Raw genomic sequence first — 144,179 nt, 5'->3', positions numbered from 1 at the left:
GACAAGGGTGTGGCTAGCATACAGTTAAATGGCCAGGGAATTGCTGGAGTCTGGAGGATAAGGGTATAAACAGAGGACCAAAGGGGACTTCCTCCAGGTTGGTCCTCTTTGCAGGGCATCCAAGGTCTCACTGTGCCTGGGACAGCCCTGCTGGTTCCTTGGGGAGGGGGCCACGAATGCACCAAACTCGTGTGGTTTGGCTCGCTGGTTTGCAGGCAACATCCCATCCATTCCAGAGCCTGGGTTTTCAGCAGAAATAAACTGCATCAAGAGCAATCCCCATGTGTAAGGGTGACCAGGAGACTGAATGGTTGTGGAGCTGAAGGGCCGGAACCAGGCAAAATATTGCAGAAATTAAACTTGTCAGAGTAAGAGGTGAATTCCTTGCTGTGTCAGAACACCTTGTTTTGTTTTCAAATCCCAAAACATATCCCAAGGAGGACTTTTGGTCCTTCACAGTGAGCCTGTTATGGGAAAGAAGAGTTTCTCTTCTTACCAGTGCTGAGTTTCTAGGGTCCAATCTCTGTGACTAGGCTTTCCCTTTGACATTCAGTGCAACAGAGACATAAGAAATAGAAGCAGTTCGGGTTACTTCCTTAGAAGGTGAATGAGACAGAAATTGGCTAGGCAGAACAGTTCCTCTGACAAAAAGTCAACGTGTTTTTTTTTTTTTAATTATTATTTTGTTGGCTAGAAGCAGGAAATAATGTCCTTGAGCCTGTAAAGTGGCGGTGGAGGGGGGGGCATAATCTGTTTTTTTCCTTATCTTGTTGTCCCTAAAAAAAAAAAAAAAAATCCTCCGTTTCTAAAAACATGCTATAAAGATGTGTATAAGATTTCTCCTTCCTTGGGAACCTAGTATGAAGGGATGAACAAGGTGGCAAGAGGTCTGAACACGTGGCATGGGGTCTAGTTTTTCCTTATCTCTTCTTTCCTAAAGGAGTTCTTCCTTTTTCAGAAACCTGAAAGGAAGGTATGAGTAAGATTACTAAGTGCCTGGACACGAGGCAAGGGTGGGGCTGGGATTGACCTGTTCTGCCCCATCCAGCGAATCCCTAGTCAGAATCACAGCGCAAGTAACCCATGACGGAGATCCTTGCACAGGAGCTGTGCCTTCTTTCCTTCTCTCAAACTCTGTAATAAAATCTCTCTAGATTGCACCATCTGTAATCTGACTTTACTGAATCAGTGGAAGTTTTGTGTGACCAAGACTGTTCGACACCCAAATTCCTGGGTTAAAACACAACCAAGACCCGAGAATTGCTCAGTTGTGTTTTTTTTGTTGTTTTTTTTTTGGTTTTTGAGGTAGGGTCTCACTCTGGTCCAGGCTGACCTGGAATTAACTCTGTCATCTCAGGGTGGCCTTGAACTCATGGCAATCCTCCTACCTCTGCCTCCCGAGTGCTGGGATTAAAGGTGTGAGCCACCACACCCGGCTTTCAGTTGTTTTTTAAAGACACTCCAAGCTTGCATATCATGTCTATAAATGGGTATGCCCTAGAGATAAGAAATTGTATCTTATCTTATTACCAATTCATTCAAGTAAACATGAGTTCCTACTATGTGCTACACCTTAAATCCCCCAAAACCACCAGAGCAGGGAGGGGATGATGCCTGTGGATGGATTCAGTGGAATTCCCACAAAACTAAAGGATCAGCAATGGTCAATATTTAGTACAGCAAGTCGAAATAAAGCTAAGATTATAGAGATCTTAAGGTAAGCATGGTTGCACATGCCTGGTCATCTTAACAGTTGGGAGGTGGATGCAGGAAAACCAGGAGTTCAACACCAGCTCTGGTTCTATAGCAAGAGACCAGACTGGACTTCATGAGATCCTCCCTGTCTAAAACAAAACAAAACAGATTTTATACATGTTTCCATGCCTTGGTACTGTGAGGACCAAATATGGTAGGAAGGACCAAGGACTCTAGAACTATTTAGCCAAATCAGTCGCTCCTTCCTTTTACTCACATATAATTCATATATAAACACTTTTGTCCTCATTCTTGCTGTCAGTGTCTCAACCCATTGTCTGGATGATCCAATCTTCACCTTGTGACTTCAAATGGGTAGTGTTTTACACAGCAGTGAACATATGCAACTATCTCATCAAGAATAATGCGATTGGCTAGGGATAGAGGCTGTTTTCATTGTTTCCTGTGATTGCTAGGATCACAAGCAGAATAGGGGCTCAATAGCTTTCATTTGATGAAAACCAGCAATGGACCAATAATACAAAAAGAGTACATGGTTGTGACATAGGATGAGAATAAGGTGCTAATAATTCAGACATTAACAGTCAGGCAAAGATCGATATCTGTATTTCCCAAAACCAGAAAGACATTTTCATCCTTTGCCAACCAAAGTCAAGAGTAGATACCAGTGCTATGTGGCTAGAGCAAGCACAACTAAGTAACAGAAGAAAAGCTTGGGGGATGGAGAAGCAGCTTAGTGGTTAAGGCACTTAACCTGTGAAACCTGAGGATCCAGGTTCAATTCCCCAGAACCAACATAAGCCAGATGCACAAGGTGTCACATGCATCTGGAATTTGTTTGCAGTGACTAGAGGCCCTGGCATGCCCATTCTCTCTTTCTCTCTAAGAAATAATTAATTTTTAAAAATAAGTAAAAATTGGGACACATAAAACATTTTAGCCTTGAAATAGTCTAAGACTAGTATTTGATGAAAGTTAAACAGTAAGGCAGTGAAAGCAAAAGAAATAGAAAGTGTGCTCTTTGGATATAGGGAATATCTACATTTAGCTTCAAGTATACTTAGAAACGAAGTTAGTTGAATGTTAGCATGGTAATACTCTGGAGAACTCAGCTCCTGTCTCAACTAAGTCCAGCTAAGTAAAAAAGGGCCCACAACAGATATTAGGAATTTTGAGGAAAAAGAGAGAGGGAGAGAGAAAGCTGTGAAACACAACCTGAGACGAGTGATTACTGGAGACCAGTGCCACACCTGTGGCTGGGGGCACAGGTACCAGGGAAGGCAGCCACACCCACTGGTATTATTGTTGGGGATGCAGAGACAGATGGTTTTTCTAGAGTGTATGAGCCTGGACTTGCCATGAGCTGGAATCTTGGATGCAAATGCCTTCGGGGACTACCCAACTGTGCAGGCAGAGCAATGAGAGAGCTGCCTAGGGCTAGAGCCATGTAAGAGAATCATCCAGGAGATAAATCCTGGGGCATGTCTATGAAAGTTTCTAGATTAGGTTAATTAAGGTAAGAAGACCTACCCTGAATGTGCATAGCACCATTCCATGGGCGGAGGTCCTAGACTAAATAAAAAGAAGGGATTTGCTGATCATAAGCAGCTATCTCTCTGTTTCCTGGCCACAGGTGCAATGTAACCAACTCTGTCAACCTCTTGCCACCGTGTCCTTTCCGCCGCAATGGCCTGTATCCTCAAACTGTAAACCAAAATCACGCCCTTCCCCTTCCTTCAATTGCTCTTGTCAAGTTGTCACAGTGACAACAGAAACACAACACTGCATCTTAAAACTTTACTAAATGCTTTCAGTAGCTCTGTTTTTTTTTTTTTTTCTTTTTCTTTTTCCAAACAGCTTCTCTGGGATTTTCTATTTATGGGCACATGTCATCTTACAAATAGAACCAGTCTGACTGCCCTGTGCTTGTGGCTGTCATTAATTTCATTTTCATGCCTAATTTCTCTCAATACAGTTTTCAGGACATGACACTTTAATGGTGATGTTGGGCATTTTTCTGTTGCCCCTGACATAGACAAACTTCTCTTTCACCCTTGAATATACTATTAGTGCAGATTTTGATGAACATCATTTAGCAGATAAAAGTTTTCTTCTAGTTTGTATTTATTTTTAAATATATTTAATTAATTAATTTATTTGAGAGAAAGAAAGAGGTGGAGAGAGAGAAAGAATGGACACACCAGGGCCTCCAGCCACTGCAAACAAACTCCAGATGCATGCACCACCTTGTGCATCTGGCTTACGTGGGCCCTGGGGAATCAAACCAGGGTCCTTTGGCTTTGCAGGCAAACACCTTAACTGCTAAGCTATCTTCCTCAGCCCCAATTTTTATTTTTTAACATGAAAAGAGGCCAGATTTTGACATTGTTTTGGCTTAAATTAGCATGATCACTTACTTCTTTCTTACACTCTACTTTTTTCATATTTTATATTAACTAAATTTCTTATGTAGAATTTCTATTGCATTTCTGGGACATAGAGAACAATGATTTTAATATGCTATTAATTTAAGTAATTATATTAATTCAGTACATAACATAGCTACTAGTTAGATTCCTGGTTAATGGAGCACACAATCTAAGTAAAGTAGTTGCCCATTCAGCCCCTAATGTACATGTAGGGACAGAGAGGAGAAGTATTAGCAAGGCAAATTTGGTTTATTTTTATTGTATTGAAGAAGCTTAAAACAAGACTCACAAATCTTAAGTGGCCAAAAAGAAAGGATGTTGTTGAAAGCCCAGGCACATGGTGACACATCACAATTCCAAGTGAGAAATATAGTTCACACCAGACATTTTGGATGCTATGAACAAAAACTGCTCAACAGGTCACAGTGAAGCAAACAAGTTGATGAGTAGGAACTGTGTTTAAACTATCATGATTCATTTGTATTTCTGATACTTATTATTGCCTCACAAGGTCCCCTAAAACTTTGGGCTGAAGGCAATACCAGTCTAGCAGTTTATGCATGTCTGGAATTTGGGCAGGATTCCACTGGGCCATCATAACTCAGGCTCTCTCATACACCTTCTGTGGCTAGAGATAAGGACTCAAGTAGTTGTGGCTGAACAAGCCTCTCTCTCTCTCTCTCTCTTCCCTCCTTCCTTCTCTTCTTTCTTCTTTCTCATTTCTCATTTCTTCATGTAATCTACCATAAAGGCTACCTTGCACTTCTCATAGCATGACAATATCTGAGTGAAAGGAGTGTGTACATGGCCATTTAGGACTCTAGCCCCCTCTACCCAGCTCTGGCTCTACAGCTGTACTGCTTTTATGTCCCAGCCTCCAGAGTCATACCTTGTCAGCATTTCCACCATAGCAGGAGGCTTGAACAATCACTAAAGTCATCCAGCTTCAAGAAGAAAGGCTTCAGATCCCACCTCTCCAAGGCAGGAAAGTCAAAAAATTGAATAAATGTTTTCAAAATGTCATTGTCTGCTTGTCTAATTGTTTCAATGATATTGTCTTCAATTGACTGGAAAATTTAATCCCCTGATGCTAACACAGGAGCTTTGTCACTTGGCCCATAGAGCTCACAGCAAGGCAAAAGTGCTCACTCAGTGGGAAGCAATATGCCCAAGAGGAAATAATTAACTTTTTGCAGTCTTGCATTTGCACTAGAAAGAAGAAAATGAAGATTTCATAAAAGGACACTATTTTCAATACAGTTCTATAAAATCCATCTTTGAGAAGACAATGTTCCCTTTTTGTTTCTGTGGATTTTTAGAAAATATGGAATCAAATTCTTCACTGTACCTGAGGCTGACCTTGTTTGCTATTTTAATTTGCATGAACCATTTCTTCTGTTCCACAGAGCACAGAGAAAACAGCTGGTTAGGCCTTAAATGAACACGAAGATACAAGAATGATGTACTATGTGTGTGCTGAAGGCAGTCTCACTGGATAAATAAAAGGTTGCTCATTTATTTATGATGCAAAATCCACTGTGCATTCAGTCGAAAGACTCATCCATTATTTACTCAGAACTCTATGTCTCTAAGTAAAGCTTTTTGTGTGCATGAGGGCATGTCTATTTTTATTACTTTAAAACATGTAATTTTCTTTTTGATTGTGGTGAAGGTTCGGCCCCACCATGTGTGATGTTGTGGTAACTTGTGCATTTGATAAAAGAGTTCTAGTTTACGACACCATTTCCATCTGCCTGGACATCATGACAGATAGCTACGGGAAGTTCGTTCATCCCCTTCACCTCACTCAAGCAGAATTACTGCGTCACTAACCCATTAATTATATTTTGGGAACAAACATCTCAGGCATCACTGCCTCACCCTGACTCTAACAAGGGCATGGTTAGATTGATGCCATTTCACAAATGTATTTTATGGTCCTTACTTAAGCTCTGGCTGCCATTCACATGAACACTGGTGGCTACATCATATCACATTGTCAGATGAGATGGTTTCTATGGTCTGTGTGGATCATGGAGTAGAGCTGTCCATGGCCCGCTGTGCAGGTGTTCTAGAGGGTGTCTCTATCTGTGTCTGAGGCAGGTACAGCAGGTCTCTGCCATGGCATTCAGATTGCTATGAAAGGAAAGTCTATGTATGAGACAGGGATTAATCCCTCTCTGGTCGAGTGCTAATTCTTTACAGAGAATGCAGGGACTCCAAACCAGCAGTTAGAGTTGTATGAAGACCACTAACTCAGATTCCTTACCCAGCATCCAGCCTGTGCCCTTTCTCTGTCTTGTGCAATGTAAGCATGGAATCTGTACAAGTATATTCCTTGGATTTGCCTTTGAGAGAGTCTGCTGAAGGGAGTAGGTTTGCATAATAGCACCCACACCTTTGGATACATGGCACTCATAGTGAGCCTGGGTCTCCCTGGCATCTCCAGCTGATGGCTGGGACAATGGAAGGGAGGAGCGATGACAAGGCTACTTCTGCCCATGGTAAGGTTCTTGTAAGAGGTTGGCCTGCACTTTTACGCTCTTCTTGCATTATGTTCTATGGGATTTTCTTGCCTTCTTTGGCTCCCTGTGTCCTTTATTGAAAGAAAGCAGTCATTTCCCCAAACAAACCTTGCTGCTTCCAGTCTATATGAGTGCCTGCTTTATGTAGAATCTGAATTGGGCATCTGCCCACATGCCCTACGTCTACCCACCCAGTAGCCCTGTCTTCTCCTTTTACTAGTTGGTGGCAGATGAAGAGGAGAGAGGTGACGCGCCCTTTCAATACCTAGGTCATCAGCACTCTCAAGGCTAGCTTGCATGTCTAGGTTCGACTCTGCAGAGTAGGCACTGGCGTCCAACATGAATATGGCTCCTCTGATCACCACCTCCTCATAGGATAGATAAATCCATGCAATGGAAATAATAGGAGTTAAAATGAAGCTTGAAAAATAATTGCCTGATTTCATGCTGCTATATTGGAGTTTCACTTGATTGGCTTTCATGCATCTTCCCAATGCTATTGCACGTGCCCCCCGTAGATCTCGAACATGCTTGTCACTGTGACAAACCATCCATGCTGCTTCTTCACTGCTAGCATGCCTATTCTGTACTTTGTGTATTCCTTCTGTCAACTGCTAGTACCTGGAGTGGCTTCAAGCTGACTCTGATGATCATGGGCACGTGAGACTTCCTACCACCCACACACATTCTTGTTCCACACTTGAAATCCTTGTTTACAACCCTTGTTCCACCAGGGCCCAAGGCTCCCGCTGCCAGAAATCGGCATACACTCCCAACATGGGAAAGTAATAGACCCTCGGCAGTCAGGATGCGGCCGCGGCTAGCTATAGACGTGATTCTATTTCCTGTGCTTCAGTAGTTATCGCCCATGTGAACTCATTTATGGCAGATAGAAGTATTTTTCTGAGAAAGTAATTTATATAACATCACGGATGGCTTATATAGCTTTTACATTGTTTGGATTATGTCATGTTTACAAACAATATTGAATCAATTAAATTTAATTCTGGCTTTCCAAAGGTAAATGTAAAGAATGTATAGTGGTGTTGGAGACTTTCCAGGAGGATCAGGAAGGGTGATTTCCTTAGTATCTTTCTCACACGTTCTTATACATTCACACGGCTCTAAAAAGTCCCCATCCTCACCTGCTCTGGAACAAAAGGTGATAGACTCAAGGACATCTTTGGACAATGCCGCCAAATTCTGCATTAAACTGTGAGCCCTCTGGTTGTTCAAGGCATTTGAGGTACGTCCTTCCTCACCAGGAAAAGTAGACACACTAAGAAAGGACACATAAGAGGTATTAAACAAAGGACAAAACTTAAAGTTCTGTGAGAAAGGCTGTAGGGCATGACCTTCCACATTTCCATTCCCTGCCGTTCAATGATACGACCTCCAGCAAGCTTTATGCACTGCCCCTCTGAGAAGGCAGCCATCATGGAGATACTTGGCAAATGCTCCAGAGTCTTGATGAAGTGACTTCTCTCATCTGAGAGACTGCTTCTTAGCCGTCTGAAGCTTCTGGCAGCATCCTAATTTTTCAGGTCCTCTTTAGTATTTAAAAGTAAATAATATGACAGAACACTTCACTAAATATTCTCAAGAGATTCTTGGATTTCCAGTCTCAGGACAGACAGGAGATGTGGGAAGCTTATGGCCTCCACTGGCTCAAAGCACCAAGGACACAGGATAACATTTTGAAGTATGAAGCTGAGATCTCTTATGATTTTTTGGCCCTTTGATATTTCCCCTAACCCAAACACATACATTTTACTGCCACATTTTAGGACAGGAAGATGTTTCAACTGTTATGCCAAGCAAGATGAAGGATAATTGAGTCATATTTGGATTAAAAATAAGGGATGAATAATTAAAAATAAGCTGGAGGGATAGCTTCATAGTTAAGGCAATTGCCTGTAAAGCCAAAGGACCTATGTTTGATTCCCCAGTACCCTCATAAAGCCAGATGCACAAGCTGGCACATGCAACTGGAATATGTTTACAGTGGCTAGAGGTCCTGCCATGCCCATTCTCTTCCTCTTCTCTCAAATAAATAAATAAATTAAAGAAATTAAAAACTAAATTTTCTTTTCTTCTTGACATATTGAAGCAAGATCTTGTTGTGCAGTACTGCCTGGCCTGACATTCACTATGAAGCCAATGATGGCTTTGAACTCATGGCTTCAGCCTTCTGAGTGCTAGAATTACAGGTGGGTGACACCAAGTTTGACTTCAAAATAGAATTTTTAAACTTCTAGCAAGAGGTATGGCTTGTAGATGTAAAAATTTTAAAAGTATGTGGACTTTGCTTGGCCTCACATTTTCAAGGACATACAAGGCTTGGCATGAACTCAGGAGTGGGAAAGTAAGTGAAGAGTGGAGCTAGCCTTCATCACACTGGATCCCCTAGGCTGTTGGGAGGAGAGAAGAGAATCACAGATGGAGAAAGTAGAGACCTGTGCTGCCCACTTCCTCCTCTCCATTCTGAGATGGGGACAGCATAACCATCCCTGGTGGGTTGAAACAGTAGGGTTGTAATGACCGGGCATTTCTTCTCTGTAGATCTTGGGAAGTCGAGTGCCATTCTCTGATGATCATCATAACAAGGGAGCTATAGAGTAGAAATGTTCATAATGCTCATCCTAAATGCTTGTAGCCCTTGGGCTTATGAATGACACATGAAAGTGGGTTAGTGGTGACCTCACACCCCCACACAGAAAATACTGAGAAAAATTCAGACTTTAAGGGGCTTTGGGCTGTGATAAGAAGACTGAGGCAATGAGTAAGGACATCAAGAAACTGAAGAAACGATGCAAACAACAATAGCTCAGTCTACGCCAGTACTAATCAACACATCATAGAATCAGACACACAGGCACTCCCAGGGGTGTACAGAGGCCTGCCTCAGCATATGTCGAGAACTCTCACCTCAATGCTACACAAATTGGGAGATTCATACATTTAGCTGCTTGCTGAGTTCCACGTATCATGATTTGGGGCTTCTGAGTACAAAGACATATGCATGAAATTTAATTTCTACCACCCCAAATGGCAAAGAATCTTAACAGAAAAAAAAAAAATGATCAGTCATAGAAAATAAATTCTGGGCTGGAGAGATGGCTTAGCGGTTAAGCGCTTGCCTGTGAAGCATAAGGACCCCGGTTCGAGGCTCGGTTCCCAGGTCCCACGTTAGCCAGATGCACAAGGGGGCGCACTCATCTGGAGTTTGTTTGCAGAGGCTGGAAGCCCTGGCGCGCCCATTCCCTCTCTCTCCCTCTATCTGTCCTTCTCTCTGTGTCTGTCGCTCTCAAATAAATAAATTAAAAAAAAAAAAGAAAAGAAATTCTCATTTTCTGCAAAAACGAGTTGATAGCTGAGCTCAGTATTTGTTCATGGGATTCTGAGAGGCATAGTGGAACTTGTCCCTTCGCTGTCTTCCCTGGTTTGTGGGCCTAATTTGTCCAGACTGGTGTTCAATAGGGCTCACCTCTTTGTGGAGTGTCTGCAACGACATTTCTGGCCATTTAAGTGTAGAGCAAGAAGGAAAACTGTACAGGTCTTGACAGGATACTCCAACAGAGGCAGAATGCATTGGCCAAAATGAGATCTTTCTTAGTTTCTGAATCTTCTCTTGGCACTTTGCTCAGTGCCCCGAGCAGTTTGTGTAGGCTTTTTTCAGATGTTATCGTTCCAAGTGAGGTCCAGCTACCTGAGTCATGAAGCCTGTCACACGAAGGCTGCTGATGTACACAAGCTCTGTTTTGATGGAAGCCATATGTTTGTGAATCCATGAAAAGTCGGATAGCAACGAATGGTCGACAAGCCTTGGCTTCTTGTTACCCTGCTACCAGCTCAAGAAGACCAGCCTGGATTCCCCATCTCCAAAGTACCAATGTGATTTTTGCTAAAGCTAACAATTGTTCATCTGGAAGTCGAGGCAGTTATGCGTCACACGGGCTGCCCAGCCTCTCACCCACAGGGGAAAGCTTCACATAGGAGGCATCAATCTGAGCTTTGTTCATTACAGCTGTGGAACGTACTAGTCAGGAAACCTCAACGTCACCCCCAGCACTGGTGGCTAAATATAAACAAAGCGGAGACCCTTAGATGGACAGAGTCTGGGGCCAGGACCACCATCTTGGGCCTGAGCATAGGAGGGGCATAAATACCCCCATTGTTTACACTGAGTCTCTTTGATGGCCGACCAGGAAGCCCCCTTCACAAACAAAGTCACCACAGCCAGCCCTTGGGGACCTAGGGAATAGATTTGCCCAACCTCTGGTCCGTGTGTTTAGACTTATGCCACACAGAATTTCATCTGGGAGGAAAAGCTGTTTTGGATGACCATGAATAGCAGCTTTCATCAGCTGTCACTTCCCATCACTCCCAGCACGACATGGAAATGCACTAGAAGCTGCTGAGCCTCACAGTGGAGCGGCTCAGTGTGGGGGCTACTCTTTCCATTTTCAGTGTTAACTGACTGCAGTTGGCCTTTTGAAGAAGCTCCTTGAGCCATTAACTTTATCACCCCCACTCTTGTCTAGGTTCATCTTCCTCTTGAGGTCAGAAGAAAAAGTGCTCCTGGACCAGCAATGGGAATGAGGTTATTTTGGGGTGCACCCAGGTGATCTTATCCTCAGAGAAAGCAAGCAAGCACCTCAGCTTCTTCATATGGTCCTAGCCTCAAAGAAACAGTTACATTTTCAGTGTTAGGAGAAACAGAAGGATGCCCTTCTGGGCAGATGTTCTATACTAGATTTTCATTAAAAGAGAGAGACAGAACCAGCACCAGGGTGACGGAGACAGACACTGAGGATACTCAACATGCACTGAAGCAGAAATACAGAACCTGCTGAGAGCTCAACACTAAAGTAGACTTAAAACACTGCCACCATGGCTCAGGGAATTTGGGGGAAGAGCGGGCAGAAAGATTGTAAGTGCCACAGAGTAGAAGGCAAGGTCCAGAGGTACCGTACCCCCCCTTACAGTGATTGGCTGATGCTCTCACATCTCATAACCCACAAACCTAGGTGAAATACCAATGATCCCACTGAGGAGGACCCTCAGTGGAATGGGGGCAGGGAGGAGGGAAATGATGGTGCTAACATATGATGTAACCATAAAGCTATATACTTAATAAAAGAAGACAGAGACAGAAGGTTCATGAATTCAAGGCTACACAGTTTGAGACTATCTTGAGCTGCATAGAAAACCCTATCTCAAAAACAAACAACAACAACAAAAAAAAAAACAACCAGAAATTGAACAACAAAAAACTCAGGGAGGAGTAAAAAAAGAAAAAGAAAAAGGCCGCACAAATATCTGCCAAACCAAAGCAGGAGCATAAATACACTGACCACGGTAGATTTCAGGTTATCTGTGTTGTCACTGAACCTTACTGCTGACTAAAGGCAATGGGTTGATTATGGAAAACTATGTGACTAATTGAATTTACTCCTAGTGCTAACAGGAAAGTAAAAGGAGTCCTGTGTGAAGAGATTTAGGAAGCAGGTATGCATTTTGAGGTCCAGCCTAAAACCCAACACGTAATAAAAAACACTCATTGCCCCCCTGGACAGCTATGGGATTGGGAAAAGCAGAATTGACAGGGAAAGTTTTATCTACTCACCCCTTTTAGAAGTCACCAGATTCTATCACACTGTTCAGGCAACAGAAGTTATCAAAATACCTTTGAGAAAAAGCTATCCTCATTAGTTATTTATATGTATGTCACTGTAGCTAAAGTAAATTTGGAAAAATGGCAGACCTCCTCACTATTAGATTGCTACCAGACAAAGCTTGCATAAGGATTGTTCGCTGGTTGGAGTTTGATTAAAATGCAGCTGTGTGTGGGCTGTGGACAATGGCCTCTGAGGTGAGCTGGGGCAAGCATTTCCCAACAGGGAGACTCATAATATATGGTAACAAAATAACTGAATTTGGTCCGTTTTTAGGAAAATATAAATGTACATGCAGAACAGCTGAGTCATTTGCTTTCCATAAGTTCTCTAAGAAGTGTGAGAAGGTATAAGATGTTTTTAGCACCATAGCAGGTATGTCCCTAGTCCCTGTCCTGATGCCCTTCATTGCAGGACTCCTGCAATCGTGTATATCTCTGTTTCTATCCCAGAGTTAAATCAACCCTGCATTCCAACTTGTTTGTAAATAATGACAGAGTTTGAAGCATCTTGAAGTCTCATGTAAAGGGCTCTGGGAAAAAGTAGAGATGGCTCTAAGATATGGAGCAATTTTGGAGAAGGGATAATGGTTGACACATCATTTCAAGCAGACAATTGTCACATATGACCAGTAGAGAAATCATGAAGTGGGAAGGACTGGAGAACACTCCAGAAAAAACATACACCAGTACGCTGAGTCAGGGAGACATGGACGGAGAGTGGGAGGAGGAGGAGGACAAAGTTATTGAAAACAATAACCTCGGCGGGGGGGAAGAATTTAGACAAGGTCACAGGAGAAGACTTTAAATGATAGGGCCTGTATCCCACAAATAACAACACTGTCAAAATTCCTGGAAGATTACTGTGGTGATATCAAGAAACTAGGAACAGCAAAGAAATTAAGATTCTGTTTCAGTGGTCCACCCAGATAAACAAGCTCACACGGAGGTAATTTCTGATCAGTACAGCGTTTGTACAGAAAGATGACGTCTGGCTTCAGTGAGAAGGATCAGTCCAGCGGTAGATGCAGGTTACTCCTGTCTGGAAACTACCAGGGTTTGGGTGGCTGCCACATGGAAAGGTCATTGCTACTTTAGCAGCTGCATCTGCAGTGCAAATGAGGTAGGCATGACCAAAGAAAGCAGAGATAATCGGATTCACATATGAACTGTTCCTTTGGTTTCTTTATTCTTCATAAGTGCTCAGCCTCTATAGAAATGTTACCACATTTAGAAATATACTTCTTGAAGTAGCAGTGTATACAAAAGTGCTGCTCCCACTGCTAGACTGACAACCTCCTTCAGGGAGATGGTGGCAGACACTGAGGAGACTCAAAACTCACCAAAGCAGAAAATCAGAGGATGCAAAGAGCTTGACATGAAAGGAGACATAACATGCTAGCCAAGGCCCAGGGAACATTGTGGAATAGGGGGTAGAAAACTGTAAAAGCCACAGAGTGGAAAGGTGTATTTTGAGTCATTATCTCCACCAACAGGGACTGGTGCATTCATGACCCCACAGTGAATATTGATAACCCCACTGGGGAGGGGCCTTAGTGGAATGGGGCTGTTGAGAGGGGACATAAGAATATAACCAGATGGGAATATGACCACTATGCAATATGTTCTTACAATAAAGTTCACCATCAATTAAAAAAAAAAAGAAACTGAGCCGAGTGTGGTGGTGCACGCCTTTAATCCCAGCACTCGGGAGGCAGAGGTAGGAGGATCGCCAAGAGTTCGAGGCCACCCTGAGATTACATAGTAAATTCCAGGTCAGCCTGAGCCAGAGTGAGACCCTACCTCGAAAACCAAAAAAAAAAAAAAAAAGAAACTTATTCTTTCAATAACAAGGTTGGGAAAAGGTGGAATGGATTCATTAGTTATTGACACAAAATAAGTGTAAAGCAATCACATACTGGACCTAACTTGTAATAACTTCTCAGAAGTGCTTTGAAAATAAAGTTCACTTGACTTTGAAACTCTCAAATGCAAAATACCCTGTGTTTTTGTGCTGGTGATGTGTTAGAGAGATGACAGGACAGACATTGTTGGCTCTAAAGACAGGCTAAATAGATTGTAGTTGAGCCCCAACCCTTGCCAGCTTTGTAGTCATATGCCAGCATCTAGCTACCCTGTGCCTCAGTTTCCTCTTCCATAAGCTACTTTTTATAAAACATACAACAAGTAAATGTTAGGAGCATGAAATGAAGCAACATGGAAACTGGGAATAGTAGCTAATCCATGAGAAGAAGTTGTAAATTTTGGCTGGGAATACTCACTGATGTCTCATTTCCCAACATTTATCTTTAGGTTTGTCTGGCAGAGAAAAGTCATCAATGATATCACCCAGTGGTGAATACTGCCTTCTACAATAAGGAACCCACCAGGCAAGACTTGTCCTCTGAAGCAATAGTGGCATTAGAGAGGTAACCAACTGCTTCATGACAGGATTTGAAACCCTATCTGTAGCAGACAGTTTCATGTTCACTGAGATGAACTTTCAGACCAGACACATTTATGGAGGAAGGGATATTTATTGAAGCTTACAGATCCAGGGGAAGTTCCATAAATGGCAAAAGAAGCTGGCCTGCCTTACAGGCCCAAGCAGAGAGAGAGAAGTACAAACCTAAAGGTCAAAAGCCACAGCATATTTCAGGAACTCCAGCTAGGCACACTTTGCATATCTTTAGATTGAAATCTGAAACCCACCACCACACCTAAAGATCCACCCAGTGACATTGCCTCCAGCCAGGTGGCTGCAGAATGCAAACTACAAGCAATAAGGAACTGAATATATTGGGGGCATCTATTCCATTCAAACCACCACAATGTCCATGGTATGGAACTCGAAACTGGTGCAGAAAACCAGGTCGAAAGACCATAGTTGGGGAGAACTACTACTTTTGTGTAGCTAAATGGTGATGATGCCAAAGTGCCACTCCTAAATATTTATCTTTATATCCATATGATCAGTTCTGCTGTCAGCCATGGTCAGAAAATGCTTTTTAGATTTCTTTGACAGTGGCAGGCAGTTATTGCAGACTCATATCTGATCAAGTGCAGCTAGTGACTGATGACTACATGGGACGCATACATTATACCCTCCAGGGCCAGGGCTTAGAAAATCGTGTGGAAGATGGCACAAAAAGAAAGTAAGAGCTGGGGGATGACGTGGAGCACTGTGGAACTCTGTTGTCCAGACATGACCGGGACACGTCATGAATGAATTCATAGATGCTGTGGGTACATGCACAAGATTGGCACATTTTTGAGCCAGCTAACATTCTGTTATGCATGGTGGGGGGACTTGGGAGGCCACTCCCCTGTGTAGTGAGCTGATGACAGTTAATGGTTGTTGTGGCCGGTGAAGTCATTCTGCTCTGTGACATAGACACTGACAAGTGATGAGATGCAGAGGAGTGGAGGGAACAAAGAAAGAGTTTCACATGATACACATACACATATATGTATGAAAATGTCAGAAAACAAATATTAACTTTAAAATGCGCAAATAAGTCTAATGCAGATTAAGCAAGCACACTGCAGTGTCCGTTTGACACTTGGAAAAATACACAGACTTCTGAACACTGTGCAAAAAAAGGTTTTGCGGTGTTGATATTCTGTTTTCTTCTACCTGGTTGTTTGGTATTATAGACATGTAGCAGGCAATATAGGCGAGAGGTACAGGATGCATTTCCTGGGATTGGAGTGCAGCCTTCTGGGACTGCTTATAGCTGCCTTGCCAGGAAGCTGTATACTAATTTTAGGAAATTTACCCAGAACACAACGCATTCCTTTTTGCAGTATATTCTTCCTGTAGACTTGTCCATGGCAGTTGAGAAAGAGAATGCATGTAGATTCATATAATGTTGTTTGCACCATATTGTAATTCTTCTGTTTCATTAGTAGTAGTTATTAATCTCATAATGTGTTAACTTATAAATTAATTTTTATCCTAGGCGCACACATGTAGGGGAAAACACTGTACAAATAGGGTTTGGCACCATCTGTGTTTCCAGGCATCCCCTGGGGAACTTGAGATGTATCCCCTGAAAATAAGATTGGGGCTTGTAAAATTGAAAAGAATGGCTAACGCTAACCCCAGAGTCAAGCACAATGGGCTCCACAACACAGGGCATGTCTTCTTCCCAACCCTGCAGGCGGGTATTGCATTGGTATGTCTTGTACTGCCTGTCCTGGGTTCACAGACGAGGCAGAAAGAAGAGAATACAGAGATAAGCCTTAACAGCCTGTGTGCCATGGAGGTTGTGACTAGGAACACAGTGCACCAAGATGGGGGGCATGGAGGTGTGGTGAGGCTGGACAGCAAATCACATCAAATGTTCTTGGTTCCCCTTCCAGTGCCAAAGGCAGCCAAATGTCAGACCTGAGTGACTGAAGAAGGGACTACGACTGGTGTCCAGCAGCTTCTGGTGGAAGGACTGTCCTTCTTCCCACCTCTGCTACTTTCTCCAGTATGGAGAAGATGCTGAGCTGAGCTGCTGAGCACAGCCTACCGCTCTAGACATGCAGCGTAACGTGCCTGGCTCCTAGGGCATTGCTGATCTAGGCCTTGTCTAGTCTGTGGAACATGAAGGGTCTGCGGGGTCTCCCCTCCTCCTCTACACTCAGAAGGTCATGGCCACCAAGATGTGAGCTCTGGGATAAAGGACTACTGGACTACTTGAAGCATCTGGGCCTCAAAGAAGCTGAGTCAGCTGAGACCAAAAAAGTCACTTTTAATTTCCAGTTAAATTAAATTGAAATGTACAAGAATTCACAAAGACTTTCTGCACTGCATTTGCCATTTCATTGACAGTCTTGGGTTTTTGTTTCTGTCCCTGGCCACTCACATTAAATTCTTTGAATTGGTCTTAGAGGATAGGAAAGGATCTAATTGCTTTGCTGGGTTTAAAATCCTAAGTTTTTAAACAGCTTAAGAATTAATGTATCTCTTATTTTTTGTGTAAATGATAGCAAAAGTTATGGATATATTCAGGATTTAAGAAGACATTTTTAGTGACATTAATGGGAATCATTGATTTCATTTTTGGGTATGCTTTTCAAATATGTTCTATGTGAGCATAAGCACAAAGAAAAAGACCCAGTGATTTGCCAAATTCTTTCACTCCATCCCATTTCCCTTGTGTGGAGGGCTGTAATGCATGGCCCGAAGGCACAAGGAAAAGAAACAAAGTTCCTGCCAGGTCTGGGGTGGAAGTTGAAATCTCACAACACTTCATCAATCTGGGAGTCCTCCCTTAAGCTCCCTGGCAAACCTTTGGCCTCTGATCAGGGGTTCAGGTTGAATAGCACCATTACCCTGGGACCCTCCGAGATGAAGCACGGCCCAACTGTGTTGCAGGAAGGGTCCTGAGTGGAGCCAGCTGCCTGGCTTTCCCTGCTCGGAATTTTTAGCATATAAAATAGAGATGTGAACAGGCAGAAAGCTTGTGACCAGCATTTAACTTCAAGCCGAACATGGGTAAATACCAGTAACCCTTTCGTGCTTTGAAGGCACAGATCAGCTTTCTGAGGCAACATTTCCTGTCAAAAACTGATGAAAAACTCGCTCTTTGGCTGCTCTTGAGCGTAATGAATGAGAAAGAGAAGCAGGGTCCAGTCCAGCCGTGTTCCGATTCCTGGAGTGTGAACTGGCCATAGGTAGCGACGTATCTGAGCAGATGGCTGCAACACGGGACGGTGGTGCGTGCATTTCCCCTGGAGGTGGACAGCTTTGTAGCCACGCCAGGCCCAGGCTACCATGCAAAGGTATTTCCTGCCTTGCTTACTTCACTGGGGTGTTGTAACCAAAGAGGTGCCTGGTGACAAATCCCTCCCACCTGGACAAAAACACATTTCCCATGAAGGTCTTTCCAAGGTGGGGTGTAGGGAGGGGCGGGGTCAGGCTGCTGGGGACCTTTGCAATGATTCACAAGAGGTCCTGCAGACAGGCCCCCTGGCAAGGCTTGGAAAGGTGGAGATAAACGAGTTCCCCTGGTCCATCACACAGCCTATCGCCACCCCACGCCCACATGGAAGGCATGCCGGTGTTGAGGTGTTCAGAGATACCTCTCAGGCCTCACATACAGGGTAGCTCCTTGGAGGTCATAATTACCAATGACCACCAAGATGTGACCTGTCATGTGGCAAGCCTGTCTCTTAAGAACCTGACACACGCTTTTCCTGAATATTCATAATTATCTAAATGACTCATTTTGCCAAAGACGATGAAGTGGATTAAAAAATGTTACACTCTGCTTTCTTTTTTCAAAAAAATATTTTTTTATTTATTTGATAGGAGAGAGAGAATGGGCGTGCCAGGGCCTCTAGCCACTGCAAATGAACTCCAGATGCATGAGCCCCCTTGTGCATCTGGCTTTACTTTCTGACCTTCTGAGAATTCAAGTGACACCTGACTATCAGTTATGTCTATTAGGGAACTGGAAGCTGAAAGGTGCATGGGTGGGAAGGTATGAGCATGTCAGAGTACTGAGAAGGCTTGCCAGTGTCTTCTATGGACATGGGAGAAACACACATGGCTGAGGAGGCAGGTGTGTCCACCCTGCAGTGGTATGATGGCCCCAACCTCTGCTTACATGTCATCCATCGCCACCTTAAACTCACCTTGAAGCTGATTCCCACTGTGGTAATTCATTGGGATGCTTCCTTTGACAGGTGACCTTAGTTATGAGGGATGGAGGCTGTTTTGAGGTGCGAGTTCTGGCTCTTCCTAGACAGGCCCGTTACTACAACAGCAAGAATCTCGCTGGATGGTCAGTCCCTACAAGAGCTGGGCTCTCACTGGATGGTCAGTCCCTATAAGAGCTGGGCTCTTGCTAGATGGTCAGTTACTACAAGAGCTGGGCTCTCACTGGATGGTCAGTCCCTACAAGAGCTGGGCTCTCGCTGGATGGTCAGTCCCTACAAAAGCTAGGCTCTTGCTGGATGGTCAGTTACTACATGAGCTGGGTGTCTTCAACTGGCTGCCTGCTTTGTATCTCAGCCAGTTTTGTCTTCCACACATGCTGCTCACAGCTCTTGTACCTGTTCTTGCCATACAATCCTGTCATCATGTTGTGATGTAGCCAGATGTCCTCACCAGAGGTCAGGCAGTTGACACATAGATGTTCACATCTGAAACAGTGAGATAAATAAACCTGTTTTCACCTGGGTGTGGTGGTTCACTCCTTTAATCCCAGTAATAGGGAGGCAGAGGTAGGAGGATCACTAAGAGCTTGAGGCTACCCTGAGACTACATACTGGATTCCAGGCCAACCTGGGCTAGTGTGAGACCCTACAGAAAAAAAAATAAAATAAATAAAATAAACCCATTTTATTTATAAAGTGTATTTTGTTATATAAATAGTAAACAAAGATAGTGTTTCAATAATGACCTGAAATGGTAAACTGATTAGCTAGCTAATATATTGTAAGAAACTGTTTTGTAGAAGTTTGGAGCTATCTCCTGCCCTCATACCACCAGAATTAATTCTAGTTATTTATCCTATGAAGTTGTGTTCTGATATGATTGCATTAGGATCATGGCTGGAGACTCAAAGAAGAGTTTCAGCAGATATGAGTCCTTGCCAGAATTTCCCACTTGAATCTCAGTGCAACACTGGTGTAGCTCTGTGTGTCTTTATTTGAGAGTGTTTTTCTGTCACTTATGAGCTATGAGGTGGGATGGCAGTGAGATATGTGTGGTGGAGCAGACTAAGGTGAGAGAGGACGCAAGGTACTGGGAAGTGTGCTGGCAATTTATGCCAGGTACTAGGGAAATGAGCTCCACGGGGAGGGAGGGAGATGGAGGTAGGAGGCCACACACGTGCATGCACCTCAAGTGCAAGGGGAGCCCACAGGAGACTTGGCTGGGGGTCTAAGCTCAGGGTTCTTCTGCCCTTTGCTTTTACCCATAAAAGGGATAGTGTAAGAAAGGGTGGATTATGGCTAGGAGCATCAGCGAAGGGATAAAAACGGAACGCACCAACAGGGGCCTGAAAAAAAAATGCCAAGAAAGACACCCGACCCTCGGGGTGTGCGTGTGCGTGTGCGTGTGCGTGTGTGTGTGTGTGTGCTGGAATGCCACTGCTTTCCCTTGCAGGGCTCTGCTGTGTCATGGCTGGACTGATTGCAGCCTGAGTGGGCCAAAGAAGAAAGAAGGAAGGAGATGATACAGAATAAGGGAAGTTCCTCAAGCTGTGTTTCTTTTTTTATATATAAAGACTTTATTTTCACTTATTCATTTATTAGAGACTGAGGGGGAGAGAGAGAAAGAGAGTAAGAATGGGCACACCAGAGCCTCCAGCCACTGCAAACAAACTCCAGTTGCATGTGTCACCATGTGTATCTGGCTTATGTGGGACATGGAGAATCGAACCTGGGTCTTTAGGCTTCACAAACAAACACTTTAAATGCTAAGCCATCTCTCCATCCCTTAAGGCAGGTTCTTTAAGGTGATGGGTCTCCAGAACAGAGTCATATCTGAGCAGAGACAGTACAAGCAGTAGGAAAACACAGAGCTTGTATGCACACTGGATAATCCGGACCACATTGCATCAACCACAATAAGGAGCAGGTGGCTTATTTCCAGGCTGAAAAATTCAAGGAATGGTTTTGTTTTTATCATGAAACAGGAGTATGAAAATTACACTTTTCTGGGAAAGCCTCCTGCCATGGTACAAGAGGAAAATTTGCCATTCTTCAAAAATCCCCTTCCAGAAATCACCAGCAGGAATAAAATGGAATAAAAACATATATTCTAATAATCTAGAGAAAGGAAAACTAGAAGGGGACAAATAGATGATTAAAGTATAAAAGCAAAGTCAAGGCAAAAATCCTTCACATTAAATATAAATGGTCTTTATGTCTCAATAATGGCGCAGAGAATACCAGCTTAGACAGACAAACCAAGACTCAATTATATGCTGCCTACACAAAAAGCATTTCAAATATAAAATCACAAATAGGTTAAAGGTAGAAGGACAGAAGAAGATATTTGTGTGCTAATACCAATAAAAATAAAACTTGGGGGCTAGAGAAATGGCTTAATGGTAATGCACTAGCCTGAAAAGCCAAAAGACCCAGGTTCAATTCCCTAGGAATTGTATAAGCCAGATACACAAGGGGGCGCATGCATCTGGAGTTCATTTACAGTGGCCAGAGGCCCTGGCACACCCATTCTTTCTTTCTCTCTCCCTGACTATTTCTCTTTCTTTCTCTCTCTCTCCCTCCCTCCCTTCCTATCTCTCAAGTAAATAAGTAATAAAATATTAAAAAATAAAACTTGGATATTTTTAATACCTGAAAAAATCAGATTTTGAGCAAATTTTAACTCAGATAAAGGAGATTATTTCATAATGATAAAGAGATAATTTTCCAAGGAAATACAGTAATCTTGAATGAGCCTCCTAGGAGAATTCAAATTGTAGAAAACAAAATATGTCCTATCTTCCAGACACAAGGTTCATGACCTCACAGTGGCTGATGCTACCTACACAAGACCCACATAACAGGAAGGAAAAATATGATGACATCAGAATAGAAGAGAGACCAGTTGGAAAGAAGAAGGGATTCAGTGGAAGAATGATTTGGGAAGAAGAGAGGATATGGGAGGCGATTATTATAATGATATATTATTTATATTTATGGAAGTTGCCAATAAAGATATTTAAAAATGTGTTGTAACTAGATGAACTAGGATGTTTTTTTTTGAAGTGATGGGTATGTTTACTATGTTAAGTGCAGTGAGGATATGGTGATGATTTCAACCATCTGACTTAAAAAGAAAGTGTTTAGTGTGATCAATTATATGTCAGTAGAGCTGTTAGAAATCTGAAGGAATATGATAAACAAACAGTCTAAAAATAAATTCATAGCCAGGCAAGGTGGTGCACGCCTTTAATCCCAGCACTTGGGAGGCAGAGGTAAGAGGAACACTGTGAGTTCAAAGCCACTCTGAGACTTGGTAGTGAATTCCAGGTCAGCCTGAGCTAGAATGAGACCTTATCTCACAAAAACAAAATAATAATGATAATAATAATAATAAATAAATAAATTCACATGGTCTGTTGCCTTTTCAGCAACCACAAAATGCTCTCTATACTCAATTTTTAGACTAGAATGTTATTTACATAAAAGAAAGAGATTTTTTATTATTTACGTAAAAGAATGAGATATATAACATCTCAGTGAATTTCATTTTAAAGAAAGTATAAGTAACTTTAACACTGGTATGATATTTACACTATCAGTCATTGTGGGATCTCTGAGCACTATGCTGTATGAATAAGCATTGGTGAATTAGTTACTTGCATTGTGTGTTACTTGTATGGTTCCTGTATTGTGTAAAATAAATACCTTTTATTAACTAAAATACAAAATTGATTTTTTTAATTTTTTAATTTACTTGAAAGAGAGGGGAGAGAAAGAGGCAATTTAAGAGAGGGAGGGAGAGAGAGAGAGAGAGAGAGAGAGAGAGAGGGGGAGAAATTGGTCACACCAAGGCCTTCAGCCACTGCAAATGACTCCAGATACATGTTCTACCTTGTGTATCTGGCTTACATATGTCCTGGAGAATCAAACCTGGGTCCTTTAGCTTTGCAGGCAAGCACTTTAACTGTTGAGCCATTTCTCCAGTCCCACAATTTTTTTCTTTTTTGAGGTAGGATCTCACTCTACCCCAGGTTTACCTAGAATTCACTCTGTAATATCAGGGTGGTCTTTGAACTCACAATGATCCTCCTACTTCTGCCTCCCAAGTGCTGGCATCAAAGGCGTGTACCGCCATGCCTGGCCACATTTTATTTTATTTTATTTGCATAATTTTAATCTATTTATTTGAGAGAGAGGCTGAGAGAGAAATAGAGAGAGATGGAAAGAGGGAGAATGGGAATGCCAGGACCTCCAGCCACTGTAGATGAACTCCAGACACAGGTGCCACCTTGTGCATCTGGCTTACGTGGATCCTGGGGAATCAAACCAAGGTCCTTTGGCTTTGCAGACAAGCACCTTAACCACTAATTCATCTCTCCAGCCCCACAATTTATTTTTAAAATTAGAAATAATGCTAGAAAAGAATTGTCCAATAGAAAATGTTGTGGGAAGACAGACATTTTATGCCTTTAATTTTTATCATAGAAGATATACACATTGTATGTTAGGTATAATTATAGAAAACATGCAGTAATGATACAATTCAATAATTCATTTTAAAGGGAAGATTTTTACTTTAAGCTTACATTTTTGGTTTTGCTTTTCTTTTGTATCTGTATGTATGGTGTGCATAAGTGTGTATGCATGTTAATATACACGTTGGGTACATGTGTTTGTTTGGGAGTGGGTGTGCATGTGGAGGCTAGAGGTCAATGTTGGGAGTCTTCCTCAGTTGTGGTCAATCTTATATTTTTATTTATTTCAGAGAGAACAAGAGTGAGCGAGCAAGAGAGAGACAGAGAGAGAGAGAGAGAGAGAGAGAGACAGAATGGGCTCACCAGTGCCTCCTACCACTGCAAATGAACTCCAGATGCATGTTCCACTTTGTGTATCTGGCTTTCTATGGGTACTGGGGAGTCGAATCTGCATTTTCAGGGTTTGAAGACAAGTGTCTTAACTGCTGAGCCATCTCTCAGCCCCTCAACCTTATTTATTTATTTATTTATTTGAGTGAGCATCTTACACTGAACCCAGAGCTCACCAATTTGAGTATACTAGCTAGCTAGCAAACCCTAAAGATTTTTTGTCTTCTCAGTGCTGGCTTAGCGGTGTGTATTAGAACGTTTGACTTTCATATAGGTACTAGGATTTGGATTCAGGTCCTCATGCTTGTGTGGCAAGTACTTGACCCATGTCCTCAGCTCAACACTTTTTACTATTGTCTATAATTTTCTCAGTAGTTTTAGTGTACTCAATTTACATGTAAACATTAAATAGTTTCCAACTTAAATCTCAAGGGTGTATAGATAAATTGAGAAAATTCTTAGAGTCATGTTTTAAATAAAAGACAAGCTGTCAGCTTGTAGAAGAAATAGCTAAGAACTGGAGACATGAAACATGAAGAAATTATGTAATGAATTCTTCCAGGTGGGGAAAATTTGGGATACTCAAAATATTTCAATGACTTCACGTGCATATAAGCTACCTTTCCAATGACTCAGACACAGACAGAATTTTTGAGGACCTGTAAAGTATTAATGATCTCAAAAAGAGCCCCAACCACTTGGAACTTCAAATAGAGCATATTTGCTGTATTTAATATAGCATATATCAAAATATAATTTCTGCATTAACAAATATGAAAAAAACAAATTGCATCAAATTAACCACCACTGTCGCCAATGGTCTTTGACTTCTCCTCCCCCTAGAGGGGGGATAAAATAAATAAAACTAAGAAATTGGATTAACTGAACCAAATCATCAAAGGAAGCTATTAATTTGCTTATTTCCATGAATCCTAATATAATTACTAAATGCCCTAGAAAGCCCATATTTACCTTTGAAAAATCACAGCTTTTACCTTAAGAAGTCTCAGGGTTGCCAACACTGCTTAGCCAACGTGATTGACATATAAAAAGCTAATAGTCCCAGTCTATAAAGCCGGGACCTTGTAAAGTTTTATTTCACAACATATGAATCCTACTTTGTAGTAAATAGCTTTATGTTGTAGCAATGCTGCTAAAGGCTAATTTGTTCATGTTAAGATTTTGCAATTCTTAGCATAAATTAATTCCATGGCTTTAAGACATTCTGGTAAACAGAACATCCCAATCTGATTACCTGGTTCTCATAGCAGGCTGACTGTTGATGAACCCACACTCAGGGGCCTTTTCCCTAAAACTCATCTCTGAGAATCAGTGTGTTTTCAACTGACACATCATCATTTCTTTTTCCATCAGCAAAAGACATGAAAGTGAATGGAAGCTATTTGTAAGGTGGGATATTCTATAAGTGGGCTTTGGCATAGACTATAGATCTGCTGGATTACCATGCCTGTGATAGTAGTTGCTTTAAATGAAGAAAGTACCCAGCCATGTTACCAAGGCATTTACTGAGCAAGTGTCATTGAGTTCAGGTACCATATGAGTGCTCAGGGAAGGAAATTTAGGAGCTTGCCTGTGCCAATGAGCAACCGGTGGGGACCCTAGAGTGTTCTACAATTGACAAGTGTCTCCACCAGGATCCATAAGGCAGTTTGTTTGATGAAATTTGTGTTTGCACTTATTTACTGTTAGTATAGAAATCAGTTCATCTAATCCCTGATGAGTAATCTGAGACTCAGAACCTCCAAAGATTTATACCACATCACAAGACAGTGCCAATCATGAACAACTCTCCACTAGTCTTGAGGCTGCCAGGGTGTTCCTGATAGCTTCTAGTAGTCCTGCCATTTGTAGTCCTGAAGTTTCTTCACTAAGCATGTCTGAGCCCTCCATTGGATAACTTGTCATGGGAAAGCCTAGGTGAGCTCTCTCCAGTCTCATGACTTGATTCTGCACAGTAGAGAGGCATAAACTGTGACTCAATGAACGTCGACTCCATATGTCAATGGGATGCAGACTGGATGTCTGTGTCCAGCTCCCCTCAATTCATCTATTGAAATTGAGTCATGTGATAAATTCAGAGGTGGTGTATAAATGAGTAGATCCTGAAACAGGGCCCTCGTGCATGAGCTTAGTATCTTTAGGAGAGAGACCTCCCGACACTTCCTTCCCCTTCTGTCATGTAGGCATAGTGAGAACATGACTGCCCATCAGCCAGAACTAATGTCCTTGCTAGACAATGACTCTGCCAGTGTCCTGATCTAGACTTCCATCCTCAGACCTGTGAGGTGTAAGTTGATGTTGTTCAGAAGACATGTGGTCTATAGGAGTCTGTTACAGTGGCCCAGGTGGATGGAGACAAAGCTTTACCTTGCTCCTTGTCCTCTCAGTTTCTACTTCATTGTTAGAGAATGTTAGGATTTTGAAGCTTCCAGTATATATGTAAGCAGTCTTTGAATTTCAAAGTAACATAAATTTAAGATACCAGGAAATTATCTCAAATTGCACAATCTTTGGGCAAAGATGTCTGGAAGTCCATAGGAAAATGACATGCGTATGTGCACAGGACATTCATTTACTAGAACCGAAAGAGTGAGCTAATATACAGGCCCTAAATAATAGCTAATAATGAGTCTGAAACATGTCGATGACAGGCATTAACATGAGAACTTTACATAATACTGCAACTCACACAGCAATCTTATGCTGTTCGCACAGACATCATCTCTTTCTAGCCTGAAGCTGAGGCACAGAGAGATTAAGCATTATTCTGAGCATCACACAGCTAGAAATGGATAAGCCCATAATTCAGACTGAAAGCCTATGCTCTTAACTAATAATCTACACTGACATTGAATACAGGTTTGGAAGGGTCTAAAGAGGATGCTGGGTGATTTGTGAGCTCTATTAACATATCTAGCTTTCCTAGTCACTAGGGGTTTAGTCCTATGCTGATGGGTTTTATCTGGCCCTGCCAGTTAAAATTAAAGTGTGTCATTACAGTTCTTTTAACTGAAGTCAACAGAATGGTGCCCCATCTCCAAGGCTCATTATTCATTTCCCCTAAGCCTCCTTTTCTCCCTTTGTCATGTTACGTGACCAGCAATGGTAAGAATAAGGGTGAGCAAGTAGAGAATGCACTGATGACGCAGGGTGTGGATCAAAAAGGGGTAAAAAGAGAAGCAACTGCATCTTGCTAGATAGGAAATACTGAAAACGTGTCTTCACCAAGACAGAAACAAGAAGTGGATGAAGATTTCAGAGTCTGAAGCACAGACATTCTTCAGAGATTCTTTGAGAGAAGAATAAAGAAAGTGCAAATGCAATGTCCAGACCCCCGCTCCACTAGATTCATGGAGGTGAAGGCTCTGGAGGAGCCCAGACTCCTTCCTCAGTAGTGAAGCACGCCCTTTTCCAGGAAGCTGGAGCGAGACCATGGGAGATTCCATGATGCTCCTCAAAAGACATGGAATTTAACATTTGTGAATGCTTATTTGTGGAAATGTTTTATTTAATATACCCAAACCAAGGTTGACAGATAACTGAAACCTCAGAGAGCAAAACTGAGACTGAGGAGAGAATACTGGAGATTCCTTCAAGCCCTTGAGGGAGAGCTACCTCTACCTCAAAACTGTCAATTAAATTGGGAGTAACCATAGATGCAAAGTTATATGAAGTCACGTGAAAGAAAAAGTGAGCCATTAGCATTATAACAATTTCTTTTCTTTCTTTCCTTTTTTCTTTTCCTTCCTTCTCTCTCTCTGTGTGTGTGTGTGTCTCTCTCTTTCACTCTTTTTCTTTTCTTTCACTCTGTTTTGAAGTAAGGTCTCACTGTAGCCCATGCTGACCTGGAATTCACTATGTAGTCTCGGGGCATCCTCAAACTCACTGCGATCCTGCTACCTCTGCCTCCCAAATGCTGGGATTAAAGGCGTGTGCCACCACACCTGGCTTATAACAATTTCTTTATCAGCTTTTCTTATCTGTAGAACTACCAGAGAGATTGTCAGGTGGCAGAACCCAGAGGGAAGACAGTTCTGGTGCCTGAGTGAGCTCAGATAGAAGGTGCCATTCAATCTGCTTACTTTCCCTATAGCTACCAGGAAGGGAGGTCTGGTGGTATATGTTAGGGATGTGGTCAAAGAGATAAGTTTGGGTATGCCTCCTGATCCTGAGTAAATTTGGGGATGGGGCAGGAGTTTAAGACCCAGCTGTACAGGTAGTACTGGCTGCAATTGAAAAATTAGGGCCTTGGTTGTAGAAAAACAAAATGGGTTGCATTGGTAAAATCTTCTCTCCTCTATTGTTTTGCTTTCTGAGGTGTCAGTTACCTGTTAACCACAACCGGGAAATATTAAATGGGAACTCCAACAAAAAGCCATTTAGGAGTTATAAACTGCATGTGGTGTGAGGGAAATCATGAAACCTTCTACTGCCCACTCCATCCTGTCATCCAGCCAAGACGTGAAGCCTTGCTGTGTTCACAGTGTCAAGAATTACGGTAATGTTAGGTTGCATGTGTGACAAGAAAATATGAAATAAAAGACATGGTGTCACTTTAGAACTTATGTGGTTATGGCTGGAAGTCAGAGGTCTGGACCATGTATTGCAGGTGCTGATCTGGTCAGAGGGTCACTGGAGCAAAACAAGAATCAGGCACTACCTCGACAGCAGGAAGGGATGGACTGGTCTTTCTGGAAGGTTGGGCATGTGTGTGCATAGGAACAACTGAGTGAGAGTACCCCAGACATGCACTTTCTGTGATGAGAAGAGAAAGACTGCGCTCTCTGGAAGGTTGGGTGTGACTGTGCACAGAGACCAGTGAATGATAGTGCCTCAGACTGGCATTTTCCAGGAGCAGAGGAGAAAGGAACAAGCACGCTGCCCCAGAGCAGGCAAACTTGACCAATCAGAACCCATCCAAGAGAAGACCCTCCCCTAGGCTTTCAGAGAGGGCCATCTGGATGGTTTCAAGGCATGGGAGCCTTTTAAAAAAATCTTTATTTATTTATTTGAGAGACAGAATGGGCACTCCAGCATCCGTAGCTGCTGCAAATGAACTTCAGATGCATGCACCACCTGGTTTATGTGGGTCTGGGGGAATTGAACCTGAGTCCTTTGGCTTTGTATGTAAGCGCCCTAACTCCTAAGCCATCTCTCCAGCCCAAGGCATAAGAATTCTGAAAGAAGGCAAGAGAATCAGTATGAGGAGTCAGAGGAGTAGTTGGTGCCACCTGTGAAAGAAAAGGGTTGTAGGGTTCACTTCATCTAGGATAGGAAAGGGCAAGGAGAGTCAGAAGCAATCAGACCCCATTGAGAAAGACCCAAGAGAATTTCATGAAGGCAAGGGGAGGGAGGAAAAATGCAAGTTAAGAATGAGGAAAAGAACAAAAGAGCCTCTCCTCTTCTTCAAATCTTATTAGGGTATCGATTATGAAACCAGAAAATAACAAATATTTGTGTGGAGGAACAAACTTGGAAACTTGATAGTGTTCCTAGTCAGTATGTGAAATGACATGATCACCATAGTAGTCTGGAAGTTCTTCAGAAAGCAAGACATAGAATTATTATGTGATGTATAAAGGTAGTGTTTAATGACTATGCTTTTTGTGTTGAATAATGGAATCATACTGGAAGCACATAGAGACAAGGGTTTTAGAATAATATTGTCAGTTGATTTAATGAACTGAATTAAATACTCAGTGGCTGAGATACCAAATTTTATATATATATAAATATAAATATAAAATCTTTTATATATATAATATATTACAGATATATTATAGATATAATATATTACATATATTTATATATAATATATAATTATATATATATATATATATATATATATATATATATATATATACACACACACACACACACACATAATCTCCAGTCAGACAAACACTGGGATGGCTGATCAGGAGGCAACAAACACTGTCCCCACTTCCAAATGTCTACAATTGGTGAGTTCTCTGTAGACAGGGTGCACAGATAAGGTTCCTGCCTCCTTCTTTTACAAGAGCAGGAAATGGCACAAGGGAAACCACAAAGCCTGAAGTCACAGAAAATAGCACATGTCAAAGGAAAAAGTTAGTCTGGACCAGATCAAAGAGAGGAGAAAATGAATGCACTTCTTTACAACATAGTTTTTACTACTCGAGGTGGGGGGCGGTCTGTAAATTAAAGTGTTTTTACTACTCAAGGTGGGGGGTGGTCTGTAAATTAAAGGGACAAAATGAGTGGATTAAAATAGAAACTATTATTAAGAGCTTTTTTCTGTGTTTTTTTTTTTTTTCTTCCAGAACTATTTCAGAAAAGGTATGGCTATCAGCATGTTGACATGGGTGATGGAAAGGACAAAAAGAGACATCAAAATAGGTGACTGCTGGGAAGGGGGAAGTGGAGCAGGGGGAGGGGGTCCCTAAAGAAGGTAATGGGAGGTGAGTATGTACACATATGAAAGTTCTCAACAAAAAAAGAGAGAAGAAAACAATTATTAGATCAGCCACAGTTTCCTCTTTAAGGGTGAGTAAAGAAATGAGATGTCATGTAACAACAATATAGTCATAGTGCTCTCAGTGGGGCCAGATCCTTGGACTCACAGAGCAAGTGGGGAGCAAGGATGCTTGTGGAGATGGTGGTATGGACAGGGACAGAGCGACACAGTGCAGCTTTACCTGCCCCGGGAGCATCACACAGGCGAGAGACATTACAATAAAGCTGATGAGGACTGGGGGGAAAGAAATGGAGGGAGAGTCAAACAAGTACCACAGGCATCGTAGACATCAGTGGACATGAACAATCAGAAAGCAGAGAGGTTACCCACGCTGAAGGAATGAGGAGGGAAACGGTGATGGGCTTTGTTCCCGGTGGGGAATTTGGGACCTCAGTTAGTAGGCTGGGCTTGGTCAAGAGAGGTCTGCCTAAAATTTTCCATGTATTCACTGCATATGACTTAGGTTATTAAAATTATCATCCTGTCAATATTGAAATCCTGTTTTTATTTTTATTTTATTTTATTTTTTTGATTTGAGAGAAAGAGGGGAGAGAGTGGGAAAGACAAGAACTGAGCAAGAGGAGAGACAGAGAGATTGGGCATGCCATAGCCTCCAGCCACTACAAATGAGCTCTAGGCACATGTACCACCTTGAGCATCTGGCTTACGTGGGTCCTGGGAAATTGAACCTGGATCCTCTGGTTTCACAGGCAAGCTTCTTTACTGCTAAGCCATTTCTCCAACCCAATATTGAAATTTTTATTAATGGTTTCATCAAATGGCAGAGGCCAAGGAGTCTGAAAAGAGATCTTTATTTATCTCTAGTTGAAGGAGAGCCAGCTATGTTCACAGTGAAATGTGGGCAGTTGAAAGCCAGTGCTGTTTAGTATTCAAGCATTTGCTGTGACTGAGAGGACCAGAGAGCTCCATTCACAAGGAAGCTTCAGATCCAGGTGGTGAAAGGCTGGTAGAAAGGACCTTTATTGTAATGAGAACTTTCCCTGAAATGGAAAGTTACTTTCTAAGAAAATCAAAGAAGATCAAAAAAGAAAGGATAATGGTCATGCAGGTAGAACAAAAACCAAGGTATGATTTTGTAGTGAAATGATTATAAAAAGGCAAAAAATAACAAGTCTTGTTGAAAACATTGGAGATACACACCAATAAAGGTATAAGATAAATTCTTGGTATGTGAATTTTGGCACAGGAAAATATTCAAAGGAAATTTTCATTCAGAAGAGAAATAAAGTAGAAGTAAGAAAGATACTGAGATAGCTTTGGAAGTAACTGAATTGAAGCAAATATGGGTATGTTGGGAAAGAGCTATAACAGATCAAATGATGATTGTTAATCTGTAGAGAAAATAGAAATGCATTCAAGTGCTACTGCTGTGGAGTATCTAGCTGGAGTGTTTATCACAAAGAACAGTTGATGTCTGGGATAAGATACTATAGTGTGAGATTTGGCTCTACAGATATCAGTTGATGGTCCTTAGTCAAGAACCCTTGTTCCTGCTGAAAAGTTACGGTGAAATAACTATAAAATTTCCTGCTCCCTACTGTTCTCTGACTGACCAGCTGTTCCAGGCTTGAAAAAAAGAAATCTGAGCTTCAATAAGAGTTCATAGAAAAACAGGTGGGGGAGGGAACACCTCAACCGATCCAGAAGCAGACAGCCTTCCAGAAGTGGAAGACGAAGTTACTGGCTGGGGTGCCTCTGGCTGGCGGTGAGGGGTGGGTCCCCTAGGCCAGGGCCATGTTCTCCTATCAGCACCCCAGCTCCCATCTCAAAGACGCCTCTTGCTTCCTTATTTTGTCTCATCTTCTCTCGAGACCTTTTTACAATTGTCCCGGGGAAAGTTACATTGTTGTCTTCCTGGGTATTGATATCAGATATTCAGACTGGTTTTTGCTAGAGTTAAAGCCGCCAGCAGCTGCTCGAAGTGGATTGCCAAGTTTTCATCAGAGTCTGTATAAGAAAGGAACATCCCTGAGGAGGGTGCATTTGGAGAGAGTTTGGAGAGACACAGGCCAGTGGAGTTGGAGAAGCCGAGGATCAGTGGCACAACTTATGGTGGGAAAATGCACCAGAAAATTATGAAAGTGTGGAGATGGGAAGTAGGAGGCAGAAAGACCCACCATTCCATCCACAACACAGGTAAGACCCCTGGAGCAGTAAACACCCTAGGTTTACCATAAAGTCACTTTTGAGAGACCTGAAGTGAGCTCATGTACCAGAGTTTGCCAGTCTACAGAGTGTAGGAATAAGAGAGCCCTGAGATAGATACCTAGGCTAGTTAGGTACCATCCAACAGAGGTAGTACAGGATCATAGCTCAACACATTGGATCTGCGTTAGACACCTAAATGGCATGCCCAGACATTTGGAGACAAAAATGACTCACCAGGCTGGAGAAGATGGCTTAGCCGTTAAGGCGCTTGCCTGCAAAGCCAAAGGACCCCGGTTCAATTCCCCAGGACCCACGTAAGCCAGATGTACAAGGGGACACATGCATCTGGAGTTGGTTTGCAGTGGCTGCAGGCCCTGGTGTGCCCATTCTTTCTCTCTTTCTCCCCCACCCCTCTTTCTCTGTCAAATAAACAAATTTTTAAAAAAAACTTAGAAAAAATGATGCACCACCAAATATGTACTCCCCATTTATTGGACAGTAAGACTGGAGGAGAGTAAGTTGTCCAGCTCTTAGCTATTAAGAAAATACCACTGGAAATGAGCTGAAAAAGCAGGTTGTAGGTCAAAACATATTAACATTGCCTAATATCCCACCACCATGGGCCAGCATATTAGAAGCAGTTGCTATTTTCACATGTTTACCTGGTGTAGGTAAACTCCACTTTTTTATTCCTTTGTGGATAATGTCACATGGCCTCCTAATTTCCCCCAGATTCCTACTTTCCCAAGCCTAGGCGAAAAGCCATGCCATCACAGCACTCCATTATGCAGCAACCAGGTTCATCATTTCCCTACTCCTGTTCTTCCAGAACATTGAGTATCAATCTGCTTGGACACTGATGAAGGTAGGTCAGGGCCACACCTACTACAATAATACTGACGCTTGTTCCCAAAGGCTTCAGGTCCGGGACTGAAAATGCCTTTCTTAACAGCTGCAAAATTTTACATAGAAAGAGACTCAATGTCAGTGACAATTTTTTTTTTTTTTTTTTTTTTTTTTTACTGTGTTTGGAAGCCATACACACTTCTCTTCCCTGCATCTATAACAAAGAGGCACAGAATTCTGGGCTTCTAAGCCCTGAGACAATTGGCATTTCTTTCCTGTTGCTGCCATGTAAAAGCCTGAGGACGTAGGTCACTATTAGCCCATCCATCTGAATTCTGCCATTAAAGAGAAATGGAGATATTGACTTCTGTTGACACTGTGGCTTTATCAGGTGACAAGAAATACCGTCATGGCATGCTTGTGGAAGCAAGCTGAAACGATAGGCCCTGCGCTTGGCAGAGCCTGTAGAAGTGTTTTATTGGAGCATTAATTTTCCACCTGAAGCTGACAGACTGCTTCTCAGAAATGCAATTATCCTTTTGTGGTGAACTGCTCTTGAATCCCCTATAAACACCCGATCCAGCTCCTTTCGCACTGCTCACTGAGAAGGGCCACATTAAATGTTGATCTCCTTACCGCAGCTTTCAAGAGAAAAGTGAGGAACGGGGCTGAGGAGTACCCAGCAAGTGTCAGTCCCTATGCAGCCTGCTTCATGACATTGTGGGACTGACTTCCTTCATCCCAAGCCAGGATCTCAGCAGGACTGACGCACTGGTTGGGACCATTCTTACTGTGGGGTCTCGTGTGCACATTGTAGGATGCATGGGGTACTTAGGGTCCTTACTGTGGGGTCTTTTGTGTGCATTATAGGATACAAGGGGTGCTTATATTTCTTGCTGTGGGGTCTCTTGTATGTATTATAGGGTACACGGGATACTTAGGGTTCTTACTATGGGATCTCTTGTGTGAATTATAGGATTCATGGTGTGGTGGTTTGATTCAGGTGTCCCCCATAAACTTAGGTGTTCTGAATGCTAGGTTCCCAGCTGGTGGAGATTTGGGAATTAACACCTCCTGGAGGGAGTGTATTGTTGGGGGCAGGCTTATGGGTGTTATGGCCAACTTCTCCATGCCAGTGTCTGGCACACTCTCCTGTTGCTTCTGTCCACTTTATGTTGGCCAGGATATGATGTTCACCTTCTGCTCATGCCTTTGTTTCCCACTGCCATCGTGGAGCTTTCCCCCAAGCCTGTAAGTCAAAATGAATTTCTTTTGCCTACAATCTGCTCTTGGTTGGGTGATTCCTACCAGTAATGTGAACCTGACTGCAACACATGGGGTACTTAGGGTTCTCACTGTGGGGTCTCTTGTGTGCGTGATAGGATACTTGGGGCACTTGTGTGGTTTCTTATGCTTACCATAGAGTATGGAGCAGCATCTCTGATAGTGACAGTCCTCAACCCTGGTGACAACAAAAGTGGTCTCTGCAGAACACTGTGGGCTACAAAATCACCTTTTGTTAAGGAGCAAAAGCTTAAGCCTTAATTTCCTCATCTGTAAGTTACCACTAAGGAAAGAGTGGAGAGCCACTGTTTAAGGTGAAATGATGCATTTGAAGTGGTCATCTGCTTTGTTCTATAAAATATTATTTGTAAATGTAAAGTATCTACCTGGGTAACAGATTTGGCAGGTCTCAGCTGGCAGAACAGGGTGACCGCATGGAGATGCATCCCATTTTCAATTGCAAAATCCTAAGTTAAGAGTCCACAGGTGCATCTATGTTTCTAAATGCTCTATCTGAACGCCAGATGGCATTTGATCCACATTATCCATGGGGTTTATTCTAGGGTTAAAGATTGTACTAAAATTATATCTATGTTCTAGATGCTTCTTCTTTTAAAAAATATTTTATTTTTATTTATTTATTTGAGAGAGGGAAAGAGGCAAAGTGTGAGCGTGTGTGTGTGTGTGTGTGTGTGTGTGTGTGTGTATGAGAGAGAGAGAGAGAGAGAGAGAGAGAGAGAGAGAGAGGGAGAGAGAGAATAGGTGATCCAGGGCTTCCAGCCACTGAAGATGAACTCCAGATGCAGGTGTCACCTTGTGCATCTGGCTTACGTGGGTCCTGAGGAATCAGACCGAGGAGGTCCTTTAGCTTTACAAAAGCCTTAACCACTAAGCCAGCTCTAGATGCTTCTTAATGTCCAGTTATCAGGATAAAATCACTTTTTAGAGAGTGTACTCCAGGTATGGTTTCAGAAGGCAGGGGTTTAGCATGGAGATTTCATTTCTTTGGCAGCCACGTTGCACCCAGGAAAAAGTGAGGGGGTGACAGGCATGGCTTCTCAGAGACAGTGTGGCTGACAGGCTCTGCTCAAGGTCAAAGTCTGTTTCTTGGTGTACCTGACTGGACAGAAGAAATGTTGGGCCAATTCCATGGACATGGGTATAAGTTCTCCAGTGAAGGCAGAAATGGAACATCAAGTCTAGATCTTTACATATTTCATAGACATCCCTAACTTGGAACCATCTCAGGGAATCTTACAAGTATGGAGGTTTTCTTGGAAGACTCTCTACTCCTTCATTTTTAAAATAAGATAAACAAAAATATCTGCATGCAAGAGATCCTTACAACTAAACTGTTCTTTTATTATATCTTCCACACAAAAAGAGGAAGTTATTGAATTAGATACAATTAATTTCTTTTTTTGTGCAAGGCAAGCCACTTTTCCATAATGGCAGACAAAGGGACACATACAAAAGATTTAGAAGCACAAACAAAACAAATTAAAAGATTAGAAGAGTTTTAAATGAGTATCTTATTGTGGTGATTAATGTAGCATAAAATAAGCCATGACATTAACAGGCTGTGGCATTGAATAAGTAAAGGCACAGAAATGAAGATCAACTGGAAAGGGTTACCTGGCTTTGGTATTTACTTGACTCTTGTAAATGGGATATTAACAAATAAACCCAAAGACTGTGTGTGTGTGTGTGTGTGTGCGTGTGTGTGTGTGTATACACACATATCTAGAAACTTACAAGATCTTTCTTCATCTCAATCCCATGTTAGTCTTCTCAGGGAATATTTACATGTAGCATCTATGACAATGCTCCTGCATATTTTAAAACAATCTTAGTTTCTTTTGATTGATAACATGAAGAAGCAGAGCTTTATTGTATTATACTGGAATGTCTGGTCCTTTAAATTTTGGTAGATAAAAAAAACTTTGATGGAGTAGAAGACATTTCTTCTTGGGTTTAAGCCTGTAATAAAATGGTGCTGACATAGTAATTATAAATGTTTTATATATCCCATGCATATGTGCTCCTCGCTAAACCAATTTAATTCCCATTAATGCTAATCTTGTTAATAGCCACTCAGAGAGCCAAGGACTACTTTCTTAATAAACTATTGATTTATCTGAAGGATTTAAGTGGGGGATGGGCAGGAAGAGGCAGGAACAGAGGGAAAACAAACACTTCTTTGCCCACAAGTGTAGTTTTGTATTTCTGAGAATATTTTCAAAACATTAATGAGCATGAGGTGATAATTGGTATGAGTAGGAAATGGATGAAAAAATAAAGTGACAGAGTGATAGTCTCCATGAAAAATGAGGGTGTTGGGAAGGTGTTAGCTGATAATATTTTAGTATTACGTCCAAGGTTAGAAACAAGATATTGTGATGAAAAGTAGATTTCCTTTCTGCAAAAAAAGGCAATGGAAAATGGGTTCACATTTGATGTGGGTTTTTCCTTAAAAAAGAAGAAGAAAAGTCAAGTCAACCAATAGGAAATAACCCTACTCTTGAGTTCTCGCTATGCTCACCCACCTTGCTCTCAAACAAAAGCACTGGGTAATATCTCTGGAGCTCAGCTGACCACCAGTCTGTTTCCCTGAGCTCAGGATGCTTTGGCAAGTCAGGAGGCAAGATGAGCTCTTAGGAAAGGTTGTGTCTCAGCTCTAGTGACTTTATTGGATACAACTATGTAATGAGACTGGGTGCCACAGGCCAGCCTAGACCTCAGAGGCAATAGGAAGCTGTCTGTCCCTTTCCAAGTCATCTTAGATTGAACTTCTCAAGGTGTTTTATGTCTCATCCTCCCTTGGGAAATGTAACACAAAAGAAGGAAAAATTGAAGATGAGATTTTGCTAAGGATGCACCCTCTGGCCAAAGGTCGTTAAACTCCCTGAGACTCAGTTTTCCTTATCTGTAAAATGGAAATAATGACCTGTATGTGTATACTCCTTTAACACTTGGCAGTTTGGTGAAAAAATATATTTGAAAGTGCCATGAAAACTGTGTGCAAACATTTATTATTGTTACCTGGGAAATGATTTATGAAAAGTGGCACAGGAGAAAGGTGGGAAAACAGAAGGGTAAATATCAAGTTTATTACAGCTTTGTGTTTTAAAAACAGATATTTATCCCCAGAAATAAAAAAAAAATATGTTTTACAGAAACTGATGCTTATACTTTATGAATGGGTGTAGAGAACACAAAATGAAAGCAGAAGATTGGGAGTATTTGGTTTGCGAAGTCTTCCTTTTCTGGGTTTATCCAAATGTTCTGTGTTAGTTATACATTAGGATGGAATGGGAGGGAGAATAAAGAAAAAAAAGAAATACTGAAACACACCTTCTCAGCACAAATATTAAACCGCCTTTCCTCTATAGATCAGTAAAAAAATATATTATATTTTGATTTTTTTTTCTTTTTAAATTATATCTGTCATCCATCCCAGCCGAAGTCCTGGCCGGTCATCTGGTAGAACTTGCGGTTGAAGGGCCGGTAGAAATCCCGCAGCCTCCGCAGCACCTCGCGCGCGATGGCCGGGTGCGCTCGGCCCTTGGTCTTGCCCAGGCAGTGCGGCTTGCTGCTGCCCTCGGCTTTCTTGAGGCAGGGGAAGCCCTTGGTCTGGTTGAAGTAGAAGTGCTTGTCGGTGATGATGCGCTTGAGGCCCAGGAAGTCCTGCACGCGGCCCAGCTCTCCGGCCGGGTCGCTGACCAGCCGCTCGCCGCTCACGAAGAGCATCTGTCCGAGCGGGAAGTGGCGCAGCCAGGGCTCCAGGTGCTTGGCGTACAGGCCGATCTGGATGGCGCTCCAGGACGTGTCGATGAGGCCCGCGCTGCGGTTCCGGAACGTCAGGCTCTCGAAGCTGGGGATGTCGGGCCGCTTGGATAGCGTCTGCGTGTAGTCCGAGACGGCCCTGGTCACCGGGTCGCGCACCACCACGATCAGCTTGGTGTCCTTGGACATGGCCGAGATGCGCGCGGGCGCCTCGCGCGTCACGAAGTAGCTGGGCGTCTTCTCCATGGTGATCTGCCCCTCCAGGGTTCTGGGCATCAGGTCCCTGCGGGGAACAAGAAAGGCTCGTTAGAACCTGGAAGAGGACCCTAGTTCCCCCATCTGCGGCAGCCAGGGTACTAGGCCCCCTCTAGGGAAAGACAGGGCCCTCAGGGCTGACCAGGGAGAGTGGGTGACCACTTCATGATTCAGGCTCCTGGCACCGAATGCTGAATAATAACCTTGGCACAAATGGGCCTGTCAACAGATTAGAAATGCGCCTGGTCTAGAATAAGGGTTACTGCCACAGTCCACCTACAATGCTGTTAGAATACAACTTTGCTCAGTTCTTTAAGTGAATGACAAACATTGTCATAAACACAATGAAACTCTTACAGATGGTATTAAAATATCTGGATGCACAGCTTGTCCTGGTGTGGGTTTTGTCCTCCATACCAGACACTTCTCCCAGAAGTTTTTCTTACCAATGAGAGAGTCATTTTAAACATAAACTACAATGTACACTTGTCTCCATGGCTTCACTGGCCCTGATTTCAGCTTAGACCATAGTCTGAGAGGATCACATGGGATATTCCAGAAATAAGCAACCTACAAGTTTTAAACACTGGGTTATTCTGAGTAGTGGAAGGAAACCTCACGCTGCCCACTCTGTGTTGCCAAGGACCTCAGCCATTCCTTTGTTCATCACAGCCACACTGTACTCACTACCTACCCATGAGTTACTTAGGAGTACCTTGGTAATAACATTGGCTGTCCTGTTACCAGAGTCCTGGTGTTCATGTGACCCTGGTGTCATTTAATCAAAGCCTCAAAAAGCAAGAGCAGAGATGCAAAGGAGCAAGGAAGGCATAAGATGTGGGAGGACAGATGAACTCTGATGCCCCCCATAGCTGCAGGGTATATAGGAAAAAAAAAAAAAAACACCCAAAGCATGTTGTTCTGGTATCAACCTGGATTTCAAAAGTCTCAGGGGATGGGGCTCTTTGGGAATATCCCCTGTGGATACCCAGGGCATACCTTCTATATCACAGAAAACACTGGCATTCCAGTTTTCGAGGTGCTTTTGCTTGTGGTAAGAAAGCTATGTGTTCCAAATTTTTATAATGATTAGAAAAATACCTCATTATCATATTCCAAATATCTTGGTCCCTTTCTATTTTGGTTCAATTATAAGTTGTTATTATGTCATAGTGTACTTGTTTCTTCTTCCTTTGCAAAATTCCTTGCTTACTTCATTTACTTCTAATCTCTCAAGTCACATAAGCACTTTGAGCCTGGTATTTTCTCTATAAACCCAGATTTGGTCAGGTCCTGTAAGTATCAATATGTCATTGAGTCATTTTCATAACTGTCAATATTTAGCAGTTACATTAACTGGTTCTGATTTCCCTGAATTTTAGGTAATATCTATCTTTGTTGTTATTTTCAATTTAATTTTCTAATTTGTTTTATGTTGGTCATTGTGCAGTTCTATTCTGTATTTGTTACAAAAGGACACACTTCATGTTGCATGTTTGCCGCTGCTGGGATTGCACAGCCTTGTCCTGTTTGCTAACTACACACTGCGGAAAATGTCAGACATAAAAGAGAGGGTATAAGATGTATCGTTTGCACCTTCTATTTGCCTTTAAGAATTCATAAAGAATAGTCAATTTCATTCTTAAGTCCCCTCCTATACACTCCCCTACTATGCTAACCAGATAAATTTAAACCTCTCTGTTAGCTGGCAGTGTTCAGGCTCCTGTGTGCTGTCTGGCCCATGGTCCTTGGCCTTGATGGCACTCTGGTGGTGCTGATATTCCCATGGGGGCTTGTGGAACTTTGTGCCTGTTTGTTTCTGTCAAGTCATCTTATTTTATTATATTGTTTTGAAGACAGAACAACCTTACAGTTGATTTCTGTTGAGTACTTTTAAAAAATCGAAAGAGGCTAGCGAGATGGTTTAGTGGTTAAGGCACTTGCCTGAGGAGCCGAAGGACCCCTGTTGGACTTGCCAGGAAATAGCCAGAGCAACCTGTTTGGAGCCCAGGTTGCCCTGGTAAGATATAAACCAGGAGATCTGGGCAGAGATGGTTGGAATTTCCTAGTGAGAGAATTTCACAGTGGAGAGCTTGGGGTGATAAAAGCAAACATCAAGGTGGTACATGCAGCTGGAGTTCATTTGCAGTGGCTAAAGGCCCTGGCATGTCCATTCTCTGTCTATCTGACTGTCTTTCTCCTTTCTCAAAGAAATGAAAATAAAATGATAAATTAAAAAAATAAAAATGAATGTGAGGATAATAAAGGAACGCACAATCAAATTGAGGATCATTTTAAACTAGATTATGCATATTTTCTTCTTCCTCTCCAAAGAGCTCCATAAGAATTCACAACAGCCAAAGGTGGGAGCCTCACACGTGCCCATCAACAAATGAGCAGATATGCAAGATGTGACATATACACACAAAAGTTTTATTCAGTCATAAAGATGAAGAAAATTCTATGGTACAACATGATTGAACATTGAGGACATTATAGTAAGTGAAATTAGGCAGTCATACTAAATGTACACCACCTGGTCCATTTACATAAGGTATCTATAGTAGTCAAAGTCATAGACTGTTACTAAATTCGTAGGGCTTGGGGAAGGAAGAGTGGAGAGATGCTATACAATGGACAGAGTTTTAGTTTTCCAAGATTAAGAGTATGGAGACTGAGGATAAAACAGCATAATTACTCTTAGTACTGGACTGAATACACAGTGGTTACCATCACTACTGAAGACTGAGCAAGCACAATGTGATACACCATCACTACTGGAGACTGAGCATGTACATTGTGATTCACCATCACTACCAGACTCTGAGCACACACAGTGTGATTCACCACCACTACTAAATCTCAAGATAGAAAACTCTGTGTTATATTTTACCACAATTTTGTTTTTTTCAAAAGAACTCTAGAGAGATTAAAATCTTCAACAGAGTGGAATGAAATTATTTAAAGTCTTTGGTTTTGCTGATAATTAAACACTGGAACAAGGTTCTCAGGGAAGCTGTGGTTGTTGGTTTTTTCCTTGCTAGGCCAAAGGGAAGTGAAATAATATTTGACAGCTTGTGAAGCAGATCTGAAATGAGAAAATGAGGTTTGTGGCACATCTCATCCCACGGCCAGCTGGGTGACCAGGAACTGAGACTTCATGTATCTAAACTCAGTTTATTCATCTCAGCACAAAAATATCAAGCCAAATATGTGGGAAATCTGGACCATACTGTCATACAGCCCAGCCACTGCTGCAGAAACACATGGAGCACTGCTCTCAAGTATTAGATGCCCAACATTCCAATTCTACAACTCTTAAGAGAACCATCTTCAGTCCAGCCAAGTGGGGCCCAGAGAAAATCAGACAGGTCTCTATCGTGATCGTTAGCATGTCCAAGCACCCACCCATTTAATGTTCACACAGTGCAGATGCCTGGCTTGAAGACCATGAACTCTACTATCTTTGGAAGTACAGAGACTCATTATGGAGGGAGACATGAACATAGTGTGCCAGGGTGGGACCATCACAGAGAATAGGAATGTAGAGGTTTTTATCTGAGTCATGTCTGGTGTCACCCTCATTTTTAAATTGATTGATTGCTCCAGGTAACTCTCCTGGGCTGGAGTTGTTTGAGCAGCTGTCCAGTTATGGTTTAGGAAATGTGATTCCCAAGCAAGGGACCATGGTAGACATTGTTCAATCAATTATGCTTTTCTATTTCCACCAAAGGCCTAGATAGTAGTTTACGGTGGCAGTGTTTAAATGACTGAGAAAGTCTTCTGCTGCACTGCAGAGGAACATTACTGCCTCCATGGCTGGGTCTCACAAACTTGGAGGATCGGGGTCGCCCTTTGAGTAAGGTGGCCAGTTCTCCAGCAATCCTATGCACAGCCAGTCTTGTGCTCAGAGCACAGACAGGAAGAGCCTTCCTACATATTGCTGTAGTCACCTTCTTGTTGCTGGACAAACACCAGACCAGAAGCAGCTTGTGGAAGGAAATGGTCATTTCAGGTTTACAGATTCCAGCAGAAGCTTCATCATGGGAAGAAAGCTGACTCAGTTCATCACACATCCATAGCAGAGAGACCACAGCCAGCAGCAGCAGGTACGAGATGACTCTGAACACTGGAATCAAGATCCATCCTCAGTGACGTACCTACTCCAGTAGGGCTCTACTTGCTGGAGACCTATGTAGGAAGCTTCATATACCTGAGGCTGTGGGGAACAGCTACAGTCCAACGACCACACACCCACCCTGTGCTTCTAACATGTGGGAAAGGTACACAACAAATACAGCCTGTGTACTTAGATCTTCTTAGTAATATGGGCCACTGAGTTCCTGCTATCCTCAAGTGGTATGTTTGCTCCCTGCCTTAATGGTCATCTCTGGAAGGAGGTCCAAATGTATAAAGGGACAAATAAATAAATAAATAAATAAATAATCCTTCCCACTGCATTCTTAATGAATTACATTCAAATTGATTATAAGGAAAAATACATCTTAACCTCTGCACATCTTACTGGGCATAAGAATCAATTCTACACTGCTTGCATAGGAATGGAAATGACAAAGCAATGAACAGTTGGAGGGAGACCCAGGAAAATATCTCAGTGATTTTGAGGGAAGTAAGTATTTTAAAAATTTATAACACTTTAAATTGGTAGAAAAAAATGATGAATTGGATTATATTAAAAATAAAGACTTTTATTCAACAAATGATATCATCAAGTGAGTAAAAAGGCAAACCCCAGAATATGAGAAAATATGGACAATACTCATATCTGACAAGAATCACATATGTAATATACAAATAAGATAGAATATATACCTAATATAGAACTCCTACATGTCAGTAAGTTAAAGAAAAATAAACAGCATGAAAGAAAAAAATGAGCAAAAAACCTCAAATGACCACTTGATACAAAACACAGGATTGAGTGTTTGAAAAATTCATGAAGAGTGATTAGAATTCATTAGTCACCAAGGAAACACAAATTAAACCCAGTATTACTGTCTCAATATCATATTATGGTGCATTCACTTGAACAACTAGAATAAAAGTGACCGAGGGCCCCAGGGTAGGTGAGGATGTGAAGTAATGGGCACTCTGTTGATGGGGGCAAGCTGGTGCAGTGACTTCAGAAAGCGGCTTGGTCCTGACTCCAAAGCTGAGCATGCGTTCATATTTCCTCCCTGAAACTGCATGCCCAGTAAATCTTCATACCTGTTCACTCATGTTCACAGATAATCACCACAGTCCCACATTCAGGGTATCCAACTATGGAAATGTATACACACAACACAGAGCCATCCAAGCAAAGGACTTCAGCCTTGATACTCACACCTGGTTCTGTGGGTGAACCTTGCAAACAAACATCCAGTCACAATGATGCTGCACAATTCCATTCATGAAAAGTCCAAAAACCTGTAAAATTCATGTATCCCACTCTCTGTCAAGACAGTCATTACACTGAATTAGAGCCAGGGTAGGGTCATCCAAGGCTTCTGCAGAGATGGACATATGCCTGGGCAGTGCTGGTTACACAAGTGAATCTACTTGGTGGAAATTCATGGAGGTGTATCCTCAGATTTGTGTCCTTTTTTTGAATTTAAGTTATATGTGAATAAATATTTTACTGTGTTTACAAAAATGTTTAATTTCTCACAAGTGTCTCTGAAAAAAATGTGCATTTTGTACAAACAAAAGAAAGACAATATTTTCTAAGAAAAGTAAGCTTGTAAAACTACAGGTTGTAAAGCAAAAAAAAAAAAAAAAAGAGTGGAACACACTACACACTTACCTAGGGGCCAGGGGCATTGCCCATACCAATTTCCTCTCATCCCCAGCTAACAATGAGAACTAGAGCTGCCCAACCTCTGTCTCTCAGATGGCCACTCATTCTCACAGTCCTGGGAATCACAAAAATGATGTCTCAAGGGTCTGGAACAAGTAGGAATATGATCTGAAAATGACCTATGGCTGCAAACTATTTTAGCAGCAACGTGCTCATTGAATCCTTACACAGCTATGGGAGAAATGAAGTGAAGATTTCGAAGTGAAGATTTTTCTAATGAGAAACTGACCTTAGGAGAAATTAGATGACATATTCAAATTCTCAGGACATGGTAATGAGTGTCCCTCTCTATGTATGATTTATGGTTATTTCTATTTATTAAACAGGTCAGCAATCTCGAGATGGAGAGATGGTCAGTGGTTAAGGTGCTTGCCTGCAAAGTCTAATGACCCAGGTTCTATTCCCCAGTACCCACTTAAGGCCAGATGCACAAAGTGATACATGCATCTGGAGGTCATTTGCAGCAGCATTCTCTCTTTCTCTCTCTCTCTCCCTCTCCCTGCTTAGTGGTTAAGACACTTGCCAGTGAAGCCTAAGGACCCATGTTCAACTCTCCAGATCCCAAGTAAGCCAGACAAAGAAAAGTGAAGCCAACAGAAGGTTACACATGCCCACTAAGTGGCGCAAGTATCTGTGGTTTGATTGCAGTGGCTGAGGCCCTGGTGCACCAGTTCTCTCTCTGTCTCTCTCTCTCAAATTAAAAAAAAAAAATTAAAGTCAGTAATCAAAGGGCTTAGAGAAAGGATATGCAGGCTACAGCTTAGATGGGACAATTAAACAGTGGGAGAAAGTGAGACTAGAGAGTCTTAGAACACAGTGGGAAGACCTTGACTCTGAATTGAAGACAGAAGAGCAGAAGGATCATGGAGTCACGTGAAACTAGACTAAGAAGATGGCAGTGTGACTGGTGACAGGAGAGATCTGATCACAGCTCTTACTCAGGCAGGAACAAGCAGGAAAAGGAACCCAGCGGCTAATTACCTTAGAGTGTTCTTCCAACATAACCAAGTCTGAGGAGCTGCAGCCTCATACGTGCTGGTGGCAGGGAAGAAAGTCAGGGAGAATAACAGATGTGTGTAGGGGGACATGAGGATGCTGGTGTGGTGGTTTGATTCAGGTGTCCCCATAAACTTAGGTATTCTGAGTGCTAGGTTCCCAGCTGATGGAGATTTGGGAATTAACATCTCCTGGAGGGAGGGTATTTTTGGGGGCGGGCTTATGGGCGTTATAGCCAGTTTCCCCATGCCAGTGTTTGGCACACTCTCCTGTTGCTATGGTCCACCTTATGTTGGCCATGCCATCATTTTCCCCTGCCATTGTGGAGATTCCCCTCTAGCCTTCAACCTCTTTTTACCAGAAGCTGCTCTTGGTTGGGTGATTTCTATCAGAAATGTGAACCTGACTGCAATAGCTTGCTAGCTGGTTTGTTTTCAAAGGAGATTTCAAAGTTTTAAAGGTGGAAAATGAGGGTGAGCTTACAAGAAAGTCAAGTAGGTTAGAAGGGGGAAAAATGTAGTCGTTTCTCCATCACAAAATAAGTGTGTGAGATTTTCCTTCCTTCCTTTCTTTCTTTCTTTTGGTTTTATTTATTTTATTTTATTTTATTTATTTATTTATTTATTTTTTTGAGGAAGGGTTTTTCTCTAGTCCAAGCTGACCTGGAATTCACTATGTAGTCTCAGAGTGGCCTCCAACTCATGGTGATCCTCCTACCTTTGCCTTCCAAATGCTGGGATTAAAGCTGTGCACCACCATGCCCGGCCCATGATTTTCTTTTTAATAGAGTTGAACTACTTGTAAAAATTTTTTCTCCATAAGGACTCAGAGAAAGACAAAATGTTGGCCTTATTATGAAATACTGTTCTAATGGATCACATAGGCCTCATGTAGGGAACATGGCTTATAGAAAACTCAGAACTGGGAAAAGTGTATGAACTTCAGTCACTTTCTGGCATTCACAAGCTGTAAGTCCATAGGTAAGTCACTTCAGGTCTTTGGTCCCCCATTTCTTCTTAAGCCTTACAGGATTCTACCTGTGCTTTAAAACATTAGCTTGTGCAATTCAAAGCTCTGTCCAATGGGCAACATAAAGACCAGAAATCCAGACCTAAGAAACCTCACTGGATTTGATAAGGGAAGTTTGTGACAAAGGAGACCTGTATCTGTCCTCTCTTCCTCGGTGCCTGAAACATCAAAATAAAATGGCACAGCCGAGCAACGATACTCATAGGCTGGACTACATGGAAAGTAACAGACCCAAGACAGCCAGGAGGAATTCAAGCTCACAGGCCTTCAGACGAACACGATAGAGACAGAAACAAACAGACACTTAGGAAAAGGTTTGACACAAACCAACATCTGATGAGTTGTTCCTTTGGTCTCACTCCAATCACAGACAGCTAGAATTATTATCCTAATTTCCCAGAAGACAAACATGTGGAGAGGTAGCATGGCTTGTCCAAAGACGGATAGTTATGCATAGAAGGAATGGAATAAAATTCAGTCTTTAGTTTTATATAACAAGTCTTTATTAATTCATTTATTTGAGAGCAACAGATAGAGAAAGAGGCACAGAGAGAGAAAGAGGCAGAGAGAGAGAGAGAGAGAGAGAGAGAATGGGTGCACCAGGGCCTCCAGCCACTGCAAACGAACTCCAGATGTGTGCACCCCCTTGTGCATCTGGCTAACGTGGGGAATTGAGCCTCAAACCAGGGTCCTTAGGCTTCACAGGCAAGCACTTAACCGCTAAGCCATCTCTCCAGCCCATCTTTACAGTTTTAAATGGCATGTTCTTTCAACCCTCACAAACACCCAGGCAACATCAATTTGATTCTTTCCATGATGTTACTGGTAGTCTTTGACATTCTGAAAAACCATTTGGGCATTCAATGCATTTCTTCCCTATCTTGGAGTGCAAGCTGCCCTTCCCTGACTCTTGCAAATAGGAACTAGAAACAGCATGATTTTCAAACACTATCTTCTCTCTGGGAGGCGTAAGCTTCAGGAGTTCCAGATTGCAAGGCCCAGGCAATTCACCATGAAAAAATAAATAAAGCTGGCCTGTTTGCACATGACTCTTTTTCAATCTATACAATCAAACAGAATCTGCTGTCTGTTTTTGCCTCCAGCAACAGAGAGTGCCAGGGAGGACGTGATTTTTGTATGGCCAAGGTATGAAGGCAATCCCTGGGGGCGGGGGCTAACCATGTGTGCCTGTGATTGGAGAAGACCACAGTGAACTAAGGCTGTCAGCCCACTGTCCCTGGGGCCAGGCCCCATTCACATTAATATTTCTTTTCCTGCTGTTGTTATGTGAGACCCCACTCAAAACGTGACTTGTAAGGCTGTAAAGGAAACTCCCTTTGGAAAAAGTTTGAGTTGGTGTCAGGGGAAGACATGCTTGTGAACCATCTCCCATACTGAGCCAAGATGGACAGGCCATGCGAGCATCAAAACGTTGTCAAGGTATGTTAAACATGAGACTTGCAGACAAGGATTTTCTCTAGTGCTGTGCATCGCTGACTCCTTTCCCAACTCTGAATAATCAGAGGGTGGAAGAGAATAAACCTGAAGCTGAATCCCACCAGGACTTGACGCACAACATGTGCCATGGCTGATTTCAAGAAAGGCACTCGGGGTTGGCCGGGGGGGGGGGGGGGGGGGGGAGGGTGGGGGGGGGGGGGGCGGCAGGCAAGTTGTAGATGCTTGAATGGTAATTTGGGTAAATAAAACTGTGGCCAGGTAATAGCAAAGAGCCACCCTGAAACGGAAGGGATGAGAGTCATGTTGGGTCACACATGCAAAGAACTACTGTCATGTTCATGTTGATCATTGCGGTTCCCCATCTGCCCCCCGTTGTCTCAGTCATGGGTGCGCTAACAACACACCCGTATCTACAAGGCCCGTTGCTTTACTTCTGATACTGAGTCTGAATCACTGGGAAACTGGTGCAGTCATAAGATTTCCAGTATCATTTCTGTGTGTGTGTGTGTGTGTGTGTGTGTGTGTGTAGATGAGCACCCTCAATGGGTGAGCATGCAGAGGCCAGAAAAGACACATCACATCTCTTCTACTTCTCATCTTCATGCTTCCTTGGGATAGAGTCTTTCATTGAACCTCAGAGTTGCTATTTTGGGTCAAACTGGCTGATCAGTAAGCCCCAAAGATTCTCCCGTGTCTGCTCTTCACAGGATTGGAGTTATAGGTGTGCATGGCCACACTCACATGTTTACATGAGTCTTGGGAAATGTCAGGCAGCAAATCAGGCCCTCCTGGGTTCTCAGGTTGCATGCAAGCACTCTTATGTGCTGAGCCATCTCCTCAGTTCAAACTCTGAACCAGGGTGGTACCTGACAATTGGAGCCTAAGAAATCACACGGAACAGTAGAAAATTGTGTCACTATGCTATTGTACAGTGGGCTGAAGATACTCTTTGGGTAAGAGATAGTTCAATGGGTAGTACTCAGCTCCTCATTGCTGGGACAAACATCCAACCAGACACAGTTTATGGAAGGAAGGGATTAATTTCAGGCTCACAGAGTGCAGAGGAACACCGTCAATGGAAGAAGAAGCAGCTGGCTCCTTTCTGTAGATACAAGCAAAGAGAGAGCACCAACAGCCAGTACCATGAAGCACCATTCACCAGAGTACAAAGAGCTCTCTGCACACCTTTGGTCTGGAATGAAGATCTGCCCTTGTGGTGGTTTGATTCAGGTGTCCCCCATAAACTTAGGCCTTCTGAATGCTAGATTCACAGCTGATGGAGACTTGGCAATTAATGCCTCCTGCTGCAGTGTATTGTTGGAGGTGGGCTTATGGGTGTTATATCCAGTTTCCTCTTCCCAGTGTTTGGCACACTCTCCTGTTGCTATTGTCCACCTTATGTTAAACATGGGGTGATGTCCACTCTCCACTCATGGCATGGTTTTCTCCTGCCATTGTGGAGCTTCCCCTTGAGCCTGTAAGCCAAAATAAACCTTTTCTTCCCAGAAGCTGCACTTGGTTGGGTGATTTCTATCAGCAATGCGAACCGGACTGCAACAGCCCCCAAACACACTTTAGGCCTAGACTCCAGGATCTGCCCACATTGATATATCCCCAGATTGCAGGGAATCTGCCAATTAGGGACTCAAGTTACAAGCTTAATTTTATTAAAATACCTTAGTCTGTGGAGCCATACATTGAAACTATCACATTCAAACTACCACACCATGCAAGCATGAGAAGCTGAGTTTGGACCCCTAGTAAGATACAGGGCATTGTGGCACACCTGTTATCCCAATGCTAAGGATGTGGAAACAGGCAGATCCCTAGGACTTACTGGTTGGCTAGTCTAGCCAAATTACTGAACTCTGGGTTCAGTGACATCCTGCCTCAAAACAAAGCAAGGTGGGCAGCAACTGAGGAAGATACCTCTTGAGCACTTTTGGTCTCCACATGCACATGCACATGCACACACTTGCACTAGCATCTGGACCAATGCATACATGCATGTACACACTCATGTACACTATACACACATGCAATGCATGCCAGTAAAATAGTAAGGATTCTCCTGTCCATTGGTACCACTCAAAGAAACACCCCAGTTAGTGCTGCCCTTGGCAAAGATCCCCAGCGATAAATGCCAGCAGATGTTCTAGAGTGTGAGCTCAAAGAACTGTACAGGTGTGCAAACAGAAAGGGAAACACAATGACACACCTAGGCTTGCAACAAAGCGAAGAGCTGAGGAGAATGCAACCTTGGGATGTAATGTAAGTGATCAAAGGTAGTAGAAGTTTAAAGGAAAAACAAATAAACACCTTTAGTTTCAGCTAAGTTTTATTTCACTTAAAATTGTATGAAAATGCTATGCTCAGATTTGCAAAGATTCGAGAAGCTTCACACCCATGTAAACTTTGGAAAGCAAATTACATGCTCATTTTAAGTAAATCACAGAAGAGAAACCATAAAAGCTCTAGAATGAAGATGACTGGACATTAAATTTTTATTTTTATTTTATTTTATTTTTTTATTTATTTGAGAGCGACAGACACAGAAAGAAAGACAGATAGAGGGAGAGAGAGAGAATGGGCGCGCCAGGGCTTCCAGCCTCTGCAAACGAACTGCAGACACATGCACCCCCTTGTGCATCTGGCTAACGTGGGACATGGGGAACTGAGCCTCGAACTGGGGTCCTTAGGCTTCACAGGCAAGTGCTTAACGGCTAAGCCATCTCTCCAGCCCTGACTGGACTTTAAAATAAGGGGAGGCATCCAAAATCAAAACATAAAAAATATGGTAAAGGTTTGTTTTTCAAAGAGATGTAAAGGCTTCAGGTAGCACAAAGAAAACACAAGTACAGGATTCAGAACCTAGAATCTAAGTCTGAACCCTGTGCATCTTAGAAGTGTGCATGTGTGTGAGCAACTGACAGTCACAGACAGACAGACAGCAAAACTGAGAGACTGCAGGTAAGCAGCAGAGGAGAAGGCAGAAGAAAAAGAGAATGCTCAAAGGCAGGAAAAAAAAGCCACACTGTTGCCTCCCAAGGATCTGCACTAAATATCAAAACTGGAAGGAACCTTAGAGACACCCGAAATCATCAGCCCCTTTGAAGAGGTCTAGGACACACGTCACACAGGCAGAAGAGCGGGAACTGAAAGAGCACAACTTCCTGCCGAACATGGAAAGCTTGAGAAAGTAGCTTTCCCAGCTCCTGTTACCCCCAGGGCATGAAACCGAGGTTAGACTCCATGCTCCCCTTCCCATGTAACTACACTGTCCCTCAATCCTAGAAATATAATGTGCCCTCAGCTTGGCCACTCTGAAGTTTCCAGTCATCACAATGAATGTTGAGCATATGCCAACAAAAACATAAATAAATTTCATCCTCGGGGAGGAAATGGCCCATACTACTGTAGAACAGGGGGAAGAAGTTCTATTAAACATGGGCCCTCATGAAAGACAGAATTAGTTTTGTTCCCGTCTGATACTATAACCACATCATAAAGTCAACAACCTGAAGGAAGAAAGTAGAATTCTTAATGAAGGCACAGAGACCACGGGGCAGCTCACTTGGGTCAGTGGCGGCGGCTGCATCTAGCCACATCTCGGCTCATCCTGGCTCCCGACGGGAGTTTCATGAATGATGAGTCTGAGAGCTGTGCTATCGGCATTACGCTGCTGCGGGCAAGCTGTTCAGAAGAGTGATCTCTCACCAGCCTGGGATTATCAGGCGTTTGCATATGTGCGGCTGCAGATAAGGAGAAACACGATTTCCTTGCTTGGAAATCAACAATGAAGGGATTGTGGAGAAGCTAGGAGAGGTACAAAATGGACATTGGCAGGAAAAAAAATCTGAAATTTCAGGATGGTTCTTTGTTCCAGTTTAGCAATGGCAGGCTTGGGTTCATTTATTCTTTCCTTTCTTTCCTATGCCTGCTGGTATGTTTTGTTTTTAATTTTTGCGGTTTGGTGGGTCTTTACATAGCATAGGTGAAAATAAGGATGTCTGTTAGGTTTAAAATAGAAAGAGTGGCTTGAAGCTATGATTTTGGCAGTAATCTGCATCTCTAGATTGCCTGAAGAGTCTTTCTAAAAGTTGCCCTGAGCATACTAAGAGGATATCTTAATTTCTTTGCTTTTGACCAATGGAATATCACATTGATTTTGACTCACAGAGATCAAGGCATAACTTGCAGAACAACTTCAAGCCAGACTATGAAATAAAGTTCCAAAACAGTGACAGGGTGAAATGAGGCAAGTAGATAGAACCTTAGGAAAGCAGTCAGTCAGTGATTGGACTTTCGACCCAGTCTATCAGTGCAGTGGTACCAGTTGCGACTATGGAGTAAAGCCACTCCCCAAGGGGGAACAGAGAAGGGGTCCATGAGTCCCATATGCATTTGCACACATTCGTTACAGAAGCAATCACTCAAGCATTCAGCACAGTACAACAGGCCTTGAAGCATCCATCCTTGTGGGTAGCACTGTTCAGGACCCAGGGAAGTGCTGCTCCAAACCTCTTTAGCTGAGTCTTCAGAAGAAAAGTCCAGGATGCTAAGAACGTGTGTGGCTAGTGAGATTGCCACCACCAAGGATGAACAGTGCTCGTAATACGGACAGATAAAATAGTACTGGGCTGGAGAGAAACAAGTGCCTATCAGATACTTTATACCAAAGTAGGAAATAGTTTTTTTTTTTAATGTGAATTATTATTTCTTCATTTGCTGCTTTTATTCTAGGTCACGACTTTGGGGAAACACACACAGCTGTGTGTACCCATAACATGACACTTGAGGGCACAGGACACTGTCCAGGGGTACACCAGAATGCTGCTCTGAACTTGAAGACAGGTAGATCTTAGGAGGAGAGACCTAGGCAGGTAGACCTCAGGAGAGGTGAGCTGGGCAGATAGAGCTCAGGAGGAGTGACCTGGGCAGGTAGAGCTAAGGGAGGCAATAAGGCCAGTTTTTATTTATTTATTTATTTTTCTGTGAGCAGCTAGATGGGTGTCAAAACCTGGAATTAGGAACAGCTCCCAAAGTTCAAAAACTTTTGATAAGCTGGGTATGGTGATGCATACCTTTAGTCCCAGCACTCAGGAGGCAGAGGTGGTAGGATCTCCATGAGTTCAAGGCCACCTGGGACTACATAGTGAATTCCAGGTCACCATGGGCTAGAGTGAGACCCTACCTTGAAAAACCAAAACCAACCAAACAAAAATTCTTATTAAGATCTAAATTTTTAAATGTTTGTCAAGTAGAAATAACTTGTCTTTCAAAGTGTTATAGAAATCAATTATACTTAATAGTTTTATCTTTGGTTTCACATAAACAACTTGAAATATTTTAAAGACATTTATTTCTTGCTTTTTACATCCATGCATTTAATCAGAAAATATTTCAATTTACGCAACTGCAATTCATAAAAGTCCCTATCCAGATTCATAAGTAAATTTATGTACTTTTATTGTTCAATCTCATTTAATAAGACATTTAGAGTAAGCAACCAAGGTGACAGAAAGCATATTTGCTGTTTCCAGGAGCAAAGAAGAAATGGAAATGGGGAATAACTGATTAATAACTGTGGAGTTTCCCTTTGCAGTGCAGATAATTAGATATGTTTTTGTATGCAACATTTTATTGAAACAAAGCTCTACCTACTTGCTTTCCCACTATGCAGTTTCTGAAACTTAATAGCATTGCCTGACAGAAAGCATATGACCTGCAAAATAAAAGCTATTTATTATCTAAATCTCTTTAGAAAATATTTCTCAACCAACAATAGACACTATTACTATCAATTGAATAAAATTAATATAAAAATCTTGATTGGAACATAATTGGTATCTTGCTAAAATCAAGGGATAAGAAATAAATCTTACACTGTAAGTATGTCAAAGGTCATGATTGTGTATGTCTTTATTTTATTACTCATCTAAACATGGCTGGCCCATTACCAGAAATCCCGAATGAGCAATAATAATTAAACTGAGTCATCTTTGGGATTTTGCCAACTTTCAGACATGCAAAAATAATATATTTAAGCTTATTTTTATTTCATTGTTATGAATGAATATTAGTCAAAATAAGAGAAAAGGAAACATTTCATCTAGTAGCGTGTTAGTTTGATTTATAACTTTTTAAATGTTTAGATGCATGGTATTTGATCATTTGTACTCTTGTCCAGGAGCTTGAAGTTGTGAAGGGTAGGCCTGAAGAGAAAAATACCAGGGCTCCAAGTGGTCATTATGAAGAAAAATGAGGCAGGCAGACAGAGCTCTTGGTTCCAAATAAACCCAAGAGCGGTCAGATATGGAACCTTCCAGATGAAGCAGTCCACATGCAGTAGGTGGTTCTACCCCAGCAAAAGTGCCGTAGACACCTCACATCTGTGTCAGTAAACAGGACCCCCTTCTTTCAGCACAGAGAAACAAAAACTGTAGGTCCTGAGTGAGGCCATGGAGAACATGGCCTCCTTCCATTGGGCTGTTTAAAAAAAAATCATTCTAACTTAAAAAAAAAAAAACATAAGTAATAAGATCTACTACAGAAAACTTAGAAAGTTCAAAGAAGTATGAGATTCTAAAAATTCTAAAAATTATTCACCAACCACTCAGACCTAGCATTTTAAAATACATCCAATATATAGACCCCATTCTCTATGAAAGTGTTTACAAAATGAAATTATATTATCATTCTTCTCTCTGCACTTAGGAGTCAGTAGAAAGCATCACTCCTATCATTAAATATACATCTGTGTCATTTCAAATGGCTGTGCGGTATCCCATATACTAACTGCCAATAAAGCATTTAATGAGTCCCTCTTACTTGGATCCTTTGCTTGTTTCCAAGGACAAATATTCACATTCACATAGTTATTTACTTGAAATGGAAGAGTAGGCATAAATATCTTAAGGGTTTTTGAATGATAGTGCAGTTATCTTCAAGAATGTGATTATATTTTGTTCTTGCACTTTTAATATTTTAGTTTTACCTCAGCCCACTAACACTCATGTTTCTCTGTGCTCGTAATTTGTGTGGATCAGGACAACACACAAGTGTTTCTAATAAACAAGTCGTCGTTCAGTGTCTTATTCATTTAGACTAGCAAACATTTGCCCAGGTACTTAATTGGACTCTGAGTTTTTAAAACTATGTGTCCTGGTTATATACTTTTTCCTATTATTTTCTTCTGAGATGATTTTCCATAGATTTTAAAATAATTTTCATATTAATATTATTTTGTCTTTTATATAACACATACTTCCACTTATAATTTCTCATTTTTTATGCAGGTCTTTCTGACTTGTGTGTGTCTATATGTGTTATTTATTTATTTATTTATTTGACAGAGAAAGAGGGAGAGAGAGTGAGACAGAATGGGCACGCCAGGGCCTCTAGCCACTGCAAATGCACTCCAGATGTGTGTGCCCATTGCGCAACTGGCTAATGTGGGCCCTGGGAAATCGAACCTGGGTCCTTTGGCCTTGCAGGCAAATGCCTTAACTGCTAAGCCATCCCTCTAGTCTTCTAGGTGTGTTTTAAATCTATCAGTCTTTTTCCTTGTGACCTTTGTTTTTCCTTATAGATATTTTCTATGTAAAGTCTTACTTTACTGTATTTTATTTTAATTTTGTTCACTTTGGATTTCAGTTTAAATTATGGTTGAGGTTGAATTTTAAGTATTTTTAAAGCATTCAACCAGCAACTGTGTTTTAATCCAATACTTATATGCCAACATTCAACATATACTAAGTTCCTCTTTCACTCTCATTTTTATTTATTTATGTTTTTTCAAGGTAGGATCTTATTCTATCCCAGACTGACCTGGCAATCATTCCATAGTACCAAGCTGGCCTTGAACTCACAGTGAGCCTCCTATCACTGCTTCCCTAGAGAGTGCAAAGATTAAAGGCATGCACCATCACTTCTGGCTTCACTCTAATTTTTGTATTAAGTTTCTTATTCTGTTCTGTGTTTACTTTGGGACACTTACAGGACCCCTAATTATTTCACCTTAATATTCAACTTATCATACTTTTATATGTCTAAAATCTAACACAGAATTTCCCTTCTACTTTTGCAACTAATTTATTGAGTACATGCTCTTCCAAAGGGGTTAAAAAATTATAATAAATATTTTTGTAAACTCTCTTTCGCCTGCTCACTTACACTGAAACTGAGATTTCATAAAATGTAAGGACCAATTTAAAAAGCACTGAAGCTTGTACTATATTATGTCCATCAGTCTAGGAAAATTATAAGGCTTTCATTTATATAAATTTTATATTCTCAAGTAAAGGCTGTGTTTTGTATCTAAATTAATGTATAGTAAAATAGACTTTTGGGATGTAGCTCTACAAGTGTGTTATGTGAACAGATTTGTGTAACCACCACCCTGATCACTACAAAATATCTCCCTCATCTCAGTGTCAAGTGATGCCTTGCAGTCTTCCACTGTCCTCACCCCTTGTCCCTTACCACTTTCCTCTGCCAGTATTGATCTGTCCTCTGTCACTGTAGCTTGTCTTTCTGAGAATGTTGTACAACTAGGATTGTATGTTATCTGATCTTTCAAGATTGTCTTATATGCTTAGGATAATGTCTTGGAAATCCATTCAAGCTGCTGTACATGCCAACAGTTCATTCCTTTCACTGCAGACTAATATTCTATTATATAGATTCATTGTGGTTTATTTGTTCACCCATCTGAGGATGCTGTGGTTGGTTCCAGTTTTTACCAGCTATGAAAACAACTGTCATAAACTTTTGGTCCCAGTTTAAGATGTATACAAGCTCTTCTTGGGATAAGCAATAAGAAGAGACTGGTTAGCTCATTGGATAATTCTATGTTTAACTTTTCAATAAATTTCCAAACTGTTTTAAAGGATGGCTGTGCTATTTTGCACTCATTCAAGTGATGTTTGAAGATCTCATTTGCTCATATTGTTGCTTTTTAAATTTACTTTTTTTTTTTTTTTTTTTTTTTTGGTTTTCCGAGGTAGGGTCTCACTCTAGACCAGGCTGACCTGGAATTCACTATGGAGTCTCAGGGTGGCCTCAAACTCACTGTGATCCTCCTACCTCTGCCTCCCAAGTGCTGGGACTAAAGGCATGTGCCCCCAGGCCCAGCTTTAATTTACTTTTTAATATTTTATTTTTATTTATTTACTTATTTGATAGAGAAAGAGGGAGAGATAGAGAATGGGAGCTCCAGAGCCTCCAGCCACTGCAAATGAACTCCAGATGCATGCATCCCCTTGTTCATCTGGCTAATGTGGGTCCTGGGGAATCAAACCTGGGTCCTTTGGCTTTGTAGGCAAAATACTTTAACTGCTAATCCATCCCTCCAGCCCTATTTTTACATTTTAAACTTAACCATTTTAATAGCTGTATTGTGGTATGGTTTCCTGATAATATTTAATGTATTTCCAAGTGCTTCATTGACTCTTTATTGAAATGTTTATGTAACCATTTTGCCCATTTTAAATTCAGTTATTTAGGAGTTGGGAGCACAATGTAGTGGTAGAGTAGGCATGATATATGTGAGATCAGTGCATGTATGTTTATATGTGTATGAGGTTGGGAAATATCTTCCAATTTACAATTTGTGTGTTTTTTTTTGTTGTTGTTGTTTGTTTTGTTTTTCAAGGTGGGGTTTCACTCTAGTCCACGCTAACCTGGAATTCACTATGTACCCTCAGGGTGGCCTTGAATGCACAGTGATCCTCCTACCTCTGCCTGTGGAGTGCTGGATTAAAGGCATGCGCCACCATGCCCAGCTGCAGTTCATTTTTTGTTCTTTTAGAAAATGTCTTTTGGGGAGCAAAAGTTACTCAATTTTGATCCAATCTATCACCTTTGTTTGTGTATTATGTTTTCCATGCACATGGAAGAACTCTTTGCCCTGCCCCAAGTTAGGAAATCGCAGATAAATAAGCCTCCCATACCTTTTCTTGAGATTACTTCAAAATATTTTCTGCTCTTTTGAATGAGAGCTGGATGTCTTGTTTATTAGTCTCTCTGACTATATACTTAAAGTGTTTTAAAGACTTCGACAGGTATTTCCTATCGAGTGATCTTTCTGAAGCCTTTTCTTACAAGATAAAATAAATAAATCTATGTATTTACACAGAATTACAGTAAGTATTTTCAAATGAGAGAGCTTTGTGGTAGAACTTCCACTTACACATCATTATCAGCAATCAGCACCACAAAAGAGTATGTGATTCTCAAGAGTATTTTAGGGGATAGACAAGAAATCCAAAGTATAGATGATGACACAGATAAGATGAAATCCATATTCTTCCTGCTGTACAGAAGTTGAAAAGGGTGAATGAATTCCCCTGGTATACCTGTTATAAAGTGAGAATGCAGGACTTTACTGAGTGGTCATGACAGATCGTCTAACCTCAGTCCCCTAAACTCTGTCCTTAGAATATCTCAGTTTGACATTGGACCATATATTTACCAACCTGAGAAAAAAGTTCTTGATTTGAGTTCCCAGCCTAAATGTCAGGAAGGGTGAACTTACTGCAAATGTAAAAATTTTAAGTGATTATATTTGCATTTTTCTGAGGGAGCAGTCTAAAAATGCATCAGATTCTGTAACATGACCACTACACTTCTATAGAGCGCAATCCCATTTTCTCTATCTTCTTATTAAAGATACATATCCTAACTGAAAATGTAATTAACACACTGACCAACCAGCTATCCAAGCTTAGTGCTGTAGAGTATCTTTGCCTTGATTTGTGACTGTCTAGATGCTATTGGTAGGTGTTGATGCCCAACATCTCTGGAGTACTGCCTATAGCAAGAGCCACAAAATGATCAAAATCCAAAATTCAAAGCATGGTTCTCACTGAATAAGTACTGTTCTCACACGATTGTAAAGTCAAAAAGCTGTAACTGGAACCACTGTAACACAGGGGCTACTGAAATATGTCATTCTCTGCACATATCCAATAAATACTCATTAAATGAATATGTCCATGCATACTGAATGATTACTATATGTCTAACAACAGGTTTGACCTCAGGTACAAGATTTTGATATAGCAAACATTTGTTGAGAGTCTATTGTTGGCAAATATCCTGTTAGAAAATAAAGTTATTTGGATAAAAAAGGCAGCATTCCGGGCTGGAGAGATGGCTTAGCGGTTAAGTGCTTGCCTGTGAAGCCTAAGGACCCCGGTTCGAGGCTCGGTTCCCCAGGTCCCACGTTGGCCAGATGCACAAGGGGGCACACGCGTCTGGAGTTCGTGTGCAGAGGCTGGAAGCCCTGGCGCGCCCATTCTCTCTCTCTCCCTCTATCTGTCTTTCTCTCTGTGTCTGTCGCTCTCAAATAAATAAATAAATAAAATTTAAAAAAAAAAGGCAGCATTCCTGCCTTCAAAAAGCTCACCATATACTAGGGGACAGGCATAATAATAAATGCATTTCAGCAGCAGTATTGCTGTATTGAGTGTCCAGTACATTCACAGAAGTACTGATTCTGAGTGAGGAACTTAGAGATCTCACAGATAAACACTGCAGTGACAGCGAAGTTGGCACCATGAGTGACTGTCACATACTTTGACTGAACATACTATGAAGTGGAGATAGTTCAGAGTCTGACCGGTAGGATGGGAGCCAGTCAGCAACTATATTACATATAAATTCATTTTCTCCTGTGTTTTTGTTATAATTTATTAAGTTCCTCTGGGAAATGAGGGGTTTTAAAAGACAGTGTTGGTCGAGCTGGAGAGATGGCTTAGCGGTTAAGCGCTTGCCTGTGAAACCAAAGGACCACTGTTCGAGGCTCAATTCCCCAGGACCCATGTTAGCCAGATGCACAAGGGGGCACACGCATCTGGAGTTCGTTTACAGGGCTGAAGCCCTGGCGCACCCATTCTTTCTCTCTCTCTCTCTCTCTCCTCTCTATCGATCTATCTGCCTCTTGCTCACTCTGTCTGTCGCTCTCCAGTAAATAAAAGTAACAAAAATTTTTTTTTAAAAAGACAGTGTTTGAAACCACAGAGATGGAAGAGATTGGAGCATGTTCAGGGAACCAAGGGGTACTCAGTCCTCGCAAATGGTAAAAAATTTAAAGAAATACAAGTTCGAATATGCAAACACTCACAAAATACACTTTTAATGTAGCACTAGTAATAAAGTCCCTAATGCAAGAAATCACGATTAACTCCATCTACCATTAGGGAACTGGTTTTAAAATTATAACTTCTGATATATGCATGTAATGCAACATTTTGCACTGTTTAAAAGGTTGAACTACTTCTGTTTGCTATGAAAGACAAGCAAAATAATGCCAGGTTCCAAAATAAGTCACACGATGATAGGATATTATGATGGGATTCTTTGTAGAGAAAATCTTTTTTTGTTGTTGTTGTTTTTAAAGAATGCAGATTATAGTTTTTTTGAGACTACTACATGTAATTAGATTTTGAAGGCTTTGATGGTGAGTGTTCCTAAACATTTAATGATTGCTTTAATTTCTTGTGTATGGTAGCACAGCAAACTTCAAGGGATTCATATTGCTAGTAAATTTTGGGTTTTCTAGGATATTGAATTTTTTTTAATGACAATAAAATTATGCATATTCTTTTAAAACAGCACAGGTTAGAAGATGGTTTAGCAAGTTAGGTTGAGTGTATTAGTGACCCAGTTTTTCAGTCCTGTCTTGATTCTTGCCTTTTACCATGTACTTTGCAGCTTCCTCAACATGAGCACAATCAGTCTTTCCATTTGTTGACAACTGGTTCATCTGCATGGCTTTCTTTGGCCAATGAAACCTTGGTACTTAGGACTTTGGAACATCTTTTCAAGTTTCCCTCATGTTTATGTGCCCTGCCACCACTGGCAGGACTGGTCTGGACTGGCTTGTAGAGGATGAGAGATGTCACTTCTGCTACACCAGCAAAGGCCTTTGCCAACCAGCCCTTGGCATGCAAACATGCCCAGCCACAGTCTGCAGAGCCATCTGGTCAACCCACCACTGACCACAGGATTAAGACCAGCTGGCATTTCAAGGAAGCCTGCATACCTACAAAAGAAGTAACCACTGCATGTCCAATTTTTGTGGTCATGTTATGGATCATTATTTTATCTACAGGTAAAGGATATGCTGCACTTGTATCCAATACAGGCTATCCAAAACATAGATAAATGTACCCAAATGACTAAAAATAACTACCTCCAGGAAATGGAATTGTTGATTACTATTGTACTTCTAAACCATGAATAGAGTGTGATCCAACCTGGGGCACAGAATATCTTCTATCTTTGGTTTGATCCATTCTCTTCCCTTACTTATTCTTTTTATTTTATTTTATTTTATTTTATTTTATTTTATTTTATTTTATTTTATTTTATTTTAATTTAATTATTTATTTGTTTATTTGAGAGTGACAGACACAGAGAGAAAGACAGATAGAGGGAGAGAGAGAATGGGTGCACCAGGGCTTCCAGCCTCTGCAAACGAACTCCAGATGCGTGCGCCCCCTTGTGCATCTGGCTAATGTGGGATCTGGGGAACTGAGCCTCGAACCGGGGTCCTTAGGCTTCACAGGCAAGCGCTTAACCGCTAAGCCATCTCTCCAACCCATCCCTTACTTATTCTTAAAATGCCAACAATAGGAAAGATAAGAAAACACACCTTAATTCCATAGCTGTCTAAGCTTTGAAATTGTTTGACTAGATATAGTACTGACATTATCAACCATTAAAGAACAATCAGCTCTTATTTTTGACTACAACATGGAAGGACTTAATATTTGTAAATCAGAATGTGGTGGTTTGAATAGAAAATGTTCCGCAGAGCCTCATGTGTTTGTGATTAGATTTACATTTGGTTCCCCAGCTCTTGGAGCCTTTGGGAGGTGGAGATTTGCTGGAGGAAGTGTGTCACTGGGGGTGGGTCTTGGGATTTTATAGTCCAGCCCCCTTGTCCCTTTGTCAGTGTGAGTTATGTTACTCATGGTGCTTTATTCCAGCTGCTGGCACAAGATGTGACCCCCACCCCCACCACCCAGCAATCTGTTCTGCCATACCTTTTCTGACATGATGAAACGTCCTCCAACTATAAGATAAAATAAACCTTTTCCTTCTATAAACTGCTTCTGGTTTTGTTTTTTGTTTTTTGTTTTTTTTTTTTTTCCTAGCAATGAGAAGGCTGCTTGCATACCTTTCCTCTCAAATTTGTGAGATGCTAGACAAAGAAGCAGTGTGGAGTTGACATGTTATAGAGGCTCCATATCTCTCTGAACCAAAACGTTTTGACCCACTGCTCATGTTCCTGTCTGTAGAACTCTTTCATTTGCTAATGCAAGCATGCCCGATGACACAAATAAGGTTGAATGAACTTTATTTTGGAAAGTTCCATGATGGGCAATCCTCTTTAATTTATAACCAATCCCAAGAAGTGATAACAATCTACCACCCATTTACATATGTTATAAGATCGTGGTCAGGTGACATTAAAGTGTCAACCTTAATGGTGCCAACCAAATAGAAACAAGAACCTAGCTCACCCTCTGGGCCAGAGCAACTTCTGCACACCAGCACATGGCTGCACAACCAATCCAAAGTCACAGTTGCTGGCTGTGCTGAAGAACAGACACGTTTCCACTCAGAATCTCTTACTCCTAACTAAACTAGAACAACTCTACATGCCATTTGATAGAGGCTGAATGGCCTCAACTGTCCAACCAGAAGCCACTTCCTGGACATCTTTCAATGTTTATCTTTTCTGGGTTCTTCTGACTTTTCCGGGTTCCACTCTCACCCTTTCTGCAAGGCAGCAGCTGCTGCCAGGGCATGCCTCCCAAACTCCTGCTTGTCCATCTTAGTTTAGTACCTGCCTCTTGCCTGGGATGTTCCACAGATGGCATTAAAAGTCTCTCTCCTTTGTGCTCTGCACGCAGTCTTTGCTAAGAGCCAATTTCTTGTGCGGGCCACAAAACAAAATGCATGAACTCTACTGCCCCGTGAGCAGGGTGTTCTATCCTTTCAGATGCCTCGGCCCTTCCCAATATAGACCTGATCTTGGGAAAAGAAGCAATTAGCCCAAGGGAACTAAATGGCCATTCTAGCAGTTTCCTCACCACTGGGGTTTGAAACGTCAGAGACCCAGGCAGGTCAAAATGAGGTTGAGAGTCTCAATGCCCCACTAAGCTTCAATACCAGCTCTTGGCACTCAAAGCTCATTAGTTCTGACCCAACAGAGCTAATCACCCAGAGATGAATCAGCTTCCCCGGGGAACTGTGAGAGGCGGTCATTGATGTTTTAACCTCCAAGTGCCCTGCATGGCCTGGAAGACTTCAGCCTCACACGCTGATGTGAACTTAGAAATGAGACATCACATACTGAAGGGAAAGCTGTGCTCCCTATGTGAGGTTCTCCTAAGGACAAAAGTCGCTCTTGCTCTTCTTGGAAGATTTTTTGGCATAGCATCACAGATGGTATTCCCCACTCTTGGTGACTGAGAGAAATGCTCCAAGACCTGGGTCTTTCAACCTCAGTTCTGCTGGAATTACAGGGTGGATGCTTCTCTGTGGTAGGTCTGTCCCATCCACTGTGAGGCTTGAGCAGATGCCTAGATTTACCCAATAAATAAATACCAGTAGGACCCTCCCACACCTAATCCTTCCAAGACGTGACAAGAACAAAAATCCTCCTGGACATGACCAAATGTTATCAGAGGGATAAAACTGCCTTCTGGTAGAGAACCACTGCTTTAAAAGATAGTGACCATTTTTTTTTTTTAAATAAAATAAAACAACAGACTAGAAAGGTAAAGAGATGTTCATGCTGATAAGTGTTTGCCACTGAAGAATGAAGGTCTGGCCACATAAAAGCTGAGCATGGTGGCACAGTTCTATAATCCCAGCCTTGAGGCAAGAGAGACAGGACTATCCCCGGGGCTTGCAAGCCAGTTGGTCTAGACAAATTGATGAGTTCCAGGTTCACTGAGAGACCTTGCATCAAAATTTAGGCAGAAAGAAGTTGAGGAAGACACCTGGTGTGAACTTCTGACCCCCACATGTGCACACACACACACCCACACTCATTCATGAGCACAAAAGACTGGGGTATAATAAAGAAGGATCATATATAAAATAGACGACTCAGTAAAAGAAAAGAGAAATCATTGTTTCATGCACACTTGTGTCTATTTATTTGTATTTTCATTAATATGTGAAGATCAATCTCTGATAAGAGGAACTTGGCTCTCAAAAAGCCAATTATTCATCTGTTTGACTGCTAAAAGTTGATTTCATTTGCCACTTAGAAGTTCCCCTTTGTCCTCATGCAATGTGTTGTATGCTATTTTGCTTTGTTTTTACTTTAATGCAGCTTTATTTTAAAGTGTCCAGCAAATGGGTACTTTATTTACTTTACCTAGACAAGTTTGACATTTAAATTCTACCTTCAATAATATTGACAAAATATGACACTGTGGGGCATCCTGGAGGTTCACGCATCTTTATAACATTCTAAGGGAAAGAGCAAAGATGCATGAGGCCACCAAGCCCTGCCATCTCAAGTTTAGCACCTATTTCAGGAGATAGCCTCTTAAACAAATGACTGTTTCTGTTTTCGTTTGTGGGCAGAGGATGGCACAGGATGAGTTGATAAATAGGAAGATTAATCATGGCAGAAATGAATCTGTTGTCAGTGAGGAACATTTGACAGGAAAACCTTAAAAATTCCATTGTACAGTAATTTTAGAATAAAGTTTGTTAGTCAGCTTTCCATCACTGTGCTAGAATACCTGAGGCAAGAAACTTATAAAGAGGGAAGGCTTATTTTGTCTTATGGTTTCAGACCATTGTTTGGGGAGGGCTTTGACAAGGCAGCTCCGATCTCAAGCTCTGATAAGAGGTGGTCACCTTGTGATGGGGAAGCCACTCACTTCATGGTAGCAGGAAGTAAAAGATAAGGAGTTGAAGCCCCAATATCACATTTGGGGGCACATCCAGAAAACCTAACTTCTTGCCACTAGGCCTCATCCTCCCCTGGAGGTTTTCTCACTTCCCTCTTAGCTCCACAGACTGGTGAAGAAGCTTGTAACACACAGCTGTTTGGGGGAAGGGCACTGATCCAAACCATAACATGGTGTTTAACAATACCAAAGTAAGCAGAGCTTTGAAGCGAACAAAGAAGCAGCAAATTCAGGAGAAAAGGAGGCTCTCCGCTGGCTGGGCACTTGTGGCATTCAGCCTGTGGGTGATACGATGAGCAGGCACACAGAAGTGGATCAAGATCAGAATCCAAGGCAGGCAGTGCTGTGAGAAATCATGCAAACCAGAACGTGCACAGAGGAGAGAGAGGAGGAGCCTGAGCTCTGCACCTGAGACTCAAGGATCCTGCAAAACACCAAAGGAAGGCTGGAGAGATGGCTTAGCACTTAAGGCACTTGTCTGCAAAGCCTAAGGGACCATGTTCAACTGTCGAGATCCCACGTAAGCCAGACACACAAGGCGACACAAGTGCTCAAGGCCACACATGCACACAAGATGGATGCACGTCTGGAGTTTGATTGCAGTAGCTGGAGATCCTGGAGCACCAATTCTCTTTCTCCCTCTCATAAAAAAATAAAATAAAAATACAAAAAAAAGAAAACGAGAAAACCAAAGGAACCCATGCTAGTCTTACTTCCCTCCTAGTAAGAAAATGAGTTGATCATCTGGTCATGCTGCTTTGTGGAGCATGGATGACAACAAGAAAGACAGAAAATGCAACCAGTCCAGTTTATTTGTTAAGAAGGGAACTGGATCACTTAACTGAGGCAGACAGAGCGATGGTTGGGACAGTGCCAGCACCCCCGGAGCTCCACCACTGGGGTAAACTTAGGAATGAAGGGCGGTGAGGAGAGAGAAGGTGATGTGGACAGAAGACATCATTTTTAGTACCCATGATTGCCAGTCAGATATAGAATGTATCAAGGATGGGGTGGGCGATTTGGCCATATGCTGGATGCCACCGTCCCTGAAAAGACAAAACCTCTGCTGCTCCTTGCAAGACAAATCATTGGCGATAATTAGGGTTTTTTCAAAGTAGGGTCTCACTCTAACTCAGGCTGACCTGGAATTCACTATGTACATGCAGGCTGGCCTCGAACTCATGACAATCCTCCTACCTCTGCCTCCCCGAGTGCTGGGACTGAAGGTGTGTGCCACCACACCTGGCTTGGAGGTAATTTTGATGGCTGTCAAGTCTTAAGTCACACACGTTTTATCAGGCTAATGCTTCCTGAAATATTTTGAGGATGAGATCAGATAACCAGCTTCCTGTTTCTTCTTCCGAGGCAGTGGCTTCTTGCCCAGTTTACTGTAGGGTTTTGTTTTGTTGTTTCTCCTGCATGTTTAGATTACATGTTTCCTTCTGCAATTGGGTGACTTCTAAACTGTTTCTGTTATTGCTGATGATATTCAATGAACCTTTTAAGATTACAAGCTGAAATCTTACAAAGAAAATGGATATCCTCTAAGATGTTCTCTCATTTTAAACTAAAACTGCATCACAAAGGCACAGTAAGGGAGGACATTGGCTCTGCTTCCTCGGAAAACTGGATCTGTCCTTTCTAATGATGGAGATTTCATCTGATCTTGTTCTCCCCTCTGACCTCCCAGGGCACCAGAAGTGAAACCATATTTGCCCATATTCATGACTGAAGTGAATTCCTTTTTTTTTTTTTTTTTTTTTTCTGAGTTCCTAGAACTCTATAAAGGCTTGAGGAGGGGGAAAAAGAATTATTACATTCTTTTCTGTGATTTCCGTTGTCAAATTTAAAGTCAAATAAATATTCGATGAGGAGGAGGTAGGGAGAGAAGTCAGGAAGTACCAAACCCCAGCAGAGGTTAGAGCAGAGGCCGGCAGTGCAGAGACCTGCCTGTCCCTGATGTGACCTCCTCGAGGGGTCTGAGGTCAGTGCTCCTCGCCATCTGGAGGCCTGAAAGATGCTGACTCAACCTGACCCTCTGTGTCTCCCAACAGTGGTCTCAGATCTGCCCTGGGTCAGTGCCCCAGGGCCCCTGTTTGGGCTCCTGATGGTCCCTTCAGCTTTGTTCCCGTGACAGTCTTTTTCTTCTCTCATCTCGGGCTTGACAGCTCATGCCTCAGTCTCGACTTCCTGCATCACATCACACCTGAGAGGAGTGTGCTAAATCTTTGGCATGTGCATAGTGATTTTCCTTGTTCCCTTACTGAATGCGCTTTCCTTGTTGCTCTGATCTCTTTGGTCTTTACACTGGTGTGGCAGTGTGAGAGAAAGGTGGACAGGCAAAGTAAAGCTCATGTGACCATACTGAGCTGGGGACACACCTTCAGCTTTCATATCTTGTGGCTCTTCTCATGCAAAGGTTTGGAGGTGTTTGCCCCAAGGATACATGAGCTGGTAGCTTGGTTCCCACCATGGTGGCATCTTTAAGAGGAGGGGGTCTGACTGGAGAGATGGCTTAGCAGTTAAGCGCTTGCCTGTGAAGCCTAAGGACCCTGGTTCGAGGCTCGGTTCCCCAGGTCCCACGTTAGCCAGATGCACAAGGGGGCGCACGCGTCTGGAGTTCGTTTGCAGAGGCTGGAAGCCCTGGCGCGCCCATTCTCTCTCTCTCCCTCTATCTGTCTTTCTCTCTGTGTCTGTCACTCTCAAATAAATAAATAAAAAATTTTAAAAAATATATTTAAAAAAAGAGCTGGGGGTCTAGAAAACACCAAAGAGGACTCCATCCTTAGAGATACATTAACGCTGGTACAATGGAGCAGATCAGGTGTTGTGTATGAGAGAGACAGAGAGAGAGAGAGAGAGTTCTCTCCAGCAAGGCCACCATGTGCTTGGCTCCTGCACGGAAGTTAACCTTTCTCTTCTGTCATGCTCGCAAACAGCTGAGAGCCCTCACTAGGATGGCAGCCCTGCTGTTTGGATGCTAGAACTTATACAAACCAGATTAACTTCTTCACTTATACCCAACCTCAGGTATTTTGTTATAGCAACAACAACAAAAAAAGCAGGCAAAGACAGCCTACAACTGATTTTCATTTCTTTGAGGTAGAAAAGGCAAGCAGGTTGTTCCCATGTGAGGCAATCAGACAAGATCAGTGAAGAGGGAAGGGTTGTCAGAGGACTTCCTCTGGTGCTAAGGTAACATCCTGCACTGTTCCAGGGGCAGAGGACCCTATGTCAGAGAACTATCTAACTGCGGGTGCTACTCCCAAACACTCTCCCTGCTTCCTCTCCGTCAGTCTGGAGTGACTAGATGCCAGAAACAGTGGTTCCCAGGACAGAAACGAGATGGGGCAGGAGGTGCCTTAAGCCATTCCTCACTTTCATTCTTTTAAATTGATTTTTTCCTTTCCCACCTGGGCTTTAAAGACACAGAACCGGGGCCTGTTATATCCACAAAATGATCCTTTAGAAAAGGAGAAGGCAGGCATGAAGCATGAAAAAGAAAAAAAGGGGGGGGGAATGTAATACTCAAGGGACTTGGAGTTGATTCTGCCTAATTATACTTTTTAAATTCCCCTAATTGCTCTGTTTAATTATTGATGCTGAAAGTGTTTCCTTGTAGGAGGGAGCTGAGTAATCAAGAGCCCTCGAGACTCGCTGCTAGACATCACCTGCTTTGGGGTTGATAATTAAGGCATCGTCAGTCACCACTCAAGTGGGGCAGACCCCTGTGGGGCCACAGAGTCCCGCCCCTACCCCAGTGTAAAGATGGCTCTCCATGCAGCACCAAGTGACTTTAGAAATGCATTAAGATAATCCCACAGCCACACAGCTTCTGTAAGAGTGATGGATCCACAAAGAGGGAGACCAGAGTCCACTATAGTTCACTCCATTCTGCCTGGACTTGCTCCACAAACAAGCATTTGAGCATCAGCTCCTCTGTCTGGCTATGGCTGAGCTGATTCTGTGAGTTTCAGCTCCTTCCCATCATTTGTCATTGTTTGGTAACTTCAGCTACTCGAAGCCTAATGTTCAGCATCAATAAATATTGTTTGAAATGCATAGTTAAACTACAATGGCACAGATACCACTAATCATTTTCTCCTTGTCTTACTTGACCTCTATGGACCCTCCTTCCTATATGTCACCCTGGAAAATGTAGGATCTCTGGGGCAGCCAGTTAAATGGGTGCTTGTATACACTATTGGCTAAGGGAGCCCGGATGAGAATGGCTGGGTTGGCTAAGGAAGTACAGACAGGGATGGCTGGATTGATGCTGGCTTGGGCTTCAGTTCAGTGTGACTCATACAAACCAAAGGACTCATAGAGTAATGTGACCAAAATGCTTACTTACTCATCTGTAATACCAAAGGCCACTAGACAACTTGATATCCCAAGTATTGATTCATCAGGTAATCGGCATCTGTGGCTCATGAAATACATGTCTGATGTACAGCAGAAAGCTGAAAAGGCATCAGACACTGAGATGTGCTGGCTGACTGGATTTCCACCGAGGAAGGCCTTGCTATCCCACTGAGGAAAGTACACTCTACTGACATTTCCCACAGTTGGAGCCCTTGTGGTCATCTCAACACATTCTGAGGTCCAGGTGAGTCTTCATCAGTGGTGGAGGAAGTGGCTCCAAAGCTTAATGTAATCCCGGGGCTCCTGGGATGAGACATCTGGAGCGTCCCAGAGCAGAGGGCAGCAACGTAAATAACATGATGTACACGGAGGTGAGGCTGACTGGAGAGAAAAGCTTCAAGTGTGGGGTCCAAGAGAAACAGCAGTCTTGAATACGCTATGTATATACTCATGTTGGCTTGCAGACTCCAATAAAGGAAAATGGCAATCCTGGGAGAGGAATGAGCTACCCAAAGCAATAAAATATGGAGAAATTCCATCACATAGTACTTTTGACAGCCCCCTCCAAAAGATATTTTACTTCTATGTAGGTGGCTTCCTTGAATGACTAGCACCTGCTATTTGTTAGAAGAGAATAAATTGCCTGTCCCATGGTACAGTAAAATCAATCATATCATAACATCAATCTAGCATGTAAAATTCACTCTCTAGGTTCACATTTTCTGGAAAGGAATTGGCAGCCTATTTATTCAGGATAGAAAAAGACAAACTGATGAGGTACTAAAGTAATTTCCTCAAGGGACAATTCTAACAATAAAGACCATCCATCCTAAAGATTTCACTTTATAAATAAAAATTGTCTTTAATTAAATAAGAAAAACAAACAACAGTAAAAACAGCCTCCCCCAATTCTGCACCAGTGGACAGACTCTTATAAGCTTTTCATGATAAAAGCTCTCTAGTCATTGTAACATGGAAACACGGTAGGTATTCAACAAACCCAAGCTCTCCACTCATTGTAACGTATAAAACACAGTATACAACAAATCCTATTTGGCTTCTCAAGTGATTCTTAGAAACATAGCTATTAAAAGTCCTTTGTAAAAATCCATTTACATTTGGTGAATTCATTACCCATTCATGTTTGCACACGAAATCCTCTGATTACTATGAGCATTTGGGGAAAACCCTATAGGGAATACATTTTGTAGCCTGACTTGGAGAAATTCAAAAGCATTTCACATCAAATTTTGTTTTGTTTTGTTTATTGAGGTAGTCTTGCTCAAGCCCAGACTGACTTGGAATTCACTATGTGGTCTCACGGTGACCTTAAGCTCATAGCAATTCTCCTACCTCTGCCTCCTGAGTGCTAGGATTTAAGGTGTGTGCCAATATGCCCGGCCCCAAAAGTTTTTTGTTAATATTTGTGTTTTTTTAAACTTAGGAGACTTAAAAAAATATTTATCTATTTTATTTATTTATTTGAGACACAGAGAGGGAGAGAAAGAGAGAGAAGAGAATAGGCACACCAGGGTCCCCAGCTACTGCAAACCAACTCCAGACACATGTGCCACCTTGTTATCTGGCTTACGTGGGTCCTGGAGAATTGAACCTGGGTCCTTAGGCTTCATGAGCATACACCTAAACCACTAGGCTATATCTGCAGCCCTCACATCAAAATTTAATAAACAAAACAATTCCCTTCCAGTTTCACAAAGCTTCATTCTTATTCTTTTTTAAAAAAAAATTATTTATTCATTTGAGAGAAAGAGGCAGATAGAGAGAGAAAGACAGAATGGGTGCACCAGGGCCTCCAGCCACTGCAAACGAACTCAAGATGCATGCGCCCCCTTGTGCATCTGGCTTACGTGGGTACTGGGGAATCAAACTCGTGTCTTTAGGCTTTACAGGCAAATATTTTAAACACTAAGCCATCTCTCCAGCTCCATTTCTTATTCTTGAACTTGCTGCTTTTAGACTCAAGAAAAAAAAAAAGAAACCTAAAGATAGGATTTTTCATACCAATCAAGTATACAGTCTGCCAAACTGGCTATTTAATAAAGGTTCCATTTGCTGTTTGTGAGGAGAAAAACACCCAGGTGGCAACACACTTTTGAACATAGAAGTCCAAAGTGTATGGTTGGCTAAGGAACATCTGCACAAAACTGCTTGTGAATAACACAGCATTTGTATGTTTATTTTAAGTTTTAGAGACACTATTATAATTGTACATCACAAGAACAATTCATTCCCACTCAACACAGCTAGAAAAAAGTACAAGCCAGTGACATTTATATATAAAAGAGAATGAGCAGTGTCTTACAGGTTCCTTGGAAATACCTGAGAGTCACCCATGAAGTAAGAGGTTGGCTAAGCAGGTGGGTGCCAGAGCCCTCCCCGTCTTCTCAGTGTGTTGTATTATGCGTCCCGAGTGAACAACTGATGCTTCTTGAAAACGAATGCATTCTAATGGTACAAACATTTGAAGTTGTAGCTTTTGCCTACGCATCAGTCTGTCTGTCTACTTCTCTATCTATCCATCTGCTAATACTACAATAAAGTGCACAGGGAGAGGTAACTCAGCCACCAGACAGAGATAGGACTATGAGCTTGCTCAGAAAACAAATGTCTTCCTTCCCATTGCTCTCAAAAGACTCTCATGCTTTGACATTCCAGCCCCAGCCTAAATCTAGTTTTCAATTGTAGCTTTGGGTGAATTTGAGAGAAAACTCCAACCATTTCTAAGTGCAAAGAATGTCTCCAAGTCCAAAACAGGTGGCTTCATGAGGTCAGTGGTTGAGGATAAAAATCACATTAGTAACAAGGTACATCACTAACCAAGACAAAAGCCCAGTGGGACAAGCCTTAGTATCTCCACTTTCCAAATGACAAAACTGAATTACCCATATGGCAAGGGGGTAGGAGTGGTAGAATTTTAACTCCAAAAGGCTCATTTCAAAGGTTATGTTACATGTTCAGAAGTGATTTTACAAGGCAGAGGATTGTAGTAGTTTCTGAATAAACTGTACAAACAATCTGTTGGGATGTGGAACAAAATAAATTATCCTCAATGTTTCTGTTATTTCCCTTTAAGGGAGTTAGGGGGAATGTCCAAAATTTAAAATAAATTATATTCCGTAATCACGGTCTTTCTCTGCTCAATCTGCCCCATGGCCACAGCCCGGAAACTAGCTGGTGAGAACAAGTGTAAACAGCTCACTCAATCCATTTGTGCATGTGGCTTTACTTTTTTGTGTAAGAGAGTGACAACTGAGAACGAGGCTGGCATTTTCTCTCTCATCTAGCACTGGTTTTATCGCGTTGACTGAGATCCTTTCCTTTACCCTGAGACCACTTCGAGATGAGCTAGCAAAGGCTCTGACTGATCTAATCTTTCTCCAGATGAGCGTAAGGAATTTCACATTCTGATACGTAGGATCAAGATGCCATGTTTCAGTTGGTGAGGTTAGGTGACTGTTCCCAAGATCATGTTACCAATGTCCACAACCCAGAAGAATGCATCTTGTGGATGTGCTCAACTTCATTCATTCAATTTCACACTTGGAGGACAAAACACAAAATCTAGCTATGCAAATTCAACACAGCTCTTCTTGTACGTGAACTCAAAGCCAAGCTTAGGTTGGTTTGCTCAAAACGTGACCACCTCTTGAGACATGCTCATTGGGAAAGAGCTCGCTTTTCACTGTCACGACCTCAGGGTGAGATTTTCATCCCTGCTCCTTACAGGGTCGCTCCTGAGTGACCGGCTATCCTGGCATAGCATCTACCTCTCATCAGAACAAGGTTTGCATATGGCTATTATATTTGTGGAGGCTTGAGAGGGCTGATCCTACTGATACCCCAACATCTCAGAAAGGAAAAATGAATGGGTTTTGTCCCCTTTAAAAGTGGTTCAGACACGAAAGACTCCATTCCTCTTCCCTACCCCCCACCTCGTTTCCAGCATCTTTGTTTGAACTGAGTCTCAAAAAACATGTAAATCTTGGTCCAGACTAAGCAAATCACCTTAAAAAGGAAGGTTAGAGAACTGTTTATTATTTAAAATGTCCCTCTCCAGACCTTATTTTTGATAAATTGGCTTCAGCTTCATTACTTCATGATATATCTCCCTTGACATTTAATTATACTTACTCCAAACACATTAAGGGAATCAGTCTGAACAGCTTCTTATTAATATGCAAATTTCTCCTTTGAAAACCCATGAATCTGTGAAAAATCTCTTTAGGCTTCCATTAAACCCACTCAGGAAGTTGTATACCTCACACAGACACTCGCTTCATTCACCGACTCAATGATTCAGCATTTACTAATTGTCCGAGTTAACTATTCTGGCCACATCAAGGGGACTTGGTAGGAAAGAGAGGGGGGCCAGGGAACCTAATGGGATTCAGAAGCTGAACACTTAAAAGATGAATGATCAGAAGGCCAAGCTTGAATTAGAGGCTGGTAATTAGAGCCGAAAACCGAGCTGCTTTGGAAGCACAAGTGGCCAGATGAGCTGAAGCAGCCCACGCTGGGGCGGAAGAGCCCTGGATGCGGCTTAGCCCCGACTTTTCTGGCAGTTGGTGTTACAGCTGCAGAGAAGGCTGCTGACAGCAGACACAGGGTCCCCTGCACTCAGAGGTCTCCTCATGGACAGCGCTGGCCGCACACATTCTCATTTCCATCACATTTGCAAATTGAGTGTCATTAGCAACATACAGGAGCAATCATGGTGTGTACCTGCTTAACAAAGGAGTAGAGCTAACATCTGAGTTTGCCCTTCCCATTGGCCAGGTGTACCCCAAAGCTGGGAAGGGCCAGGAGCCTGTTAAAAAGAAGAAAAGAGGGCTGGAGGGATGGCTTAGCAGTTAAGGAACTTGTCTGCAAAGCTAAAACGACCCAGGTTCAATTCCCCAGGACCCACATAAGCCAGATGCACAAGGTGGTGCAAGTGTTTGGAGTTTGTTTGCAATGGCCACCCATTTTTTCCTCTCTCTCTCTTTCTCTCTCTCTCTCTCTCTCTCTCTCTCTCTCTCTGTGTGTGTGTGTGTGTGTGTGTGTGTGTATGTGTGTGTCTGCCTCTTTCCCTCTCTTGCTCTCTCAAAAATAAAAAAAATACGTAATAAAATAAATAAAATAAAATAAAATAAAAAGAAGAAAGGAAAGTTCTAGAAACTGGGAAATAAAGCTTATCACTTCAGGAGCAAGCTGAATGCTTGACAGCGAAGACACTGAGGCAACAGGCTGAGGAAACATGTTTTCCAGTAGAGCCCAAGGGCTGACAGGCTGAGAAAGAAAGTGGAACCAAGTAAACATGAACACAGAAAAGGAGTCTGGGCATTGGAGTCTGCCCAAAAATGCAGTCCTTCCGAATCAATGGACAGGATCCCAAGGATGAGGGAGGACAGCCAGGCCTCATAGGCCAGTCAGACACTCTGAGAAGCAGCAGACTTCAGGGCAGCTGAAGAAAGTAGCATCTCACAGCAGCATGCTGCAGACAGGGCCTGCTGAATCGTTCCAGGAAACATCTAAAACTGCTGAGCAATGTGGTATTTTATGTGTAAGAACATTACAGAGAAGCATATATATGCTACTGTGCCTTGAAGAGAACCCATTATATTTCTTCCATTTTCATCATGAGTCAAAGCACACATATATATGATTTATATACAGCATATGCAAAACATATGCGCTTTATACTATCACACTCATACACATAACACATACATGTTTTATATATCACATAGATATTATCCTATACCTGACTTTTTTAGTTTTTTAGTTATGGGCTTGAACCTAGGGCCTCCCATATGCCAGGCAAACACTCTACTGCTTAGCTAGTCTCTGGCCTCAACACATAGCCCAAGTTGGCCTCAGACTCACAACCTTCCTATCTTATCCTCTCTATCTTATTGATGACCAGCATGTGCCACCACACCCACCCTGACTTCTTTTTTTCTTTTTAATTTTTTATTTATTTATTTGAGAGTGACAGACACAGAGAGAAAGACAGATAGAGGGGGAGAGAGAGAGAATGGGCGCACCAGGGCTTCCAGCCTCTGCAAACGAACTCCAGACGCTTGCGCCCCCTTGTGCATCTGGCTAACGTGGGACCTGGGGAACTGAGCCTCGAACCGGGGTCCTTTGGCTACACAGGCAAGCGCTTAACCGCTAAGCCATCTCTCCAGCCCCTGACTTCTTGATAGAGTGTTGCATAATTGCATCTTCTCTAGGCCTTAGTCTCATCATGTTACCAAAAAGAGACTTGGCAGCATGTGCTCTATACTTTTCATAAAGATGAAATGTTATACAATAGATGAAGCTAAGGGACAGATTCTGTAAACTATCAAAATTTAAATATGTGGGGGCTAGAAGGATTGCTTAGTGGCTAAGGCGTTTGGCTGCAAAGCCAAAAGACCTTGGTTCAATTCCCCAGGACCCACGTTAGCCAGATGCACAAGGTGGTGCACATGTCTGGAGTTCGTTTGCAGTGGCTGGGGGCCCTGGGGTGTCTATTCTCTCTCTTTCTGCCTCTCTGTCCAATCGATAAATAAACATATTTTTAAAAAATCCAACATGTGTCAGAATAGAAATACCTATGTTAGTTATACTTTCTTATTTATACAGTAGCTTATATGTTTACTCAGGAGTTAACCAGAAATTAGAATCCTAAATAAGGGAATGGAAATTAAGAAATTAGGGTCCTAAATCAAGGATGGAAAAGTCATGTATATTGAGTATGTGCTGCTATTCAGGTTAAGGGGATTTCTATAGGTTATCACACTTTGTACTTGCAGTAACCTGAACAAACAGAGAAAGAAAGTCCTTGTACTTGGGCTGGGGAGATTGCTCAATGGTTAAAGGCACTTGCTACCAAAGCCTGCTGCCTGGGGTTTGATTCCTCAGTGCCCACGTAAAGCCAGGGCACAATGTAGCACATGTGTCTGGAATTCGTTTGCAGTGGCAAGAGGCCCTGGCATGCACTTTCTCTTTCTCCACTCTCCTTCTTCTCTTTTTGCTAGCAAATAAATAAATAAACAGTTTTTTGGGGTGTGTGTGTGTGTGTGTGTGTGTGTGTCCCTGCCCTAAGCCCATTCTGGAAGAAAAGTGTTGAAGCACAGTCCTCACTGTAAAAGAATTCCCAGACCTCTTAAAGGAAAGACAAAACAAATAGCAATACACAATAAATTCTCACAACTGAAATCAACTTTGTGTGTACCTGTCATTTAGGAGAAGCTATATCTTTTTTTTTTTTTTTTTTTTTTTAAGAGTTTAAGTCAGAATCAGGAAAACTAAGAGAAACTGATTGGACCAGGACAGAACAATGTCATTTCAGGCAAACAACTTCCTAGAGCTCTGGATAGGGTCTGTAGACTGATGGAACAGGATAGCAAGAACCAAAAGAAAGAAAACAAAAAGTGGTATTCACTGCGGTAGAGGAACGTAATCTCGAGTTCACTTCTCGCTTGTTGAAAATTCCTACCTTATCTGAAACAGTAGGATTGCTTGGCTAGGGGTGAGCTGTAGGTCTAGGTGAGAGACCCTGTCTCAAAGAGTAAAGTGGAGAGCACCTGAGGAAGATACCCAACCCTAACCTGTGGCCTGCAGACGCATGCATCTGCCCATGCACACAGATGGAAGCTGAGCAAAGTGTCAAAGGCCTTGCATCTCTGCCCTCAGAGGCTGAGGGAAGAGGAGCCCTGTGAGCGCCAGGCCAGCCTGTGACTACAGAGTCTGTTCCGTGTCAGCTTGGGATAGAGCCAGTCCTACCTTGAAAACAAACAAACAAACAAAAATACCCGCCTTACACAAACATTGATTCTGGAGTCGAAGAAATATTTTAGTGAGTAGATAAGTTTGCAGATTTACGAAGAATGAGATTTGACTGCATTTGTTAAATGGATGGATCACAATAGTGGTCAAGGGGAGCATGACATATCTGCTCTTCAAAATCAGTTGTCCTGCTTATAATCTCTAAATGTCCGATGCCCACCAGGCTTAATAAAGAATGGCAGGTTGATATCAAATGCTTTCTTTATGCTGAACAATGACTTCTAGAGTTTTTCTGACCCAAATGGCTACATCTTGGCCTGAGAAAGGGGGAAAAAAGAAAAGAGAAGTAATTCCACAGAATTATACTAGATTGTCTGTCTTACTGAGTTCAGAAATGGGACCATCAGCAAGTTTTCCTAGCAAGTCCAGAACCTTTGTTGAATGACTATGAGAAACGACCCGTGGGCTTACAGCCCCTCTGTGAGGGAGGATCAGTCCCTGCACTTCACAAGCCAAAGTCCTCGGCTTGGCCTTAGTGATATTTCTGTGGTCTAAACGTGAAAAGTCGGACTTTGTCCCATCTCATTTGCTCTCCCAGAAATTCAGCTTCAGAGCTCAGACCTTAAAGAGGGCATTTATGGTGTTTTGGAGTTATCTTCTCACTGCTGGGACAAAAGCACCCGGCCACAAGCAGCTGGTGGGAGGAAAGGGTTTATTTCACACTTACGGTTTTGAGGGGAAGTTGCATCATGGAAGGAAAACCATGGCGCAAGCGGGGAGCCATCATGTGTCTGGATGGACATAGTCTAAATGAGCTCGCTAGCACTGGCACGTTGGGCTTATAAACCTCAGGGTCTGTTCCCAGTGAAACACCTCTTTCAGCAAGCTTCCATCTCCCAAGTTGCCACCAGCTGGGGACTAAATATTCAAAACACACTGGGCTATGGGGAGAATTTCATTCAAACTGTGATAGATTTCAAGATCTCCTTTGAAATAGTTATCTGCCAATTTCCCCTACAATGCTGGTTCCAAAATAAATGAGAATGAGCTTCTAATGACTTTTTTAAAACTTTCTATTTGGGAATTTAAAAGACATGTAAGTTGTTTTAAGACAAAGGCAAAGACAGGATCTTACCATGTAGCCCTGATTAGTCTTGAACTCATGTTCCTGCTGCCTCAGCCTCCCAAAATGTGAAGTTACAGGTATGTGCCATCACACCTGTTCAGAACTAATTTTTTTTTTTTTTGAGGCTGACCTTGAATTCACTTTGTAGCCTCAGGGTGGCCTTGAACTCATGGCAATCCTCCTACCTCTGTCTCCCAAGTGTTGGGATCAAAGGCATGTGTGCCACCACGCCTCGCAAGAACTAATTTTTAACACCCTAAATTAACTTGGTTTCCTTTGACAAACAGGATAAAATATGCCCTTTCTTTGTTCAAAAAGGCTTTCTTATATTCCACAAATTAACAGCCATCAGTTCTCTCCTTCCCACCTCCTGAGAACCAAAGAAGATTCATGGTCCCCTCTGTACAGATCTGTGGTTCTAATTACATAACATAAAACCCATCATTACCAGTAACACAGCAAGCTAGGCGCACTCATGTCTTATAGCAGCAGGGTCAGAACAGCCTATCACTTGCAGCTTGCTATTCTAACAAACGGAGGGTTTGTCATCTAATCATGAAGCCAGCATGGGGCACAAGGACATGGAGCAAGAACTATCAGATGCCACATGCTGAGAAGGCTTATAGCCCTTGACTGAACATCTGACATGACGGTCTTGAATCTCCCAAGCAGGTTTGGCCCAGGAGTCCTACCTGGTCCCGTTGCGTGGGGCCTCGTGATGGCGCTCCTCCAGGTCTGAGGTAGACCACACCCATTCCTGGCCTCGTGTGCTTCCCACTTACGCTGGCTGACTTCACAGCGGGTTTATGAGAGACAAGACCATCCCTGGAACCATGAGGGCTGGCACGCTTCCGTGTGGGGTCATCGCTGCAGTCCTGCACCCACCCACGTGCCAGGTGGGCCTTGAGTCCATCTCTTCCTGATTGCCAGAATCAAACATTGGAATCACAGCTTCACTTCCACTCTGCATAGGCTCAGTCTATCTCTGCTGATGGAGTAAGCCACCAGGCAAGCAGGCTCAGAATGCACACTTTTCTACACAAACAGAGGCCTCTTTGCTCACCCCAGCTGCCTCATGTGGCCTGTTTCATGCATATGTATTTTTATAAAGCAGCTTGAGACATCAAGCGGTCTTACGTCATCTAAGAGCAACAATGTGACTTTGTATTTGGCAGGCTGCCCCACGGGCCTTCCTTCCTCAGCTCCTCCATCTCTCCTCGCTGACTCCTGGGGCAGTCTCCTGCCCGTTCCCGTTACTTAACACAAAGGCGAATAAATCAGTGGGAAGCTCTTATTATCTTATTTTCTCTCTGTTCCCTCCTACTCTGTCCTCCCGATCTTGAATGGTCTGAGAGAAATTAATGCCTGTGTCTCTGGCAAATATATTACGCCTATAACTCAGTTTTAGACAAACCAACTAGCAGTGGTCAAACCTTGAGTGGAAGGCTCATTTTTCACACGAGTAACTGAATCTTTCCATTCAATTTTCTTTCAGGTATGAAAGACAACTGATGCTTCCTTGAGAGCTCTTGTGACATTGCTATTAGATTCTGGTCAGCGGAGGGCAATGCTCTCTGGAATAGGGCAGGAGGCAGTGGAGGTCACTAGAAGCCAGTGGCCAGTCTGTAAGAACCTTCATAGACAAAAGGTGATTCCAAGGCTCTGACAGTCCTTAGAATTTCTTCATTCCATTGGCACCATCATGATGTCATCAATATTTCCGATAGGTTAAAATCTAGACTTTGGTGACAATATCACACAATTTAACTGTTTCCCCCCCCCCCCCCGATTAATATAGTAAATGGCCTTCAGCCATCTGCTTTGCCTTACCAAGATTTTAAAGGGGATATATATGCTCTATCAGTGCTACATCTGTGTGTTGTAAAGAACACACCATCTTATAGTATCTTCCAAACCTACAGAACTGGATCTTTCTACCAATAATTGTGATTAAATCCAGCAACTGTGTCCAAGGAATGAATTCACGGTGGTCCTGGATGGATAAGACACATTTGGTGTTTACGCAGTGATTCAACCTCCTAACCCGCCCCCCCCCCCCAGACAAATTTATTTTACAGTTAACTGCAATTACTGACTGACTTCTAGCCACTAGAATTTGCCACAAATCACATGTAAGTCATTGAAGTCTCGTCGTGTTGCTTTTCCGGTAGCGCTTCCTTTCCTAAAGGTTCATTCTGTTCACCCGCTTGCCCCACAGTTGTCTGACTTCTGGTCCTCATCATGACCCCATTCTCCTGTGGTTTCAGACTTTTTAGAAAGGAATTGTGTAACAGCCATTTCTTTATAGTGGAATGTGAGAACCAATCACCAGAAAAATTCTATGGAATGTGAAATTCGATCAGCATTGGTGGCCACTCCTACAGAGCCAGGAGCCACATCAAGGGACCTCAGCCCACATCCTTTAGTCTCATCTTCTGCTGAGGAAGGAGGGAATCCACACAGGCCTATGCTCAGGAGCTCTCTGGTGTTTATTTCAGATTTTGACTTTTTGTCTCATCAAGATTCTGTTGCAATATCAAGAGATGCCAGGGCAGAAAAACTTCTCTGAGGAAAAGTCCAGGGAAGAGTCCACAAAACAAAAGCCATCAAAACATTTCTAGTGAACTGCCTCTTGTATCCTGCTATACAACAAAATGGCCCAAAATGTAAAGATTAAGGCAATCCAAACACATGTTTGTTCATGATTCTGAAATATTAGAAGGATTGGCTCCCTGTTCTTCTCTCTGTGATGTTAATTGGAGTCACTCACTCACTTTTACTTGACTGAGAACTCAGATAGGGAAAGAATGATGGGATGGCTTCAGGGCTACATCCAGGTCCTTAGATGCTGTGACCAAAGAGCTAGGAACTGAAGAGACCTCTCTGCGCAGCAGGGGGTCAGACTCCTTGACTGGTGGCTTGGGGCAAAAGTGAACAAAAGTAGAAACTGCTCGGGCCTGGCAGAGTCTCACATCTGCCTTCTGCTATGGCCTAATGCAGCCCTAAGAAGAACGGTACAATCCCAAGGAAAGAGGAAACAATTGGCTTCCATGTCTTGATGGTAGAGCTGGAATGCATAAAAATGGATGGGAGGGGGCTGGAGAGAGGGCGTAGTGGTTAAGCGCTTGCCTGTGAAGCCTAAGGACCCCGGTTCAAGGCTCGATTCCCCAGGACCCACGTTAGCCAGATGCACAAGGGGGCGCACACGTCTGGAGTTCGTTTGCAGAGGCTGGAAGCCCTGGCGCGCCCATTCTCTCTCTCACTCTCTATCTGCCTCTTTCTCTCTCTGTTGCTCTCAAATAAATAAATAAAAATATTAAAAAATATTTAAAAAAATGGATGGGAGGAATTGATGGGAGATGTTGGAGACAATTGACCAAAGTAATCCTCTATTTTCTCCTAGACTCAAATTCTAGCAAGGATACGGATACTAAAGGTCACTTGGGTATTAAAGGACATTGGGGGCTCGTGTCCTCTCCAGAACTTTTCTTCACAGGTCAGAGGCGTTGCCAAAGAACAACCTTTTCATCCAGTATCATTGTGTTTTGTTCACACCTCCTCATTTCACGTTTACTGAAGTATGAAGTCCACACTGTGACCATGAGTCAGCCCATTGTGGGAAAAGCAGTAAATCCATATAGGAAATCTACCAGGAGCAAAGTCAACAATCAAACTCAAAGCAAAGAATGCCCTTCCCATGTATGCTCTGCCCCTCAGTTCAAGAGACCTTGGCTCCTAACATCACAGGAAAAGGCACAAAACATGTAAATTCCTACTGAGGAGACAACACAGGATTGTGCACTGAGCTTCTAACAATCTAAAGAATTCTCAGGAGTAATTCTGATTCAATACCATCTTCACTGTCTGTCCTGATTTTAACCATTCATCACCAATGATGTAAGATGAGATTCTACCCTTTTATGTTGCACACTTGCCAGTGTGGGGCTGTAAAGAGATCTTGTCCCTCTGCTCCCAATTTGGACTTAGTAAATAATCCTACATTCTCTTCATGAAACATGTTTGAGACTTGCAAGTCCAGAACTACAGACACATCTATTTTATTTCAACAAAATGTAGATCCTCAAGATTCCCCTTATATAAGTATAAATATGATTTTGTACAAAGAGAAAGTATTCCTTTTACATTTCTAATTGACTGGTGATGACTAAGCTTTCCTGGCTGATCACCATGTCTTCACATGACAGACTGTCATGTTCTACTGTTACGTGTGTCTCTAAGTGTTGAACATTGAGCAAGATTTATAAAACATTTTGTGAAGATAGCTTTTTTTTTTTTTTTTTGATTTTTGAGGTAGGGTCTTACTCCAGCCCAGGCTGACCTGGAATTCACTATGGAGTCTCAGGGTGGCCTCGAACTCATGGCAATCCTCCTACCTCTGCCTCCCGAGTGCTGGGATTAAAGGCGTGCGCCACCACGCCCGGCGAAGATAGCTTTTGATGGCCAGGACTTTCACCTCTAATGTTCAACCCTGAATCCCTTAATGGGAATTTAGCAAAGAGTTGAACATTGAAAATTAGAAGTGAATTAAATATAACTAGTTCAGAGAATGGGTTGAAAGTCATGGCCATCAACAGTTATCTTTACATAATGTTTTATAGATCATAAAGCACTGGTATGTTGTTATTGTTCTTTGATTTCAGTTCTAGGGTCTCTTCCATTTTTAACAATACATGGCTTGATGGATTAAAAAATAGATTTCTGGGGGAATCTATTCCGTCCTATCTCTGCATTGACATTGTCATTTTCAAAATATTTTCCAAGGTGTGACTTCCTACTTAAGGATCAATTTCATTCACATATTTCCACAGCTCATTCAGAGAATTTAATGGTAGAAGACCATATTCTTACAGAACAAGCATCACATCTATCATATTAGAGCATCTTGGCATTAATTCCCTTATGGAAATGGGATGGTAGGGGCCTCTGGACCCACATTTGTTTTGTAAATATTATTTATTTATTATTATTATCATTATTTGCAGATGACAAGATTCTATAAATAAAGGACCCTAAAGACTATACCATCAAATTGTTACAGCTGATAAACACCTATAGCCATGTAGCAGGATACAAAATAAACACATAGAAATCAAGAGCCTTCCTATATGCTAACAACAAACACACAGAGGATAAAATCAGAGAATCACTCCCATTCACAATTGCATCAAAAAAATACTAATAAAGTACCTTGGAGTAAACCTAACCATGGAAATAAAGGATCTGTACAATGAAAACTTTAAAACACTCAAGCAAGAAATTGCAGAAGACATTACAAAATGGAAAGACATCCCTTGTTCTTGGATTGGAAGAGAGAATGGCAATTTTACCAAAAGCATTTAATGCAATCCTCATCAAAATTTGAATGGCATTCTTCACAGAAATAGAAAAAAAAACAATCCAAAAATTCATATGGAAGCACAAAATACCTTGTATATCTAAAATAATATTGAGCAACAAAAATAAGGTTGGTGGTATCACCATACCTGATTTTAAACTATACTACAGAGCCATAGTAACAAAACATACATGGTACTGGCAAAAAAATAGATATGTAGATTAATGGAACAGAATAGAGGACCCAAATGTAAGTCCAGGTAGCTATAGCCACCTGATATTAGACAAAAATGCCAAAAATACTCATTGGAGAAAAGGCAGCCTCTTTAGTAAATGGTGCTGGTAAAACTGGATATGTATCTATAAAATGATGGAAATAGATTCTTATCTCTCTCCATGCACAATAATTCAGTCCAAATGGATCAAATACCTTAATATTAGACCTGAAACTCTGAAATTGCTAGAGGAAAAAGTAAGGAAAACCCTTCAACATATTGGTCTTGGCAAAGACTTTCTGAATATAACCCCAATTGCTCAGGCAATAAAATCACAGATTAAAATCCACTAGGACCTCATAAAATTACAAAACCTTTATATGGCAAAAGACACTGTGAATAGAGCAAAGAAGCAACCTACAGAATGGGAGAAAATCTTTGCCAGCTATACATCTGACAGAGGGTTAATATCTAAGATATACAAAGAGCTCAAAAAATTAAATAATATGAAATCAAACAACCCAATTAAAAATGGACTATGGAACTAAATAGAGAGTTCTCAAAAGAAGAAATACAGATGGCATATAAACATCTAAAATATGTTCTACATCCCTAGTCATCAGGGAAATGCAGACTGAAAGTACTCTGAGATTCCATACCACTCCTGTCAGATTGGCTACCATCATGAAAACAAATGACCATAAATGCTGGCAAGGATGTGGGAAAAGAGGAACCCTCCTACACTGTGGGCGGGAATGCAATCTGGTCCAGCCATTGTAGAAATCATTGTGGTGGTTCCTGAGACAGCTAAAAATAGATCTACCATATGACCCAACTATAACCCTCCTAGGCATTTATCCTAAGGACTCATCTCACTACCTTAGAGCTATTTGCTCAACCATGTTTATTACCACTTTATTCACAATAGCTAGGAAATGGAACCAGCCTAGATGTCCCTCAGCTGATGAGTGGATAACAAAGATCTGGCACATTTATACAATGTAGTTCTACTCAGCAGTAAAGAAAAATTAAGTTATGTAATTTGCAGGAAAATGGACGGATTTGGAAAGGATTATACTAAGTGAGGTAACCCAGTCCCTGAAAAGCCAAACGTTGCATGTTCTCTCTCATATGTGGACCCTAGCTACAAATGTTTGGACTTCTGGGTGAATAGGAATAAAACTCAGTAGCAGAGGCCAGTAAGCTAGAAAGGAGATAGAAAGGGAGGGAGGGGGGACCTAATAGGATGGTATTGTATATACGTAAGTAGAAGAACAGATTAATGGGGGTTAAAAGCCCTAAATGAGGTCAGGGAAGAGATTGAGTAAAGGAAAGGTGTAGAGAGGCTAATCAAAATCTAAGAGGAGATTTTATCTCTATCTCTATCTCTATCTATCTATCTATCTATCTATCTATCTATCTATCTATCTATCTACATACCTATATCCTACTTTTTTGGACAGTGGTACACTCAGAAGCCATATATTATTACTAGAAAATTTTCAGTGCCAAGGATGGGATACTTTCCAGTGAGTTGTTGTCCAGGGATGTCCCTGATGACCTCAAAACATTACAGGCCATTGCTAAGGCCCTTGGTTTCTGTCCAGGAATAGATGGTAAGGCCATCTGAAGACTCCACATATTTGGGCTTCAAGGTCACTGAGAAATCCTGCTGGAATTGAGCTGAAAACTTCCTCCATGTAGACCAGCTGACAGAAAGCTGGAAAAGGCCACTCTGCATCCAGTTCAATGGGAGAGAGAGAAATCACCAGTGGAGATACTCAACAACAGACACTGCAAGCCTTATATTTGCCCAGCCAGACCAAATGAGCCAATGTGTGCAATAGTTGCACATCTTTTATGGGGGAAACCAACCGCCCTCTAATTGACTGGAGGCCTGCTCCATGGGAGGGAATACAGCCCTGATATAGAGGTAGTCATGAGCCCTTGGGGTGTAACATCTGCTGGTGTCTGGCTAAATGTACATACAATGCTCGCCAAACTGCATAATAAGCACTTCTCTTAATATTCATACCCATATATTAATGCTTCTCTCACTTTTGCTTAGAGTACCTTCTCTTTTCAGATGGCGGTGACCTTGGGATGACTTAAAGGGCACCATAATGCTGAGAAGAAGTGACAGAGGAGTGCTCAGCACTAAAATATCTCTATCACACCTTCCAAGGTTCAGGGTCCATTGAGGAAGAGGTGGCAGAAAGAATGTAAGAGCCAAAGGAAGGGTAGGACTCCTTACAACGTGCTCCTCCAGACACAAAATGACCTGGCTATCCATGATCTCACAGTGCCTGATGCTACCTACACAAGACCATCATAATAGGAGAAAAAGATGATGACATCAAAATAAAAATGAAACTGATTGAGAGATAGAGGAGATATAAATGAGAGTGGAGTTTCAAAGGGGAAAGTGGGGGAGGGAGGGAATTACTATAGGATATTGTTTACAATCATGGAAGTTGCCAATAAAAAAATATTTCTTTATTTAGTTTCAATCAGAGAGGATAGAGAGGCAAGAGACAGAGAGAATGGGTGTGCCAGGGCCTCCAGCCACTGCAAAGGAACTCCAGATGCATGTGCCACTTTGTGCACCAGGCTTTACATGGGTACTGGGGAATTGAACCCCAGATCACTAGGCTTTGTAGGTAAGTGCCTCAACTGCTGAGCAATCTCTCTCCAGCTCTGATCTTACATTCTTTTTAAAAAATATTTTTATATCTTATTTTTATTTATTTGAAAGAGACAGAGAAAGAGAAGGAGAGAGAGAGAAGGAGGCAGATAGATAGAGAGAATGGTCATGCCAGGGCCTCTAGCTGCTGCAAACCAAATCCACATGTATGCACCACACCTTATGCATCTGGCTTCATGTGGGTCCTGGCGAATTGAACCCAGGTCTTTTGGCTTTTCAAGAAAGTGTCTTAATCACTAAGCCATCTTGCCAGCCTTTTTAAAAAATTGTTCCACATTCTTATTTAATCTCAGACAACCTGTTTTTTTTTTTTTATCAGTTTTGTTCACTTTTTCATCAATGTAAAAGTTCATTTGAACTAAGAACTCTAAGGCCATGTTTGAAAGCTGTTTACAGGAATACACATGCATTTGTAAATCCTCATAGGCCTACATATATATTACGATATAAGGCCATGAGAGTGGTTTTCAACTGAAGGCTGTGATATAAGCTATTCAGTCTAACCTGTCTATACCCAAAGGGTTTGCTCCTTGAAATTTCTACCTTGTGGTTAGAATGAGTTTTGAATGGATGCCAAAGATTCCCTATCTCCTTAGCTAAAGAGGCTAAGAAGCCAGGCCAGGGAAAAAATCCCAGCTGTAAAGTTTCAAAGAATTCTCAGATGTTAATTCTGACCCAAGTGCCAGAGTGATTCACTGGCAGGTGGTGCTGAGTAATCTTGCTTTGGACTTCTTAATCCATGTTCTATTAATGGATTTTAGCCACAGCTCCAAAGGTTATGAATCAAAGACCCCATTTCCACCTCTTTTATTAAATTATTCTAACCTCATTGTGGGTAATTTATCACTGTCTCACTGGCTCTGAGTATACATGCTGGGAACGGAGGGCCAGTTTACCTAGTCTCTGGCTCTATCTTCCACACACATTCTAAGCAAACAATCCCTGAGTCAGGTAGAATGACAGTTTCTCCAATTCTAAATCCTGGGCTGTAGCATCATTCATTTCCAAAAGACCTGTGGCCAATGAGAGCTTTCTCTAATGGAGTCATGGCCCTAGCCTTGGTCTTGACAGCCTTCCACCTTGTTGGAGGCTGTGTATTTGGCCTGAGGAGTGATGATTGGCTGTGTACACAGCATTCATTCTGTGCACACAGATTTTGACCTACCTTGGAGAAAGGAAATAGAGGTCAGAGAGGTCAACATGGCTTCAAGCCTTCTGCACCTGTTAAGTGGTGCTTGCTTTCCCTGGCTTTTGTACATTTAATTAAACATACTGATAGAGTAGAAGCCTTGATGTCACTGGTACCTGCCATTTACCCAGTTGCATCCCCTAAAAACTGATACATTTAAGCCCTAAATTCCAATGTATTTGAGAAGTGGGCCCTAACAGAGAGAGAAAGTAGAATAAATGAAGCGATATGAATGAGGTCTCAATCCAATAGAAGTGATGTTCTCATAAGTAAAGGAAGAGGCGTCAGGAGCATGCCTGCACCAGGGTGAAGGTGAAGACCATTCACACACACAGGGCAGTGGGCTGAGGAAAGTCCACCTCTGACTTCAGAACTGTTTAAAGGTCCATTCTTACAGCTGCCCAGTCTGTACAGCTTTGCTATTGAAAGACTTTCAGGACTTCTTCCTGGATCACAGTTCCAGAAACACTTGGGATCTCTTAAGAGATAAGAGTCCTTTTTCTTTTTTCTTTCTTTCTTTCTTTCTTTCTTTCTTTCTTTCTTTCTTTCTTTCTTTCTTTCTTTCTTTACATGCAAATAAGAGGACTTAAGTCTGATAGCTGCTGGATGGGAGCCAGTTGCCAGGGTAACCAGCTTTGTGATCTCAAATTCAAACTTTCAGCCTCCTCCCTCCACACAGCCCACCACAGAGGGGAGAAGGGCTGAAGGTTGAGTTGTTCAGCAATGGCCGGTGATGTGACCAATTGCGCCTGCATAATGAGGCTTCCATACACTCAGAAGAACTAGGCTGAGAGAGTTTCTACACAAGTGAACACATTGAGGTGTCTAAGGGTGTGGCACACCGGGAAGGTCAGGAAAGTTTCAAGCTCCTTCCTGCATGCCTTGCCCTATTCATCTCTGGCAACCTTCTACTCACGTACATCTTTTTCTTAAAAATTATGTATTAATTTATTCATTTGCAAGGAGGGAGGGAGAGAGAGAGAGAGAGGAGACAGACAGAGAAAGAATGGGTGTGCCAGGTCCTCCAGCCACTGCAAAGGAACTCCAGACACATGCACCCCCTTGTGCATCTGGCTTACCTGAGTACTGGGGAATCAAACCTCAGGCTTTGCAGGCAAGCACCTTAACCACTAAGCAATCTCTCCAACCCTCATGCATGTCTTTTATGATAACTTTCAGAATAAATGGGTAAGCATAAGTGAAGCAAATTAACTGAATACAAATAGGGAGCAGTGGGAACCTCTATGTACAGCCATTTGGTCAGAAGTACAGATGACATTATTTTTAAGACTGGCAGCTGAAGTGGGTGGCAGCCTGTGAGACTGAGCCCTAGCCTGCGTGATCTGATGCTATCTCCAAGTCTGGCATGGGAATCAAACCCACACTTAGCTGGTGTCTATAAGAGAATCTAGTGGCAGCAGTGCCAGCCTGAATGCTGTGAGGCCGGAGTGAACAAATCTGTTTTCCTTTCTACCATGGCTGAAGCAGGATCACATAGCTTAAGGAACCTGAAGTTAGCCTGAGATGAAGCCTTCCCCAGATGTCATGAATGTCTTTAAATATCTGCAGGCAGGGCTGTAGCATGGGACGTCAGAAAGAAACCTAGGACTGTTTCGAAATTATAAAGGTAAAAGTTTTGGGCCAATTCTAAAATAAGAATTTCTAACTGGCAAAGATGTTTTAAAGAAGAAGAAGAATGAATTATATAGCCAATGGAAGTATCCTACCCCTCATTCAACCAGCTGTCAAGATTTTGAACCATTACATAGAATATTGGGCTTCTATGACTCTGTCGACTTTAAGGCAGAAAAAGTACAATCAAGCTTTTCATCAAGTGTTACTACTAAACAGCTCCAGATCTTTGGCAAATAACATTGTCTGTTCTGGATGGTTTTTGGTGTGTGTGCATGCACATGTTTGTGTTTATTTGTGTGGGCACAAGTGCCAGAGCTCATGTACGGCGCTCAGAGGACAACTTCTGGATGCCAGTCCTCCGCTTCCCTCTTGTTTGAAGCAGGGTCTCTTGTCCACCACTGTGTTTGCCAGGCTAGCTGGCAGGTGAGCTTCCTGCGGATTCCTCCATCTCCACCTCCTTCCATATCATAGGCTTGCTGGATGAACAGACTCTGCCGCAACATAGCTTTTAAAGTGGGCTCCAGAGATCGGAACCCAAGCACTTATGATTTCAGGACAAGTGTCATATCCACTTAACCAACTACCCAAACCACATTAAGTCTCTTCATTGCACTTTCCAAAATCCTTTTAAAATATGTTTCTATTTGAGGCACTAAGAAGGAAATAGGAAAACATTATCTTAACACAAAGTACCATGATCATCACCACCAATATCATTACCACACCATCATGTCAGTATATGTGGCATCAAATGAACATATTTTAAGGAGGAACTATATATATTTGTGTGTGTGTGTGTGTGTGTGTGTGTGTGTGTAAAGTTTTCCATTCATATAATGAAAATACATAAATAATAGCCTTCTTCATTTGGGATTGTTAAAAAAATAAGTGTAAGCTGGGCATGATGGTCATGCCTTTAATCCCAATACTTGGGAGACAGAAATAGGAGGATTGCTATGAGTTCAAGGCTACCACCCTGAGACTACACAGTGAATTCCAGGTCAACCTGGGCTAGAGTGAGACCCTACCTTGAAAAAACAAAGACAAACAAACAAAAAAAGGTATAAATCTATGTCTCTCAAAAAGGTAATCATATGGAACCTGGGCTGGAGGGATGGCTTAGCGGTTAGGGTGTTTGCCAGCAAAGCCGAAGGACCCCAGTTCGATTCTCCAGGACCCACAAAGGGGCACACACATCTGGAGTTTGTTTGCATTGGCTGGAGGCCCTGGCACGCCCATTCTCTCTCTTGCTCTCTCTCTTTCTCTCTCTCTCTCTCTCTCTCCTCCTCTCTCTTTCTCTCTCCCTCTTTCTCTGTAAAATAAATAAATAAATATAATACAGAACCATTACAAATCCAAATGTTGGAAGTGTGTGTGTTACATGAGAAGAATAAGAAAACCCTGAAGAAGGACTCTTTCGTCAAATGGGTAAGATGGCAGACCAAGGTGCAGGTTTAGAAAAACCAAGTGTTCTGTGAGCTGTTAGAGTCTGAAGCACCTCTTTTACCTAAGGAGAAGCTACCTTTTTGGCGAGTCATCATTTACAGGAAAGGTCTTCCTCCAGGGAGCAGTATTTCCATCCCCCTTTCTTGTCCCTCACTGCCTCCTTGCAGCGCAGGTGAGCAAGGAGGAGCAGATGGTGCCTCTATAAATACAGCTTCTCCCAGCCTTCTCCTTGGGGCGAGAGTAATTATTACAAATGGGATGGGTGATAACCCAAGCAAAGATCCAGGTTTTCCACGAGGATCTGCAGAGCAGCAGCCCATGGACGAGGAAGCAGGCACAAACCAAGGGCAGCACAAAGGCGCCCTGATTGGTCATTGTTCCTGAGCCGGGTGCTCACTCGGTGGGTTATTGTCCTAATCTGATTAATGAAATGATGATGCTGACAGGAGTGGTCAGCTTGCTGAATTCTGCGGCTGATCTCCTCAGACTATCAATTCTCAGTGCCCTTGTCAGGTAATTGTTTATGAAAAGATGAATGCATGTGGTGATCTTGGGTGAAGGAGGCTGATGTATGAGTTGTTAATGATTGAAATAATCAGTTTGGCAATAAATGGCCTGTGTGTTTGTCAAGAGGCAAGCTGGGGAGCATTAGCATTCCTTAGACCCTGGGCCTTCCTCTCCTAGCTAGCGTCTGAGGGCTACTCACGATCACCCATGCATAAATGCCAAACCTTACCCAGACATAAGTAAGCTACCAATGCAGACACACCTAAATAAAATTGATAGCTAAATGATACAAGATAGTGTTCAGGTAATGAAAGTCTTATGAGAAGAACCCACAGAATGAATGCAGGCATTAAGACTTGTTCCACAAGGGAACACTTCCCCAACAGCTCACTGTAGAATGTGCTTATGATTAGGATAGAGCTTTGATTCCTGGTTTTCTTCTCTTCTGTTGGCTTCACTTGCCATCCAAGAATGCCTTTTCTTCTCTCTCCCTGGCTACGCCTGGGAGCTAAGCATCTGTGTAAAAGGAGGGATTTTTTTTTGTTTGAATACTTTTTGTCACACTTTTGGGGTATGTTAAAACATGTGACCTCTAAAGTAACTCAGCTGAGCTTGGAACACAATGACGATAGGTCTTGGGGCTGAGAATGAAGCCAAGGGGCAGGGGGCTTGGTGGCTCATGGCCACCTCACCCAGGGCAGCCTCCATCGCACTCACAGATGAGCAGGTGGGTCAGCCTCTTGCTGCCTGTAAGGGGTTGCTTGTGTGTGGAAGCATATATGTGCATGAGCCCTCTTCATATCGCCCAGTCATCTTGCTCCAGCTTCATAGAATTACCAGTTTAGATCTGCTTACCACGAGACAATGCGTGCATTCATCTCGTCCTTTCTGTGCATATGTCACCCCCAGGGAAAAAAAATGCAGCTGCCTCCCTCACTTCAGTCATACAAGCTGCATCTCACTTTTCTCATTCCCTGTCTTCCTTGGAGAATTTACCCCAGTGACTTCCCTATGGAAACCAATCCCTCTTTTCAGATTCTCCTTTTAACCACCACTGTTTGCTGAAACCTAGTGATTTGTAAGCTCAGTTTCTTCACCCATAGAAGGAAGAGGCAATGCCATTTTTCACACTATTTCCTCTACATCAACCTTTCCTGCTACAGCTCCAAGTATTAGATGTCCAATATATATTTGTCAAATGAAACATGAAAAGACAGATTCCACAGACACATAACTTGTGGGAGAGTTGGGATTATGTTCAGTCTGTAGGACTCCTCCCTTTTAAATGTGCTAATAAGCAATGTGAAGCTCCAAGATGATATGGAATGTGACATGGGACAGACTCGTTTCACCATGGAGTCATGTTTTTCAGGTTGCCTAGGAACCTCACAGAATGCAGAGCAGACTTAATCATTACCAAATTTCCTTCTGGTTATTTGATCCAATGAGCCTATCTCTTATCCATACACGCACGCCTCCCTCCTATCCATGGGGGACGGGGAGAAGGAATCTTCAGCTTTCTCTCTCCTCCCGCTGCTGCCCCTTCCCTCATGGCAGCCAACTCTATGCCTTACCCTTTAAAGTCTAATGATCACCACAAAGTCAGTATTTTGGCCTCTGTCTCCCTGTAACTGACCAAAAACTTCTAAAGCCCTTGGAGTCTCTGAAGAGATGAGTGTCTTTTGTATGTAAATGAGATGACCAGTAGCTAGGACTCTCTGAATGGGCCCCACCCATCAACCCCTAAGAAGATTGGAGGGGATAGAGATAAAGTTCACCACAGCACTGGGCGATGATTCACTGAATCTTGCTGATATAATAAACCGTCACTAAAACACAAAACAAGCAAGAGTCCAGAAAGGTTCTGAGGAGGCAAACACAAGGTGCTGGGAGGGTAGCATAGCCCAGGAAGTGAAGGAAGAAGCTCTTGTCCTCCTGAGCATCTCTCCCATCTGACAGTGCTGAGTGGGCCCTTTGCAATCAGCCAGTCCTGGTGAGCAAAGTGCTGCCTGAATCCTGAGTGTGGTCCTTGAATCTGAGAAGGAAGTCTCAGGGGCCTCTAGCCTGCCAGTTGGTCAGAAGTATCAGAGGCTTCTGAAGCAGGAGCATTCTTATGAGACTGAGTTCTCTTGGCACATGGGCTGTGATACGGACCTCAGGTAAAAATTGCAGCATTGGAGAGTGGTTGGTGTGAGGAAATGTTTGGGCAGCATGGGCAAAGCCTTGAATAGCATTAGTTTGAGGGTTTTCTTCAGGACCTGTGGCAGAATGATTTGCAGCCTATTCCCCTATCTTACTTCTGCTTTTTCCTGAGAACACGCTGTTTTCCACCAGTTTTCCAGTCTGTGTAACTGAGTTGCAGCCAACAGTGAGAATAAGGATGATGCCCTTGACATCCCAGCCTAGGCTCCAGTCCCCTCGGCTCGGCCCATTAGCACGCACAGGACCCTGAGCAGCCTTGCTCCTGAGAACCTGTCACATGCAAAGCCTGGGTGCCCGAACCACAGCGCGGAGCAGTTGCCTGATCAAAGGTACCTGCCCTGCCAGTGTCTTCAATGAAATACAAGCTTGTTACACAGACACTGAATCTGGCATTTATTCAGAGTTCTGAGTAGGACATGACAAGGGAGCATTTGCCTTAGATTAAAATTTAAGGGGCCCACAGAAAGCTGAGATGTGAAGGTAAGTAAGACACCGTGATGGTTAAGTTCTGTTGTCAGCTTGATCAGATGAGGAATTCTAGATACTCCTCTTGGGCTGGTCTGAGAGGTTGCTCCCAGAAATGGGTGGCCCTCCGGGTGATGGTGAAAGAGCATGGTCCCCCCCTTTTTTTCCTGCCTGATTGGTTGCCTGTGCTACTCACTGTTGAGTGCCTTTTACTTGGCTGCCCTCCCTTCCCCCATCCTGCTAGTCACTCACACATGCATCTATCCTGTTTGGCTATCCTTTGTCAGTCAGCATCGGTGCCAAATTTCCTCAGCCTTCCGACATGGGCTGTGTAAACCAGCAGCTCTCCAGGAATCCTTCAGGCCTTCAGTACCAGAGACATCCAGTCATGGGGACTGAGAAGCTACTGGGTTTTTTTTGACTCTCAAGCCTGCAGACAGTCATTATTAGACTGCTATAAGCTAATTCAATGAATTCCCTTTTGTTAATATTTTATTTATTTATTATTTGCTTGAGAGAGACAGATATATATATATATATATATTCATATAGTGAGAAAGAGAGAGAAAAGGGGACACGCCAAGGCCTCCAGCCATTGCAAATGAACTGCAGATGCATGTGCTACCTTGTGCATCAGGCTTCACGTGGGTACTAAGGAATCAAATCTAGGTCCTTAGGCTTTGCAGTTAAGCGCCTTAACTACTGAGCCATCTGTAGAGTCCTAAATTCCCTTTTAAATACCAAGTCATCCTATTTATTCTGTTCATCTAGTGAACCCTGACTAATGTAGACAAAGTATTTAAAAACTCAAATCAGTGCAGAAAAATCCATCATGGATTATTTTTCAGTGTTTTAAATTATACACAATCAATAATTACTTGCCCTAGGAGTTATATATGAAGTGGCAGGTTTGTACTGTACATAGAGTAATCGGTTAATTGTCCTACAACTCAGATCTTCACCCTGTCCTGTCCAGGACTGCTCAGAAATTCCTCTGTTAAAATAAATTTCAGCACTGGAGGGATGGCTTAGCAACTAAGGTGCTTGCCTGTAAAGCCAAAGGACCCAGGTTTGATTCCCCAGGACCCATGTAAGCCAGATGCATAAAGTGGCACATGTGTCTGGAGGTTGTTTGCAGTGGCTGGAGGCCCTGGTGCACCTATTTTCTCTCTCTCTCTCTTTTTCTATCTGCTCTTTCCCTCTCTCCAAAATACATAAATAAAAATAAAAATAAATTTTATTCCACAATTAAACAAAGGCATTGTGGCACACACCTCTAATCCAGCATTTGCGAGGCAGAAGTAGGAGGACCACGCAGTGAGTTCCAGGTCAGCCTGGGCTAGAGTGAGAACCTATCTTGAAAAACTGGAAAAAAAAAAAAGGTGTCATTATTTTCAATAAGTTACTCTGGTTAGTATATATGATGTGTGTGTTCGTGTCGTGAGTATGGGTGTATGTGCTCTATGGCGTTCATGTGGAAGTCAGCCCTCACTGCCCGCCTTGTCTGAAATAGGGACTCTAGCTGTTTATCGTTGAATTCACCAGGCTAACAGGACCCTCCTGTTTCTGCCTCCCTTCTCACCACATGCACACTGGGCCGACAGAATATTCCACTGTCAAGTTTTGGGGGGTTTCAGACTGAACTACTCACATAGGACCCACGTAAGCCAGATGCATACCCAGGCCAATCAATTGCTTTCACCTGTTTTCAGGTTTGTGCTCAAGCTGCTTCCCGTGCCAAGAACTTCACTCTTGTTCCTCTTCCTCGTGCCAAACCCTGAGCAGCTAAGTCCAAAGAAACCCTCCACAGGACTTTATTGCAATCATCTAGTCTCTACTCATTTAGTATTTCCTATGGGACTTCTTTTTCAAAAACATTTATTAATCTGCAAGGAGAGAAAGAGCATGGGTGTGCCAAAACCTCTGTGTGTGCATGTGAACTCCAGATGCATGCTCCACTCTGTGCGTTTTGCTTTGCATGGGCACTAAGGAATCAAACGCAGGCTGGAAGGCTTTGCAAAAAAGCATCTCTAACTTCTGAGTCATCTCCCCAGCCCCTCCCTTTCTTCTATGTTTTCCTTTCGTTATTTAACTCAAGAATTATTAGGCAAACTTTTGTATCAGGGCCAACTCTATCCAGTGAAGCTGCAGGGTTCATCATAGTACAAACTTCACCTCCATTTATCCCAATATACTTAGAAGCCAACTAATGAGCCCTTACTGGTTTGATTTAGACCAATTTTGTTGCTGTCTGATTGACAAATGCTGCATCTTATTCTTTGGCATGTTAATTAGGCCTTGGTTTACCACAGCATGTGCAACCAAAACAGCAGGCAAGTGAGGGCGAAATAGGATGGCAACCTTCAGCAAGTGAGCTTCCTGGTGAATGCATTCCCAAGGGTCATGTGGAAGGTGGCTCAAGGGACACTCGTTCCACCTCATCTCAGGTGGCTGGCTCTGGCTCTGTTGCCTCATTTGTAAATTTATTTATAAGGCTCATTCATTTATTCTGAAATGTGTTTTCCTCAAGGTCTCTGCCTACTAGCCAGAGAGAGTACTAAAATAAAAATGACCCTCTGTTTTAGGCACATCTGGGGAGCGTGTTCAAGTGTAAATCCAAGCAGAGAAAGTGGAATTAATGCTGCTGAGGACCGAGCAGCAGGAGTCACTACAATTGAAGTTGAGAAGTGGGAATTGTGTATCCTTTGTGTCCGTAGATGATGAATCTCGAGTAAACCAAGTGAAGAGTTTCATTCCTCTCTGGGCAACAGCTGGTAGTCCTTTTCTGTCAGCAATTGCAACCGGTCGTCTAGAGAAATGGCCTGTTGTTGGTGTTTGGAGTTCTTGTCCCACGGCTGCCAAGCTGCTCCTTGGCCTTTCCATGGTCAAGTACACATAGGCTCCCTTCTGTTTTCTGTGGGGCAGGATTGACACCATAAGCCAAACTGCTCTGGGCCATACTGAACACAGAGCCCTAGCGGCAGGGGATTCCACTGGGGCTCTCAGCTAAGTATGGAGCCACAGTTAACTCCTGCCAACCCAGAGGTGTGAAGGAGGAGAGGTGCGCCAGCGAGTAGTGTGTGTGGTGAGCTCACTGCCCAGGACACCTACTGACGCCTGGACACATGGGGCACTGGGACTGCCGAGGAGACCACCTTGATGGGAGCTGCTTGAAGAAGAGAGTGGGACCCAGCTGCACCCACTTACGGTCTCTGTGCTCAAAGGCATGGCTGCTTTCACTAGCTCCTAGAGAGCTGTTTTTCAGCTCTCGATTTTCCTCTTTTTTCTTTTTCATTCTTTTTCTCCCCCCACCCCCCGGCTGTACCTCTGATCTTTTTTCATTGCACAAGGCAAGCTAAGCAGGCTACCACTGTGGGCTCCTGATTTTTACCTCCCTCACTCTCTAACATTTCCCTTCTCTCAGGCACTTTTCTCTAAAGCTCTAAGTGGGCTCCTGGCTGTTACTATAATGTGCTCATCAACTTTTCCGTATGGCGCTATCCAGAAAGAATTCTATTCCTTGATGCCCTCACAGTAGGGTCTGGAGAGCCATCGATGATCTAATAATATCTCTCTGAATATTCTAGGGAGGAATGTGCAAAGAAAATTAGACACCCAAATAAGGGATGAGCCGCTGATGTGGCAACCAGGGTGCAGAGAGGGCACACAAGAGTCACGGGTTCGAAAGGAAAAAGAGTTCTCGGGCACTTCCTGCTTCATAAACAAGACATTGTTACTGTTCGGTTGTGTGGTCCCTCCACCCACCCCCCACAAGCCTGAGCTGCATGCAGAAAGGAACAGGCTTGGGAATTACATCGTAGCGGCTGCAAATGCCAAAGTCTGGCAGCAGCTCCCCTCTCAGCTCCTCGCCTTCCCCTCATTCCAGAAAAGTAGCAAAGAATTCGCTGTGCCCAGAAGGTAATTGTCAGTTATTGCTCTACTGGTTCCAATTTTAGTAGCAAATGAGCAATATGTAAGGTATCAAGCGGATTAAAAAAAAATTCAAGATCAGAAATAAAAGGGCTAGCGAGGGGAATAGAAATTTCGCAAGGCTTCAAGGTTGTCCTGGCCAGAGCCGACATCTGACGACCGGCAGGCCATGAGGGTGATGGTGCTGGGAGGCTGGGGTGAGCCAGGAGCTCACAGCGATTCCGTGACTCTGGACAACTCTCCACGGGATGCTCAGCAGATGACTACACCCCCCATCCCGGGGGGGGGGGGCTCCCTTAGCAACAAGCCAGAAGACTACGAGCCTTCAGGATCATCTACTTAGAGGATGCTCAAACTTTCTTCTTCAGAAGAGTGACAAGACAGGGTTTTGTTTTTCGAGAAAGAAAGGGAAGGGTTCATGGAGGTTTTCCAGAGTTGCTGCAAGGGGATGAGAAGGTGACTTCTATCAGAGGTCACCTCCTGCCACCATGTCCTCCATCCACACCCTGTACACCTGGTTGTCTGTACACTGACCTGTGGCTCTGTTCTCTATATCACCTCCCACTCCATTACAACCTGTGTCCCACAGCGCCAGATTCCTATAGAAAATCATTCACTGCACCCAGCTGCCAATAAGTACATCAGCATTCACATCTATAATTCCCGGTTTCTCCACACCTCCCTGGTCCCACATTATTATCCACATTTCCCCAGCTTATGACCTGCATTTCTGCTGATCCAAAACATCTATGACTCCGTGGGCGCAGACTGAGCCCCATGTGTCCCTGCTGGGCTAACGGGGGGTGGGTCTTCACTCTCCATCCCACTCTAGGAAGCCTTCTGCAAGTGCATGCTCTGTAAACCCACCACCACAGGTTCACACAGTGGAAATGACACCAGCAGACGGGGTAGTATATCCTGCCCACGTTTAAAGGAGTCCTTCAACATCAACCCCATTTCACTCACACAGATTCTGCCTAGCAACTGAGAGAAAAAAATAAAATAAAACAACAACTAAGAAAAGCAGTGCAAGCCATCCATCCAGGGGCTCAGCTGGGAGCCTGTTCCCTAGGAGAGATCCTCCTGTCCTCTTCCTGGGTTCCACATCCCACAGAGGCCCTCTGTCTGGTGGCATCTTGTGACAAGGTACTTAGGTTGCTGTCTGACTATACAAGAACACGCTTACATGTGTACTGTTGTGGTTCCCCCCAAAGTACGTGTGCTGTTAATTCCCAAATTTATATGTTAATGATGTTTGGATATGCGACCTTTGGCGTACAACTAGAATTAGATGAAGTCATGTGGCTAGGGTGGGGGCTTGATAAGAAGAAAGACAGCTGAACTGGCACATTTGTTCTGTTTTGCCTTGCAATGCCCTCTGTCAGGCTGTGATGAGTGATGAAGCTCTCTCCCGAAGCTCAGCAGATCCTGGCACCCTGTGTCTGCCCAGTTTCCAGAACAGAGAACGAAATACCCAGCCTTGTGTCTTTCATTCTAGTGACAGAATATGGAGTTTAGGACCTAAAGCAAAATAAGACTGGAATGATTGCCCCAGCAAACACACAGTACTTTTTCATGAAAGAATAAAAGCTAGAAAAATCTGCACATTGGACAGCATGGGGACAATCCTTTGACTGTCTAAGAGGAAACTTCCATGAGAATCTCCAATCACACAAGTCAATTCCAGATGTGGAATCAGGATTTTCAAACAAGGACAACAATGAAGCCTTTCTAGAGAGAGAGAGAGAGAGAGACGTGCTTACCTATGCCTAAAAGCCACGGGTCATATTATGAAATAGAATATACATTAGCTTTCTTCACTATTTCTTCTTACATCCTTTCTGTAATCTCGTGCAAAATGACTGGCAGAGCATAAAAGGCTGACAGTCTCTTGTCATGCTGAGCACTGGAGAAGGAAGGACCCACACAGCCTCCAGGGGACTGCAAACGCAGGTCAGGTGGCAGAACATCTTGGAAGGGTACGTAGGGCTATGGTCCCCAAGTTCCTTTGCTAAAATTGTGGTGCAATGGTCATTAAGTTGGGGACTACAGCAAAAGAACTTAGATCTTCCTGGATTATGAGAGGGTTAGAAAGTAAGAACTCATAGAACAAATGAGAACCACTCAGAAACTATTGACAGCAATGCCCACACACCCAACAGAAGCCTGCGTGCACGGTGAAACTTCTCCCTGAAAGAATAGGTCAGAGCATAGAACACACTCTAATGCCAAGAGACAGTTCAGCTCATTCACAGGGAAACAAGACCAGAAAACGCCTAACTTTGCAAAATAAGCCCATGGAAATGAGGCCACCGAGTCCAGCAGATGCACACCATGAGCTGGGTCGTATAGGGACACTTCCCTGTTGTGTGGGGCTGACAGTGACCTCTTGGTCTTCCAGGCAGCTGCTGAATCACTTAATTAGTAGTAGAATTTGCATCAGCTTGATCTCCTGCTTATCTGGAGGCAATCACATGATCTCCTTTTGAGCCAATTAAAAGGACTCAAACTTTGAGCATTCAAGGCCGAGTTCACAGATAACAGCCACCACCAGCTCTCAGAAGAACGGCCATGGAGTGAAGGCAAAGGAATAAACCATAAATTGTGGGAAGACAAAATGGGAGGCAAGTGTTAGTAACGCTGTACCAATATGCTCACGAAACCAAAGTGTACGCGTTATGCAAACAGATGAACCTGGAAATATCCAGAGTAAGGCTGGGCCAAGAAGCAGCAACTTGAGGTGGAAAACAAAAGCAAACGGCATTAGGAAAAGAAAATCAAATACAAAAGCACAAAGGTAATTACATGCACAGGCTGAGGCTGGAATGATTTCCTCAAGCTACAGAGAAAACCATCAGGACGCAGGGCAGGAAGGAAGCAGGGCTGAACTAGGCAGCTGGAGGGAACTCCAGACCTCGGGCCCGCCCCTGCCGGCAGACGCCACTCAGCATTCACAAAATTCCCGAGAGGGGACAGACGCGTGCTGTGACCTGGGGAATGTCTCAGATTTTCAGAATAAGGCAGGATCCTACAATTTAGCTAGAAGCAAGATATGGGGGACTAAGCTAAGGCCTGTCCTTCAGACCCCCAAACTAGACAGAGAACCTGGTAATGAGATTCCATCGTGGCTTGAGGGAAGGCTGTGTACACCAGGAAAACTTCATTTCACCAAGATTTCTCTTGTAAGCAATAATTTTTTAACAACAACTGGACATATAAAGGATCTGTTCTAAATGCTAGAAATATTTATTACTTGTACAAGCAAACAAACATTTAAAATAAATTTCAAATATGGCATCATTATAGACCAAAACCAATAGTTAATAAAGCTGATCATTTACAAGTGAAAAGAATGGCCATACAACTGAGTTGGGCAAAGAATGGACACTCAGTGTTGGGTTGGAGGCTATGACAAGCAGAGAGAGTGGGCAGGCACGTGAGGCTTATCTATAACTCAATAGGCAATTTCTTATAAAACTAAAAATATCTATCTGCAGCTGCTTAAGTCAATGTGGAAAAATATCACCTCTATGAATTGTAGGCTTCACACACTGCATATGTATCTAAGAAGAACTGACTAAAGGGGAAATGAGAGAATAAAAGACTGGACCTTCAAAAGACAATGTCAAAGCTCCTTGCAAGATCAGTTCAACCATTGCTGAATACCAGCATTGCTCTATTTCCCATTCTTCCCTGTGTCCTTTCTCATACATTTCATAGCTGCTGTTTTCAAAAGAACTACTCAGAAAATAAAGAAATTCTGCAAGGAAAAAATAAAGGCAAAATTCTAAAATCAAAATCATTCCCATAAAAAATGTTTAGAAAATGTCAGTGTCAAAAACAGCCTTTGGAAGCACCTAAGTGTCACTGAAAGGTAATAACACCATGCTTAGGGGTGTAATGTAATGGTTTATGGCTTGAGCTCAGAAGTATAACTGCTTTGTATGCTGACTCCAACCTTATGCCTTTATAGCTGTGTGACTTTAGGCAAGTTATAATGCAGCTCTGAATCACAGTTAACTCCTCTTGAACAAGGGTTTACAATACGCCTTAACTCATGAGGATATGACAATAATGATGCAAATCAATGAACAAAACATCAGCCTAGAGTCTGAAGCATGTGAATATTCCAGTATCAACTGTTAGTGTTATTGCAACAAGAAGTGAGGGGCTGGAGACATGGCTTAGCGGTTAAGCACTTGCCTGTGAAGCCTAAGGACCCCAGTTCGAGGTTCAATTCCCCAAGACCCATGTTAGCCAGATGCACAAGGGGGCACATGCATCTGGAGTTCGTTTGCAGTGGCTGAAGGCCCTGGTGCGTCCATTCTCTCACTCTCTCTCTTTCTGCCTCTTTCTCTCTCTGTCTGTTGCTCTCAAATAAATAAACAAAACTAAAAATAAAAAAATATTAAGATATGAGGCTGGGTGGAATATGTGTAGCAGAATGGAGAAGTTAGGGAATGAATTCATTTTATAGGCCCAGAGTAAGTAAGTCCTCCTGCTCTTTACCATAAAACATGAGAGACACATGTTTTGATTTACAAAGTCAAGATAAAACTAATAAAATTAAGATTATGGAAAACTACTGATAAATAATCTAAAATGTTTTTAAAGAATTAATGAAAATCTTAGTTTATGTAGAAAGGAAAAAAGTTAAAAATAACAACAGCAAAATAATAAAATATAACTGTTTGGCTAGCCATACCCCTTCCAGGAACAATCATGAATGAAAATGGGGTGAAACCCTTAGGTTCACCTACATATCCTAAACAATCCAGCATAGGGATGACAAGAGAGTTTCTGTGTATGTTGCTCCTGTGGCAGTCACCCACAGTGTGACCTTGTCTCAAAACAGGAAAAGATACACAGACGTGGAAAAATGATAGGAAGAAGATAGATACGTAATAGTGGATGGATTGATGATAGACATAGGTAGACATAGACAGGTAGGTGGATGAATGACAGGTACACATAAGTAGATGGGTGGATAGATAGATAGATAGATAGGTAGATAGATAGATAGATAGATAGATAGATAGATAGATAGATAGATAGATAGATTGATAGATGATAGATAGACAGATTATAGATGGATAGATGATAGATAAGTAGATTAAACTTCAGTTCTAGGCCTATAATCCAACAAAGTACAGACAACAGCTTGAAGTGCTTAGCACCTGGGGGATGTGGGCTTACAAGACCAGAAAAGAACAGCTTTTATCTCCCTAACTCTGCTGACAATCCATCTTGGGCAAAGGTACATGTTCTTTATGCCAAATCACCATGGGAACTTTTAAATGATGCACAGATGCCTTGCAGCCACCACCTTAGAGACCAATAAAACCCAGGTCTCTGTGTTAAACTTCTCTGGTATTTACAAGCTTCTGGGTGATTCTAATAAATGGCCAGCACTGGATCCTGCTGCCCTGCTGCAAGGGATGCTCAAACTGTGTATAGTGGTGTGTTTACCTCCATTGCTGCCCCATAGTCTTTTGTCTTGGGAAGTAATGCTAGACTGCATTTTTCTTTCTTTCTGTTGCTGTTGATTTTCTTATAATTTTTCCCTTTGAGATAAGGCGTTCCCAAATGCATTGACTTCCTTGCATCCGACATCCTATCGTGCTGGGTTCGGTTCACAGGGGAACTCCAGCAGAGATAGACACTGCCCCAGCTGGCAGACTCTTCACTCACAGAGCAATGTCCCAGTTGTGGGGTATGAAGAGGATATGGGGAGGATGTGACTCTGACTGAGGACCGAGTCATGCTGCAAATTTCCCTTACCAACAGTGAAGGCCCGAGTGGTGATAAGAATCCGTACTCTCGGGCTGGAGAGATGGCTTAGCGGTTAAGCGCTTGCCTGTGAAGCCTAAGGACCCCGGTTCGAGGCTCGGTTCCCCAGGACCCACGTTAGCCAGATGCACAAGGGGGCGCACGCGTCTGGAGTTCGTTTGCAGAGGCTGGAAGCCCTGGCGCGCCCATTCTCTCTCTCTCCCTCTATCTGTCTTTCTCTCTGTGTCTGTCACTCTCAAATAAATAAATAAAATTTAAAAAAAAAAAAAAAAGAATCCGTACTCTCAAAAAGCTGAAAAGCTTGAACAAGTGACGAGCTGGAGCCTATGGCTCCTCCTTTTCCCCATGGCTACTACCTCCCTGTCTTTGCAGGATTATTCAAGTAGTAACTTTGTCTCTGACTGTAGTCAAAAGGCACTTATGCAGCCTGCTAAGGCTTACTAAGTGCCTACCACATGCTAAGTGATGAGTCAAGACACAGTCTTGGCTGGGATGAGCCAAGAGAGACAGGGACAAAGGTGTCTTCCATGGACAGACACCCCAATCCAATTTTATATCCTGCAACTGACGTGGCTGTCGAGGCCCACAAGGGGGACCGGGGTGGAGGGGGACAGTAATCCTATCCAATTCCTGACACTGCAGCCCCCTCCCCCGTGGCTCTGATCTCCATTACATCCCAGGATTGAATGGCCTATAAAAATGTCCAGCGTGAAAGACAGATTCAAAAACTGAGGAAACGTTACCCTGATGGAGGTTCTTGACCATCTTCCACGCTGTATCTTCTGACCCCCCCCCCAGGCCCTACACCCCCATGCCTGGCCAGGCAGACAATTTATGGGCTGTAAGCCCTGTTTTTCTACATTGATGGAAATCATGGACAAACATTTCCACTGGGCCAAACCCGATCCAAAGAGTCAAATATCCAGGCACCCAGCTGAGTTCCAGCAGTCTGCATTTACGAAGCCAATCGATGTGCCCTGTGACCGTAAACTATGCTATATTTACTATGACAGCGCAGTGTTGGAGTTCATAAAAGATGACTTTGCCTAACTTTCCACGCCTGGAAGGCCCAACCTCCTTTTTATTAGGGGATTGTGTGTCAGGTGTCCACAGAGCCTGAAGACAAAGTCAGCCAGCTGTTGTGTGTTCACTTTCTTGGGTTAAAGGAATTGAGCCAGTCCTAATGGAAACCTAAGATTCCATAGATTCTCAAGGGTGCATTGAGAGATGGGAAAATATATACCTGTTGTCCTGTGTACCGCAGAGGAAAGCAGGAGAGGTATATCCCTACCCCCTGGGCTGCCTCTCCAGAGGGTTATGGATCCATTTAGATAGGAGGAAAGTGATTGGCCTTCCAAACATCTTATCAAAACTCAGAGGAGATGGTTGAAGAATAAGCTGGAAATAAAATTTTCAACAGTGAACATATAGAATGTTGCTAAGAAAGTTAGAGTGTGTGTAAGAAGGTGTGTGTGTGTGTGTGTGTGTGTGTGTGTGTGTGTATGTATGCATGCATGTTAAACAGAAAGATTTATATAAGAGAAATTTAGAAGGACCTTTTTGCCTAAAATAAATTACCTTCTATAAGGAGCAAATATATAACTTTCAGACATAGTAATGATGAGCACCTTACCTAAATTTAAAGATTCTTAACTGTTGACAGGTTCTCAAAGATGCTCTAAAACTTTTATATAGGGACACGGACTTACTCTAAATTCAGCTTAAATTAGATACAAGTAAAATCTTGTCCCATGGGTCACAAACACAGGTGTAATTCATATTCTCTGAAAAATGTCTAAGCAGGTTAGACACAAGCGAGACCCTGTCACCTTATGGATCACAAATGGATAAGATTTTCATATTTTCATTCATTTTAAATTTCCTAGGTAAGAAAACAAACAGGCAATCTCTCAATAGGACAAGGAAGGCCAGAATGCTTAGGGTTACTTCTTCAGGGGAGGATTGAGATGATTTAGTGGGACAGGGCCCCATAAGTAAAACGCAGGAATATCCTTGGACTTGTCCTTGCCTTCTCTGCTTTGCTAGAGATCAGAGAAGAATCTGGCTTCCCTTATCTCTTGCCTGAAGGAGTTCCCTAAGCCTGTTTTTCTATATACCTTCCTGGAAGGTTTAAATATGATGCTGACATTGTGGTTGGTTAAGCTCAGCCCCAAAACTTGATATCATAGCTGGCTAGCTCAGCCCCCATTCAGAATCTGAGAATGACCCAATGAGGGTCACAGGGTAGGCTTTACACCTTCTCACCTCCTTCAAGGTGGGACCTCTCTGTACATATACCTCTTTCCTTTCCTTATTCTGAAGTCTCTCTAAACCTTAAAAAAAAAAAAGAGGAGAGGGTAGAACCTCATCTTTCATATTGGTCGAGGTACTGAAGGACAGTGAAGTTTGACTGCAAGAGGACTGGAAGGATTAGGAAGGGAACCACCTACTGCCTGCAGAGGGAGGACAGGGTCCTTTCTGCTTTGAGAAAAGGAAGGGCCCACTGTGGGCTAGTATCAGTTTTGCTTCACTCAATTCAAACCTGCATGTGTGCCTTAAGTCAGCTGGATCCAGGGGTAACAATTAAATTCTTTTCTGTGCAGCACCTAACAGTAAGAACACAGGAAACGTCAGCCCTCATGTCATTCTGAGCCTGCATGTGTGAGGCCCATCTAGCTCCTCTCTTCTCCATAACAGCTTGATGGATCGCAAGTCTGATGGGTTTTACTAGTATAAGGCTTTCTAACTCTAGGAACCACTAAATAGATGGAGCCCAGAGGATAGAAAAATCAGACAAAGCATCCCAGCCTACCTGAGGGGTCCGAGGCCCCAGTACTAGGCTGAAGCATCTTCCCTTCTTTGCTAGATTTGGAAATTTGTCCCTGGAGGAGAACAAGGCTATTCTTTCCTGTCTTAAATATATTTTTCTACACATGAATATACTTTTCCTTTTCCCTTTCCTTTCCTTTCCTTTCCTTTCCTTTCCTTTCCTTTCCTTTCCTTTCCTTTCCTTTCCTTTCCTTTCCTTTCCTTTCCTTTCCTTTCCTTTCCTTTCCTTTCCTTCCCTTCCCTTCCCTTCCCTTCCCTTCCCTTCCCTTCCCTTCCCTTCCCTCCCTTTTCCTTCCTTCCTTTTTCCCTCCCTCCCTTCTTTCTTTTTACTCTTCCTTCCACCTTCCTTCCCTCTCCCTCACCCCTCTCTTCCTTCTGTTCCTTCTTTCTTGTCTTTGAGATGGGTCCAGTCTAGGTTGGCTTCAAGCTTCTGAGCCAAGATGATTCTCCTGCCTCAACCTTCCCAGAGGCTGGGGCCACAGGCTCACTCACTCAGCCCTGTACTTCTAAGACGCTATTAAACAGCTCTGAGAACATGACTTCAACATCACCAAGTGCAACTGGAGACTCTGGTGCCAGGCACACATTTTCCTTATTAATTATTGTTGAGGGAATGGGTCAATCTGTTAGTACACAGTAAAACATTTGAATTAGTACCCTGAACCACAAAGCTGAATTAAGATTTCTAAAGAGCATGTGCTGGAGAGATGGCCCTGTGGTTAAAGGTATTTGCCTGTAAAGCCTGCTGGCCTGAGTTCAATTCCTCAGACATCCCAAGCTGAGCAGCATTCACTTATATTGGCACGACACCCTAGGATTTCTACACACACACACACACACACACACACACACACAGGAACATGCACACATACAGATAAGTAAACTTTTTTTTTTTTTAATTTCTAAAGAACCTAGTTCACATTGAGGAAGTTTGTACTCCTTATTTAAGAAAGCAATTTTGCTTCCATCAGCAGTACCTCATGATATGGGTTACCGATATATTTTTTAAGGATTTTTCTGCCATTTATTATCACCTCTTTTCAGGAGCTCATAGCTTATCCAGTGAGAAAGCCTGGGTTGAGAATGCGAACTCCGTATATTTGCTTAGCAGTTTATTAATCTCTGTGGAATTAAAATGATAGAGAAACATTTCCTAACAGTTAGGATTAGTCATTTTGCTAAAAGATGCTACATTTTTTAAATGTCTTTTTCTTTATTTCTTTATTTTTTTTCTCTTCCTATAGTAAAAGGAAAACTTGCCATTTATTGGAGAGCTTCATGCAGTGGGCTTCATGATAAGACAGGTATGTCATGAAAATTTTGTTGTTATTTTTGACATACTTTTTAAAATTTTTTATTCGTTATGAACATACTCAGTATGTAAACAGCACATGTTTATTCCATCCTTTCCCTCATCCCTGACCTCTCTCTGACATTTTTATAAACATTGAATTCTGTTAATGGCATCTTAAATGTGGTCATAATCTTATACAGGGACTCACATAAATGAATATGAAGGACAAAAAAGTTCACAACAACGAAGGTTTCTGAACATTCAATGAACTTAAAAGATGAACTTGCCGCCAGTGAATCCATAGTGTTTCTTTCTGGCTGCTTCACCACAGCTTTGGTTCTGAAGACGCACAGGACAGTGCACTGTGCGCGCCATCATGTTACAAAATCCAACAGTCTGGTGTTGCATGCCTCTAATCCCAGCACTTGGGAGGCAGAGGTAGGAGGATTTCCATGAGTTCAAGGCCACCCTGAGACTACATAGTGAATTTCAGGTCAGCCTGGGCTAGAGTGAGACCCAACTTAGAAAAAAAAAAAAAAGATTTGAGACTCTTATATGCTACAAATTTGCAATTTTTATGCTGTACATACAGAGCTTTCTGTTCATATACAAATATAATGGCTTTGGGCTAGAGAGATGGCACAGTGGTTAAAGGTGTTCAGTTGCCAAGCCTTCCAGCCCATAAATTCCCCAGGACCCACATAAAGCCAGATGCACAAAGTGGCACCTGTGTCTGGAGTTCATTTGCAGGCAAGAGGCCCTGGCACGCCCGTATGTATGCACACACTCAGCTGACAAATAAATAAATAAATAAAAACATGTTTTAAAAGAAACATAATGGTTTAATTACAGAAAACAAAGACTATTTTCCTACTACCATTCTGTAGCATGTAAGTATCGAACTAGTTTATATTGTGTTAGAATGCTTGGTTTTTAAAAAACTGGCATTTGAGTTGCTGACTTGAGTTTCATAGAAAATTGTTAAATAAATTTTGGCTTGAGTTTGGGGCATAACTTCCCACAATGTCTGAAATGGCCCTAAACAAACCTCTAGCATCTTATACTACATATTTACATGACATAGGAGTAACAGCATTAATGGCCATAAAGTTGAAACATCAATCATCTCTGAAAAACATTGTGAATACTGTGTTTCTACAGTCTCAAAAACTGAGTCAGGATTTGATTCTTTGTGTAAAAATAAGTATATTCCTCTCATTACTATGTTAATTTTTTTTCTATTTTAATAGATGATAAAATTATATGAATATCAAAGAATAATTTTGAAATAAATTTCTTTGTAAATTATTATCAGCAAAGGTTTGATTTGTGTACTCATTAATAAATCTACCTACATACATGAGATGGTATAAAAATTTCTCTGGTGGAAAGGGATTAACAGTTGAAAAAGTATATGAAGCCCTACTGAAAAAGTTAATGGAATTTAAGGGTCTTCAAAAAGACATTTGAATGCAGCTTTCATAATCTTCAGGATCTTTTAGGAAGAGATTTAATTTCTCAGAGGCAATTAATCAATCAAAAAATAGTTTAATATTTGATTCTAATGTGTTTATTTGATTACTTATAAATTAGGACTTAAAAAATTATCTTATTTGATGTTTCCTCCCTAAAAGGTTCACTTCTTTATTTATTGTACTGGAGTAATTGAAATCGTTTCATCTTGTCTTGCTCAAGTTTTGAAGTTATCTTATTCTTTCAGTGGTTACATTCAATGTTTTTTTTTAAATTTTGTTTATTTTTTCTCAATTTTTATTAACATTTTCCATGATTATAAAAAATATCCCATGGTAATACCCTCCCTCCACCCCCACTTTCCCCTTTGAAATTCCATTCTCCATCATATCCTCTCCCCACCTCAATCATTCTACTTACATATATACAACACCAACCTACTAAGTACACTCCTCCTTTCCTTTCTTTTCCCTTTACACATTCAATGTTTTACATAGAGTAATTAGGGAATCTATTCTTAGTGTTACAATCCCCCCACCAATAAAGAAGCTTAATGTCTCAACTGTGGCCTCATTTTTACCTTTCTCTTGTTTTAATTTTACTACTAAGAAAACTGGTATTGGGCTGGATAGATGGCTTAGCTCTTAAGGCACTTGCCTGCAAAGCCAAAGGATCCAGGTTCAGTTCCCCAGGACCCACATAAGCCTTATGCACAAGGAGGTGCAAGCATCTGGAGTTCATTTGCAGTGGCTGGAGGCCCTGGCATGTCCATTCTCTCTCTATCTCCATCTCAAATAAGCAAATATAATAAAAATAAATAATTAAGAAATTTTAAAAACTGTCATTAACTAACCAATTTTTTTTTAATTAATCATACAGGCAGTGCTTGTTTACATGTACGATCGTGCTTACAGTTATGTACCCCAACAGTTACGGCAGCACATTTTTCTTCTGCATCCAGTCTTTTTTTATAACAGTGTACCATATAGTGAATGTTTCAGCAAAGGCCTGCATGTGGCTTTCTCTGTTGTTTAAATGACTTTCATGGCCTGTCCTCTAAAAGTTTTATTAAAGCATTTTGAACCTATTTAGTATATTCTCTGTGTCTCCAACCACCTATTCCTAGATCCTACCTCTGCCTCTCTTTTTTTAAAAAATATTTTATTTCTATTTATTTATTTGACACAGAAAGAGAGAGAGAGAATGGGTGCACCATGGCCTCTAGCCAGTGAAAGTGAACTCCAGACGCGTGCACCCCTTTGTGCATCTGGCTAATGTGTATCCTGGGGAATGGAACCTGGGTCCCTTGGCTTTGGAGGCAAATGCCTTAACCACTAAGCCATCCTTCCAGCCCTGCATCTCTTTTTTCAATATTGTATTTATTTATTTACTTAAGAGAGAGAAAGAGATAGATATAGAGATAGGTAGGGAGGGAGAGGGAGAGGAAAAAAAAGAGAGAGAGAAAGGATGGGCATACCAGGGCCTCTAGCCACTGCAAAGGAACTCCAGATGCATGTGCCACCTTGTGCATCTGGTTTTACGTGGGTATTGGGGCATCAAACCTGGGTCCTCTTGATTTGCTGCCAAGCATCTTAACTAAGCCAGCTCTCAGCCCACCTCTGCGTCTCTTGTATACGTTTATCCAGCAAGTTTGTTCTGCTGCTGGTTGTTTATCAACCTGCTAGTTCTCTCGAGGTATCTGTGTTTTAATCTGCAGTTTGTCCTCTTCATTGAGCTTTAATTTCAGGATTCTGTATTCCTTAACTTCACAATCTACTTGGTTCCTTCTCATACCTCTTTAATGCTGTCCTTTAAAAAAAATTATTATGATGATCTTCCCATTTTATGTGACCTTCTGAAGCAATCATGCAGATCTCTGTCAGAGCAGTACATATATTTCTAGGTTGGCTGCTCCTCACTGTGGTAGATTTGTTTCCTCATGTTATAGAAATTTCTAGTTCTGTGCCCATCTGGGAAGTCTCCTGAGAACCACACTGAGAAAATCACCCAGAGCAGTTTAGTTGTCCTTCTGCCAGAGACACAAGGGTGTCAATGGCCCTGAGACCAGTTCATAGGTTGATTTCTTAGCCTGTGGTTCTCACACCTCACTGGAGCATGAACTTGGGCCACTTGAAAATATATAGCTCTGGTTTTAATTCCTTGTGGAGGATTTTGTTTAGTTTTGTCCCAAAGACTATAAAGAAAGAAATCATTCTTGAAACTTTCCCTTGCCCCAGCAAACGGTGCTCTCTAACACATGGAGTTAGGCATGAGACCTGTCAAGGGGCTTGCTGTATGCAAGGGACACAGATTTCTCACCCAGAGCAAAATGCAGCCTCTTGCCAATCTGACATCCCCAGCCTCCATTCCCTCAGCCCCCCCCTTTTTAAAAAAATTTTGTTCATGTTTATTTATGTATTTGAGAGTGACAGAGAGAAAGAGGCAGAGAGAGAGAGAAGGAGAGAGAGAATGGCATGCCAGGGCTTCTAGCCAAAGCAAACGAACTCCAGACGCATGCGCCCCCTTATGCATCTGGCTAACGTGGGTCCTGGGAACTCAAGCCTCGAACCAGGGTCCTTAGGCTTCACAGGTAAGCACTTAACTGCTAAGCCATCTCTCCAGTTCCCTCAGCCCCCTTTTCAGCTCATCCCTATTGGCTCTGGCAGCATTAGCCTCCACCCACTGTCCTGACATAGCTCCTTTCTTGAACTTTGTCTGTGTGGGGTTAAATATCCTTGTCTCAGCTGCCATATTTTTATGCAAGGTTCTTGGGTCAGCAGGTTGAGGAAGCAAAGCAGATCACGTCTCCTCATTGGTGGAAATGTTTCTGAGGAAACAGGCTTAATTCTGAAGTTATCTTAGTACCACATCACATGCAGAAAGAAGGTGTGCATTCAACATCTGCATGCTCTGCTGTAAGACACGGCGGATGCTCGCTTCAGCATGGGATGGCCACAGAATGCTAGTGTGTGCCCAGAGGCTGAATACATCTGCTCATTCCCCCACTGACGTTCTGAGTCCTTTGTTTTTATTTCCCTCTGTATAATACAACATAATTTTTTGTTTCTTTCCTTTTTTGGCTTTTCAAGGTAGGGTCTCATTTTAGCTCAGGTTGACTTGGAATTCACTATGTAGTCTCAGGCTGGCCTTGAACTCACATTGATCCTCCTACCTCTGCCTTCCAGATGCTGGGATTAAAGGCGTGTGCCACCATGCCTGGAGAATAATCAGACATGATTTTAAGATGGTCATTCTTACAATAATTGACTTACAGTACTTAAATGGAGAAGAGTTAACCTGGAAGTAAAGCTACTGTACTATTTCAATCTGTTTGAAAAGATGATGGGGCAAAAACAAATTAAAAGAAAGAAAGAAAAAGAAAAATGTGGAAGGTGGAAGGTGGGAAGAGAGGAAAGAAAGAAATAAAAATAAAAAGATAGATAGGTAAAGGATAAATAGATTGATGGATCAGACCCAAGTAACACTTCTACAGAATCTGAAAGCTGGTTCATATAAGTGCGGATATCACCTCTATTTTCACATCCTTTGGTTCATCTGCATCTAAAATGGGCTCAAGCCATTTTCCTCTCTGCCCACCTTCCTGCTCTAGAAGCCAGCCGTGCCCTAGAAATGTAGGCTGGAAGTTCTATTCTAGGTGGCTCCCTTAATCCCACCAGGGGAACAGCCGTACTGAAGACTGTTAACTAGTTAGGTTAGCAAGCAGTTATTCCAACCTCCCAAAGTATCACTTGAAAGTGACAAAATCTTCAAGAATCATTGACATTCCAATGTTTTCACTACCTCTGAGCAACTCCAGCCATGTCCCAGGGACGTAGGATAATGGCACAACCTTAGGACATGGAAGGTATATGCCAACAGTGTTATCATTAGACACAATGTCTCCATCTGATATTAGAATCTGTCACTGAGTGACTGGATGCTTCTTGCTCCAACCAACAACTCTAAAAATAATTTCTTGATTTTTTTTCCCTATGATAATAATACCACCAGTCATTTGGTTCTGATGCAGTTTTCATAGTAGAGATAGGGTCACATTATAAACAACTTTGAACCAAGAGAAAAAAAGCACTCATTTATGATTCTAAGTGCTACAGTTGATAGATTTACTTCAATTTCCTCTCTTCCTTTTGTGGCCTTATGATTGAAATCATAATGTCCAAGTATTTTTCACATTTATAAGGATTTTAGGCTCCCAAGCATCTCACTTAAAAAAATTGACAATAAATCTAATTATAGCCAGATAAAATACTTGGCCAAATTTTACAGAAGAGGAAACTGAGGCACAGGTATTTGACAATGAATCACTTGGCATCATAGACAGAAGTGGGAGATGCATGTAATTTACTGTTCTTATAGTGTGTTAGCCTAGGAAATCCATGTCTGCTCACAGGGGTGAAAAGTAGAGCCTCAAGAAGAACTACAGGCAGAAAGGTGAGAGAAAAGGTGGCCTTGAGAATCAGAGATTGTGAGGCCAGTCAGTGAGTGGATGGTCCAGAAACAATGAAACCAGTGTTCTGGCTCTGAGGGAAACACCGAAAGAACCTCCCAAACACGTATAACAGCCACAGCGCAGTAAGCATACGGCATTAACATCGCTCGTTTACACCTAAAACTTCCTAATTTTCTCTCAGGCTCATATCTTTTTGTTTCAATGGGGCACCTTACTCAGCTGATGCTTTCTCACAGAAAATGCCCTCCTTCTGGACAGCAGGAGGAAGACCTGGCTCCGAGACAGCCAAGACAGGGCAGGTCACCCTCCCCACTGTGTGAGTCCTCAGTGTGACTCCTGGCTAGCTGACAGCTCTCAATGACTTTACAACAGACCCACAGCAGTCTTCCAGCAGTGATGGTACTCAGAGCGAGGAGGAGAATGGAGAACCCTCACCAGATAGGAAAACAAACAAACAAAATCTAGATGTGGGAAAAATAAGATTAAAAGATTATGAATAAAATCTAGACAGGATATAGGTGGGTGTTCATATACAATTTTTTTTAGCTTTGTTGTTTATTGAAGCTCTTAATAATAAAACAACAAAGACAGAAGGGGAGAGGAATATAGCAGGAAAGTAGTTTTCTGGGTGACAAAATGCTTCTAGATACAATTTTTTTCCTCCGATCTCCCTCCATTTCAGCCCTCACCATGACTTTTCTTGCCTCTACGAATTGCTTAGGGACATTTCTCTAAAGATAACCAAATCAGAAAGTATTGAGTCAAGCTAATTTCTGGGAGGCCAAAACAATCCTGAGAAGGGAGCTGACTTGTCTCAATCAGGTCAGTATACAGCAGGTTCAAGGGCAAAAAGCTGATTTTTCCCATCACTGCCCCAAAGCCTTTCTTAGAGCATGGGCACTTGTGGGCTCTTACCTGGAAAGCCTATTGCATCTGTAAATTTTATCTGGAGGTTTTGAAAACCTTAGGGTGCATGAGGAAGGGCTTGGTGGGTGGTGAACGGACTGTAAGATATTCAGCAGAGGTTGGACTATGAGGTTGATACAGAGTTCAGAGCGGAATTGGCTGTTACTGAACATTCTTTGTTCACAAAAATGGGTTCCCTAGAGAAGGGGTTCTGACTGCGTTTTAATTTGCTAAGGTCATTTTGCCTGCCCAACCTTCAGACCCAAGCTCTTACTTTACAGGATCAAGGAGGTGTGGATTGAATTCAACAGCTATTTTCTGAGTTTCCACTATGTGCGGCACTGTGCCAGAAACCACAGGAAAATAAAAAATCTGAGCAAAACACAGACTCGAGGAGCTAAGCATCCCGTCGGGGATGTGGGAGACATGAAAAGAATAAGTTAAAAAGTTGTGTACGTTGAGTTGGAGAAAACAGGCGAACCTTTTCCACCGCAAGATCCTGTGTATATAACAGCCTAAGCTTATTGGGTAGAAAGGGATGCTTTTCTCATAACCTAGAGTTTAAGTTGGTCTGGAAAAATGCTGCAGTCAACTCCACTCAGATTTTATCTTTATATTCTTGTCAAAATAGTGAACATCCATGATATTGCTCACTCGGACCTAATTGCCAAGTCTGTCCAATCGTCAGATTTCTTCCTGTCCTCCCCCGCAGCAAGAACACTGTCCTCCTGCCCACATTCAAGGTGACCACTGCCCTCATCATCTCCATGACATTTTTTTTTGTTGTTCATTTATTTATTTATTTATTTGAGAACGACAGACACAGAAAGACAGACAGAGAGAGAGAGAGAGAGAGAGAGAGAGAGAGAGAGTGCTCCAGGGCCTCCAGCCACTGTAAACTAACTCCAGACGTGTGCGCCCCCTGTGCATCTGGCTAATGTGGGTCCTGGGGAATCGAGCCTCGAACCAGGGTCCTCAGACTTCACAGGCAAGCGCTTAATGACTCAGCCATCTCTCCAGGCCCTCCATGACATTTTTGAAGGCCCATGTCTCATTCACTTTTTCAATAGCTTCCATGGCCAGAAAGTCACCACTGAGGGATACTCCCAGCCTTCTTGTGTTCCTCTCCTGAAGTTCAGTTCACTCATAGTTTCTGTCTTTTTCCAGGCAGGACACTTCAAGGCTGCATCTATACTCTTACCTCTCTGTCTGCTGGAAGGTTACAATTAGAGCTCACTATTTCCTACCCTCCCCTCTTTGTCCATCCAGGGCTAGGATCACCACTTCTTCTCATACTGCCTCAGGTCCCAACCCATTTCTACACTATCACACAGGCAGGCTTTAGTTAACCAGACATCACAACCTGGTGATTCTTGCTTTCCTGGTCCAGCTGAGCACTCCTACCTTCACACCCAACATTTTCCCCATTACTACCAATTAAACATTTGCATTCCCCTGAAATTTATGAGTGAGAAACCCTAATCTCCAATGTAATGGAGTTAGAAGGCTAGACCTTTTGGAAGGTAATTAGATAGGGAAAAAGTCATGGGGCATAGGGCACAATGGGATTAGTACCCTTTAGGAAACACACGAGTACTTGTTTCATCAGTAAGACAGCAGTCTACAAACAAGAAAATGTCCTGATTAGACGTCATGAGATAGCATGTCTATTCTGCCATGGTCTGGGGCTTCCCAGCATCAGTGACGTAAGTAAATGTTTGCTTAACTCATACAGCCTGGGGCATGTTTGTCCTATCAGCTCAGATGGACTGAAAATGTTCTCAGAATTTTCTCCATACTTACCTCCAACATCTCCCTTGACTTAGTCCATATCCATTGTAGTATCCATCTTCCTAAAATGTTTAAATGCATGTGTCACACATCACTCAGCTCAACAAAGTTCCCCATTACTATAGGAAAAAAATTCTCAAATTTTTAAAATGACTTCAAAAATGATATTCTATTTTTTTAAATTTCCCATTTTTACTTGAAATCTTCTTGGACAAAATATCAGCTCTGTCAAATTAATCCTCTTTCTACCCTCTCCTGGAGTTTCTACCCTCTCCCACCTGGAGTTTCTTCCCAATGTTTATCTAATCCTTAAACACTTTTAAATATATTATCTCATTCAGGAGGCTTTCTCTCAAATCCGCAGCAGTCTCCTGCTGAAACGCCCTGAAATGATCCTCACTCCTCACTCCAGCACTGCATGCACACGTTCTATCTTAAACTGACATTCTGATGCCTCCATAACTGTAACTCCTACACTATAGAAAAGAAGCTATGCCTTGAAAAGGCCACAGGAAAGTTGGGTAATGATGTTTTATGTTAAAAAGCAATGCATTTCCAGGCCTGGAATTTTTTGATTTCATAATTTTACAAATGTCTAGGATATTGTAAAATGTAAGGTACTGGTCGGATTAAGAGTAATTCTTTGAAGGGACAGCCATGAGCCCATGACTTCTGGCCATCTGACTCCTAGATCTAGCTAAGGCATTTCTGTTCTTTCCATTTTCTGTGGTGACTTGAATCTGAGAAAAACACAAACAAACAAAAGCCCAGTTTTGGCTTATTATTTCACTATAGGTCTTCTTGAAATTTTAGCTCTAACATTTGTCAAGGATATTCCTAGACAGAGAGAGAAAGAGAGAGAGACCCATACAACATGAGACTGTTCAGTTACCAAGGCATTTATCAATAAAGGCTAACAGAAGAGAGAATTTGTCCCGAGAAAGAAATCAGCTTAAAATGTACTAGTCATTAGGATGGTGAACAAGAACGCAACATGTTTAGAAGCCTCACAGCATTCACTGCCCATGTTGATTCCTTTCAACACTAGGAACAGAGATTCTAAGGATTGGAAAGCTAGGAAAAATTTCCAGTACAGTGTCATGAGAGACCCCTCCCTTGCTGTGGGTACCACACACTGGATAACCATCCCCAGCTGGGTAGTGCTAGCATCATTTGGGAGCTTGTTAGAGATATGAATTCCCAGGCTTCCTCTTGGGCCTTCTGACTGTGCATCTCTGGACCAAAGGCCCAGACACTTGTAACTCTGGAGCACACCTCAAGTTTGAGAAGTTCTGCCTCAGCAAGTGGCATGTGTATTGACTCTGAACCTTAATTATTTACAAGAACAAGTATTTGAATATCCCACTCCATTGTGGAGGTTTGAAAATTCTGGAGCAGAATGTATATGGTCCTGGCTTGCCACACCTCTTGAGATTCTAGTCAACTTTAGCCACATGGGAGCCCTGGGGAGACCTCAGAGCCATCCCTAGCTCATGCACATGGATTATGGGAGGGCAGCTTCAGTGCCTGTGCATGGGGCTGTTCCCAAAAGGGAGCACCTAATTTCTGCCCTTTCTGTCATCTAAGTCAGAAGTGTTGACAAGCCCCGTGGCCCTGTCTTTTAACTGCTAACCCTGAGAGAAAACATTCCATCCCTGTGGTATGCTCCGATTGTTGTGGGGGTGTCAGGAGGTCCAGCCCATGTGAAGAGGAAAGAATGGTCAGCTCCAGCTCCTAAAGAAGGAGTATCAAAGAATGTATCGCTATATCTTTAAAGCTCCTACAACCTGAAACCATTAATGGCACACAGAATCTAGGTGGTCATCTTAACTTATAACCTCACAGGGAGGCTCAAGAGCTGTGCTTCAGTTCATTGTTCCTAAAGCAAGTGACCATACCCTATAGGGGGTTTCCCAGTAAATTGATTTTGTACAATTAGTTATAATGTTCACGTCTAGTGCACTGGTGGTGGTTTGGTAAGATGACCTCCCAAACACACTATTGATGGATGGAACTCCACGTTCAGTAAATACTGTTTCTATCTGCCTGGGTGAACATATACAGCCAAACTGTGTGAGAACACTAACTCATGAATTCCCTAAGATCACTTCACCACATAAAACTGCATGAATTACAAAGAAAAGAACCCATAACAATGGAAGCAAAGTGTCACAGATGATAAAACAATGAATAAATCTATAATTACCACCCTGAACAAGACACTTCACTTTTGAGAAGGTCCTAAGGTGCCCTTGGGTAGTAGACAGTAGAAGGGTTGCAGCTTGTGAGTTATTGTCGAGTGGTGACAAGCAAATGATCTAAAATTGTACCATAGCCATATAGCAGACAGGAGCGGCTGTGGCTTACCACACTGTAAACTGAAGCAGCTGGCTAGAGGCTGAGGTATGTAGATGCGCGTTTACTCCTGCATGCTCAGTTCAGCAGGGTGCAGGGTTCTGTTTTCTCATGGATGAAAAGGTCCGTTGGAGAATCTGCTTCTCTTTTCCAGATAGATGCAGATCCTAAGAAGAGAGCTGCCCCAACATACCTCAGAAGGGGCCCAACTGAAACTAAGGACAACTGGCGAAATAAGCAAGGGTGATGTTTTCCTGTGAACTGGATACCAGCACAAAGGGGAAGGAGATCAATGCAGAGAAAAATCAACTCCTACCAAATCAGAGAGCCAGAGCCTCAGAGGCCCCCAACACCTCAGCACTGAAGCAGACCAAAAATGAACCCAACATGGCTCAGGGAAATCTTGCAGAAGAGGGGGCAGAAAGAATGTCAGAGTTACATGTTGGGTCGTGATTTTCAGAGACATTTATCATACTAATAACTGGGGGCTAACTCCACAATGCACGACCCATTTTCAATAATAAGGAGGGTCTAATGGGAGGGGGTAGATCACAGATGAGCCTAAATAATGGTACCAAACTGCCTGTATTTACTGAAAAGAAAACTAATAAATTAAATTTAAAAAAAAAAGAAAAGGTGCACAAGAAAATATAAAATTCACAACATTTTCCTATGGTTTCTTAAAATATTAATCTCATTGAAAAATATCACAAATTCAAAACAAGTATTATAGGAGAAATGGCATCATTTTCCCAATAAAAACTTTAATACTAGCTAATGAAATAGCTAACACCCCTAAAGTTTTACACACACACACACACACACACACACACACACAAACCTACACTATATCAAAACCACTAGTAACGTGAACAGAGACTCTGCTTGGCAAGAAGGCAACAGAATCTATAGAGCAACTGACGAGTTTATGGTCCCAACTAGTTACGTTGCGTTTGTGTGTGAGAATGTACTTTTAAAACATTGTCTGGTGACTAGAATAGTTGCAGAAATGTTTTAATAAACTTTGGTTTATCAGATAAGGATTGGATTAAATGACCCTGAGGTCATTTCTAATGTTAGTAATCAGATTTAATGATAGCGGGGTTTTTCTTAATAATTAGGCATTTATTTTTAGATAATAATACATATGCTTAGTTGCTAAGGGGTTGGCATTTAATATAAACTCCATGATTCTCCAATAGGAATTAGTAACAGTAACAGTAAATACAGTCACATAATTCTGAGCTGATATATTTTGAATACACAAAAAATAGTTTAAAGTATCCTTTATACCTTATATTTATTGCTCAAAAAGCTGTAGGTTCAGGAAGCAGTTCTCATTTTTGCCACTGTTTATGATCATATGCTATTAAACAGTTTAAAATTGCTTATTTCTGGTTATAGAAACACTTATTTTCTTGAACTACTATGTTAGCATTTCTGTGCCAATAAAACCTAACCCACAGAATCGTACATTTTTATGGTCTGAGTGTTACCTGAGAACAGTGTGAAGTTTTTCTCTCATTTAAAAGTTATCTTGACTTAAACAAACAAATACAAAAAGACTTTTCTGGGAAACAATTTGTCCAAGTAAGCACTTCCTTTTTTCCTGATGGATGTTATAAGAGGAAACAACTCGTTTGGCCGAGAACAGGACATCATCATTCAAACCTGAGTTCAACAGTTCACATTTTTTGAGGCCTCAGGGAGGAAGAAAAAGAACTTTCTATTTTCAAAAGAAAATGATTTTACCTGAGCTTTCAAATCTGAGCTAGCCTATTCTACCGAATTCTGATCATAGACATATGTAAAGCAAAAAAATAAGATGCCCAAATCAACATACTGAAGTTGCTTTAGCATTCAATTATTACCTTACTCTCTTAGATCCTCCTACTTAGAAGAGTAATGATTTGTCCAAATCTTTCAACTCAGCTAGTCTATTGTGGTAATAAGGTATATATAAGTAAGCAGTCTACATCTTCACACCCACAAAGATGCATAAATGAACTATTATTTCTTTGCAGTTCTGAAAATGAAGAAGAAACATGCTTTCAATACTACAGCCAATATACCAATCCATCTGTTAATGTAGTTTGATAAACAAAGCATGAGAAAGAAGCCACTTTAAATTTTTTTTTGTTTGTTTACTTATTTGAGAGCAACAGAGAGAGAGAAAGATAGAGAGAGCGCGCGCGCATTAGGGCCTCCAGCCATTGCAAATGAACTCCAGATGCATGGGCCACCTTGTGCATCTGGCTAATGAGGGTCCTAGGGCATTGAGCCTTGAGCCGGGGTCCTTAGGCTTCACAGGCTTAACCACTGAGCCATCTCGCCAGACCAAGAAGCCACTTTTTATGTAGAGTTTTCTTAGGCATTTCACAATGATGGCCTTCACACATTTATATAGCACTATTCCCTTATTCAATACCTGATTTGATTAATGATTTTTATGCTGTCTCTCCTTGACAAATCATTAATCAAGACAGCTCACTTGCAATCCTGTCACATCTTTTCAAATGTCTTCTTTTTAACCTGTACTATCATTCGGAGTTTCCTTCACAGTTGCCTTCTGGTAGTGTGTTAGGAGCCAGGACGAGTCATGACAGCCAAGTGTGAGCTTTGTAGAAGTAGGTGATTTCAATTTCTGGGGGATAGGGGGGGGGGAAATGTTTCTGTTATTCATTCTTCAGAAATTGGTGGGGGAAGAAGGAAGGAAGGCCAAGTGAACAAAATTATGTTAGAAACTGAAAAGGCAATTGATGAGGAAATTTCACCAAAATTCTCATCCATGGAGAGGGGCAAGAGCAGGCGGGGACCATGGGGAGAGTAGGCAGGCATGCTCCACCACCTGTGACTTTCAACATGCATGCAGGTCTCCAGGGGTAACCCCAGGAAATATCCATGTGCACCATTACGAGGACTTGAGACTTCTTTTAAATCATAGCTTCCTTCTTGTTGGCCATTCTGTCCTTACAAAAAAGCACATACAACGCTGGCCTCTGACGCCTCTCACCTGCGTGTCGGAACTGTCCTCTAGCTCTCCACTTCTCTGCTGTGGCTAGGTGGTGATTCTGTCACACAGGGAAACATTTAACATCCTGTCACATGCACGCAGGGAGTTACACAGAGGCTGTCTTTGTTTCTACCAGGATGTTAGAGAAGTAAAGATTTCATGAACTTTTCAATTTCAGCTGCTAGCTTTTTGCTTCTTTAGTTCTCTGGGCTCCCTGTAGTCCCCCTCATTCCAACTCCCTCATCCCTTCTAAATATAATTTATCACAATGTTCACGCCTGGTAGACTTCTAAGTAAACCAGTGGGTGTTTGTGGTCAAAGAAATTGTTTGCAATATCGCAACACTAAATATAAAGGGCTGTCACAGAGATAGTTGCTAAACTATGCACAACTCCACTTGATTTAAACAATGTTCAGCTTGAAATTCCTCCAAGTTCTGCCTTTATGAGCCTCTGTTAATTGGAAAAATAATAATTATCAATTATATGAGAAATTAAGCATTATAATTATATTTTTAGCCACAAATAATCAAGACAATAAAGGAAAAAACTGGTTTGGTTTTCTCATTCTCAGGGTTTGGCCTGGTTACATATCTATCTATCTATCTATCTATCTATCTATCTATCTATCTATGTTTATATATATATGATTTATTTATTTGATAGAGAGAGAGAAAATGGGCATGCCAGGGGCCTCGAGCCACTGCAAACAAACTTCAGATGCATGTGCTACCATGCACATCTGGCTTACATGTATACTGGGAATCAAACCTGGGTCCTTCACAGGCTTCACAGACAAAAGCCTTAACTGCTAAGCCATTTCTCCAGCCCTGGCCTGCCTTTTTTTTTTTTTTTTTAACAGAAAATAAAAACAAAAGTATCAGGATCATGGCAACAAAGTATGCAAAATTTACCTAACTTCTATTATTCATCATAAAGCGGTATGACTCTGTCACTGATAGACAAATATAGCCAATGGATGAAACCTTAAAACAAATTCAGTGTTAAGAAAAAACAAACAAACAAACAAGGTATTTGTATTTCATTTGTTCATGGAACTTTCAATCATGTGTTCCAAAAATGAAGATTCTTAAAAGAAAGTCTGTTTTTATTTTCACACATGTAGTGGAATTTGGAAGAGGCTGCTGCATTTCCGCTTTGAAAAGGAGCCACTGTCCTTTTGTCAAAATGTTCAAGGAAAACGAACAAGCATATGAGGTGTTACGCATGTTCTGTCATCAACACTGGAGGCCACAAGCGTCCATCCAGAGAGAGCACGATACAGGGCACAAAGGAGACCCAGCTAAGACCCCCAGGACACTGGTGATTGACCTGCCCCGCACTGAAGTGAAGGATAAAGATGCTAAACTCAGTTTAAACCCTGCTTCATTTCAGGAAGTTATAGCCAGAGTGACCACAAAGCTCGAGTATGGAGACCCCACCAGCCAACTCAAGCCCAGGGTACAAAGAGGAGGCATGCCCGATGCCATTCACTGAGTCTCATCTCTTCTGGAGACTCCGTTTATTCAACTCCTTCTGCCACACCAAAGCACCTGTCTCAAGATTACCCGTGGCTTCCTACCTGATTAGGAAAACCCTCTCAACCCTCTATTCAACCGCCCCATAGCATTTGATACCACTGAACTGGAAAGTGTCCCTTTTCCCATGGCAACATTTTGTGAAAAATTTAAGTAGAGTAAAATTTTGAGGCAATTGTATAATAAAAATCTGTCTGACCATCAACTCAATAAAAAAATAAACTGATTTGTAACTTTCATCAACACATATCTATCCACTCTTTTATCTGTTTTTTTTTTTTTTTCAAGGTAGGGTCTCACTCTAGCTCAGGCTGACCTGGAACTCACTATGTAGTCTCAGGCTGGCCTCGAACTCACAGTGATCCTCCTACCTCTGCCTCCCGAGTGCTGGGATTAAAGGCGTGAGCCACCAAGCCCAGCTTTTATCTGTATTTTTTTTTTAAGACATCCATCTACCAACCCACTTTTTGGTAATGTCCTTCAAAGTAGATCACAGGGCATCAGTGCAGTTTCTTCTAAGCAAGTGTGCATGTGGGGTACAGACTACAGCTTCCGTCCTTCTTCATGGCTAGAATGGAACCCTGTTAACCCTTCCCTGTGTTCCGCTACACGTCTGCAGTTGGGCTGACTATTGGCACAGCCTAGTAAGGCCCTGCCTAGGGATGGTTCCCAAGTCTGACTTCACTCATGCCTTCCTGTGTCTAAATACAGCTTATTCTTTCTGATAGCTGCTATTGTGCCTTCTGTGTACACTGTCACAGCTGTGATTACTAATACGTGAATATAATATGATATGTATATATAGTATAGTAAATAATGTCTAAGCAAAAATATCTTTAAATAGCCTCCAGTTCTTCTCCTTTCCTTTATTGCTGGCATTCCACCTCAAGTTTTATAATTTCTACCAATAAACATCTAGAAAACCTTCCCCCCGCCCCCCGCGCTTGGCATGCCAACTGAATTGCTCTAGTCCATCAGGCCATCCCCAGTGTCTAGATGTCTCGACAGCCACCTGGACAACTCTGCATCCACTTGAGATTTATGAGGATTAGGTTTCAAAAGCAGAATCAGAGGCACTCTGTGAAAAGCCATCTATGAGCCTCCTTCAGCTCCCGCTCCTCCTCCCCAACCCTGCCTCAAGACACAGAGCCAGCGTGGCAGCCATTGACCTCACGGGGCCACTGACCTCTTGAACACAGCTAATAGCACCTGAAATAAGATGTAAGCACAAAGTGCATGCAAGATACCTCAGTAATCCTGCTTTATTTTGATTACATGTTCAATTGCATTTTATTTTTTAACTTTTTGTTTGTTTGTTTTTTTCAAGGTAGGGTTTCACTCTAGTCCAGGCTAACCTGGAACTCACTATGTAGTCTCCGGGTGGCCTATAACTCACAGTGATCCTCCTACCTCTGCTTCCCAAGTGCTGGGATTAAAGGTGTGCACCACCACGCCTGGCTCTGTTTTTTAAACTTTTTATTGACAAATGTCATACATGAATACCATGTGCTTTTATCACAATTCCCTCTCCTACCTGCTTTTGCTCCGGTGTCCCCCATCCTCCTTTCACGGATACCCTCCTTCTTTCCAAGTAGTCATTCTTCTATTTTAAAATCATTGCTTTGCCCTCATTTATCACCTGGGATGACATGTTGATGGGCCCAATATTATGCACATTTTATGCTGGTAACAACAGCTGCAGTGAGGTCATGAAAGCAATGACCACTTTGTGTCCAGGGGACAATGCTCCAAAGCAGTCCTCCATATTCTCTGCCTCTTACATTCTTTCTGCCACCTCTTCTGCAATTCTGAGTCACGGAGGGTGTGAAAGAGATATCTCATTTAGTGCTGAGAACTCAGCAATGACTTATTCTCAGCACTCTGATAAGCTTTAGCCTCCCCAGTACTTATTACCATCTATATAATAAAAGAAGCAGCTCCGGTAACTAAAATTGAGACCAGCACTAATATATGGGCATAAACATAAATATTTCTTTTTTTAATATTTTTTTTGTTCATTTTTTATTTATTTATTTGAGAGCGACAGACACAGGGAGAAAGACAGATAGAGGGAGAGAGATAGAATGGGTGCGCCAGGGCTTCCAGCCACTGCAAACGAACTCCAGATGCGTGTGCTCCCTTGTGCATCTGAATAACATGGGACCTGGGGAACCGAGCCTTGAACAGGGGTCCTTAGGCTTCACAGGCAAGAGCTTAACTGCTAAGCCATCTCTCCAGCCCAACATAAATATTTTTGAGGGCAATCTGATGGGCACAACATTTAACCAAGCAACAATAGCAGTTTCCCACTCAGGGTCTATGACCTTCGTAACCATAGACTTTTCACTAGGTTTCAAGTACCAGGGATGAATTCCCTCCCATGGAGCAGTTGCTTACCACCAAAACAGCCATACCACTATTGCACAAGTGAGTCTATCTCACCTAGATGGCCAGTTGTGTAACTTGCAGGGTCTACTACTTGTTAAGACTATTGATGACTCTTCTCCCCCTGCAGGCTGCATAGCACTCTCCAGAACTATGACATCTATCCAGCAGGGCACTGTCTTCTAATTCACTTCCAGCTTGATCTCTCAAGTGTCCTACAATCTAAGCATGTGATGTTTTCTCTCCTAACAAGTAGTTACCATCTAGTTTTAGTGGACAGTCAAGAGCATAGGCAATAGCCTGTATTGAATTGGGGACTTCAGGGGCTTCCCTTACCAAGAACTCACTGGGAGTTATCTCACCCCTGCCATTGGGATTTTCCTATACTATCCTATGGCTTCTGAGTGCAGTATCTACCTACCCCCTCAGGTTATTGGTTATTCTTCCAAAATTCTATCTCTTTAAAAAAAATATATTTTTAACAAGCCAACCAAAAAGTAGATTTCCATATGGCTTTTTCATAAAGTCCATAGTTTTGGTTAATCCTCCTTTGACCCACTTCTCTCCTCCATCCCTATGAATTATATCTTATTGTATTTTTTATTTTTATTATTATTTTGGTTTTTTGAGGTAGGTCTCCCTCTAATTCAGGCTGACCTGGAATTCACTATGTAGTTGCAGGGTGGCCTCAAGCTCATGGCAATCTTCCTACTACTGCATTCCCTCCAGAGTTCTGTGATTAAAGGTACATGCCACCATGCCCGGCTTTCTGAATTATACTTTGAACAGTTGCTTTAATAATAGTATCGTTAAAATTCCATTTGCCTCTTGATACTTTCTATTTAAATATGGCTACTGAATCGAGTGTTTAAAATTGCATCATTTCCATCACACTTCTTTTAAAAAATGATTTTAATGGTGTACTCATTGTACATGTTCACGAAATATAGTGTGATAAGTACAAGCAGGACAATTCGACTCTTTTAAATATTTGTCATTTCTCTGTTAGTAAACTGTGGGTTACAGCTCTATATTCTTATTAGATAATGCTGACATAGAATAAAGTTCCAACTTGGTAAATATGCCATTGAATATTTCTCAAAACCTCTGTCGAGAATGTGTCTCTAACTTGGCATCATCACGGTTGCAGAGACAGAACTCTTGGCTCACTGTCCTATGAGGTCGCTTCTTCGGGCCCAGGTCAGGTGGGCAGGAGCATGGCCTCACTGTGTTCCCAGGTACAGATGCCCAGGCCTCCAAAGAGGGACAGGCACAGAGACAGTAGCAGGAGATCCATAAACCAGACACACTCAAGTTCAAAGTCGGAGAAACATCAAAATGGATGATTAAGCTTTAAAACTAAATGAGCAACAACCACTCTGGTGTTTATATGTGCCTTCCACAGTAGTATGTTTGTAGCTGGGCCAAAAATCACCATTTCTAGAAGATGACATCATCCTGAGCAGAACAATTCTGTGTATTTCTGGGCTACTACCATGGTGGTCCAGGAGGGAAGAGCCTGATGCACCACCCACAGCCTCAGGGCTTCTGTCACATCTCAGTGGGACTCAGGGTCCATCACTTCTCCCCTGAATGTCCCTGGCTGGTTGTCACTTGAGAGTAAGGAGGATAAAGGAGATGAAGGCCGCATGAGGTATCAGAAGACGTTACCTGAACAGGAAACCCTGCCAACTACAGACAGTGCCTTTTCAGTGTGGTGAATATCTGACTGGAACCCAGTGCTTCTGACCACAAGCACATATCTACTGGTTCCCCTTGAAGTATAAGAGTGAAGCTGGGTGTACGTGACAGAGTACTCATGCCCACAAAACCTACACTGTTATCTGCCCCCCCCCCAGAACCCCCCCCCCACACACACAAAAACTGAGTTCCAAGCTAAGGTGCCATTACAACGTTTTTTTCCATTAAAAAAAATAAATAAATCGCAGAGCTTCTTTTGCGTGACACATAAGGACAGCATCAGGCTCTGGAGATGTACTGGTAGAAAGAAATCAGATCTATGGCACTGAGCACTCACCCTCAGTTCCCCAAGGAACTTCCAAGCACGGTCACCTCAGCCTCCTAACATTCGACTTCTACTTACACTTGCCAGAGTTTTTCAATTTTAAAGTCAGCGTCCACTATGACAAGCAGATTTTACATCTAACCCTTTCTGCACATACTTCCCTACATATGCAAATACATAAGCTTGTCTAATATACTGATCTTGTTACAACATTGGATCCACCCTCTTAACTTATTCTATTACGGTACTCTGCTTTATCACTACGTTGCTTCTATTTCTTTAGAAGTAAACCACATCAATTTCATGAAACATTATCATGGGATTCACCAGGTCTTAGGGTCCTAGCACACCCCCCCCCACCCACCATCTCTTTACTGTCTAACTCTGGCCCTTGTTGGTATGTGGTGACTCCCCAAACCATAGTGTTTTGTTTTGCATTGGATTTGGCTTTTTAAATAAATACACTTGCTCCCAATATGCGAACAAGTGAGTATTCCTATAGTCTCATGACACAGCAAATGACATGGGCATAATGAGTCTATCTTTACATGTTCAAGTTAACAGGAGCTAAGAAAGAGCTCTTGCTAACTCTCTTCGGTAACTTGCCACCCTTTCCTGTGGGGCCAACACACCTGCAAATCCCAAGAATTTTCATCGCAAGCATTAGTTCTCCATGACCTGCCCCAGACAAATATAAAACAGATCCAATTTGTTTTCTTTCCATCATTAAACCTGTGCAGAGCATTCTAACAGACCTTCTGGCTTCAGGGGGGGAAGAAAAAAGCCTTTTTTAACAGATACTGTTGTAATCCCAAGGCCTCCTACACCAAGAAGAAAGAGCGAGGCCCCATTAGAAAGAAAAACAAATGCTCTTTATTTCTTCAAGAAAAAAAAAAAAAAAAGAGAAGAAGCAAGCCCACATTTGATGAAAGAACTACAAGAATAATTACAGTCCACTAGGAAAATTTTTAAAAAGAAAAAAAGGCAGACCCAATTTTTTTTTGTTTACTGAAAAGCTTTGTTTATGACATAAAACCACTGCCTCGCAGCACCACTTTTCTCCCCCTCCCCAGAACTTTTCACGACATGCAGTTAGTGCAAACATGGCTTCACTTAAAAAGGTGACGCGGGGAGCAGTGGCTCTGGGAATGAATGTCACTTTAGCTGCAGTTTAGACCAGGTCCCTTTGTTAAATACCTGAATAATGAGAATCTGCAAAGATTTATGACCGTAACAAACACATCATCTTTGACTTTGCCATGCACTCCCACCCCAGTAACTTTGATATTTCCTACTGCAAAGAGAGACCTAATCCAAGTAAGAATGCTGAAAACAAACGGCAAGAGGAATTTTATTCCCATAATTTGATTGATTACTTCCTACTTTGAACACTCAAGAGAAAAAGCAAACTTTTTCCTGTCTGTGCTCAGATTTCTCCCACTAATCTTTTACAAGCAGGCAACACCGTAAAACCCAAATTAGTTACAAGGATCCAAATGCTAATTATGCAAACTGGTCCCCGACGACGTACATGCATCAAAATAGTGAGGGAAACATCTGACATGTAAAATAGAAATTGAAAGATGAACAGACCCAGAATTCAATCCCATTCAGTGCTTTAATTGACCAGGTCTGGGAGAAGAAAAGGAATGGCTATAACTGGTTCCACCCAAGGATTATTTCTGCCATTGCTGCAAATCCTCCAAACTGAACATTTCATGTGGGCCGTGCGTCGTCATCTGCCCTGGCTTGTGAGGCTCATGGCTTGGGCACTGCAGCAAAAGGTTGACAGTAATAATGACCAGTTGGCAGGGAGTTGCTTAGACGAATATTTGTAATGACAACAATAATGAAGATAGAACAGTGCCTGGGTTAACAACAGGCTGTGCTCTGATAAAGGGCACTAACATATCTAAAGAATGAAAATATGAAAAAGAGTGTGAAAGACAGACTTTGGCAGAGAATCTTCAACATACAGGGACAATGCCTAGGCAGGAAACCCTTACTGTTTGAAGGGACCCAGGTGATCCCAGCAACTAGTCACAAGCCACCAACTCAACCTTGTCCCAATTTCAGGGGCTCAAGCACCCCAGTTGTTTTGTTGGCAGATTCTGGGCTTCCTTGTATACTCAAATTTCTTCATCTGGTTTAGTTAAGAAGTTCTTGTGGGCTGGAGAGAGGGCTTAGCAGTTGAGGCACTTGGCTGCAAAGCCTAAGGATCCAGATTCCATTTTCCAGGCCCCACATAAGCTGGATGCACAAGGTTGAGCATGTGTTTGAAATTTGTTTGCAGTGGCTAGAGACCCTGGCATGCCCATTCACTTTCTCTGTTTCAGTAAAAATAACTAAATTTTTTAAAAGGACGTTATTTTTGTTTTTGAAAGAATGTGGAAATACCAATTGGCTGGTTCAGTGTCACGTACATATCCCGTAGGATATACTAAGCTAGGATCAGATTGGGGAACAGGGACAGAAAATAGAAGTGGATTCCATTACTCACTGAAAGCTAACCAAATGCACAAGGATTGAGTTTAAATTTGCTTTTTCAACTGGATTTTGACATGTTCAGTTTTATCACTAAAGGTCCCCCAACAGAATCAAATAGATCCAAACCACTAGACTTCGGGATACTGATGGCTGGGTCTTTGGTCAGGAACTACACATGGGCAATTCTGCCAGATAACATTCTAAAACCCTTCCAAAGTGAAGCTCTGTAGTACCAGATGCGAGTGGGCTGAGGTTAGAAGTAGTCAGTTCTCTCATTTTGGGCAAGTTACCTCACCTTCCTGAGCCTCTCCACTCTTCCATGTTGAATGGAGATGACAGGATCTGCCTGAGCATGTCAGTCTTATTAATCCTGCCATCTAGGCCACCATATCAGATCATTTCGTCTTATCCAGTCTTCAGAGTATTCAACACACTTTATCTCTACACCTAAAATGACTGATTTTTATCAAATACACATCATGGGGTTCAAATATTTTGTAGTTCTTAAGGCTCAGAGTATATGCCCACTAAAACTCGGAAAAAGGCAAACAAGTAAAGAATGATATTAAACCACAAAATCATTTTTCTTTGCACAAGTTCACTATTTCTTCCACAAGAAATCTCTACAAGAGATTCAATAAAGATAAGCTAATTAGCTAACAGAAGGAAACGCTGCTTTCTCGGAGGAGTCTCTAAATGAGTGGGTGTTGCTTTGTTTGGCTTAAGCAAAAATGTAATGTAGATAAGACTATTTTTACAGTTGTTATAAATATCAAAGGAGAAATGTTTTTGAGAGAGACTTCCATGACTCTGTTAAATGAGAAGCCCAGATCCACAACTGTGTGGTTAAAAACAGAAGCACAAAATGACAGCAGGCTGCCTGGACGGACTCTGAGTCCGATCACACTAGCAGTGGGGACGTAGCCGCCCCGGCAGGCAGGATAAGCCTCTCATCGGGGTAGGATGCCCAACTCCCCCTGCCCCAGTCAGCCAGGACTGCGGTGTGTTTTACTGCAGCAGCATCTATGCCAAAGCGGAGACGCCACGCCCTGTTAGTGCGCAGACCGCGCAGGCTGCTCCGGTTGAGAGCAAGCCCAGGGCACTGCCGTCCCAAGGCGCATCCACAGTCAGTGGGGCGGGGGCAGGGCACAGGTGCAAGTGTCCTATTCCTCTGACCCGACTCAGCTCTTTCTATCCTCAAAGTCCTGTCATTTGTGTTATGAGGTTTGCTCTTTCTCCCGCGAGGGCTCTGGCAGAGGTGGGGCCCTTTCATACCTCCTTCACTTCTCACCCACCAAAAAGAGAAAACAAAACTCTTTGTGTGCTTGTTTCAGGAACCAGAGAGTAGGAGGACAAGTCAGGAAGCAGCATTATTCTGAAAGAAGCTGGGGCGAAGGATCAGCATGTCTGGAAGCAACAGGTGTTTCAGGGAGGGGAAGCTGCCAAGCCCACGTGGGCCCCCAGAGGAAAGAAGCGTGAAGGACAAGGACAGTCACAGAGAGAGCATTTCAGCACTAGTCACCTTCTCTGATGCTCTTGCGCTCTTCTTGCCTTCTTTGCTACTTATTTTAGATGTTATTTTAGATATAAAGTTACAAAAAAATACTACAAACAAACCTTTCACACACCCTTCACCTGGGTTTCCCTCAGGTTATCATCTTTTATAATCCTAGTACAATATAATGATCAAAACCAAGAAATCTGTCTTGGTAAACAGACTGGGTGTGGTGGTGCACACCTGTAACCCAGCACCTGGGAGGTTGAAGCAGGAGGATTTTAAATGCAAGGCCAGCCTGGGCTACATAGTGAGAGCCTTTCCAAAAAAAAAAAAAAAAAAAAAACAGCAAAGAAAAGACAAAAACAAGCACCCTCCCATTCACCCATGACGTATTCAAGTACTCCAGTGGATGCCTGACATTGCATAGCACTACGCCCCATTTAGATACACACACGTTCAGTAAAATATTCCTCCTCCCTTCTTCACAATTGCATGGAAAGATTTGTTCTTAGCATAGATCCCAGCAATGTCAGCACACATTTCTTGGCTTTATCACATTGAAAACTTTGGCCTTTACACTTAAAGGGAGCACTTCAGGCCTTGTCCTGGTCACCAGCACCACCACCCTTATGTTTTAAGTTGTCATGTAGCACGACTGGGCGAGCGGTGGCAAGAGAGTGTCAGTGGGAATGAGCAGTGCGGTGGCTGTTAAGTGGGTAGCGCTGGCTATAGAGACCAGCCACCCTCTATGTGGGACAGCCCAAGGCTTGTTCTGCTACTCACACAGGCATGAAATTCAAAACGTATGAATTGTCAAGTTGGAATTTTCCATCTAATATTTTCAGACTGTCGTTGAGCACAGGTCACCAAAACCTCTGAAGACGAACCCTCAGATAAAGGCAGACTACAGTTTACTTTTATTAACTTGACTACAAACATTCACACTTCCTCAGTTTTTCTACAGGTACCTTTTTTGTTGTTGTTGTTGTTCCAAGCTAAAATCAAGCCCCTCCCTGCATTCATTTACTTATTAGGGATGAGTTGCCATCGTCAGTCTTAAAGGTTTGGCATGTTGAAGTGCTTAGGTATGTTGTGGCATGTCTCTCAGTTTGGGTTACCTTAGCGCTCTCATGGTTACACAGGTTTATGGACATATGAGAAGACCTCACAGATGTAATGTTATGTTCATTGCATTATATCAAGGCAGCCAACAAACTGACCTTGGCCACTTGGTTACTTGCTGAAAGTCATGTGTGCCATGTTAATGTTCCTATGCCCCCCCCCCAACATCCCACTTCCCTCTGCCTTTGTATAAATCTGACCATCACCCTGGCCCCAGATCGCTGTTCCATGAAGTTCTGCAGGAGGTGGGCAGGCTAGTGCACAGATCGCCAGGGAAATGAAGGGTTAAACCGGCTTCTGTGTGCTGCTGGTCCTGTTAAGAATCCCAGGATCCTCCTCTCCAGACTGTGCCACACAGGGGAAGGAAGGAGCCTGTGTTACCGGAGTTGAAATAAAATCATCTGGAAGCGTTTTCATCCTGAAGCCTTCAGAAACAGAGGCAAAACACTAACAAAAGCAATCTGGGGCATATGGCATTCCTTTCAGTCATACACACTTCTAATATAAATCCTCTAATCATTTGTATCTTGCTTTTCAGGTTTATTGTCAAGTCAAGTCTCTTTTATTTCTCTCCAAAGAATGAAAGTGCCTGTCTGAAAGACATGAACTAACTACCAGGGCAAAACTGCAGGCTCAGCGGGACTAGGCAGGTCGAACTCGCTGTAAGTGCCATGAAATAGTTTATTCTTTTTCATCTCCTTATTCCTCTTTTATTGTTATTATTATTATTTTTATAATGAGACTACTGATACACCCTGATGATGAAGTTTACAGTCTCCAGAATTGGGGGTGGGGTAGGATGGTTCCGGGCTTCTCTGTCGCTAGGTGGCGCTGCACATCACATTCAAATTACGTCCCTCTCAAATCAGCCAGAATTTTGTTTCTAACCCTTGAAGGAATCTGTCTGGCATGTGTCTGATGACATTATTAATAAACACCCCCACTTCCTTTTGCATATTTGCTGTCAGGAGACAAACTGCACAATGGGATACAGGACTCAGGTGAGCTGAGGATAATGGTAAATGTTCAGGTGAATGAGAAATGCAAATATTCAAGAATTAGGAGAGAATGTGAATAACATTGCCTTGTTCCTAAATATTGACTTCACGCAGGTTTGTTTATTAACTGAATAATTCCCCATACAGAATTTCTTAGTTGTATCAAACGAGATAAAGGTTTTGAAGTGCTAACAAGCATTTGCTAAGACAGTCTTGTCAAAGCAAAGACTAGGGAGAAAAATATTACTTCAGGGCCATTTCTTCTGGGTTCATATGATCAGCACTTATCTCATAAGACCTTTAGTTACAATCAGAATCCATCATTTAAGCAGAAAATATTCTCCAACAGACCAAGAAATGGTGCTCTGGTTTTTAAACTTGATTTTATTTATTTAGTTAGTTTTGGTATTTGGGACAGCATTTCACTAATTAGCCCAGGCTGGCTTCAAACATGGGGGCCTCCTACCTCAGCCTCTCTAGTGCTGAGATTATAGCTATGAGACAACAGGTTTGTCCAAAGCAATGCTTTTTATTAGCCAAATTATAATTACTTGGTAGAGGAGGATCTCTTCTTATTGGACTGGTGGCAGTTGCAATTTGCAATTGCTGAAAAGCATCCCATAGCTGGAGGAGACCCCTTTTGTAACTGTTTATATCAAGGACATTTGTTTACTTTGCGACCAACACTCCCCTTTCGTGATGTGAACATCTGTTCTATGTAAGGTTAACTCCTGTTGTCATTAATTGCATGGGCTTATTTAATTCCCATGACCCCTCTAAAATACAGACTTGGCATTCTTCTTCCCTGGCCAATCAACCGATTTATTTATATGAGACAAACACATTTTGTCCACAGTGTTTTGTTTTTCAGGGAAGGGCAGAAGATCACAATGCCGTGGTGGATTTCCACGTAGACAGTCTGAATTTTCACACAGAGTGCATCCGCATATTATAAACCTCATCATCACAAGGAAGTATATACACAAGGTATTCCAATTCCAGTACTCGCCAGAAATGCCACCATTCAGTGCCTACCCCATACTCCACAGGCCTGAGAAGCCTCCCCCCCCCCCGCCCCCGCCACCACCACCAAAACTACCTAAAACCCTCCTACTTATAAATCTCGCCCCTTCCCCAGGTACTGGGGACCTGGTCCTGGGCGCACACATGCAGGAAGTAAGCTAATTTGCTTATATTGCTGGTACAATCTGTTGTAGGGAACAAGGCCAGAGTTCAAACACTCAGCAAACCCAAAGCCCCTCAACCTCTACAGGTGGGCAGGGCTGAGTCATAATTCCTAAGATTTACGTGCTCAGAGGAAATAACTCCCTCCTCCCTGGCACACACCGTCTCTGGACTTGGGTCCAAAGCAGCCTCTCCCCAGTGTCCTGCTGCCCCTCCCTGCTTCCCAGCATTCTCAGCTTGCTCTGCGGCCACAGCCTCTGGACTTCAGTCCAGATGACCTTGCATGGGTGGCCAGGCTCTGCAGCTCCATTGGCTCAAATTTCAGTTCAGACTTTTCATGCAGAAGGGGCTCCAGTGCGGGAGGGTGGGGACTGGCTCTTGGAGGTACTGTGTAGCCTGCAGCTGCTTCCAGCTGCCATGAATGCCGAGTTCTGAACCACAAGCCTCTGTTCAAATCTCCTCTTCAATGGCCTGGAGAAACCAGGCCATGATCATGTGGGGGGTCATAAAACTTAAAATTTTAATAAAGTCAGGAGAGTACTAACTCCAAAACTCCAAGAAATCTTTGATCTTCTTGTACTTCTAAAGTGATATTCTTCTCTGCTGAAATGGTCCAGACTTGCTAAGGAAAAAGAACTAAAATGTAGGACATAGACATGCTGTTACTACAGACTGGACAACTCTGCTTCCTATCCTGTGCCAAAATAAGAGACTGACATGCAAGAGAAATCACTTAAAAGCCTATGTGCTTATGTGGACAGACAGGCACAGACAGGGCTTCCTTCTGAATCTACAGGTTTTGTACCCAGGATTCACCCAAGTGGAGATCAAAGATTATTAGGGGAAAAAAATCCCCTGCATCTGCAATAAGTATAAGACCTTTTTCCTCGTTATTCCCAGGGCAGTAGAGCATAACAATGACTTCCACGGCATTCACATCGCATTGTGTATTAGAAGTAATCTAGACCTGATTGAAAGTACACAGGAGGATGTGTGTAGGGTATGTGAAAGTATCAGAGCATTTTACATGAGAAAAGTAAGCTGCTTGATATCTATAGAGGACTGGGACCAATCCCCCGCAGAGGCTACAGAATATATATATATATATATATATATATATATATATATATATATATATATATATATATACATACATACACACACACACACACACACACATATATATATATATATACATGCATGCATGTGTATGTATATATGTGTGTACATATGTATGTATGTGTACATGTGTGTGTGACTGCAACTAGGTATTTTTGCCTTTGCACAAAAATATGGCATTCCTTTTATTTGGTGCAGGTATAATAAACAGGAAGAAGGGGGCCTTCTAATTCAATTCTGGGCTCACCTGCTCTTGAACGAATGAGGCAATTGCTCTGGACTTCCAGTAAAGGTCTCAACATTTTGAAGCCAGTGAAACTGTTTTCCACTCTTCCTTATGAACTCAGCACGCACGCACACACAATGGAGGGAGCCTATTCATTGCAAAGGATTGCTTTCCCATGACATGCAGGCCACAGACATTTGTTGCACTGATATCATGTCTGCTAAATTAAGTAATGCAGAATGCTTTCTAAATCCCAACAGGGTGGAGGCTCAGACCCAGAAACTCCACCGAAGTGCCCTGGATCACCATGAAGAAACCACCACACGATGACGACACCTTGCCAGGAGATTGCTGAGGGAGTGAAAACACTTTAAAATCAATACGAATAATGTGTGTCCTGTTTTGAGAGTTTGAATCGCAAATTCATTATCTTTAATGTCACTTGTTTTCAGAAGAGGTATTTGTTGGTCTACTCCAGAGATTCTGTGTGTGAGACATTTCATTTTCTCCTCAGTGAGAGAAATGAATAGAAACATCTTATTAATGGACATTTATAACTCCCAAACTCTTTCTCCAAAAGACTTGCTCAAACTTGATAATGGCAACAGATTTGTCCCTTTGTAAGGACAGTAGGGGGCACTGTCACAGCAAACTGTTATGACAAACAGTCAAACAGTCAGAGAACAAGAAAAAAAAACACTACACATTTTTGGATTCTTCTATGTCAATAACAATCTACAAATATTATACAGACTTTTCTCTTCCATAATTCACTTCAGGGTGCAAATTCTATTTTTTTTTTTTTTTTGTCTTTCTGCTTGTATGTGTGTGGTCTTAAGTGTGTGGTAGTAGAAATACTATATTGCAAATTTGGGGCGACCACTGAAGATCTAACCAGATCCCTTATTATTCAGCATATTAACTAAATTTTAGTAGCTAAAATGCACTTAATAGTTGAGAGACATTCTTAAGACTTTTAATTTTTTTCTTTTCTTTTTTTTTAGAGAGAGAGAGAGAGGGTTGTATCTTCAGTCTTTCTCACAAACATCAAAGTTCAGAGGCAAGATGAAAGAGTACTATGGGGAAATTTCATTAAGTAATCCCATAAACCAGGTACCATAGGTTGGATTTTTAAAATAACAATTTTCTATTTAATTGAGTTACATTTAAATTTATGCATTCAATAAAAATACATAGCAAATGGTAAAACAAAGACATTGCTCTAACACTTAGAAAATTAAATTCACCAAACCATGAAGTCTACTGTGCAGTTATTTTTGTAACCACCATAAATTGCTTTCTATATAAGCCCTCTGCCGAAATAAACAATCCAAGGAGAGATTGACTTTATAGCATGCATCTAGTTTCCAAAGGAGAAATCAGCCTCTAAGTTTATGATTTTTTCTTTTCTCTCCTTCCTCTATTATTTTAATAGCTGTGTTGCTTGTTCCCTTGAAACTTTCCTTCTTATACATGATTTCAGAAAGTTACCCAGAAGAAAAGATCTAAGTCTGGAGACCTACTTTGCCCTCAGATGTTTGTTGCTGGAATAAGAAGAAACAATCCCACCTTGTGGAAATAAAATATATATGGCAAAACAAACATAAAGGGTTTTAGTAATAAATATTTCAGTGTATTTCATAGTACCTCTGAACCCAGCATTGGCCTACATGGTTCAGATGTTCGGCTAGAAATGTCCCTTCGAGCACTGTTCGAGGCCGCATTGAATGCAGGCTGCTATAGATAAGAGTTGTAGGGTCTTTAATCACGTCTTTCTTGTGTCCTTGATAAAAAAAAAAAAAAAAAAAAAAAAAACAGAGCTGCCTTTGTGTTAAAAAGAAGGACCTGTTGTTTCCAGATTCAACAGGTCAGTTTTATAAGAACTTTCCAGAGGATATAACATAAATGACAGAAACACAAGGAGAGATTTTAAGTGGCTGATGATTTTAAATGATATATGTTCTGTATCAGGGCAAGGTTGTTTGTTTTTCTTTTCAACAAATGGAAAGTTACTGTTTTAGAAGTATTTAATGCTTGAGTTTGATTTTGAGATCCAAATCTTTTCTCATGAGTTGAATTCCTATAAATTCAGCTCCTGAAACCAATCCGAGGGTGTGCTTGACCCCACAAGTAAATAAACTTGTCAAAGCATGTCCATTTCTGTTTTATGAATGGCTCATTTAGTAGGCTCTAGCAATATATCGGAATTGTAAGTTTTCTAATATTGTTTCAGTTACGATAATGAGAATGAATATTTTATGAACAAGCTGTACTTTATAAAATGGAAAATTCTAGCCACATGAATTTTTCTTGAACTTGGAGGGGAGGGGGAAAAGTCAATATTTTATGGCAAGCCAAATCCAGGCAATGGAAGAATTTATTACATTTTGGCTGATTTTGTTATTAAAGGCGATCTGAATTTGAAATGGGCAAATTTAAGCTTACATGCTAAATGAGACTTACTTCCTAAGCTATATTTACAGGGCTCTCTGTGGTGGACTTTTTTATTTTTACTCCTTTTCTCTCTCTATATATATCTTTATATATACACACATATCTATATGTACATAACATATATATATACATACTCCCATACTTGTAAAGCTAAGTGTTCAAAGATCTTTAGAAAAGTTTCTATCGGCCCAAAGACAAAAGTTATTTTGCCTATAAATACCAAAATTTACTTTAGCAACTCATTTCTTGCCCCAAACATAAGTTATTACCGAGGAAATGTTCTGTAAAGTCCAGTGACGGGTTGCTGGCATCCGCGGGGGTTGGGGACATGGATTATCCAAACTTACTAAACTCTTTGGCACTTGACACTTTCGCTAAGACTCTATATTACTTACCACCTTGGGCAAGTGTCTGGCAAAGGGTCAAGGTAAATAAATACCTCTGTGAAGGCCATGTTAGCCGCAGGGAATTGCCCAAAAGATAAAGAAGAAACAGAAACACGTTTCCTTGGGAGAAATACCCTATGAAAGAAGGAGAGACTTCTAGCTTGGAAGAGAGCTTTTTGGAGAGGCTTCCTGCTTTTCTTGTCTTTAAACTACTGGGGAGATTTCAATGATTTGTAGACAGGGGTAGACTAGCTGTTTGAGGAGGAGGGAATCCCAAGAACTAAAATCAAGGGAAAACAAATTCCCTCCCCCTCAACAACATGCTCCTCCCCCAAGGGAGAGGTCCCCATGGTGTGTGTGTGTGTGTGTGTGTGCGGGGGGGGGGGTGTCTTCTCAACTTAGGGACATCTACTGATGACCTTTGGCCTTCAGCATTAAAAGGGGGACTAGGGGATGGAGATATGGCTGAGGTTCACCAAACACTCTCCCAGGTCTGCGGGGCTTAGAAGCCCCGGCTCCTGACTGTCCCCCGCCCCTCCCCGGCCTGTGGCTCTGGCTCGAGTCCTTTCGGAGCGCTCACTCACCGGTACCAGTCGAGACCCTTGTGGTAGCTGCGGTCGAAAAAGTGGGGTTCGGCGCCCACGGCGCGCACGTCGGGGTGCACGCGCAGGAACTCCAGCAGCGCCCGCGTGCCGCCCTTCTTCACGCCGATGATGATGGCCTGCGGCAGCTGCTTGCTGCCTTCGTCCAGGAGCAAGGCCAGGGTGGCCGGTGGAGCGTCGGCCGCGCTGCTTCCAGCCCCGGAGCCGCCGCCGCCGCCCGGACCCGCGGCCAGCGCAGGCATCCCCTCGCCCGCGTCCTGATCGCCGTCGTCCCGCGGCCCGAGCGGTCGCCGCCGCCACGGTCGCCCTCGCTGGCTCTGCGCGGCCTCGGGCCACCTCCCCGGCACTCCGCCGCTCCCCGGGGCTCCCGCCTCCTCGCCGCCGCCCCCCGACAGCCCCACGACCGGGTCGGACAGGGTTCGGCAGCGCTCGGCCAGGCAGTAGAAGACGTAGAGGGACGTGAGCAGGGAGCCGAGCATGAGCAGGAATTTGCGGAAGATGCTGCGGGACAGCGGCTCGGCGGCCGGGGTGGGGTGCGCGCCGGCCGGGCCCGGAGGGGCCATCCTAGCCCGTGGCGAAGTCGGGGTGCGCTCGGGCCATGCTAGGCCCGGACGGCGTCAGATGCACAGACATCCGAGTGGCGGGACCGAGCGCTGGACAGAGGCCGCATCGCCCTGGCGCCCTGCGACCTCGGGAGGTGACGCGGGAGCGCCGGAGTGAAGGGGACGGGAAGGGAACTGCGGGACGGTGCTTAAGAAACCATCGTCTTAGGTCTCCGAGGCGCCCAAGTCCGAGCCTAGCAAGGGTACAGCTCGCCCCCCCTCCACGTCCCCGACAGTCTGTGCCAAAGGGCGACAGAGGGTGGTGGTCTTGGTGGCAGAGAAGGGGTGCAGCTCTGCCCCTGCCCGGAGCAGCCTCTGGGCACGGATCTCCGCTCAGCACGCGAGCATCTCTAGCTCAGTCCCCAAGGAGGACGCGCGCGTGGCTCCGGGACCGCGGACTTGCTAGGACTCCCAGCAGGGTCCACAGCTCCGGCCTCCTCTGGCCTTTTGATCCGCCTGGGCTCCGGATCCCGGGTCAGGTCGTCTCCGTTGGGCTCGAGCTCCTCTTCAGTCCCTCTGTCCTTGTGGGACTCTCCTCCCTCCCCCGGAGCCTCTGCACTCCTTCTCCGTGCGCTCCGCGAGGTTTCCAAACTACCCTCGGTCCCCACCTGGGAGGCGGCGTGCAGGGACCGAGCTGCTCCGGGACCTGTCAGCAACCGCAGGCACCTTGCTCTCAGGCACTCCCCCGCCGCCACCCGGGCGGCAGCCACCACACGTGGGACGCGAAGGGCCGCAAACTTGGCGGTGACGTCAAGGGCCCCTTGGACCCGCGCGGCTGGGTGCGGAGCTTCGGCGGCGCAGGGGCCGGGCCAGTGGGCTGGGAGGGGTGGGACCGCGGAAGGTGGCCGCCCAGGGGTCCTGAAAAGGGCGGGGTCCGGGCGACGCCCCCACCCCACCCCACCGACGCCTCACCCCGGGTGTCCCAGGCAGCTGCAGCGACTCCCGGGATGGTCGGGCTCACAGCTAGGAGCAGCCATCCCCGGGGGTCAGACTTCCACCCTGGCGGCCATACTTTGCACCAGGGGCTCCTAAACCTGTCCAGTTCAGTTTAGCCCTTGGCAGCCCTTGCGGTTTCCCACATCCCCGGCTCTCTGGCCCCTGCTCCCAGGTCCTCCTTCCGCGCTGGCCCTCCCCTGTCCATCGCCCTGAGCCTCGCCCTCTCCTCCGAACCTTGGGAAGTTCGGTTTGCCGCGGTTCTCGCAGCGCGCGGCATGCCACGCCCCCCTTGTGCTGGGCAAGAGAATTCTCAGCCACTGCGTGTCTATCTCCCAACTGTGCGCAGAGGCCCGGAGCGAAGACCTTGTTTCTCTTCTCTTTGGTTTCCCTTTGGATTTTTGTTTTATATGATAACAATTCCCCTCCCCAGACCTCGAAAAGAGGAAAAAGTCCTTATGAGATGTGTCAAAAAAATACAAATAAATAAATCAAAGGCAGAAATTGGAATTAAAAAGAAGATGCACCTCTAATTCCAAATTTTTGATGATGAGCACTTCCTGCTTGTACACGTGTGTGTGTGTGTGTGTGTGTGTGTGTGAGTGTGTGTGTGTGTGCGCTCTGCACACTTCCGAATGGGCACTCCAAGGAGTTAAAAATCCTTTTCTAAACAGTGGTTTCCTCTTTCTCTTGCCTTCCTGACCCTGTATCCTTTTCCAACGCTCCCCAGAGGAAGGGTAGGATTCGCCTTGCTGGCTCATGGAGGAGTTGGAAGGCAGGGAAACTTGAGGTGCGTTTTTTTTTTTTTTTTTCTTTTTAATCCAATCCTATTTGTTCCGTATGCCTGGATTTTCTGTCTCTCCAGAAATCTGGCAACGTGGACAGTGGCCTGTCCATTTCATCCCAGCCCCTGTATATTGCACCGTAGGTTTCCTGGCCCGCCGTGGGTGCTAACTAGGGGCCCCTAAGGCAGAGGTCAAGGTGGTAGAGATTCACTGGGCTGAGCGGGCAGCTCCTCTCTCCTCGTCCCGCCTGTGCGCTGTTGGACCAGGGAAGCCAAAGTCAGAGAAGTTTTCCAGCTTCCAAATGGGGACCTAGAGATTCCAAGTCTGTGCTAGGATGGAATCTATGTGTGCCCTGCTGGGTGGAGTTTTGTGTTGATGAGCTGATTCTAGAACCAATGAAGAGCTGAGGGGATTCTGCAGCTGGAAAGGTCTGGACTTTCACCATGATGAGCAGCAAACACTGCTAAGCCTCCATGTCCCTCTCTGTCCTAAAATTGGATATATTGGCAAAGTAGCTGAAGTTTACCATTGATTTAAGGTTTATTTCAAAACTTTGCTCTAGGTATTTTAGTGTCATCTGCCCAAGGAAGCTATCAAAACCGACTATTTTAAAGTTGTTTTGAAAGCATGTTATCCCATAAACGTTTACCAACATGCCTAATTTTCCTCATCTGGACAAGGATGGGCTCCATGCTGATTTGTAACTCCAACATGGAAAGCGGTCGGGCCTCTGCTCTTCTCCAGGGCAAGCATAAATATTTCCATTCCGTGGGTGTTGAAGATGCTGGCCGCAATCTCCTGTACTTCCTAGCATCCAAAGCCATGAGACAAATAAATTTCTGTTACTTATATTGACCCAGCCTGTGGTACTCTATTACAGCGGTAGAAAATGGCCAAGGAAGATGGACAATGTGATGCTTAATTTCTACTGTACTCTTTTTTGTTTGTTTTTGTTTTTGTTTTTTGTTTTGTTTTGTTTTTTGAGGTAGGGTCTCACTCCAGCCAAGGCTGACCTGGAATTCACTATGGAGTCTCAGGGTGGCCTCGAACTCACAGAGATCCCTCTACCTTTAATCCCGAGTGCTGGGATTAAAGACATGTGCCACCAGGCCCAGCTTTCTAGTGTACTGTTGACTGAATCAGGAATCCAGTAAGAGAACACGTTTCTTGTCTGTGGGGGAGAGGGGGCGTTTCCAGAAAGAATTAACTAAGGAAAAAAATCATTCCTCCACAGAAGGTAGCCTTTCTGGCAGCAGTTCAGATGGAAAGAGGCCACAGAAGAAAGAAGTACATTAGCCTACCCACCTTTGCTGCTTGCTGGTGAGTGTGTCTGCCACGTTGCTGCTGTCATGTGCTGACACTGGAACCCAGCTTCTTTGGCCTCCCAAAACTAGACTGAGAAGACCACTGCTCTCCAGGAATTCTTCAAGCCTTCACCACAAGACTGGGATCGCTCAGGCATCCTGCCTCGTGGACCAGATTCTAGAAGACAAAGACTGGGTATCATGCAGTGCTCCTGGGATAGTGCTGAAGGAGTTTCCCATGCTTACCTGTGGAAAGTAAGAGAAAGATGAGGGCTTCATGACTAGAAGGACAAGCTGCAGAGAAAAGCAGCACACCTTGATGTTTGGACACAGTTGGCTCAAGCCAACTCCATGGGGAAGAAGGCAGGGAGAGGGGTTCATGCATGCCAGAGAGAGGAGAGGGGTTGCTGATAGATAGATGCTTGGTAAGTGGTAGATAGTTCTCCATGAAGGATTTAGAGTGCTTCACTTGAGACTTCCTTCTTCCCCACCCCCAGTAGACCAAAAGCCTATCTTTACATCTCTCCAGTGCCCCATTTCTGCCCCTAGTCCTCATCCTTGCCTTTACCTCCAGCCTGGGAACTCCACTGGTCAAACCAATATGAATGTCAGATAAATAAGGAGCCCATTGTTGTCATATATCCAAGTCAGCTTGTATCCTACAAGGGACAAAAT

At 42.7% G+C, this 144,179-nt stretch overlaps 1 protein-coding gene across 1 annotated transcript; it reads right to left on the bottom strand.

The window, feature by feature from the left end:
* Positions 1–36,026: 36,026 nt before the first annotated feature.
* Positions 36,027–141,208, bottom strand: Hs3st3a1 (heparan sulfate-glucosamine 3-sulfotransferase 3A1). Its single transcript, XM_045131648.1, has 2 exons — positions 139,863–141,208; positions 36,027–38,754 (listed from the first exon to the last, which is right to left on the bottom strand). The coding sequence occupies exons 1-2, from the start codon at positions 140,441–140,443 to the stop codon at positions 38,133–38,135; spliced, it is 1,203 nt and encodes a 400-aa protein (XP_044987583.1). The 5' UTR covers positions 140,444–141,208; the 3' UTR covers positions 36,027–38,132.
* Positions 141,209–144,179: the final 2,971 nt, after the last annotated feature.

The sequence above is a fragment of the Jaculus jaculus genome, chromosome 12, assembly GCF_020740685.1.
Source record: "Jaculus jaculus isolate mJacJac1 chromosome 12, mJacJac1.mat.Y.cur, whole genome shotgun sequence".
In the NCBI taxonomy this organism is placed as follows: Eukaryota; Metazoa; Chordata; class Mammalia; order Rodentia; family Dipodidae; genus Jaculus; species Jaculus jaculus.
Note: the sequence above shows the minus strand (reverse complement) of the source record. Positions and strands in the feature narration are given on the sequence as shown.

Coding starts and splice junctions, on each gene's coding strand:
- Hs3st3a1 (XM_045131648.1), bottom strand. CDS start 140,443: ATGGCCCCTCCGGGCCCGGCCGGCGCGCACCCCACCCCGGCCGCCGAG. Junction 38,755..139,862: donor AAGGGTCTCGACTGGTACCG/GTGAGTGAGCGC, acceptor TGTTCCCCGCAG/GGACCTGATGCCCAGAACCC.